This window comes from Anarhichas minor, unplaced genomic scaffold, assembly GCF_050575085.1.
Source record: "Anarhichas minor isolate MPS153535 unplaced genomic scaffold, ASM5057508v1 ptg000012l, whole genome shotgun sequence".
In the NCBI taxonomy this organism is placed as follows: Eukaryota; Metazoa; Chordata; class Actinopteri; order Perciformes; family Anarhichadidae; genus Anarhichas; species Anarhichas minor.
Genome location: NW_027466458.1, coordinates 5,185,985 through 5,307,310, shown reverse-complemented (window position 1 = coordinate 5,307,310; position 121,326 = coordinate 5,185,985). Strand labels below are relative to the sequence as shown.

Sequence of the window (121,326 nt, the reverse complement as noted above, 5' to 3'; positions counted from 1 at the left end):
TATTTCTATTGTGGCCCTCTGCAAAACAATATTGCTGTCAAGTCGAATCATCATCATATATTCGTGTTGCATAGTTCTCACAAATTGCACACCTTTTACCCTTAGACCCTCGTTCAGGATGAGGAAAAACCATAGAATTAGAATGACAGTACAACAGACATTTCCATTCAAATCCACAAAGCAGGATGGTGAGAGTGGCGGCCGTTTGTCTGTGTAACGTTAGCATTGCAACGGGCTAACATGCCGTCGCAGATTCACTGAGGTGAGGCTTTGACCGTTGGCTCGGTACCACGCCAGGACTCGCAGATGTTAATAATTAAGAATGTGATTATTAAGGCTACATGATGAGCGTCAACAAGAGACGGACAAAATAAAAGTGTGGACGGTAGGCCTTAAACTTCTCAAATGTGTGAGTGTGACACACTTTACTGACAACAATCATTGTTTCCTTTTGAACTATTCAAATAACCACAACAAACAGCTCAGAGTCCGCTCTACTGTCATTGTGTTTCTACAAAATATCTATTCGTCTTTCTAAGAAAAAAACATCAAAAGGAGTATCAACAATGGTCATGCAACCCTGTTTATTTTTTTAAGTCTTTCTGTGTTCAGGTATCAGTAAGTTTGTAGTTGGCCTGTTTCTGTGGTTTGTTTGTTCATTCTTGTTCTTACTTTCATCTAACAAACAGCAGACTCACTGTTCTCTGGTCAGCAGCTGTATCTGAGCTCTTAATCTTAATTTGAGTGACAATCCCGTTTAAGGCAGCACATTATAAGAATGTAATCATGTACATTATCAACATACAGTACTTGTGGAAACAACTCAACATGTCATTTCATTTTACAAGCACAATAGCTGTCACGTCAGCGTGTAAATATGAATAATTCAGACGTTTAAACCTTTCAGAGGAACTTGAAGCGTGACTAGAAGCCGGCAAATCACAGAAAAGAAATGCATCATAGGTAATTATCAGTATCACGGAAAATTGGAAGGGATGGACCAGTGGGCATGAATCCAAGTGGTGTAGATTTAAAATGTGGGTGTTATCATGACATAGATCCCATTTCTTTCATTGGAGGCGGATGGGTGAAAATGTCAGTGGAAATGAAATAATGAGATAACAGAGAGGGTGGATAAGGACGAAGAAAGACAGAAAAAGGCAGAGAGACTAGCAGATAAACTCCAGGGTTGATTCGATATTGTGAAAAGAAACAGCTAATTGAGGCGAGAGACAAAGGTGCACGAGCAGCAGGTGTGTGTTGTGTCTCTGAGAAAGAGTGGGCGAAAGAAACAGAGAAATTGAGAGAGAGTGAAGTGGCACACAAGCCACTTTGGCGGGAACACAAAGTCCATCTCATCTATATGCTAAAGCCTTTCACTCTATTTGCATGGCAAGATGTTGTGACCTCTCCAAGCTCTGGCCTGCTAATTGCTGCATGTGTTGCACCCTACCCAAACTGCATTCTGACTGTCATCTTTCCATGTACACAGTCGCCTTTTTGTCAAAGCTGATGTGATTCTGCCACTGCCCATCAATGAGGATAATCCTATTTCCCTGAGACAAAAGGCTCATCTTTCATATCATTGCCAGTGGTAAATTAGTCTGAGGCGCAGGCATGGAAAATGGACATGATGGCCCATATTTATGGGTGAATTGGGTTATGGGGCTGGCAAACACAAATGGAAGAAAACCACCGGTATTCTCTCTGGAACGTTCCCAGCAAATCATCATGTGTACATTAAACAGTGGCACGCCTGGGAGTATATTGGTTTGGAAACCCAGGGACATTGTGCACAATTGAAAGCCATTACAAAAACAGCTGCATATCGCAGTGTGTCATAACAGAGCGCCAGCAAATCTGTGCTTTCTCACATTGACCGCCCACCTTCATTCATTTCCTTCAAAGCAAAATCATGTTTTGTAAAAATTAAAACACAAAAACTCTTTTCCTCGCAGAGAGCACTTCAATTGAGTTCAACGCTCCCCTGGAAGTGTGCATTTGTAAATATTGAGCCAAGCATAATTGCTCAAGAGAAATGTGGTGGGAGACAAATATTCTTTTGTTGGATGAAGGGAAAAGTGGCGTCTACAGCTGGACTTTGCCACCATGTCGGCATTGTTCCTTCAAATGAAGTGATAACACAGGCTTGTTGCAGCACATTAGACTGCATTGTGCTGTGTAAATAAAAGGCTTTTACTTGTGAAATAGAACATGAGGTATTGTTCCAAAAAAACAGATATTCACTCTATGAAGCGCTTTGTTCAAAAGAAGACGGCTGTCTGTTACACAACAGTCTTCTCGGCTCACACAGAGCCGTTTACACAGCCACATCTGAGAAATCTGGCTCTTTGCTCAAACAAAACAATTTTAAACTTTGCCAATGACTTCATAGCATCCCTTTCCCAACAAAGGTCAGCCCGAAAATGTCTCTCTGCGGGGAGCCACATAGTTTGTTCTCAGTGTCACAGGGCACCATAAATCAATACAACAAGGTGTCATGGTGAGCGCAGTATTTGTTCTTCCCTCCGTGCATGTGTGTGACTTCTATGTGACTTCACATTTAGATCTTAAGAAAATGAAAAGATTCTGCTTTGCAGACCTGCCCTGAAGGCTCCACACTGCATTTCCCCTTTCACCTTCTCCTCCATTGGCCCCTTCCCATGTGGATATCATTTAGGGAATGTCTAAAATACCCGACACATAGGCGCACAGATTTCATGTCAAACTTCAGCTTTAATTTATCCAATCCTTTGATGCTCTAATTTATCCAGCCTTTCAGCAGGGGAGTTGGAGGTGAGCTAAATAAGATGTGAAAAATGTGAAAAACGAGACTGAAAGAGCCGGCTATGCATGGGCAACAGAGAGGTAGACCGCAGCGGGGAGAGGCCCTGGCTGTGAATACTGATGGGATAATCATTTGTGTTTCGATGGTGTATGAAAGAGCTAGCCAGCGTTGTGGAGCGGACGGAAAAAAAGACAGCTTCGGGGAAGACGACATCTGGCCTAGTCTCTTACTCTGTCCGCGTCACGTTTTCCTGGTCCTTGTTTGTTTCTGGGGGAATTACTCAAGCCGTTGGGGAGTTATCTGATGGAAATACAGACATCAAACTCCCATAACACGCAGGAGGAACAGAAACGCATCAAAGGAGGGCTCTCAACACTTGGGCATTAGTCAAGAATTATGTGATACGATGCTCAGAATGCATGCCCCCGTACCACAGATGCATGAGAAAGCAGTTCACAACCCTTGTTCCCGTTTCATAAAATATGTCACAATCTCGCCGGGCTCTTGAAAAATCAATCAAGCCCAGCGAGTTGATGTTTACATTCTGGCTATCAGTCACCGTTATTCATCATTAACGTCCTGACAGCTAGACAAATCTATTTCTTACGACTTAACGCCTTGATAAAACTGGCGCTGAGCACATTTCTATCAATATCTCCGCTGTCAAAATGGATTTGACTGAGCAGGTGGCAAGTCGCTGTGTAAAAGTCCTCAACACTTAGTGCCCTGCTGAGATTTGATAGAGGCTGGCTCCTTCAGGCTGTGTGTGTGTGTGTGTGCGTGTTTGTATATACAAATGTGTGTGTGTGTGTGTGTGTGTGTGTTTGCCTCCCGCCCTCTCCACATGGAGTCTGTCCAGGGATCCACAGTAGTCAGTTCTCACAGGATTTCAACCGTCCGGGGGGAATTAAACGATAAACAGTGAAGCTTTTTCTGGAACTGCCCACCCCCACCCCCACTCCTCGTCCTCTTCCTCTGCTCTGCTCTCCTCCTCCCATCCTCCCCTTTCCTCTCCCTGTCCTCTTCCCTTTCGTCCTCATATCTGTAACTCTCTTCTCTTCTGTAATTCTCACATCTCCTTTCCGCTTCAGGTTACAGCTGACACCCACCCTCCGGTTCCCCAAGCTCTTAGGAGAAGTGACGGGCTTTGAGGCCAATTTTACTTAGTGGCCTTCAGTGTAATTAAAATTGAATTAGTGTTTTTCAGCCAGTGAACAAGGCTGGACTGAGGACTGGTGCTTTTGCTCGAAGGGGCCCATCATGCGGAAGATCGCCGGAAGATCTGAATATTTTAATCTGAATTATAAACTCGGACGTTAAACTTTTTCTGTTTCATGTGCTGTTACGTTCCCCGTATGATCAACTTTATAGGAGTGAATGGGGCGCTGCCTCCAAGGCTGTATCCAGTTCTCTTCATACATGTGGTTCCCCCTCAGATAAACACTGTCAGCACTGTTGACATATTTCGCATTGTTAGCTATGAGCAATGTTGAGGGCTGTTGAGAGCCAATATAAATGGTCCCAATCTCGTATTAAACACCTTAAATCTTGTTTCCTCTATACTTCTCATCTCCCCGTTTCCTTTCCTTATATTTTCAAATTTTTCCTTTTCTTTCTACTCTATTCTCCTTTTCTGTCCTATCCTGTTTCTTTTCCTCACCTTTTCTCGTTTTCCTTTGCTCTTCTTTACTAGCTATTTTCTCATTTTCTCTCATTTCCCCCTTCCATTTCCATCCTCTCTTTTATTTCCTCCAACTTTCCTTTCCTTCCCTATCATTACATATTATCTTCACCCTCCCTCCTCCTCATGCATCTGGTGACCTCTCTTCCCCAGCGACCGTTGGGCTAAGTGGGAACTTGTTGCAGAAATATGAAAACAACAAGCCACACACAAGTCAGAGGGACGTGACTGCTGCCTGGAGATAAGAGAAAAACTGTCTGCAACTTTTGGAGTCCTTTAACGCCACACAAACCCTGTAAGCAGGCACGTAATAGCTGCTACGTTGTGGTGGAAAGGAATTATTACCAGACGGGGATTCAATTGCAGGGACCTTGTGCGTAATTTCATACTCCCATTACACCGTTATTTGGCAGGGGGATGATGAACTTATCATTCTGATGTGACGTGGGAGAGACGCAATACAAACAGGCACATTCACAAAGAGTACTTAATATTGCAAGGCTTAACCGAGCTAGATATTCTGTGGTAGAAAAATAACTGCAGCTATGTGGACCTAGGCATTAGAGGGTTAAAAATGACAGTGCAAGAGAGGGGGGGAGAAGCTGGAAAATAATCTTTTTCATGTTGTTTGGAGTAGACGTGACTAGAAAAACTCTATTAGTTGTAAACAAAAAGCAAATAATCGTGAATGGACAAAGCAGCTCTCAGTAGTCTGGCGGTATCTTCTCTCGACGAGGCCGGCGGCGATATTTGATTGGAGAGAGATTACATTGTTTACTCAGAGAAAACTCTGTCCATCATAAAACAAAGGTAATTGACTGAGTGAGTGAAGCAGCTGAGCCCCATCACTGGCAGTGACAGTAAGCTTGTGTGTGTGTGTGTGTGTACACGGGATTGACAATGTTTGCATTGATGAACAGGAGTGTTTTCCTCAGTGTCTGACTGAGTGTGTCTATGTGTGTGCGCATGCTTGTTTGTTTCAAAACTGTGTGCATGTGTGGTTTTCATCGGCCCACTCTTCTCTTTTGTCTTTAAGGTTTATTTCTGCACCTAAATCTCTGGAATTATCTGCTTCAACAGATTTTTTTGTATTGTTTTGTTGCACTCATCATTTGTGTTTTTTGCTGTCTGTATTATCTTTGCTGGAATAGGCTTTATTAAACTGTTTTTTGATTTTGCATAATTATATTAGTGCTGTTATACTTCCTTGACTCTGGTTAGTTTGTTAGAAAAATCACTGAAGTAGTGAACTGAATAATCATGCAATATACGCTGCACGCTGCACTTCCATTTCAAGTATAGCGATAAGCAGAAGAAGGATTTGACAATTCTAATAACTAAAAGGATGTTGAACAAGAACGCAGTGGACTCAACTTAATTGATGAGTGCAGGAGGAGACGGCGTCAGCAGATTCCATTTGAAAGCATTTATTCTCTCTTCTTTTCAGTCAGAGGTGCCGTTGAGTGGTTTAATTTCCACACTTGGAAGAAGGTATGCATACAATTTAAATTCTATCACATTCTCGTAAATAAAGAAATCACTAAAAAAACTCAGAATCACATCAGTAGGCTACATCAATAGATCCTTATACTTTAACAGACCATAATGTCAGAATTAACTAGAGGGATTAGAGGTACAACTCTACAATTGGAATAAACTACTCACTCATTGCACTCAGAGATGAAAGGACAAAGGAGATCTCCTCAATCGTCAGCTGCCCAATTAGCACACCTGTGCCGGCTTCTAGAGAGCGCGCACCTGTGCTACCCAAGCACTCATGTGATCTCCACTTTAAACAATTCAATTTCCACCCTGTTGTCTGAAAGAAAACTGAGAAGATTTGCTACATTTCTTTGCTGCTTTCAGCAGAATATTTGCTTTAAATCAAGTAATTAAGATCTACTTGGAGGGGCTTGTACTTGTACTGTATATTACAATTTAGAGGGGATCACACACAGATTTGTTTTTGGTCACTTGGTCACAGAAACATCTTGTTAACATAACTTTCGCATAACATCACCTTTAAAGTTGATACGTGAAACGCGTTAGCAAACAGTTGCTCATTATCATTCATTTGTTTCTGTCCACCTGATGAATGTAAGTCTTATAGTCACTCTCTTTTAGCTCTGTTTTTGGTCTTTACCAACTCCTGAAATATTTGTCTCTATAGTCGCTAAATGCTCCACTATGTCCACCAGCTAGTCTCTATCTGTTTCTGCCATTGGGCAGGTAGAGGACGGTGGGTTTATCATCGCTTTTTCACAGCTAGCTGCTCTGGTTGAAAATGATGTTATGAGAGTGAAGTTGTGGGCCAGAGAACCAATAAACAATGAGCAAACATATGCTTTGTAGAGATGAATGGTGTAGTGAAATTACCTAAATGATCAGAATTCTTCTTTCACCCTTCTTGATATTGTGTTCAGATAATGGAAGCTTCTTAGCAAAAACTTCTTATTTGCATCTTGTTTGTTATCAAAGAGTAGAAAATGTTGGTGCTGAATAGTAATAGCCCCTGAGCCTTATCTCACTGTTAAAGGGTTAAAGGTGTGTATGTGTCCTCTAGAAGGACACACAGAAGCCTTTTGTTAATCAGACACCCAGAGGGACAACATTGTTTCTCTCTGTCTTTTGAAACTAAAAGGAAATGCTATTGTTTGGGTTCGAATAAGCGTTAGGGTTGGGGGACCATCATCGCCAATGTTACAGTAATAATCATGTTGTTAGGAATAGGGAACAGTTGTGTTCATGCTTAAAAAAAAAACAAGGTTGACTGTCGGTTAGAAATGGGAAACAAAGTCTGAGTGAATTGTTGATCCAGCCATCCACCATGAACTCCATGACTTTAAAAACAGCACCCTCTACTTCAAATGTGTCTGTAACATGGTGCGTTGGTTTACCTCCCCTAAATACTGAGAAGATTTAGTATTTATTTGTATTAATGGTAGTGGTCTGTTGGTTATGATTACAGGGTCTAAACAGCCGCAAACACACGGTTGTTTAGCGTGACCCAAACCCCAAGGTCTGTTCCGTATTTAGACATTAGCGTTAAACACTGTCTGGTCTGTGCTGTGAATCCACATTACATTAGCGCCCCCCCCCCTGCTCTCTTCTGTTTTTCTCACAAAGATGAGTAGATATCTCATTTGCAGAAATAATTTCATCATATGAGGCTTTGGCCTTTGCAATATCCGAATGCCACTTGCATGCATTGTGTTTCAGTCATCCCTCCCAAAGGGAGATTTTTTTCTGGTTAGTGCTTGCTCCAATAGCATTAGTGCACAGAGGTGATACTAATAATAAGTTAAAAATCAACATCCACATGAATCACACCCAGGCTTTACTCCTACATGGAAAAGTTGCAGAGTTGGATAGAGAACCTATCCTCCTGAAGCTTTATACAGATTGTTGTCTTTTTAATGGGATGAGATGCTTCGACAATGAAACGGAGAGCAGCAAAGGAAGGTGGTATGACTTTTCCCACGTTATAATTCTGGAGCAATAACAAGGCGTTCTTTACTCTGGATTGCCTGAACACAGGTCTTTGTTCATCCGTAAAACTTTCTGAATATCATGAACACATTTGTAAAGAGGTGTGCACGAGGTTGAATATGCTTCATACAGGATTTCTTTAGAATAAAATCAAATCTTTTCTTTTGTACATATTCTCTATAGCTCAGAGCAGACAGCTAAACAATACTCTTGTAGTCAGTGTTTGTTGTCGAAGCCTTTTTCCTGCGGTGACTCTGCTACACATTTTCAGACAGCGTTGGTTTTTTTTCGAACAATTAAATGAGGCCTGGAAGAGGAGATTAACACAATCAATTACCATGCTGATTGTGTAGGTATTGCATCGTAGCCGTTTTCAGTCTTTGTTTTAGCAGGCACATTGGTGAAGAACACCTGTTTTTGCAGAGCAGCAGCCCCCAGGGGAGCCAATAGTCTGGGAGCAGCCCAGCATAGCCAGTCTCTCACACGGTTGTGGGCAGCTGCAGATACTGGGAGCATCAGTAATTCACTTCTTCCACATCCCTCAGTGTGTAATCTGAACGGTAGATACTTCATAAAACTACATTTATCATCGTTAGAAATACAGGTTGGTGGCAAAATCATGATGATCATATAGATGGGATCACACTAAGATAATCCTAGTGAACTAATATTGTTTAGAGGCGTTTCAGGGATCTAAAGTGTCAACAGAAAAGGTCAGGGTTAAGGCGGCAAACCTGTTTAAGGTCACCAGTTTGATTTCTCGAATTGGCAGGAAGCCTCTGGTCATAAAACTAGTGGAAGAAGTTGCATAAACACCTAAGTTCCTCTGAAATTGAGATGTTATCACCTCAGAGCTCTTTAGACACACATATCGTGTTGTGGAAACAGCCACAATCATGGCTGGTTCACAACTAGCTTTTTTTAAACACCAAACATCAAATGACGACAATGGAAATGATCTGAGAAGAGTGTTTGTGCGCTGATGGTGATAGGTTTGGTTTGGACAGTCCACACTTGCTTTTTATGGCTTGTTGGGGTTCGATCGTTAGACTTTGGTCAAAAGTGCCTTATTTACATAAAGGAGCAACCGAACAGACGGAGGTTGATAAATAAAGCATCGAGGCACTGGGCTGCTTTTACCATTTGGACACCAGTAGAAAAGCTGCAATAGGCCTACGTGTATAAAGATATTCTCACTTTGTCTGATTTTATTTTTATTACTTATATCAGAGTGGAAAGTAAAAATAGTTAATCTCTAAAGTTGTGAGGTAGAGCGATCGCTGTGGTTCAAATTGAGGAATGGTTACAATGGCAATGTATGGAAACCAAAGGGCAAGAAAAAGTATTTTTCCCACAATGTGAAAAATGTCTGCTAAAGATAAATAACCCACAAAAGTTCAAGAGGTCAATAAAAAAAAAAAAATCCCCTAAAAACCACGTCTCGCAATGATTGCACCATTGCTATGAGAACCTTTTGGCTTTTTACTTTATTTTCTGGTCACTACTGTGTTAACAAACTGTTCATGACCTCAGGGCCTGTGACATACAACTGGCAAACACAATCTTTTCCATCATTTTTATTACTGCTGTGTATCACAGTGTAGCTGACAGATTCTCGTGTCAGCAGCAGCATGTCGATACTCCGGCCTTTGTGTGGGAGACACTAAATGTCACAGCAAAGTTTCAGCCGTACATCAATAACAGCTGTTTTACCTGGCTGAGAGAAAATAGCTACGAGAGATGAAAGGTTTTCCCCCGATAGACAGCGACAGCCCGTCACCACCTTGAGAACGAGTAGAGTTAATGCTCCTCAACGTTGTCTGTGCTGTGTCTCACAGCTGAGAGTAAAGTCTTCTCAAAGCCACCAAGGAGAAGAGAGCTAAACCTAATAAAGCCTGAGCAGTGATGACTGCCATTTGTCAGCTGCAGAGTATTTCATTACCACAGGATGCTTTATCTGCCCACGGCATCACTCATATACATTAGAAGCAAACTTGCCAGCGGGAACATAATCAGAGGAATGGAGATGAATATTCAAAGGACGGGAGAGGGAAAGCCTTATATTGACACATCAAGTCTCTTCTGGAAACGACTGTTGCTATAAAAATGAATCGATAATGCTTCGCAGGGTTTTATTGTTTGAATAATGGCCTCCGATAGTGCTATATGATTTGGAACAAACGAAAGTGCACATCAGATTGGAGTTGTATGAAATCTGGGCTTTCATTAAATAAAAAAGTTGAATACAAGCTTCTCTAATCAGAGTTAAAAAGTTCCCGTTTTGGCCTCTGACTTTAATCATCCATCAACGGTTTTGTGACGAGCGATTTCCTGTTTAGCGTTACAAGGTTTTATTCACTCTCTTGTCTTCATTTTCAATGCTTGCTGGGATATGCTGCCGCCTCAGGTTTCACCTGATGAGTCGTGTTGTGATCTCCTCGCCTCCTCTCCTATTGCTGGCAGACTGAGTCCTGGGAATTTCTGGGAGGCGGCCTCTTCCTTTGCCCATTGATTTTCTGCAGCAGCTTGTGGGCTAATTGCCCTTATCAAAATCATGACCTGTTTAATGATGGCCACCTTTAATCGCCAGCAGCTACTGACATTTAGTACAATTAATTAATGCAAAGACAACAGAGGGTTGGTACCTGCTCCGCTTGGCTGAGATGGCAGCTGTTGTTATGTAACACGGCCAGGCGAGGCCTCAGAAAGGAGGAGAGATGGCAGTTAATATCTCTAATATCGTCTGTAACTCAGCGGATAGTTTTTTTGAGGTAAATCAACAATGGCCCTTATTTCAACTACATTCTAGAAATGGTAAAATGCACTCATAGCCGATTCCGAGTTATTTCCAGAGGCATAATGAAATTCCATTTACGTGAGCGAGCCGAGGCCGAGTGGCTGGGAGACACACCATGTCAAAGTTCACAACATTTACACAGTGAAATATGGGAATCAGTGTCAGTGTTTATGCTGCGTGAGTGGAAAACCGTATGTGCTACTACAGCAGCAGCAGAGTGGAGGTTCAGCCAGAGCGCGCGGGCTTCCAGCTGCAACCAGACTAGTTGCTCTAACAATCACCTGCAGAGAGAGCACAGACAAATGAGTCGCACAGCAGACTTAAAACCACAGGGGTCATCGTAATCCAAACAGGATGCTCAGACTGTATAACATTTACTAAATCTGCCAGCAACAGTTGACATTTCAGCTGACAAAATTGATGGATGCAAACTGGAAATGAAAGGGATCTGCTGCTGTTTACTTCTGTGTGAACCACTAATAAAAAAAAAAACCTTGACAGCCCCAGTGGCTTACTAAGGGTAAATTCCCACATCGGCAACATGACAAGTGACTGATGACAAAGAGTGTTTTGATCAATTCATTTGAAAATATTCCTCTGGCAAAACTGTGCGAGGGAGAAAAACAGTTGGAAGAGCGGAGGAAGAAAAACTCATTTTTTGATCAACGTTAGAGCGATACCTATTTGTTACGTGAGAGAACAGATATGGTGCACTAGGGAAATTAATATGACTGTATCTTACCATTACCACCAGCTCTGACACTGATGCATTGCTCAAATATGCTCAGAAAATTAGGAGAAAACTTTGACATTATCAAAACAGCAGCTGAAAACCCTGCAAAACCCATATTTTAATTGTACACTGTTGCAAATGTTGAACAGGTGTAATTAGTGATTAATGCTTCGCTGCTTTTGTGTTTGTTTCACCGTGTTCTGGCTGTGTTTGCTCCTGCTGCTCTCCATCTGTCATAAACAAACATGTTTCCCCTCAGGTGTAAGTGGCCGTTCAGGTTATTTGTATTTGTGATAGCTATCTTCTATTGCTCCTTTTATTCGGTTCTGCTGGGATTCGTGCTGCTGATCTCTTTTGGTTTTTGCCAGTTGCTAGCGTCATTGCTTCATCTGCTGCTCATTATGCGCGCTTTTTGCACCGCTGTCCCCTTTCTCCCTCTGCTGAGTGTTATATTGGTCCTTTATTTGAATCCCAACATGCTGTCTGACTGTGAAGAGGCTCTTTACCTCCCCAGGCCATGTTTATCAAGTAACAGTTTTCTTTTTAATCATCTTGCCTGTACGCTCGAATGTTTCCAAATGTCTGACAATGAAAACAAATCCTGAATTCACATCTGCCACTCTTCTCTAGACAGGTGTTATAACCCACACAAACATGCTGTCAGAGCTTCTATTCTGCAGTGCCAAGCTACATATTCAACACCGATGCTGTTTTAGTTTGATTGCCAACTGAAAGATGTAATCATATGCCATGCTGCACCTTGTATTTGTCTGAGCTGTTGTTGTCTTGCACCGCTAACCAAGGCAGAAGCAGCCCGCCCCACACCTATTCCACAAGGGAGGGAGACAATCCTGGATTGAATGTTCCTGTAAAACTCATAAAATCACAGGTTGCCAAATGATTTCTTGTCATGGCTGAAAAGAAGGCGAGACAAGTGCACAGTGCATTTTAGAAAAAAGAAAAAACAATCTCTGTGGTGCACAAAAGGAGATATATATATATATATATATCTGTATAGTTGCAGGGCACAATTCTTCAAAGTCAGAAAAAAAACAAACTACAAAACGGCATACTGTGTTGAGGTGGTGAAAGAGTTGAACTGTTATAAACCCCAGGACAGCGTATAAACAAAAGACAAGAATTAAACTGCAATACCCTGCCAGCAGCGTCTAGAGGCTAAAATGTCGAGATCATTACAAGTCATGACTTCAAAGAACTCAATCAATAGTTTAGTATTAACAATGCAAAAGACGTCTAGTGACAAACACACTTCTCATAAAAAGTTTGGGCCTACACACATAGCTTTCATCAAGACTTAAACAGGGGCTAAATTAGGACCAAATCAGACTGACCAAACACACTAAATAACCACCACGACTAGCTGACACGATTTAGCCCTAAAACATTGCTGGCCAGTGAATTATCACCCGGCAGATATGTAATTATCACCCGACTCTGCAGTTCCCTCTACTCTAATCTTTAAACTGATTGCTTTTACTTTACTGTTTATGCCGCTCTCATCGGTGTTGCTTCAGCAGCTGTTTTCAGTGAAAAAGATCTGATAAACTCACAACACTGCACCACCTGCTCACCATCAAATCACAGACACAGTTAGTAATATGTTGTATAATATACAGATATTTCCTTCAGGAGTTGGTAGAATCAGAGTGGACGTTGGACTCCCTGTACATTAATCAGTTGGCTAGAAATACAAGGACAACTTAATGCTAATGTTGCTTTGTGTCTGCTGCATGTGTAAGTAAACAACTCTTTTCTAACACGGTTGCCATAAAAACTGTGCGATGGGATTATAATGTCAATGTTATGTTCACAGCTTGTCGTCCCCAAGTGCCAAACAATATCAGTTAATGTAGCTTTAATATTTTAGCCTGAGGTGTACGACTGAGCAAAGCTCCTGCTGTGTTTGATGGCAGAAATCTGCTCATTCGGTGCACTAAGTGGTGCAAGACGAAACGTCAAGTCACCAAGAGCATTAATAAATCTATTTATAAGAGATAGCTTGTCATGTCATCAGGGGAAAGATTGACTTGACAATAACGCTAAAATAAGGAATCCTCACCTGCAGACCATGAACACACACAACCAGCATTGCCATCTTATGCCCACGACACTAGCTCCACAAAAACAGACAAGAAGGTGAGACAACAGGGGACAGATTTCAAAAAGATGTTATTTTTTGGTGAATTTAACATCGACACAATTATTTGTTACAGCACAGTACATGATAACAACAATGACATCAAAAGCCTCGCAACCTACAGTATAAGTAACTGATACAAAGTCATCCAAGGCTATCCATCTTAACTGTTCGTCTGATGTTTTGCTGCAGCGTCTTCGATGTTCTTGTAACCCACTTACCTGACTCAAGTGCTCTTAAAACCTGATGGGAAAAACAAAACATTTTCCAAAAGAGGAGAGTTTATGCACTGGGCTACAAAAACATGTATTGAAAAGACGGACTTGAACTGGAAAATGAAAGTCATATCAGTCAAACAGCAATGAGAAAATAAGATAATGGGAAAAACATTTTTTTAAAATTATAATACATGGAGTGTATTTATGAAAGATTATTAACTTTGTGATTCTGTTTAGGCCAGCAGAGAAGGCCTTGAGATCTAAATCCCATCCAGCATCTCCTTATAAAGAATTAAAAAAGGTAAATGACCGTGCTGATTAAAAATGACTCCACAGAAACTGAACAAAATATCGTTTGTCAATGGAGGCAGAGAGCGAAAAGGAAGGACACAAGTCTCTGCTGGCAGAACAATAATGAATTCAGGTCAAGGAAAAAGTCTGATTATATTTTTGAAGGAGGAGAAATAAAAAAAAAGAAAGAACTTGACAAACTTCCCGCAAAAACAGAAGAAGCCTTACAGCTTATGTATCAGGCTGGTAGAGAACCCCTCTGTGACCAGCAAGCGAGCCACATGTCTGCAGAGAAAAGCTTTTTTTCCCCAAAACGCCTTGAATCGATCTTGGAGGGGCAGAGAAGTGGAGTGGTTACGTTGCAAGGCTGCTGAATCGTGGTGTTTACATATCACATGAAAATCAATACAGCGTTTGTGTCCAGAAATCCAGAGCACGGACCAATCAGTGTCCTGTGAGGTGTTTATTAAGTGTGTGGGAGACGACACAGAGCGGTGACTGTTCGTTTTTCACAACAATGGCGGCTCCTGAACAAGGTCGTGTAGATGCTGCAATAGCATCAGTTGTATCAGAACTGGAGAGTTAATTGAAAGAAGAGCAAAGAACGACACTGAAGGCTTTTATCGACGAAAAAGATGTTTTCGCTCTTCGCCCGACTGGCTTTGGTAAGTATTTTTTGAATGTGCCTGGTAGCGGGTCAGGTTAGTGGAGTGGAGGGATCACAGAGACAGTGGAAGCAGGTTGGGTGAGGGGGAAAAAACAGGTTCATCGTGGTGTTATAAACCTAGAGAGAAAGTGAGCATGAATTGCCCTCACGTAAAGCCAGGTGCTGTGGTCGCACTCCGTCGCCTCTGCAGAACACCAAATGGGCCGGTCACTGCATAATGAGCTTGTTGTGGTCAGAAACAACAAGCGTGTCCCAGTGAGAGACCAGAGAGGCTCTGAAACAATACAGTGTTATTGTGTGGGCTGCAGGTATAGGCTACAAAGAACGTGTCTGGGCTAACTATTGTGCAGTTAAGAATCTTTAGGTGTTTGAAAGTCACACACTGTAAGGAAGAGAACGTTTGAGGAAGCAGGAGTTTCTAGGATTGCTGTCAATTATTTCTTATGGCAGGGTTTACATTTCTGAAGCCAAGTAAGAAGGTACATCACGTGGGCAGTTTTGAAAGAACAATATGTTTTACATTAAAGGAATCCAGCTGCAGTGCAAGGTAAGTACAACTACTCAGATGTATTAAAACTATTAACGTTAAGGGGACATACTGAAAAACAGAGGATGAGACAATTCTGTAGCTTAAGAGGAATTTGTTGCTCTGCTACCACATTATCTACCAAATATAGATGTGTCAGAAATAAGAGTAAACATAATGACGGATTAACAATCCGCAGTTCTGTATCGGTATTTTAATACAAAATTGAATGAGGAATCCCAGGAAGAAAGTGATATTATCCTGGGAATCACAGGAAACCCTTCAACTCTAATGGCCATACACTGGTGTACATTGCATAGCATCATTGTTTGTTTGCAGAATTGTACAGCATCAGTAGCCATACAGGTGTTACACAACATGTATTTTTCAATGAATTCCTATTAAAGATATGTACCATGAACCTCTTCACACATTGCTTTATGCTGCCATGAGACACAGAAAGCTATCAGAATAAATATGGAGAATAACATCTCACAGTTTCCAGAAGAGAGCTGTGTGTGTACGCTAGCTGTGTATTCATTGAGAAGGCGTTGAGTAATTCGGTGTTTTGTTTGCGATGATGTGCCACTCACCAACTGAAGCACGTCAAAGTGGAAGATTTCTCATCTTCTCTCTACCCTCCTGAGGATGAGAGGTGGGCTGCTTGGCTTTCTGCCAGGAAACCTGTTCAGAAATCATACAACATGGATTTAAACATATAAATATATTATACTATATCGATGAATGTGCGTTTAGATGTAAAGCCTTATGTAGAGTTGGAGGATTCATTTGAAAGAAATGTTGTTTACTCACTCCTCTCCACATATTTAAATAGTGATAATGATGCATCATTTTTTAATACTCCTTTCATGCTGCAATTCATCAATCCCCATCCATTATTCTGGATAGCATAACAATAAGATGTGAATATTTTATATATATATATTGCCTTGTTGACAATGTGTTGGGTGTTTTTGTTTCCCTCTGTCATTTCCTCACTTATCGGTGCTGCTGGTTACACTTCAAAGCTCTTTCTTTTCAGCTCAGGAATCTTTTATTCACCGAGGTCAACCTGAGAGAGAATGCTGACTGAATTACAACGTGTAAAACAACTGGTAAAGCATTGAAAACATTCGTTCTCACATCCACTGGATTAACCCTGCATTAGGAGTCCATGCTCTCACTAACGCTGAGCAGTAATGTTTTTGTGAGGTTGTACTGTGGGACACGATGTGACTCCTGCATCGCTATCAATTGTCAGCAGCTGACTCTTTGGCTCCCTGGTCAATATTCAAATTTAGGACTTTCAAATTTCACTTGATTTAGGAATATTTTAATGTTTTCAATGAATCTCAAAAGACTATTTGCAAATCAGAACAAAAACAACTAAAATTCCCTCTTTCTGATAACAAATGGTGTATGTGAACATACGTAACAACGCAGGATGAACATGGGGACTGATGATGATGGCGGATGAATTATGATCTGATTTGTCTCTACATCTCTTTGTCATCGGCATAGACTTAGCATTACATTACATTACATTACAGTCATTTAGCAGACGCTTTTATCCAAAGCGACTTACAATAAGTGTATTCAACATCGGTTTTCGAGAGAACAACTAGTCACCAGAAGTAATAAGTGCATGTCCCTACCTCAAACAAGCATCTAAGAGCATAAACCAGAGCCAACGTACAGTGCAGAAACAAAGGAATGCAATAAGTGCCACAAGCTAATATAAAAACAATAAGTGCAATAAGCTAGTATGAATACAGTAGATGCTAGGTAAGTGCTAAGCAGAAGGGTAGGCCTTCTTGAAGAGGTGAGTTTTCAGCCTGCGCCGAAAGATGGGCAGCGACTCTGCCGTCCTGACGTCAGTGGGGAGTTCATTCCACCACTGTGGGGCCAGGACAGAAAACAGCCGGGACCGGGTCGATCGGCCGCAGGGACCTCTGAGCGACGGGGCAACCAGTCGCCCCGAGGTAGCAGAGCGAAGTGGTCGGGCCGGGGTGTAGGGCTTGACCATGGCCTGGAGATAGGATTGTAACATCTTTTCTAAACCCAGCTAAATGATATGATGATCATCATGCATATTGCATATGTATTCTTATGTGATATGAAAGCTGCATGAATCAATATTTGACATGTAATGCCAAAGGGGTCACTTGTAGCGATAAATCCACAGAGATTTCCCACCCGAACGCAGTTCTGCTCAACTACCTGTTCAGCACCAAATGGCAGACAGACACAGTTAGCGACTAGCTGGTGAACATAGTGGAGTATTTAGCAGCTTAATAAGAGATATTTCCCTCAGGAGTTGGTAGGGACTAAAACTGAGCTAAAAGAGAATGAATATGGTTGGACACAAACAGAACGAGGACATTGCTCTGTATCAACTGGACGTGTAAATTGGCAACTGTTTGCAAACATATTTGCCACATTAGTTGATATTACTGTATGTCAATGTTGTGTGCAGTGCTGACAGTGTTTACCTGGGGGGGAAACCGGAGGGTGGGTGCTACACTTCCGTGACGAAGCTGTGGGTCGGGAGGGCGGTGACCGCCACACAGTGCAGAACGGCAGTGAGAAACGTCCTAGCCAGTGGGACACAACCAACAGAAAGACAACCATCGCAAATAGTTGCTTGCTGCTATATCAATGTCAACAGAAGGGGCTGTTTGTTTTGTTCCTCTTACATCTTTATGAAGAAACAACTGGTGATGTCACTGGGATGTCAGAAAGTTTGCAGTCAAATATTCACCTGTTGCCTGAACTGCTATCATGTTGTAAGCAACTTTTGGTGTCAACTGCATCTATGTGGAGATCTGCAAAAAGACAAGACTGAACAAATGTTGTGAGCTACTATTTATTTGGCCACACCAATTAAAATTTAAAAAATGAAAAACAGAACGAAAAAATAAAGAAGCCTTCAAAATCAAAATGACTTAAGAGCTTGTCCTCAACTGCTGTGATGAATGCAAGGTTTTCTACAAGCATCTCTTTACAAGCAAGATCTTTTGAAAGGCGCTAAACAAGTTCTTGTCACATCTCCAACTTTAATTGGCCTTTGATCGTTGATGTCAAGAGCTTGATGGTAAGTCTGAAAATAGAGGCAACAGAAATGAAGGGACTTCATCACATGCCTGTCACAAATAATAACAATTCTTTTTTTTTTGGATGCTTTAGAAACAGGAGTTCTTAAAAATCTTCATTTGAGTAAATATATTGCAGCCAAATCTATATGTTAACAGGATATTCAACCTTCGCTTATTTATAATGCATTTAGTACTTGATTGTCTCTTTGCAGGGCTTGTCCAAAAGCAATAAATTAGTCCACAAATATGAGTTCACAGATAATTGCAATCCCTCCTCTGCATTGTGGGGGTTGGTTAATAAATGGCTTTTTGCCGGTTACACCTACAGTCTATATGGGTTACACTCTTTTTGATTCTTCACAGTTCATTTTGTTTGTTCAACCCTAGAGCCACGCCGTTAAAAAGCATTCATCCACTTTTGCTAATTTTTTATCACTTTCTGACACAACTTAGCCAGACTTGACCCCCTTTGCTGCTCTTAGCTGTCATTCACATATAGTAGTAGTGTATGTCTGAATGTGCTGATATCCTCTTCAGGCTTAATGTTCTTGCTCACATGTGCTCCAACATCTAATCATCGTGCAAGATCAAAATGGCAGCTCAGGAAACCTCTATATAGGGAGGACGTGACTGATGTGCATTCACAGTTAGTCCTTTAAAGAGGTGAAGGGTTAAGTGGCTATAAATACGGCTTATTAGTGGGATTTCATGACTCTCATACTTACACGTACCAGATCCAATGATGCATATGTGAGTTCATGCCAAACTCAACTCTAACATTGTTAACCTTTGACAGCCGAGACTAAGCTCTGCTGTAAGAGGAAAACTCACAGCCCTGAGCTGATTCATCTCGTACATATACTGAAACTCTGCCAGGCACTGCAGACAAAGCCATTCCACAAATTGTCCTCTATCGGCTGTGCTGCTTTCTATTTAAATGCAGCTCATGTGAGAGAGCAGTCCCTCTCCCTCTCTCTCTGCCTCTTTCACAGAAGGAAAATTGAATTATCAGGAATGAAGAATGGCGTTAACACTCCGATGAATCAGAGTTAGTCTGTACGCACAAAGAGGTAACGGGAGACTTTTACTGCACGACTTGGACCCCTCGCTACAGTTATGGGAGTTGGTTTCCATGACAATTATGCACTTTTGAGGGATAAATAAGAATGAGCTAGAGTATGTACTTTTATACAGGAAAAAATCCCCCAAAAAACCCCATTAACTGGGAGAAAAAAAAAGTAGGAAACCTTAGGGAGAGCAACATGACTTCAAATGATTGCTAATGTTGCTCAGTGTCTGCTGGATGTGCTGAACCCAAGACCCCCCCCAAAAAATAACTGATACAAAACAATTTAACTTTACCCCGTCCACGACATTTTCTTCAACAACAAGAGAAACTTGTTTCTTGGTAGTGATTCTAAGCAGTGGTGCACTTTGCCACTAGCCATTGCTGGGTAACGAAATCTCTTGGGAGAGAAAAGTCTGCTTGAGGACTGATAAAAATGAGATACAGAGAAAATGTGTTACCGTTTTTCAGGAAAACGATCTACCAGGATGAGGACGTGGAGAGCAAGACAGTGAAAAAGAATTGAAGAGAGAAAGAGTGTGAAGGAAGAGAAAGAAACAAAGAGAGAGAGAGAGAGAAGCAGAGAGGAAAGCCTCTTTACTGTGCCATCAGGTGTCATTTCTGTTTCTGCTACTCTGACTTAAGTGTCAAAAGATTGAGAGGACAGCAGGCCAGATGAATAGCTTGAACCTGTGTGTGTGTGTGTGTGTGTGTGTGTGTGTGTGTGTGTGTGTGTGTGTGTGTGTGTGAGAGAGTGGATGATAGGAGAAGAAAGCAGAATGTGGGGAAGAGAGAGAGGTATTTTGGCAGAGTGGACTGCTTGTAAGTGGGTACAAAAACACACGGAGAGACTGCGGGAAGAAAAATGGAAGCAAAGCCTGCGGGATAATAGTCACCACATTAGGCGGCCATCATCCACCTCAGCTGCCCACACAAGTCTCTACACGGGAGCCGTCATTAAACCCTCCCTACAGGTGTCTGGGTGAGTGATTTTAACCAGAGTAAACAGAACAAGATTAATGGTGCGAAATAGCACACAAGGGCCACAGAGCTGTTGGCGTAACTGTGACCGTGTCAATGAAAAGGTTATTAATGTTTGGGAAGGAGCAGACAATGTCTCTGTTGCTCTGCTGCTCAGTGTTTTCCTGTTGTAATGTGCTCTGGTTAAAAATGTGTTTGTTTGTGTAACCATGTGATTTATTAGGAGTACAGCCAAGAGGCTGAAGGAACATTGTAAATGCAGGTGAATGATTTACAAAACATTACATCCAGACATGTCACTTAAACCCGTATTACTACGTGACCTTTGTCTCATTATATAAAAGGAGGAGACCCAAAAAAGGAAGAAAAAGAAATTGTCGTTATAGTAAAATTAATCAGAACACTTTCTCATTGTTCCAATCCACAATCCTCCAGACTTGACAGCAGTGGTCCAGCTCAGGCAGATGTGTCCAAATCAATAGCAAATTTAGGATGTCGGTGCCCAGCTCATTACATGGGCCAGTGTTATTTACTAGCTTCGGGCTGCCTTCCTCCCTCCCTCCTTCTCTCCATCTCTTCCTCCTCCTGTTCCAGGATAGTATTTCATACAAGTACTCCACCACAAAGTACAACCTGTTCTTACTCAGTGAGAATCTGGAGCCAACTAGCCAGCACTCCCGAATTAGACATGTTATTGTCAAGATGTCCTAATCGCACGGCCAATTCTTTCCCGACCTGTTACGAGAGCAAATCCGCACCGCGCTACTCACAAAAATATGGGTTAATCAACCACCCGAACCCAACCTGGAAACCTCCAACATTATGCTCCATAGAAGCACAATTGTCAAGACTGAGACAAGGACGGAGGGCAGCGGCTCTCGCTGTGTGTGTCTATTTGAGCGAGAGAGAGATTGGCAGAGAGAGGAGACGAGAGGGTGGAAGGCAGACTATTGCACGCAATGTTTCTGTAAGTTATTAACAACGTCCTCGGAAAGCTGCTGTCACTTTTTTTCTGTTAAGCTTACCCGAACGTTGTGGGTCGACTCACACATCACTGTCTCTCAAGTCTTTTTTGCATGGGTATTGAAAATGCAGTTGCATCACACTTGTGTTCATTGTGCATTCCTGATCACCTCCAGAGGCGGTTTGGCCAATCAGATCGCAATCCATCCTGGGTTTTGAGTGCATTTACACCTGTACTTTCATGTGATCACGAACTATTCGACTGCAATCAGATCATACAAAACACATTTTATTGGAAGGTGTAACAGGGTTACAATATATCAGTGTTCCCGGAACAATAAGACGAGGAATGTGAAATATCTGTATTGTTTTATTCTTCGTATCACCCGGTAGTGTAGTCGAGATGGGAATAAAATAAATTGGGTTTTAGAAAAAGACACATGGCCGTGAAATCAGCAGTGGCACAAGCAAATGTGATCCAGGATAGCAGAGCAACCAAAATACCATTTTAAATTCAGTCAGCACGCAATAAAGTTAGACCTCAGACAGCAGCAGTAGAGACTTCTAACCTCTAAAGTTATATTATGAGAATATCTACCTGTTTTGTTGTTGAGCATACCGAGACAAATTCCTCATCAACTGTGGTTGATATTTTCGGTAACTCTAAATTAAGCAGTGGTGGAATGTAACAAAGTGCATTTACTCAAGTACTGCTTTAAGAAGTTTTGAGTTACTTGTAATGGATTTTATAAGTTTGAATTGCTACTCTCACTAAAATGATAAAATACAAAGCAATTCTGTTTTCACTCAGCTAAATGTCAGGAACCATGAAAGAAAGATTATCACCCCATGATTAAAATTAAAATGATTTATATTCACTTTAAAAAAAAACAAGTAATCGAATGATGCGAAATGATTATGTATTATGAAACATCAATATTTTGCGAGTAACAGACTTGTGGCTTTATCATTATCTATGACAGAGATATAATCAAGAATAAAATGAATCTTTCATGGTCAACAAACCAGAGAAAACAAAAGCGTTTGTTTTGGCTCAGCAGCGCTGTGTACTGAACATCCTAATGTTGTCTGAGGAGGAGGCTGTGATCCGGCCTCCTCTGTGTTTACCTACAGCTGTTTAACCAGGAAACGCCGGCGGCGTAGCGAAGGGGGGGGGGGGGGCTGGATTATTCTGCCTCTGCCAAATGAGGCAGAACGGGGCTAATTCTATTTGAGCTTGACTACTTGAGTCAACCTTGCGGCCCAATTAGCTCGGTGAAATGAGAGACGGGTAAAGGAGAGACAAGGTGATGGTGGCAGGAAACACCAATGGCAGAAAGACATATCTATATCATATCATCTTATATATCATATTTAGAATTGATTTGACATTTGCATATTCTGTGCATCATTATGAAGTGAGGAAATCTAAAAACTGAAAACATTATGTATAACATGATGCTACAAAATGAAGCTCGAGCAGAAGTTAAGCCAGGAAGATATTTTCATGCTTGGGCCTGAAGTTTACTTCTCATTCATCCTGCCATTCACTACTCACACACACATGCTCACTCATAATTCACTTGCCTTCATTGTTTGTGGCTGTCAATCATGATATAAATTGTTCTTTTCTATCCAGTGGCACAGTGACACACCTACGCCGTCAGCCTATCACCTTGACTTGACTCTTTTTAAATACGATTGTCTCTCTGCCTTAGGTACGGTCATGCAGCTGTTACACCAGTTTTAAACACAGTTGCAGCTGCAGTACCTGACGGTGATGACGCCGCTACGGCACAAAGATAAAGAGTCTACACCGATCACTGTGCCTCTCTCAAACAAGTTTTTAATTGGCTTTCATGCAGTAGTTTAAAAAACTGCAATAGGCTTACCACATCACGAGGAAAGCTTTGACAAAAAATAAAAATAATGAATTAATTAAAGTGATCTAAGGAAAGTTACAAGTCATTAAGCTGATATTTGCATACTGGAATAACAACTGAGATGAAAACTGCTGCCTGGAAGAAAATCAAGCCATATGATTACACTCTACTCTTGAAAAATGGTCAGATAATGTTAAGTGTGCAATTTGATAAAGAGGCAAAACCAAAGCAATGGTTAAAAAGAAAAGGTGGGAACTTTTGCAGAGAGCGAGTAGAGAAATTATGAAACCAGAGCGTAATGAGAGGGAGCATTTGCATTACAATGCAGTCTGACGCAGAGAAAATAAAACGTTTTTTACAGACATTGTTTTGAAGAGGGACAATCTAATCTCAACAAGGTTTGTTACATGAGGCATTATTCTCATTATTAACAAAAGGCTCAATGTAATTGTAGATAGAAACACAATTAGCAATCAGAAAAGTTCTGAGGGTCAAAGCCACAGGGGCCACATAACGGATCAAGACATGTGACAAACATATTGTGTCACACGAATATTGTTGTATGATGTAGATGTGCCATTTTGATGTTCACTGTGCATCAGATCCATCTCCCAGTTTGATACAAGGAAACCTATGAGTATCAGGCAGAAATTGTATTTACTGCTATTCTCCCACAACACTGGCAGCCTCCGTTGTTCGACCTCAGCATTTATGATGTTTGGGAATTGAGCAGGGCGAGGAAAATAGTTTTTTCTGTAAAAGTAAGTGGTTTACCACATGAATGATAATCAAGTTGCCGTCGGTTGCTTGGTTACCGTCATTTGAAATCAAAGGCTGTGGAAGGACAGGAGAGGAGAGAGATGTTTGATCCTCTGGGGGTTTGTCTGTTCCAGTGCCGAGTTCAGTGCTTTAGATAATGACAGTGACGCTTAGACTGCAATTTATTTATTTATTTACGCCCAACAAATAACCTCTTACCCCCTGTAAGGTATTTATCTGGCTGATTGTTGTGCGTTTAAAAAAACCCCGCTCCCATTTCCAGGAAGGAATAGCTGAGAGCAACACACACACACACACACACACACAGATGACAGATTTTGCGCTCTTTCGAAAAATTAAACACGCCCAAGCGAAGTTTCAACCAGGCGAGAGGTTCAAATAGATTTCATTCAGCTTCATGTGGCAGCCTGAAGGCTCGCAGAGCTCCCAGTGAACGTCATCATTTAACTATTCAGTGATATTTACATTTCTCACTCTTCAAAGAACCACAAACATTGTTTTTTTCTGGATAACTGCAGGCACAGTTCAATAACACCGCTGTTCAGAACATAAAAATGGCACAGCATTAAAAAACAGGGAGCTGCTTTGATGCCTCAGGTTCAGTTTGTGAGATGCATTAGTTTGAAGGCTTATTGGACGCACAAACTCCTCAAAACGCCTTATAATGCTATGAGGAAATATTTGACGACTAAATCGTGTTTTTCTTCGCCTCGACGATCGCAAGGTAAACAGTAGAAGGAGTATGAGTAAGGAAAATTCGCTAGCCGCTAGGCATGCAGTGTAAAATGTCAGAGGCTTTCAGTGGCCTGTCTCAAAGCTGCGATGTGAAATCCTTATTTGTGTAGATTAAAGCACAGTTGTTATGAAGACCAGAGGCATTCATGTTTTGTTTTTGTAATGTTTATGAGGTGGGTCACACAGACACTATTGCTAAAAATACCGCTTCATATGATGTAGACTGTTGTAGCCTGATTGACACCGTCACACCTTTTAGGTCAGCAGATCAGTTCTGATCAGCAAGCAACCACAGTGAGCTGTTAGATGAAGACATGCAGGCCACGGGCTGTTTGGTTATGGGACTCACAGGGATATTACTCTGATGCTGCTCACGGTAAGTGTGACATGTTCCCTTTAAGAGAAGTAGTGCAACCATGGTAACGCAGCGTTGATTTGGGGGTTAAAGGTGATGTGTCTTGGAGGTTATGTTTGGATTAAACGGCGACACTGGTGTGCAGCCAAAAAAGAGATGCTTGCTGACTTTGTTCATCCCGGCGCTCCCACACACACACATACATATATTTACTATTTAACTTTCAATTGTTAGAAGTAAAAACTGCTACATAGACGCTAAATAAAATGTAGCCATTCTTGGAGACTTGGAGACTTGATTCCGCAGTCATTAGTTCTAAATCTTGAACCATTTGTCTTCCTGAAAGACATTCTGAGTTATCAGCGACAGTTAATACTTCACCACAACTACCGATCTTCTCCCGAAATATCTGTGATCATTCAACACGGGCAGAAGAGGCAGAACATTCAAACAAAGATATCACCCCGTACCGGGATGAAGAAGTGTTTTCCTTCTCAAGTAAGCAGTTGATAACGAAGGCGAGACAAGGAAAAGTCAACGAAGTTATCAACCTGAGACATCGGCTTAATCAGAAGGTGGAAGAAATAAAGTCCCTCAGCACTCAGTGTGGTAATTGGATGGGAGAAAGACAACACTGTGAACCTGGAAGTGTTGAGCAGTATCTGAACTCTGCCTTTAGAAAGCCTGACAAACATCTGCGTGAGACAGGAACTTGCCATGAAAGAGGCCAAGAGGTCCAAGCTTCAAGAGATTGAAGAGGACTACCAGGAGGAGATAAAAGAACTGGAGGATGTGATCATGCAAAAGGACAGACAGATCACCAAATTGACATAGCACAACCAACAGATTGTGGACAGGCTGAAACAAAGACACAAGACCGAGGAGGAGTGGGTGAAGAAATCTCTGGAAGACAAGTGTGCTGAGAAGCAGAGCTAGAAGCGCAAGAGGAGACAAGAGGCCGACTCCCCGGAAGACGAGTGGACATGTCTTGACCCTCGACCCGCCCAGGAACTTCTCTCGGAAAAAGAAGAGGAGCAGGAGAGGTCGGGGAGGAGGAAGGGTGTGACGGTTCCCTACCACGTTCCTGGTTGTGTGTGTGTGTGTGTCCCTTTAATGACAGGATTGCAAACTGGAGACACCTGGGCCAGTGCTCCAGGATAAAGCCCCGCCTTCCTGGCAACATGGCCCTCTCCCCTATCACCCCGTGGAGGAGCGAGGACGGCTGGTCCCAAACACCATTTGTCATTGGACGACTTTGTTATGTCGAATAAAACTCTTCTCTTTTGGGAAACTGTCTGCGTCTCCCTGAATAGGTCATGGCGGTCAGAGCCAGGTCGTGACAGTTGGGGGCTCGTCCGGGATGTGGACCGTGTTGTGGTCGTCGGTAGGGAGCTTGGTTTGTTTGAGTATTGCTACTACCCTTTCGTAATTGTTGGTAAGTACGTCATAGTGGACGTCACTAAATTGTAGTCGGGGTTTCCCTGGATTCCCTATAGCGCTGTTTGACGTGCGTAATTCCCTTTGCGGGAAACAGGCACTTTTGTTTGGGAGAGGCAGTAGTTTGTATCCATTTCGGGCATAGAGATTCGGATTTGAGATTGGGAGTTGTTCTCTCCTCTCAGTGTACAATTGCAAATCAAGGTAAGGGACGTGTTGTCTGGCTGGTGCACTTAACGTAACTCTGATGAAAACGTGGTTCCCCTGTCAGGTTCAGAGGCGTTACCCCTTTGGGTTTCGTCTTGTTTGTTGTTTTAGAAGAAAAGGAAGACAGAGGTGGAGGATAACGAGGTTGCTGGCCAACCTCGGTGCGGCATGGCCAAGTCATGCCGCACCGGGGCATCCATCACCTCACTATTCCTATTACTAACACCCCCCCACCCCAGCCGACATGTGGCTTGCTGGATACAGTGAATGCTGCAGCCAAAAATATATTATTAAAACAATGGTTAATACTCAATACAATTCAAAAAAACAACATAGCAAAAATAATATGTCAGTGTTTTGGAATATATTTTATATCATGTAACTATATTGCATGAAATAACTGGAGCAGCCATGATTATCATGCAGTACTGTTTTTTAGATATTCAGGTTTTTTACAAATCATTTCAAAAGACTGAGTCGGGACCCACAGTAGGGTCCTCTGAGATTTTATTAAAATACATAAACATAATTTCTTCCATACTCTTTCAGTTGACATTTATATCTGCTGTACACCTTTGAGCCACATGGGAGCCTGAATGTTCGCATTGTTCTGATAATTGTAGCCTATTATAACAGTGAATATATCTTAAAAGGCTATACTGAGTGCATTAATTCATATCATATTGACCATTTCCAAAAAGAATGCACATAAGACAGTTAAAAAAAAGACAGTAGATGTCAGATTTTTTTAAAGCACTTTCAAAATAAAAAAGGGAGTTCAGAATAATCTGACTGCTTGATGAAAAAGTAGCCATGTGCAGTAGTATAGAAAATTGAAGATGCCATATATTGAGAATCGATGAAAGGCGAATCATAATTGAATCAAATCGTGAGGCCGGTGAAAAGTCACACCATCGAAATGTTTGCTGAGAAGGTGCTGTTTCTGTGCTTTGTCTTGTTTTCTCAACATGATGAAAATAATATATCAGCTTCAAGAGTTTTTCACTTTTCCCCATGACCAACCTTGAAGGAAAGAGGCTGCTGCTGTTGTCATCACCATCATCAGCACCAACATCACTTGTGCTGAACTTTCGCAGCACTTCTGGAAGCAGAATCACCTGAGAGAGAAAGAAACAAACAGATGGTACATTTGACAATTTTGCAATTTACTTATTTTTTTTATGGCCTTTCATTTTTTTTCTGCCCCACTTGAATAAATGCATTTCATTTATTTTCGTTGTGGAAATGAATTAGGAAATGTGTGCCACATTGCACCTCTTTGAGCCAGAATCATCCATTATTACCAGTCAGTGACACAGATCAATTAGGCATTGTAAGGAATCTTTTGTGGCATACCCTGTAACCAAATTTAGCATTGTCCTTTATTCATTTAATCATTCATTTTATTAATTTAATAAAGTTTTAGGTCACTCTCGGGGACCCTTGACTAGTGGAGGCCTGAAACAAACATTTGCATAATTAGAAAGATGACCAGTTGAAAAGGAAGAAAATCAAGGTTCAACCTCAGCTGACACATGACTTGTAGACAGCCAAAAAAAACACAGTATTGCAGTTGAGTTGCTTAATAATAATAATTTGCAACACTAATTTGGTTGTTTTTTTTACTTCAGTGTGTCCATCGTCCATTACACTGATAAAATGCTGCAAAAAAGCAGTTTGGACGTCTGTCACTTTGACTGTATTTACGTCTTTGGCAGGTGGCTGTATGGTAAACAAATCGACTTTGAAACTTCTTTGGCAGTGAGGAAATATGATTCGCTGCTGAGCTTGTATTAGTCACTGTGAGTGATTGGTGAATAGTTATTGCCATGATCTGCGGTTATATCTCCCTACAGTGAAAGCTCTGGATCTTTTTTTCTGTTATAGTCTTTTCTACAAAACAAAGCAAAACATGAATTAGGATGTGCCATCTGTGATCCTGTGCGTTGATCCAGAAGAATAATGTCCCACCAAGCACAGACCAGGTCCTCGCACATTGTGGCTGAGAGTCGATCAGGTACACTAATAACCTTGGCAGGCAAACAGTCTGTTAGGTAATGTTTTTCTACCTCCATACCTTTTCGTCAGTGATGAGATGAAATGTTCAGATGAATGTCAGTATCCATTACTGTGTCTGATTGGTGAAATAGATGCAATGAAAATGAGTATCGAGGCAGCAGTTAATGTTCAGAGTTTTCACTTGAGGAATTCAGCTCGTGCAGCTTGCAGTGAGTGTCGTCTGTTTAGAGCATAGCAGCAAACAGTACCTTCTTGTATCTGCTTATATATTAGCCGTGTACATCTTTCTTGACACTCTTTCTTCCTCAGCCACTTCTCTCTACATTTGAGGGTGAAAGAAATGCGACAAACGATACTGACAAAAGAAGCAATCAGGGCACAGTGGCCACGAACAATCGCCGTGGGCGTTTTGACACCAGTATTGATGGCTACACGGCCTTGAGAAGTAAAGTAAGTAAGTGAGCATGTCCCATAAAAAAATGAATATGATCAGAAACTAGGCTTTGCCACGCATCGCTTTTAATTGTTCACCGCTGTCACTGGGGCAAACAAAACTAAAGATAGCTTGTTTTGGACAAGCTAACATTTTGTAGCTCAGTTAAACAGCAACATCTCAGGTAACAGAAACTGAAAACCGTTTGCATCACAAAAATGTGACATCAAGTGCAAGTGTCAAAAACTTCTATTAAGTTGTACACGAATCGCCGAGGTGCCATATTTTTCAATTCAAAACTGCGTATTTTGCCAAAAGGACACAAGTTTTCACATATACGTTAAGAGGCTCGCTGAAATTGACATTTCTCTTCCTTATGTGATCTCCCAATGTAAGGCCACTCTTTCACCATCATATCACATGGAACACCTTGACAGCTAACAATACATAAGACCTTGACGGCTCCGAGAGGAAAAGACTATCCGTTTCTTCCTCATGTCTGTAAACAAACACATCGCTGACCACATCCTTTCTGCTTTCCCGGAGAAGGAACTCTGCACCATCTGCTGCTGGATTGTGAGTGCAGGTGGGTGATTTCCCTGTAAATGCTAGTCAGTTGGCTGCAGACCTTTAGCGCACTGCCAGGTCTCAGTGTAGAGGATTTGGCTGAGTTTTAACCTGCATATGTATGCTACTCCGCTGCGAGACTGGACACCATCTGCTGAGTGTCGACTTGCCGTCTGTGTGCTGTGTGTGAGTGTGTGTGTGTGTGCAGTGATGAGACTGTCGATGTGATTATTAGTGGAGTTAGGATTTGCATTGGCTGAACGATGGTGTTTGAATTCCCTATGGACGTGTGTATGGCATTTACTTACTATAAATGAGAGGATCTGCTTCCAAAAATTCTGTGAATAAACTTTGCTACACTTTGCAGATGAATGTATATGATATGATTTTCTTTCTATATTAAAGATGCAAAATACAGGCTTGGGAGCATTTCTATTGTCTCTCTAGGGCTCACGACATGTCGACGGATAACAACACACACAGAGGGAGAGCGACTTGATTCTCTGCTCAAGTAGATATTACTCCAATTTATCTTTACGTAGCAAAAAGTTGTTTGCTGCTATTTTAATGCTCTGGATATCGAATTAGCACCAAAACTACTAAGGTTGAGCCGGATACTCAGATGAAATGAGTATCCGCTGTGGATAATGTACTTTTAACGAGCATGAGTATCATACGATTAAAATGTGTCAATATCCGTACTCGCTTGTGCCATACACAGAGTTCACTGCAGCTCTGCTGTCGGCTGCGCCACACACACACACACACACACGCACCCACACACACACACACACACACACACCCCATCGTCACAGGCAGCCACTCTGACCCCCTTTACATCTTGCATTAAAATGTGTCTCTTATCCAGATATATGATTTAACCTGAATACATTAACAACTGGTATGTGTGCCCCCAGTGTCCACATTGAGGTCAGATTGAGATCTGATCCCTCCAGCCTCCGGAGGCTGCATTAGGCATATAGAGGCCTGCAGTCAGGCACTGCTAAGAGAAGGGTGTGTAATGCGCAGACACATCAGCCTCAAAACGCTGCAGTTTAGGGGGAGAGGACCCGCAAACGTGACTTTAAGTTACATCTATACGGGCACACACAGAGGGATGAGGAGAGGAGACGCTAAGTGCGACAGAGCGGTGGCAGGGATTTTCTCTGGTCACAGCGGCTCCCTTATTGGAGAACGTGCTGCAGGTCTACCAGACGCGGTGCAGTCGCAAGTTACAGCTCACGACTTTCACGGCTTCTACCGGTTACAATATCTAGAGTGCTTTCTTCAAAAATACAGTCGCAAGGCTGAATACATATTTCCATATTGGATAGCCAACATAGGGTTTGTCTGTCAGCATAAATCACCCAGCTTCACACCGCAAGTTAATTAAAAAACCAACAACAATCTAATTACTTGTTCCAGTGATGTCATACCTCCAGGTATAGTAGAAGTCTAATAATGTTGTAATAATGTACAACAAACACAGCGATGGCTACTTCAACCCAATGAAGGACAACAAAAGGCTTGAGGTCGCTAAGCAGCTGGGATACGATGAAGATGGCAATGAAGCCGATATGCAGCTACTAACTTTATATGTTGGTCACGCAACGGGACTAGCCACAACAGCTAGCGTTAGCATTGAATTCGGAGTCTGATTGGTTTATGGATTGTGTAGTTAACAGCCCCTTAGACATTCTTTGTGTGGACAGGTTTTTGTTGCGTAGAGTGGACACAGGCACTATGACAAAGATGGAACACAGCAAAGCAGATAATTCACACCGGACCCGGTAGGCATGGTTGTCATTAGCTGGACATGGCTTTTAATTAGCTCTACATGGATCACCTACAATATTACTGATACTGAATATAAACAGAACACTCTGAGAGGGCCCATTCTGCATGTTGACTTTCACTTTTGCTTCAAATACATTTTTTTGAGAATACTGTTTTTTAATGCAAGACTTTTACATGGCTGTTTTACTCCTTTTAGCCTACTTAAGTAAAGGATCTGAGTACTATTTCCACCCCTACCATACTATTATTGTATGTTTCTGAATGTATTGCATTTTTTACGATACTAGGTTATACTGTAGAAACACTGATCACTGAGTCAGTCTGTCTCTTTCCGTCTCACCATCTGCACTTTTTGTCCAGATAACAACTCAAATTCATATGGATGACATGAACCTTGTAATTAACGCGATAGCTTTCCACCAGGAGATTAAAGCGATGAATCATGCATGAATCACGGAAACTAATGCACACATTAAATGAACAAGCTCATTGTGCATCTGGCAAACCCTTAAACAAGACATGAGTAGACCATAGGACCATTATTAGAACAAGGAGGAGGAAGGCAGTAAACACAGGTCATCAGCAAACCAGCTGAGGCTCTGGTTCAACCCTTACCTCCTTCTACAAATGCGCATAATGGCCATATATGAACAATACGTCACATCGGTGGAGAACATCTGAGCAAAGCCGGTTGAAAGCAGAAGCACAGCAGGTAATGGAGGCCACCCATTCTTAACCTTGGCTCCCCATTACACATCCACTCAGCGGGCTTTTTCAGCGGCTGCATGTACGGGCACAAACATGTACGCATGAAAACAGAACTTAAAACGGATATGTGAGGACTAACGAGTGGATAATGGCTGGTTGCTGATGGGCTGGGTCCATTATTTCTTCCATCATCTGATGTTGGGTGTTTGTATAACTGTCTCGGATAATGGCGGGTGTTTTCTATTTTGGACCTCTACTGTGGGTCGAGGTACAGTCTGGCCAGCTGAGATGAAACCTCGCTTTGTTTATCATCTCGCATTCCTATAAACAGAATTTCTGTTGGGTCTGAATTTTCTTTTTTTTTGAGATTCGGGTGATTGGTTCATGTTTTAGCTGAAGGAGATATCGTCACACTTAGATCTATGCAGTGTACGCAGTGTCATGGATCATATTGTGTGACTATCTCACAATGATAGCTTGTATTTTTTGATACTTCCAGCACCTTCGTTAGGATTTAGCCGGGTGGAGCTGTGGTCATCCTGCATTGAGTTATGTTTTAGCCCATGTCCTACAAATGACAGATATTTCACATTACAGTACTACTATCAGATTAAATAAGCATGTCATAGTGTTAGTTTTCCACTTATTTCTGTGTATGTGAATGAATTTGTAGTAATTAGAAACTTTTGAGAGTAAATCACAGTGAACATGATTTATCAAGAATTGTTTTGTACACTTTTTTTACATTATCATTTTGTTCTCTATAAATAACATATTTTTGGGGAAAGGTGCCATCGTTTGTTTTGTCTGAGCAACAGTTCAAACGCTGAAAACGTTTCATTTATCATTGTACGTGACAAGGAAAAGCAGCAAATCCTCACATTCGAGAAATGTTTATTCTGATTGGTGCACAGAAGTCTTGGTCTTTTCAAACCAGTGAGAAGAGAGAAGAACACACATACAGAAATCTCTAATGTGATATAAACTTTAGCAGAAAATATCTTCATGTAGGACCACATCATTCATAGTATGGATTGAAGAAATACAATATCGGGGCCTATTAATAATTGATAATGTCAAGCTTTAGATTAAAAGGACGAAAGTGTAAATTACCGACAGCTTATGTTTATCATTTAAAATGTGTATTAGACCGAAGTGTGCTTTTTCTTTTTTTTTTTTTTTTTTTTTAAATCACACAGTAAAAAAACTAAACTAAACTAAACTACAGCTTTGGAGCATGGTCAGTGGAAATTGTTTGTATAAGTCTATGATTCTTGCCTTTCATTTTTGCTTTGATAGGCATCGAGACAGCGAATATAAATATTTATATCATCTGCAGTAGACTAAATTCAGTCAGTCAGAATAGGTAAAGATATAGATATAGAATAGATATTTCCGTACATGAAAAAGTTTTAGATTGCCGCTCTCTCACTCGCTCACTTCACTTGGATCCACAGACCTGACGCTCACATTTCTCATGACACTTTAACATCCTTCCCAGTCCTGGTCAGAACAGCTGCAGTGACCATTTTACATTATTAAAATGTCAAAAGATATAATTAATAAGATATTTCTAAAGCTGACCTGAATGCTTCGAATCTTAAACCGTTGACATGTTTATTGACATCCAAATCAGTATTCGAATTGATCAGGTTTCATTTTATATAGGCTATGCATTATCCCAAAAATAGCCCAGTAGTAGTAATCTCACATTATTTGTATTAAATAAAATCCTGTGTGGTACTCCTGGATACAGCTATTATGAGCATCTTTCTTATCCTTGGTCGTATCAAAACAGAATTCTCCCACATGAACAAACAAGAACAATCATGCTTCAATACACTCTCGCTCTTCGTGCTAATATAAACAGAAACTTAGTGCAGCAGGCACACCAATGCAAACAGGAGTCCTACTGAAGGTTGTAATCCGTTATGCAGCATTGACATCATGAGTGATGGGCCCTGGATGACGGATGTTGAGCCGGACCTCTCGCCACTGTGCGATACGATACCGCTGTCCGCTGACTGAGTAAAGCAGCATAAATCAACAGAAACTCTGCAGCGTGTGAACCAGCGGCCACACGGGTTAATGGTGAGCTAGAGAGCAAAGCGTCTAGGACAACAACGCCTGCACAGTGTGTGCATTTGTTTAACAGGACAGTCAACAGTGAGTGCCCCATTAAACACTGAGGGGAGCCTCTCCTGTCTTTGTTATTGTGTGCAGAGAATCTTTAGTGAGTGAAACAGGAGAAACAATTCAAGAGAAGTGGATAATGTGCTTTTTTTCTCCTCTATTTTCTCCTCAAGTAACCTGCACTTTACAAATTGCAGTCCTCATTACCATTTGAAACATTATCACCTGCTTCCCTGATGGCTCAACCTGCCTAAAACGTTGCTGTTAACCTTTCTAATGGCTAATCAAGAGTGGGTTTAGTTCATATGACTTTGGGTATATTTTTGCGGGTGAGTGACCTTTAAAAAAAAAAAACGGACTCTGCAATAAGCGCTTGACACTTTAAATACCAGTGTGGACTTTTAAAAATTCCTAATGTTTAGGTCGTCTGCGATGAAAGGCTCTGGAGCGTTATATTACATGTGGCGCTACGTATTATTGTCAGCAGTGTAGTGGGTTTTCCATTTCTGCGGCACAAAGAATAGTGCTATGATGTTGGATGTTACAGACTGTCGGATATGCAAATACTGATCGAAATTTCAACTCTCAGCTTACTAGTTCATACTGGGTGACAGACCTCAAAACAGCATGGAATTAGTTTAAAACCCCCTGTTAACATGTTTTGCCTATAGCTGAACTTAATCTTTTGATTTGGGAAAAGCTGTTTTTAATCCTGTTGAACTTTTTGCTAAAAGTCACCCTCTGTGAAAAGGTAATGGGCTCAGATGGAGAGAACCCATGTGGCGAGATTTTCTTGGATAATTGTGGAAAAGGGAACAATATGTTTTCTCTAGGGGACTGTCTGGACATTTTCTACCCTGTCAGCCAGTAACATTAATTCATCGTGACAGACATGAAAAAAGACTTAATGGCATGGTTTCCTCTATTTGTGCCCTCCAATCTTCACACATGCTTTCACACCTCATTTCCACATCCAGTCACCATCGCCGTATACAAGCAATACATCATGTACCCGTTTCACCGGCTCCTGATGTAAGTGTTCTTCTGACGCAAATTGAATAACAACGTCCTTCTTTTTTTTACCTTTTGTTTTTTACAGATTGCAACGACTGCGTCTGTCATGTTTGTGTTTGGGCCTGGGATTCTGCATAATACATAAAAATATGCATGACCATATGCTGAGTTTAAACAATTGTGTATCACTGAACAAGCCACTAAGTGAAGTCATAAAGTCTGTTATTATTGCTCATTAGCTTTTTGTCTCAGCTTGAATAACAATGTCAATTTCACAACATTTATGGGGACAGTTTCTCTCAGTACTGTAATAGATTAAAAAATGTCATTCACAGAAAAATGGCCTTCCCTCCTCATCCCTCCATCCTGCTTTTCTCACAATATTGCGAATAATCAAACAATTTTGCTGTGATTTAATTGCAATCAGTGCTAGGCTATGCTAATATTGTAGCTGCCCCATCAACACTCAAAATATCATCATATATACATTAATACGGCAGCAACGTTAATGTTTGTACTGTAGACAGTCTATGATTTTACACACATACATTTATACACACGGTTTCGTCCAGTCTTCACACACATATGAGGCAGCATTGAGCTCACGGTGCAGTTATCTAAATGCTGATAGGCTTTCGCAACACAGCATGACTATTATGAGTATCATACGATTAAAATGTGACAATATCCGTACTCGCTTCTGCCTTAAGCAGAGTTCACTGCAGCTCTGCTGTCGGCTGCGCCACACACACACGTGTGAGGGGAGGAGATCGAGGGGGAGATCGAGGCGCATGGAGAGGAGGGCCCGCCTCTCCCATCAGAGTAAAGAGGATAATTGGTGGCTGACCCTCTGATGTACATCATCCTCTACTGAATAGCGGGGTGTAACTAACACTGTTCCAGAGCACCAGGAGCTGCTGCATCACGTGCACATTCAAGCTTCAACATACTCTGCCGGTGACACTCCAAACACACACCCACACACACACATTCTCATACACACACATTAAAACCTGTAACCTTGCATACAGAGTCTTATTTGTGTGAGTGGTACCCACTCAGTGGAGTCATCACTCACTAATGTGTGTAATTAGGGCTCTTTGATCAGGCTGGATGAGCACTCAATAAGTACACCGGGTAGGGATAAAAGAGGTGTTTGAGGCATTTGTGTGTGTGTGTGTGTGTGTGTGTGTGTGTGTGTGTGATGAGTGAATGAGTGGGTCCATGCATGCATTTACTGATGTTTTTATTTTCCTAATACATGCTGCTCAGAGCAGAAAGTTAACGGGTCAGAACAAGGAAAATATAAAGTTCCTCGATGTTAATAAACAGTGACTGATTCATGTGGCAGGGTTTAATAATATCAAGGAATTACCCAAAAACATGAAAATCTCACACCATGCCCAATGAATACTGTGAGTTTGGGGATGAAATATGTCGCGCTGCAATCAGCTGCTTTAAATGAAAATTTGCGATGAGATATGTTTAAAATCTAAAAAAACAAGTGAAAACAGTCATCGCAATCCAACTTGTGTTTCTGTGTCTTTCTATTTGCATAACCGGTCAAATAAGGACATGATATTACATCAGGGATTTTTGTCGTATGTACACTTTGGGTGTTGGCATTAAACAGCAAGAAGTTCACTGTACACCAAGCATTCGGCACCAATGTTCCACAATCCTCCATCACGCAAAGCAGCCAAACGATGACAGATTTGCGTCACGGGCATTAGTCAAATGGAAAAACTTGTTATTATTCCACTCACATGAACCCAAACCTAAACTTAATCACCTCGGCTGACTCCTCACAGCGTGGCCCACTCTAATGGAAGAAAATAGTTGCTGCACAAAAATTCTCCAGACGACAGCATGCACTAATTTGCATTTAGGCAGATCTGATGAAGCATCAGTTGTGGATGAGAAATCCAGTAAATCGCTGAAACTGCTTTGATTTACAATCATACTGTACCAAGTGCAGTGGAAGTCAACACATTCACTCTCTAAGATTTATAGCAAAAAAGATGCTACATCTGATACGTACTGAATCTCAACACTCGTTTACTCTTGCACAAGTGTCAACAGTCCCTAATGTGCATAAAAAATAAAGACTAATTTGTACAAAGAGGTCATATTACACTGATTTCTATGTTTTGCATAGGTACACTATTTTATAACAATGTTTATCAAGCTAACCGCATGGCAAAGACTTTTTCTCTGGCACCATCATCAGGTCAAATTTGTCCTGATATTACCAAATATTTGCAAAAATTATCCCTCAGCAATATTTTTTGATTAGCTAGCATGCTAGCACGGTAAACTAAGATGGTAGCAAAGGAAAACACATGTTCATTTTTGAGCATATTAGCATGCTGACATTAGCATTTAGCTCAAAGCAACACTGTGCCAAAGTACAGCTTCACAGAGCTGCTAGCATGGCTGTAGACTCTTAGTCTTGTTCACTTTTTTATTTTTACTTCTAGTACATATATGCAGCGGCCCTTAAAGATTATGTTCTGTTGAATGTGGTATGCATTTGATAGGGACATAATACGTTATCATAACATTGCACATTGAACATACGAAATATTTTACTGGCATACTAAATAGTAGCCTATGTGTACTGGAACACACAGGCAGTTACAGAAGATGTAAGCTTATTAGGGAAATTGTTGGACAGTCAGTCCAACTGACTAAACTCAGGTTTTATAAGGGGGTTCAACTCTTCCTCTCTGTGGCTGTCAACTCCTCCATGCAAAAGAAAGCTTAGTACGGATTAACTTCTGTACAATAAAAACACATGTTCAACATGCCATGTTACCTTCGTTAATAAGCTCTTTGCAGTTTCAGTTGTTGAATGAGCTTTATTTTAAGCCTGTTCATGTGACACTTTTGAGGCAACAAGGTTTTGAAATTGCCTTGATTTTCCACTGACTTTGTCATTGACTGGCAGTCAGGCATAACATTAACAAATCTGCATACAGCGTCACCCACTTTAGCATTTAGGCTCAGTTAAATCTGGTAAATTGGAAGGTAGAACTGACAAACAATAGAATTTCCTTATCACAACAGGGACTTAACGTTCAGTCCGGTCTTCTTGTGCTTGTGCCGACACGACAAAGGCCCAGCAGGCTTAGATATTTATTAGACCGATAATTGAACAGACTAGCAAGGCTATTATTGCTGCTAATGGTTCCAGAGCCGTGTCACATCTCTTAAATCACACAGGAGTTGACAGTTGGGTTAGGTAGCCACCTCCGAACACCTTTACGTTCATTATTAGAAGATGACTCAGAAATGCCTAAAATGGAAAGTGTGAAGAATTTCTAATGGTGAAAAATGATGCTCTTATCAGTGATGCTCAGTGGGTTAGTCAGGCTACTGAAAGGACACAGCGGAGGGATTCAGCCACTTAAGAAGTTTTCAAATAGATTCAAAGGTGGAACAAAAAAGGAGAACTTTTAAATGGACGTCTATTTTCATTTAGTGGTAGCAGATAACTCTTAACTGTAGGCAAAAGTTGAATCACTTTACCTTGAGTACAAGTCTGATGTTGCCTTCTGGGTAACACTTTACTTCAACTGCCCCAATTTAATTATATTTACTAAATTGTTAATGACCAACTGTAATGTCGCTGTAAACAGACATAAAGACAATTGTTTAATGTATTTGTTTAGTACATTAATACAATTTACTTTGTCTTGTGAAGCATCCTGCCTGGCGGGAGGTGTTGTAGTTGTTGAAAGTAAAATGAATAAACTACAAAATTAGCTCGTCTCAGTTAACGACTACACTATAGTGTGTCTAACCATTCTTTGTTTGTAGCCTTCTTAATGGGTTGACTACAGTAAACATAGAAATGAAGTAACAAATTAGGCAAATGCACCAAAGCAGGGACAGCTGAGATAAGAGCACCGCTGTCTCCATCTGCTGTAGGACAGTAAGTAGTGCAGTTTTCTACAGGTGAATTTAAACAGACACTCTAATAGTATCTACTTCCAACAGGAGAAAGAACATGACAAAATAAGAGGTCCAGTCTTTAAAAACATCTATGTGACACTGTGAGACAATGTGTACTCAGGCTATGGTACGCAGAGTGCTAGTATGATTTCATTTTCAGGTCACAGAGATGGAATACAAAGTGGGGATCTGAATACATAAGTTGTCTAATTTTCAGTCTCATAGTCCAGATTCATACTTTAACCAGGATTAGGTTTAAATAATTAGGACAATGCAAATAGGAAGTCATTCACGGGACAGACAATCCTCTAATTTTCTGAAGCCTGCATGTGGAAGGTTAAAATAACCGTGGACATAATTTTTGTCGTAAAAAAGGTCCAAAATTGAAGATATGGCCACAATATTTGTTTAAAATATGATCAACAGCTCTGCTTTGTAAAAGTTGGTGTGACATATTAACATTGATAAGATTAGGCAATGCATCACATGCTTGCTTTTATGTTCAAGCACCAAGCTCATCAGATATTATGGAGATATCATATCCGAGTGCCTTGTTAGATGTCGTGCCTTGTAATTATGACTCTAAAATTTGACATCGCCATTATTACTTTTGATCAAAAGCTATATGATATTCCATATAATACATTGTTTTTACAAAAATACAGTATAATAAAGGCAATACTGACTGTTTGCATGTGTATACTAAATGGGATTGACTGTATACATGTATGCACCAACTTAATTCCTAAACTTTGATTCATTTCTTTAGCTTTTTCAAGGTCTGTGTTATCCACGCTGGGGAATTCAGTGCCTCGTTATCACATTCGGCTGCAATTCAAACCATCCAGATAACGAGTCAGCTTCAGTGTTTTGAATGCAGGTGTAAATAATCCCACGATTTAAAGAATCCACCCGCTTTTTTTCTCAGACCTCAAAGCTGCATTTACATTAGATAACAGCGATTGCTACAAAGCATGCCTCCTCACTTTTGTGTTACTTCATCCGATTATAAAATACACCTTTTAGCATTGTCTTGTTTTATTTGTTAGCAAGTCTTGTATCATGTCTTTTTATAACCAACTGCAAAATAGCTTAAATTGTAGAACTAATAAAGCATTCCGTTGGTTAAGAGAGGATTGTTGAACAGTATTCATAAAGAGATAGACCTGAAGTATGTGTTACATGAAAGTATTTCTTCCAATCCAGAGCCTCTGTCCCTTCTGGTGACGAGCGGCCCCCATTTGGGGGCTCTCGGGCTCAGAACCCCTCAAAATCAAATGCGGAAAATAGCATGATTATTAGCCAGTAGCATGTACGTGGCTACTTTTTTTTTCGATGAAAGAGCAACGTATGGGCAACAACATCATATAAGTCACTTCTGACACACTCCCAACACAGCTATAGGGTACTCACATAAGCAGAAAAATATCGTGGCATAAAAGCACCAAATCCTGGCCCGAAATCGGCGTTATGAGTACAGTAAATCAATGTTTGTACCCTCATGCTAACGGCTACCAAGTCATGCAATGCATTTATTAGCATTAGCACACGTGGCGGAACACGTAACTAACTTCTGTTTTACGATCCGTAGAAACACTAAACTGTTGTGAGTGATCAAACGTACCTTCGTGCTGCCCTCCGCCGAAAAAAATCGTAGGTATGCGCCCAAGTTTTATGAAAATATGGATAATAACGTCGCCGAATTTCCGTTCCAAAGCTGTAGTCATTGCTGCCAACTGCATACTGTTGACTTCCGACTTGTTTCCAGAATAAGAGCGGTCAAGCAGGCTTGGGCGAGTGGTCAGACTGCCTGCAACCGGAAATTTCCGCCGGGGTACACGCGTCACTTCTGGCAACTTTATTGTATGAAAACTTTTGCCGATCGCCACCAAACTCGACACAGGTCTTCCTAAGACTATGACGCGTCTAAGGAGGGGTTGTTTTTTGAAATCGACCGAGGATAGGCTGCCATGTAGCCACATACACACACATGAAATGAGAAAATCCTACAGATGACAGCCAAAACTGGCTCTGATGATGTTATGAATATGAATATGATTCCTATTATCTGTATTTGGATGTATTGAATCATATGAGTGATAAAGAAAGTGAAATATATAGTTATATAGTGTATAAAAGTACAATGTAAGAGCTGCAACAGCTGGTTCGAAAATGATGACCTCGCCTGACCGCTTTGTACTAAAACCTCTTATTATTCACTTTATTCCACTTTATTCGACTTTAACCTTTTTTTAATAACTACTGATCAGTTATGCTATGACTTGGGAAAGTTTTAGGGAGCTAGCTGCATTATTTCAATAACCTTTTATCAATGAAAGTGCATTGTTTTCCAGGCGAAGCTGAATATTTTCAATTTCAGCTGTGTAATGTCTTATTTAACTATATTAACCAGTAACATATACAAAATATTTACACAATTCAACACATCTCACAAGTGTTACCAGTATTCTAGCATCAAAATTATTAAAATAGACCTTGTAGTTAGAGCTGGAGACTCACTTGCGTATGGGTATGCAATTTCCGCGCAGAGGGCTAAAAATAGGGCTAGGGGGCTGTAGTCACCAGAAGGTTAACATATGTCTGCAGATTAGCCCTGATCATGTGAAAGTTGTTAAGATGTAGTAAAATAAAAATTGAGTCAGTCAGGTGCACCATCCTTATCTAGAAGTTCAGAAAGTCACTCGGATACAATTACCCTCCACCTCAGTTAGGAATTATGATACAAGTGATAATGGAAATGATATCAAATACACAATTAAATAACAATGGGTCTACAAACAATACATTCATAAGAATCTTTATTGAGATTTACAGGATTTCCCAAAATCCAGATGTCTACGGTTTGTTTGATTCTGTCATGTTCACTTTAACATAAAATGTAGACTAAATTAAAGCTCTAGTTGTAGTTGATGTCTGGTGATTGTGGAGGCATAGCCATGCAGTTTTTCCAGATAAACCTCGACACGATACTAGGTGTCCTGTTGGAAATCAATACACCTATTTCTCTATACAAATTTAAGCCCATACAGATGAAATGTGTATGGAAAATAGAGTGATATCTGTCACATACGACAGATGACATATCATCACATTTGAATCATCATTTAAATGTGAATTGTAAAGTTCAAATTACAATTTTTGGTGTTTTTTAAAAAAAACATACTTTTCTGCAGATGTGCTTTTGTCTCACCATACGTTATCGTATGTCTGGTCTTCAGGTGATTTTCAATCTGTAGGATTGTGCTTTACATGAAAATTACAAAAAGATCTCCACTGTGTGCTGCTGCCTGTAAAAAGAGTTTTTGGCACCGATCTTGATTTACAGTAATGATGGAGAGATTTGCATCAGAGCACAGTTAAAACTCCACATCAGGTAAAAGGAAAAGGGTATGTGAGATAGATGAACCTGCATCACATGAACGTTCAGAGGTTAGGTCTTTTCCAATGGAAATAACTGCCAACGCAGATAATGATCATAAAATCTGTGTGCTCAGTCAGGTGCTTTGTCTTTATCCGATGACTAACAGCATGTTATCAACAACACATACATAATCTATTGTATGTCTCACATTAGAGGCACTGAACAGGTTTAATTTTTTATTGATCCGGTGATGGAAACTTTTTTTTAAATTAGTGGAGCGGCTCTGTGGTTGTTGGTCCACTACTTTGTTCAAGACTCAAATATCTCTACAACCATTGGACGGTTTGCCATGAAATGTTGTACAGACCTTCATGGTGGTCAAAGGGTGAATCTGACTGACTTTGGTGCACCCCCTAACATTTACCCTAGCGCCCCCATGAGGTTGACATTTGAAGTTTTCATTAACTGTAATCAGCAAATATTAATTGAGGTGGTTTGCCATGAAATTGGAAGCAGACATTTCCCTACAAATATTTTAATTACAGAGAATCCCCCGTCTTGACATTTCGTTTGTCCAATATTTCAGTTTGCTTTGTTAATGACCAAATACAAGCAAAACGTAATGACATTCCCCTCAGCCGTACTTTGTGTTCAGTGCTAATTAGCAAACGTTAAACAAATATGGTTAAAACGGTGTCACGGCACAGGAACTACTAAAATAACTCGTTTTGGATCAACAGACGCTTAATGCTTTGCTTGTCGGCACAATAAACGGTGCAGGCCTTACCGGGAAACCAGGTTGGCACAGCTGATGTTGGCTTTCTGCCGTTGCGTAACTCGCAGCGAGGCTCCAGTCCTCTCGTGATAACCACTGTGCGATGAGCTCCGTTGGTTTCCGTTTGTTTAATTGAAGGAATAAAAGCATACAGACACTACACTGAAACACTCCGTGGATGAGAGTTACCAGTCACTGTTTTAAGAATTGTGTGCAGGTCTCAAGCTGCGTCAGCTTTGAGAAATAACCTGAACATTAAATAACAAATAAGAAAAACAAAAATGCCACAAGACTTACTGCATATTCTTTTTATTTTTCAATATGCCTATTAAATTATCATCTGTTTTTATCCTTGGAATTCCCTTGACATCTCGAGGTTGTCTGAGCAAGGAATACTTCAAATATTTCAGTGCAAAACAGCTAAAGCCAAGTTAATTAAAATAAAAACACCCCCCCTCCCACACCCCAAAATTAAAAAAATCATTCGTAAAAAGCCAGTAGTTAACATATATAAATAAAACTGAATGAATTTTAAGAGAATAAACCCTTTCCGTTTAGGTTCCCTTGTTTTGCAGCAAAGCATCAACTTACAAATTTCCACCTCATATACATATATGAATATCAACATTGTGTATATTATCATGTACTCTTGTTACAATCTACGGGAGGTCCATGTTAATCAAGTGTTAATAGTTACATGAGGTGAATTTCTGCACATTTGAAGTGAAGGAGTCCTCAGGGTTTCTGCGTATTATCCAACAATAATTTGATGGCTACACGTAGGTTTTCATCACTGCTCAGTCTCAGATACACCGTCATACACACCTTGTTGTCCACGATACGCAGGAACCTTGAGTACCGCATGTGTGACCTCGTGCAAGCAGAGGCGAGCACACGCTCTTCTGCTAAAATAGTGTCAGTCAAATGAGGGCTCTCTTCTCCACAGTCGCCGTATACCGTGAGTGGATCAAACACGGATTGAAAAGGCATCGTCTTCACCTGGCATCATCTCAAACACGCAGACACATCCACTCAAACAGATCATCTCATTCATCCCGAATTTTCATTACAAATGTTCTCCATCCTCCGTTTAGTTTAGTCTACCCACAATGCATTAAGCTCCCTGTACTCTATTCTGTGTGGATTTTAAATAAATTAAATTAAACTTAACTCACTGGTCCATCTCTTTTCATCCATCCACACACCTTTATGTCCTTCCTCTATTATTCTTTCAACTGATTTGAATTGATCCTCGTCCTGCTCCGTTCATTCCACATGAAGTCTACTTTGATGTCGACATGAACGTATACTACACCCTCAGCTTCCCCTCCTTGACATCCAATGCTAAATGTACCCAACTCTTTCTAACTACAGCTCTATTGTATGCATATCTTGCTTTTCTTTTCCGTGTCCTTATATTACTTCAACAAATCACAGCAAACAGTCATCCGAACACACAGCAAAATATACAAACTCATCTGAACAAGCGACCACAAGAAATGAAAGGACCTTGTAATACGTTAAATCGTCAATAATGGAGTGCAATGAAGATGTACGTGAAGACTCAGACACAGACGGGGTCTTTATGGCCATTTGAAACTGAGGAACGGGATTGAATTGGAAGTTTTAAGTGTCCGTGTTTTGTTGTGTTGGTTACTGTGGGAGTCCCTGGTTTTGGCAGGTTTGGGAGTTGGCAGGCAGGGATTCTGGTTATGGGTTTGGTGGTGGGGAAGACTTTTTCAAGGCCGTACATATTCATTTTTGATGGTGGGGTCAAAATGTGAAGAGCAAGGAGGAAGCCACTCGATGTAGCGAAGGTTCAATAAGTTAATGCATGAACGATTTCCTGCAGAAAAACAAAAAACGGTATCTCAGAGTTTCAGAAGTCGCAGGAGCTGAGCGTGTGGTGTCCAAGTCTCTAGCCTTGGTGGTTTATGGACCCGTAATTTGGCCCTCGGTCTTGTTTTGACTCCCTCTAGTCCTCCATGGCCCTCTGTCAGCAGTCAGAGACTTCGGAGGTGTTGGAGTCACTGGCGAGTTTCCTGCGTTGTCTCACTGATTTCTCCTCATCCTGCAGAGAGAGGAGGGTTGTTTTTGACCCGTTTAGTACGGCGGAAATCTGAAGGTTCCTCTTGTGTCACCCCTCAAGTGCCAAAATGTCATCTCTGCACTTATAGATGAATAAAACCTTTTGATTATCATAGCTGCTTTTCCTCTAGTACAACCATTGGGAGCAGTTTTAGATCTGTAGCCCTGCTACTGGTCATAAACACCTGCACATTTCTCTCCTTTTCAATTCCTCTTTTATTCTACATGGACATGATAATGTTTCGACAACAAATGAGGTGTCCATGTAGAATAAAAGAGGAATTGTGGATGAGATACCAGTGTGCATGAATTTTGGAAAAGTTGGGCTACACCAATCGGACGTCTTCTCTCCCAATTCCGATACCTCAACTCAGGATATATGCCAATACCAATGTCTTACAGACCCGATACCAGCGCTGTCTTTTCCCCAAATAACCCTCCCTGGATGAACTCATTGAAACAAGAGGCCAGAAATGGCTGTGGCAATAACAACGACTGCTTAGCCAGCCGTGACTGAATGAATGGCCGATATTTGTCTTGGCAAATACAAAGACATTTGCTAACGGCAGTTGCCGATATTCATCTATTGTGTCGCAACAGGCTAAATGTCGTGTTGGTCATTTGAGGTCAGTAGCTAGCATTCCCAGCGGCTGATTCGGAGAAGTCAAGACACCAGCGTGACATAAGAGGGCGATGGGCTCCGTGGGCTCGTGTGCTTTGTGTTGATGTTTGTTTTCAGAGAGCGGTTGTTCAGCTTTGCGTCTTACATCTTGAATGAGAAGAAAAACAGGCTGCAACAAGGCAGAGATACTTATCTCTTTGTAATTGAACTGCTAACCTTGTGATTAAAGGACATCCAACTCTTATCTCCTGAGCCACAGCCAACCGTGAATAAAGGTTATGTCAAAGGTTGCTTCATAAATTTGGATGATTGGATCTGCGTGCATTCTAAGTGTCACGAAATGCTGACAGTTCAGTTTGTCTTCTTTTATAATGGTTTCTTTTTTCCTCTGGCACAAAAGGGGGATAACCAACAACAAACTAAATTTAAAAAACAACAACAAAGAAACATTGGCATTAGCTATTGGCCAAATTCTTATTTTAAACATCTGGATCGGTGCATCCCTAAAATGTTACAATGGCATTGAAGAATAAATGTATTTAATATGGATCGGTCACGTCATGTTTTCGTGCGTGCTTACAGTCTGAAAGACTCCATTCTGGCCCCACTCTCCAGGCGAGTGGTCCTCAAGGTCCTCTTCCTCTTCTTCCTCCCCCTCCTCCTCTCTCACCGTGTCCATCCCGTCTTCCTCATACTCCGTCAGACAGTCCGACTCCTCCGCTGAATGGAAAGATTTAGAGGCCATATTACGGAGAGAATTTATTGTGCGACTGAGCCACCTGGTTTAGACAGCAGCCATAAAATATCAGGGACATCTCCCACTGTATTTCATTAAAACAGAGCAGGTGAAAGCTATGATCCCTTAAATCAGACAGGATCCCGAGGGGGAAACTGTGCATCTGTAGGAGGAGACTGATCTAACAAGGACTTTTAATATACTTTAGCCGCTATAAAAGGAATTGTTTCTAGATAAGAATAATGAATTGGCAAGTGATCGTTTACCTTCTGCAGCTACGTAGCTTTGGACGGGCTCTATCCTGGATACAATCTCTGCAAGGTCAGTGAAGTCCGCTCCCGGACACGTGCAGGACTACGAGACCAGAAACCATTATATATACGGACATAAAATGTTGACGGTGAACATGTATTTAGCTATACATCAACCATATTACATATCGTGTGTGGTGCGACTGCTGTTCTTACGTCAGTTCTCTTGCTGTCGTTGTAGTCGGCCGAGCGGTGGTCCTTCAGCATGTTCTCGATGATGTCGCCTCGGGCCCAGCCAGTAAACAGCAGCTTGCCGTGCTGGTAGCCCACGTCCTGAAGTAGTTTAAACAGAAATACAAGGTACTTTTAATAAAGCAAGGACAGGTTATCCCCAAATAAATAAAAAACAACAATATTCATGAAGTAACTCACGTAGATCTCGTCAAACTTGCCGAAGTCCATGGTCTTGAAGCGGTCGATGGGCGGTCTGATGTACTCGCAGTAGGCGCTCTTCTTCACCACCTCCAACTGCCGCACGCAAGACACGTAGGCCAACCGAGACTGGATCTCTGCCATGTCTGGCACCTGCAGCAGAGGATGGTGGAAGAACCAGAATTCACCACAAACACCAACACTTCTTAATCTTAATGTACTGCTCTGTATTTAAGCTGCTGAGTCGGCCACGGTTAGCAGTACTCTACCTTTACTTTCTCGGCCCAGGGATTGATCCGTTTCCACAGCAGCCACCAGCCCGACAGGCTGTCGCCATAATTACAGAGGTCGGTCTCGTCTTGGCTGCCCACGTCGATGGCGATGACTGTTCTGGCCCCCATGTTCCTCGCGATGTCCGCTGTTTGACGTGTAGCGCGCGCGCACACACACCGGCATTCACACACAGACGCACGAACGCGGCACGACAAAATCCAGCAGCAGAGATGGTGAGACAGCGGACAATAACTTTAAACCTTCATTTTTAGGAGCCACAATGTTCAGACAGATTAACGCCACAAAAATGTCAGTTTTTTTTTTAAGTTGTCAGATACACTCTTACGGGATTTATGGCCAATTAGTGACAGAAAACAGAGCAAACTTTACTGGCCAACCAGCACAGAGCCAGAAACTTTCTCGTTGACTTGCTAGTGTCAAAAAGAAGCCTCAGGGCAGTGAGCACTGTTGTGGTGTTGAGACTTTTTTTAAAAGACAGGAAAGCAGAAAACATCTCACAAAGCCCAACACACTGATCCAGAGTGCCAAGAAAGAAGGCAGAGAAACAATCAGTGAGAAAATAAGCACGTTGATTTTATAAGGCACCCTTTAGTCGGATCAATCGTTGGGCCCAGAAAGCACCACACGTCACAAACCTCGAGATTGAGCATCGCTCGAGACATAAGACATTATTCTCACACCAGGTAGGGAAATGCAACGGCTCAGTCCAGAGCTTTGTGACAAGTGGCTGTGTTTCATCAGCATAGAGTACATACTTTATCATTACCACAGAGACGGACTCGGGGGGGGGGGGGGGGGGTTTCATCTGCGTACCATATTGAAAGCTACAAACCTCATTATGTCTCATTTCTGTTAACATTACAGGAGAGCGTACATCTGGTCTGATGCATTGTTGAAATGCTTTCACGTAATGAGGATGTATTTAATGATCCGCAGACAAAAAACAGCCCCCCCCCCAGACTTCACTCATTGTTCTTCAGCAAATTCTAAAACTCAGCTTCAGTATAATGAATGTAGAGCTGGGCGGAATGTTGAAAATCATCATCATATTAACAGGGATATTTTCCCATCTCAATAATTTTACAATATGACAAATGTATACATACATTTGTCACAATATGTATCAAATGCATGTATAATCCCTAAGAAAACAATCAAACTGAAGTTCAAAGCAGAACAGTTGTGCTTTACATGAGGCTGAGCTCCTCATAAGTGTAAAACTAAAACTTCACTTTTTTTATTTGTTTTAAACTACAGTTTGATTGGAGTCATTCTTTTGGACAACAGAATGATAACATGATATGATCATATCACCACCGTATGATTCTGCTGAAAGTCAATAAACGATAATATTGAATTATTGCCCAGCTCGACAGAAAAGTGCCCATTTCGACATGAAGGGAACCAGACTTTCACCTCAAAGCAGACTGGTGTCTTGTGCCAAAATCACTTCATAGTTTTAAGTGGTAGTCCCGCTTTCCATTTTGAATCTTACAATTTTCTGACACCAGGCTGTTTGACAGATTAACACCACATTCCCCTATTCAATGAGGTATTCATTTAAGTGTAACCTTATCATTGAATACACTTGAATCCTCTTTCGATAGAACTCTAAACATTTTCCCCATCTAGTAATACTGATAATGCTCACTCAGTTTTTATTGTTATATTTTTCAAATGTGGTTGATTCAGATTGATTGATTTTTTCTTAATTGATGGTTGGAACCGGCTCAATATACAGACAGGGAAAACTCAGCACACTCCTAAAGTACCACTGGACCACGTCTATATACTTACCAGACCTATTAACAACTTGATTATAACCCCTCATAATAATCATCCCCGTCCCTCACTCCACCAAACCCTCCTCTGGGGGACAGGAGTTTGGTGGACCTTGAGGACTGTGTGTTGGGGGGGGGGGGGGGGGGGTACCACCTCTACTTGCCTGGCAGGTTGTTGATGTAGCCACCGTCCATTAGCAAGTTTCCATCTTTGGGGTCGCAGAGAGGCGGCAGGTACCCAGAGAGGGTCATGCTCGCCCGTACATAGCGCCACAGAGAGCCTGACACACCAGGGAGGGAAGGAAGGAGGAGGAAGGGGGGGAGGGGGATAACATCTCAATAATGTTTGCTATACATTTCAGGTTAGTTCGGACACAGAACGCAATCCCAACATCAGAGGGAGGTCGGACAAAGAAAGGTAGCCGATCCCTGCAAAGGCTAGGACTGTGGTTCTGCCCACCTTTAGACTCTGCTGTACACCACTGCAAACCTCGTTACCTTGCACAGAGACCCTGAGTGACTTGTGCGTAAGGTAAAAAAGTAAATGGCAACCAATCACAGAGCACCAAGGCTGTTTGGATCATCAAACACTGTCACAACAACAGCGTTTCTCAGCAACACCTCCTTTCCAAAGCAAAAATCCACTGATTCTGTATATTTAAGTTGAAACCAATCATGATAACCTGAGGAGAGTAAGCGGCAGATGTTGTGACAATGTCTGGAGATCCCTCACCGTGAACATGGCAGGGAAGCACCCAGCCTGCCCAGTCCTGCAGTCCAGCTCAGTGCCAGCAGGGGGCCGGAGCAGGACGGGTGCTGCATGGGTTGGAAGGATAAGGAGCACCACAGAGAAAAGCGAGGGGTGGGGGGGGACATCTGTACATGGAGAATGTGTGAATGCTGAGGAAGAATCATTTTATTGAAATAGGAGTTTTGGGAACATATTATCACCTACAGCTTTTCATTTCTTTGCTCTTGATTTATTGTAAGTTACGGGCTTTATCCCATTTGTAGCTACGATGTGCAAAAGCAGGATCCAGAACACATATTCCCGTATAATACAAACAATATGTAGAAAAACTAAAAAAGTAATACATGCCATGAATATATAAATATATATTCATGAGAAATATATTCATTGCCTTACAGTGTTTTACACTGGCATGCACACAGAAGCAAGCAAAGCCAGGGGAGAGGACAGGTGTAGGAGAGACTGAACATGTTCCTGTAGATAGAGGTGATTGAAATGAAACTCCTCATGAGGAAGAAGCTGAAGTTCAGTCCAAAAGGACAGACGCATGTGGGCCCACCGGAAACACACAATGATCCACAACAACAGACAGATGCGATGTTGATATGGTGCAGCCATTCACCGTCTCCAGTAAGTGTCAACTTAACCACCACGAGCTTTCCTTTCATCACAACAAGCACTACTGTATGCTCTCTCTCTCTATACCCGATCTCACACCGAGAATCCAGCTGCACCCAAATCACTTAAGTTTGATTTACATTGGCCAAGATGAGCTACCTGCAAGTTAGCAACTGTATTTTTGTAAAAAAAATACATCAAAATAAGCAAGTACAGTGGTTCTTACAAGCCACATCCAGAACTTTATAGTTAAAAAAAAGAGACGGTAAAAGTTTACCAAATAAAACACAGTGGTCCAGAAGAAGCCAGTCTGTCATGCATCTCTCCATGACCCATAGATGTCAAGACATGCATGGGCAAAACCTCACATCTACTAAGAAAAGTAAAAGTGAGCGGTTATATTCACAGGTGGCGCCAAGCTAACTTTAGAAAAGTCTGCTGTGTGTGAGAATCAAAAAGCCAATTTGAATTTATGATATGTACCAGTGAAGGACGAGGCACTGGGTAGTAGTGGAAATAGTGGATTTAGTCTTTCCTTCCAAACCATGGGCTCCCAATGTCCACCTGGTCAGGGTGGGGTTAGTTACGAGAGAGAACTTGGGAGGGAGAGGACAAGAAAGAGGAGGAGGGGTAGCCGAGTGGTTGATTGTCGACTTAGGGATGGGGGATGGGGGATGGGGGGGGGGGGGGGGGGGGAGGTTTTGGTGAGCGGTTGTTTAAAATCTGACCTGGGACATTGTTAACATAGCAACCATCCACAAGCAAGTGGCCATCCTTGGGGTCACACAGGGGAGGTAAATAGGGGGTGTAGGAGGCGCTGGCTCTAACATATCGCCAGACGCAACCTGTCGGGAAATGAAGATGGAGAAGGAGGAACACATCAAATATGGGCCGGACTCATCGTCACAGATGGAAAAAGAGAGCAAGGAAGACAGAGAGGAGAGAGAGAGAGAGAGAGAGGAAGAAATGGAGAGAAAGAAATGCCCGCAACATAGAGGAGAGCAAGAAGCTGCCAGCAGCAAGACAGAGAGGAAGGGGAATACAATGTCAACAAAATTATTCACTCATGCCTAAGGCAGTAAATTCTAGCACGAGGCCAATTCAAAATAAAAGCATACTCTACAGCCAATTATATAAAACTATTCAAAGGCTGATTAAGGAAGTACGATAGACTTTTGTTCAGAATGACGACAAGATACCAAAATATCAACACAACAACATTTACTACAAACAGCACAATGTAGGCTAAGTATGTTGAATCTGTGATATAAATGACAACAAATATGTTGGATGAATGACACCAGATGTATGTAAATGAACTGAAAACGGTGGTGCGAGGTTTGTTTGATGTGTTCATTAATCATATTAAATAAAGTAGTACTAGCGTTGTTAGATGACTGGTCGGACAAGCAAGGTGGGAGGAAGGCAGGCAGAGAGAGAGGGGAAGATAGAAAAAGACCACTAGAGAGGCAGAAGGACGGAGGAGGAAAAAGACAGAGAAAGAGCGAGAGAGAGAGTCCTTCATTTCAAGAAGTGCTTTTTGGCGTTAAACTAAATTTGCGTAAATGTAGACTGAAGAGGAAACTGCAAGTGAAGCTGGACAATGTTTGAGAGGAAAGATCTCAGTCTTGTTGTTTTTTTCCCTCATTGGATAAAAGTAATGCAAACTCATGACACCGTGTTCCTTACACCCATCAAAACGACTGGAGCCAACGCGGCATATTTTGAATAGCACCACGCTGGCGTTGTTTGACGAAAGCACACCAGACAAACTACAGAAAGCACAGAATGGTGAGTGAGAGAAGCAACGTGGGATGTCGTTAAGGAGCAATGAGGGGGAAGCAGGGCGGAGTGTTCTGGATCCTACATGTTGACACGGACATGGGACGGGAAGTCAGCGACTACACAAGTTATTTTGTCTATGGCGTATCCTACAGATGAGCAGCGCCTGTGATGTCTCTCTATATGCAGAAAGACCTGACGGAGGTGGTGTATACACACATGGGGCATAATCTGAGAGTTTTAGACACAAATGTGATGGACAAAAAAAAACTATGTCTACAGCTTTATCAATTTAGTGTATGAAAAGGAAGAAGTTAAGAAGGGACGTTTAATAGAAACAAAAAAAGAAAGATATTAAAACAAGTCAGAAAGATGGTAAAAGATTAGAAAAAAAAAAGAAAGAACCAAAGGAAGGAAATAAAGAAATGAAAAGGGAAGAAACTAGTGCATTAAAAGAGGCAGATGCCATTAACGATGAGACGGAGGCTTCGCTCCAGTAGTTAATTCATACATATGCCAGGAAGCAAACCCCTCAAATCCAGTAATCAGCCTCAATTAGAACAATTCAAAACACTGCCTTCACAATGGAACTAGCGATGGCTTTATTTGGTGCACAATGCGATCATTTTGGTTTTGCATTTGATTATGCTGCATGGCATTAAATATTTGCACACTGGATTTGCAGGGTTGGTCAGAATAGATCTACTTTAGCTTAATGTTAGTGATGGTGCATTTCTTACGCAAGTCAAACAGAACACGTGCCTCATTATTTCAGTAAATACAGACACACAGAAACATCTACATAATACCTTCTTTTGTACGCATCTAGTGAAATCCCTGTCCTTGGTCGTGGCATACTCCAAATGAGTTTGTAACCGGCATGTTTATGGAGGCAAAATAGTGGAGTTTCGACTAAAATGAAGCAATGCATCTGGCTTTGGTGGCTGCAATTTATGGAGGCTGGCCACTAACTTATTTGGGTTATTTCACCAACCCCAAACATACTCTTGGTTGCAATTCTTCCACAACATGATGTAAATGGCTGAAGGTATTTTCTAAATGTTCTCCGAGTATTGTGTTTTCGGATAAAAGTCATTACATTCCATGTTTTAACATGTTTTGTTGTGAGGAACTTAAAACGGTCTACTTCCAGTGAGACTTGCGAGGTCCTCCAGCAGGTGTGGACACTATTACTCAAACACACAGAGTCGTATAACTGCTTTGAAGTTTGCTGAAAGTTGCATATTCAACAGCAGAGAACACACCATCTTTAATTTAGTTTGGAGTATAGCCACCTTAAACCCTACATCTAAGAGCATGCGGGTCTGTCACTCTAGATGATGCATAGGTCAGTTACATTGTGTATTTCCCTAAGTTGTGCCAACTAATACAATACTTATAGTTGTATAAAAGATTTTTAAAAATGCCTAAAGTACCTAAAGTCACTTCCAATATATTCACTTAGGTAATAGATTTATTAACTGTGCCATTTTACTTCTGACTGACTGCTGCGAGCATTAATCCTTGTTGAAACATTAAATTATGACAATTAAACACATTAGTTCTCAGAGTAGTATTATTGATTAAGCTGTGTTAAATGTTGACTTAAGCATTTACGCATGCTCTTCATTCTATATGTCTTTTTTATCTGTGTTTGCATTTATGTGAGCTCATCTAAAGCTTTCAAAAAACAACATTAAGCCAATCACAGTAGTGATTTGATAAAGAGGGGTGGCGGCCCATGCAGTCAGCTCAGCTGTCACTTACCATCCTGGTGAACACGCATGGCTGAGGCCGTGATGTCAGTAGTGACGTTGAAGTACGGCAGCCACAGGTCCTGTTGGGCACAGAGAGTATCATAAACCGGATTACTACTCTCCCAGTGAGTGACTTAAAAAACAAGACCCCTGTCATGTTCCGGCAGACTTTACTGCAGCGGTACAGAAATCCTCCTTTAAATGTTTTGTACCGCAGTCCCTCACCTCGGCTTGCTTGTCCTGGAACACTTTATGGATGCTGGTGTTGAAGGCAGAACCAGAGAACATGGAGGTGATGGGATAGGTCAGGTCCAGGACTGTTTTGAACACTGAGTTCATTGCCTGTTCCACAACAAAATACAGAGAAATCAGACAAAAGTCTATTGTTAATCACTTGTTCTTGTTTGAAACCAAAAGGTTTTCCCTTCTCGTCAGTTACTTGGCATTCCACTTCAAACAGATGGAAAGACATTGAATTGAAGTATAATTGAACTGCTGGGTAAATTAAACCTTTTTTAATTCGAAGAGATAAAATGTCAATAATGCATCTAGATGTGTGCTGTACCTTGGACCACTCCCTGGCTCTCTGTTTGGTTCTGACGGCACTCCTCTCCTCAGCGTACAGCGCTCCAATGAATGAGCCGATTGAGGTCCCACCTACTATGTCAATAGGAATCCCTGCTTCCTCCATAGCTTTAATCACACCTACATGAGAGCAGCCTCTGCATGAGGGAAAACAAAAGTCAGGTACATTAAATGACTTCATGTGATCTAAACTGCACATTGAACTGAGCGGTAAGTGGTAAACAAATGACCGAGATGTCCCTTTGGTATAAAAGAGTACATTTTCATCATCCGACTGTTGTGTGATAAGACAAGTGTATTACATAATATTGATGTCAAGTGGGGTAGATAGCGTTGTTAACATGACAACACCAAGACTTGTGAGACACAAACTGCTCTCCACATGTCTGTACAGATAGCTGTGGCTCAGCCCCGCTCACCTGGCTCCTCCTCCTCCCAGCACCACGGCGATGCTGTTTCCAGTCAGGACCCGGGCCAGCCGAGAGAAATCACTGTGCCTGTCTGCCGTTTTCTCAAACACCTTCTCATATACCTCCCTCTGCACAAACAAAGAAAATACGGATGAAAATACAGTAAAAGCAGAAAACTTTCTATGAACATTTTTCATTTTAAAGTGCCACACTTTTAAAAGGAGTGGCTAATCAATTTCCTTCACCACTGGGTCTACCTTTTAGCTAGCACAGCATACCAATATACAGAATATAAGTAGTAGAATTTCATGAAAAACAGCCATCACAGTGAAGTATGCTTCGTACTAGTTTACTCGGGCTGCGTCTGGAGAAGACCCTGCGAGGACACTTGAGGTGCAGATGACCGGAGCACCAGCTTCGCATGTTGAGCCACTCAACCGTCCTGGAGGGGCCCGGCCCATCCTCTTTGTGCAGAAGGACCAGCTGCTTCAGCGCCCGGACTGCTGTGTTCTCCAGCATCTGCTCCACCTGGAGGGGAAGAGAAGAAGATGGTAGCAAGAGTTAGAAAAGAGACAAAGGGAATAAGTATACTTTGTACTTTGAAAGGTTTGTTACCAGAATTTTTATCCCCCTTTTACTTTTGCTTTCTTAGACACACACATACCTCTCCCAGGGCAGGTTCCTGGTCACCAAGGCAGACAATGAGGATGCAGTCAGCCTGGCGGATGCAGCGCTGAGTCCACGGGGTCATGCTGTTGTCAGTCTGGTACAGGACAATCCGATTGATGTCCTCCTGCTGGGCCAGCCAGCCAGAGAGACGGTACTCGTGGACACTGATGGATACGGGAGAAACGCAGGGATGAGGTTATGGAACAGGGTTTTAATTCACCAAAAAACAGAAAAGAGACTGGAAGATATATTGAGTGGAAATGATAGTGATTAATACAGACACACTTAAAATGGAGAAAAAAAAGAATGTGAGAAAGAATTAAGAACAGCTGGAAAGCTTTCGTGATGATGCCTAATGAGACTTAGAACTGAGTTGTTGTTCGACTTACTTGTCCAAAGCAGAGGCGCCCAATCGCTCTTTGATGATTTCACTGGTCAATAGCAGAGTGGGGCCTGCAAGTTACAGAGACAGGCAGACAACTGAGGCATCGCTGTATGACATGTATCAAATGTATAAAAGCATTAACCATAAGCATGTAATACTTCCATGTGTATTCCAATCTGTACTAGTAAGCAATGTATATTTCTAGTATCACAAGGAACGGAACAGAAATCTAGCAATCCCAGATAAAAAAAAAAAAAAGAAAAGGGCTGTTGACCTACCAATAGCACTGAGGGCATGGCTGAGCTCCAGGTTGAATGCGTTGATCGGCACCTCATCACACACAGGCAGGACAGCCACAGTGGAGAGGTTGCTGGCAGGGTTGGTGACATCAGCACTGGCTGTCATACTGGGCAGACCCAGGGCTGAACCTGGAAGACAGGACCACAGTGTTTAAATGGTAGTATACTGTACCACTGGATCAGGCTGGACTCAAAGACGGAGGGAGGGAGCACGTCTTTGAGAACATAATATTCTCCCCTTCGTCACCTGAGAAGGGCCCTCGACCCTGCTGCAGGTTCCCCAGAATCTTCTGGCCCAACAGGTGGATCAACCTCGTCACCACCTAAACAGACATCAAGCATCAGTACCGTTTCAGCCGCACACACAACCCACAACCGGATCAAGAGGAAGACACTGACCTGGGGATATCGTCTTTTGATGTTGTTGAGCGTTCCCTCGGGCAGTTTGACCAGCTCTGTGTCCCTCACAGCGTGGACGGTGGTGGCTCTAGGCTGTCTGGTCAAGGCCTCCACCTAAAGTACGAGGCAAGGTTACACTAATATTATTAGTGTTATACTATTTACAGAATTAGATTCCAGTGATGGCTGGGTAGGATTGTTTCCGACATGTTATGATCCAAACATTCCTAAAACTTAAGAGCATTGTTAAGTCCAAGAGTCAAAATGTTTTGTTAAACATGTTTATATCTAACAAAATGAAATATGACGACAGTAAAGTAAATCTAGTATATAAAATACATCTCATTAAAATTGTCCTGATGTGGTTAAATCTACACATACTGCATTACAAGCAATTCAAAACAAAAACACTCGCAATAGCAGCTCATCAAGGCACCAAAATAATAATAGCGCCCCTCGTTTGTTTTTGTTTCCAGCTTCATATTTCATTTTGATAGCGGAGGTTTCTTTTACATGCAGGCAGACGGAGAGGAAAAGACTTGTTCTCACCACTCCAATGAGGTCTCCTCTGCCGTATTCCCCAACTAGTTCTTTCTTGCCATTTGCCTTGCGGATGACTGAGCGTAGACGTCCATTCAGAACAATGTATGTGCAGTCTGACTGGTCGTCCTGTCTGTGGATGGGATATTACAGTGATGAATAAACAGTACATGAATACACTGACAAAATAAATGATGCTAAAACAATGAATTGACCAAGTACAGTTTGCACAAGGGAGCTAAATATTTGTTTCACCTGTAGAGGGCTCTGCCAGCCTCCACGGCCATCCAGTCAATAGCGAAGTCCATCTGCCTGACGAAAGGGGACATGCGGATGGCCACCGTGTGAGCCGCACTCAGCACCACACTGGGCTGCTCCCTCATGATCCTGCAGGGGGCAGCATACGGCACAGGCATGAGCAAGTCTTCATATTGCAAAATTTGAATGGTTACAGCAATTTTGGAAGATTATGGAAAATAATTATGGACATGTTCCAAGTAGGCCTCAGTGCCCCTGTGGACTGTAAATAAAAAAAGTTTCATAAATATTTTTCATTCTTGTTTGCTCCACATTCAAGGCGATGAACTCACTCGTAGAAATCCGACTTTGAGATCTTGAGGTAAGTACAGTCGCGGATGGCCTTGACGGTGAAGATGAGGGGCTCTCCAGTGAGCACAGCGAGCTGGCCCACCATCTCCCCCGGGTGGGTCACAAACAAGCAGACAGCTTCCTGCTTGTCAATCATCCGCTGGTAGACATGCAGACAACCAGACAGGACAAAGTGCAGACTCACGTCCTAAAAGAGTGAAATGAGAAAGAGAGAGAACAGTAAGAGGAGAGGACAAACACGACTTTGCTGTATTATCTGACGTTCATTTTTTTGTTGCTATTATTAAGTTTATATATTTACTTAAAATACTTGCTGCTACTACTACTACTACCCTCAACTTCACTGCTTTGGTAGTAGCTGCACTCTGCCTTTGTACGGCAGTGTGCAGCTAAGGGTAAACAGATCTTTGACAAAAAACGGGTCCAGTATGTTTTGTGTTTTCAGTACCTGGTCTCCCTGTCTGGCTAAGACAGCTCCTGCTTTTGCGTGGTGCAGAGTCACTTTCCCAGTTAACAAGGACGGGTCCTGGATTTAAGAAGAAAGACAAAAAAATAAATCCAGTGAAGCAGTAACAAAAGTCAACAATGTGGATGAAATGTCTTCATTCTACTTCGTGGATGAAAATCAAGCCCCAGACGGCGATGCAACATTCAGTTCAGTTATAATGCTTGATCTAGTTACATCAACATGATGTTTTGAAATATTAGGTGTAGCAACTTCAACTCAAGAGGCACACAGAGGGTTCACCACAGATTACACAAAACGTGTGTTTGCAACTCATGCTGAAAACTGGCACAGAGAAGTTGAGCATTTAACTGTGTTACAGTTACCGGTATCTAGTTCAGCTGAACTCTGGTTTGTCATCGTGTTATTTGTGTTTTTTTAAGCGTACTTAACGTGCATATTCTTTTCTCATATACAACCAAACACACAGCTCATGTCTCCACACGGTGGCTTCACACTGCAGCCCGCCCTCCACTCATCCATAGACCAGGCCCAGTTCCTCTAGAGTGGGCCTGCTGACTGACCCTCTTTCCACATCATAATCTGTCAGCAGATGCTCCTGGGTGATTTGAGACAATGTGCTCACTCATGTAAAAAAAGGAATAGTGCAATGAGCCTAGTATTATTTCTTAATCCCTGAGAATTTGGTCCTAGAGTATACTGTATATGATGATTGTGAGAGCATTGCACTGACTGCATCTTTAGATCCACCTTTACTTGCAGTAGTTTGACGGCTTCAGCTGAAAAATGTTCAAAAAAGTAATGTGATGTTATGGAAACAAACCTCAATCTTCATGAGTTTAAGGATCTCTTTCTGCGCTTCCTCAAACAAAGCAGCATTGGCTCGACTGGCTACAGGTGTAAAAATGTTGTCCACTCCCGGCTCTTCCTCTGGGTACAGATAGATCCCTGAGGGGACCTCATCTACTGTCACCTTCCTCTCCCGCTGGTCCTGGGACACAGACTGGAATCATACAAGTACAAGAATATGTTTGATGAGTCTCAATCTAAACGGTTTCAACATAGAAAATCTGCCACTAAAAACAACAACGAGTTATCTATGAAATATCGTAGTGAGGTGATTAACTAAGACTATGTCGGATAATATCCTGTTTTTGACTGACTGATTTATTCATGTTTACATGTTCAAAACTTATATAATGTTATGGAACAATACAATTATTCTAATACCACACAGCAGAGAGCATTTCTTGTAAAAAAACAACAACAACATGCTTATCTTTAAAAAAAGAAAACATTTTAAAAGACTCATTTCCGGACATTAAAAAATGTACCGGACTACTTTGTTGTTATTCATGCTCTGTAGCAGACTTTTAGTCTTTGTTCAGAAAGACCACTGGAGCTTCTGGTGCGATTACCCAATTTTATGTCAGGAGATCAATTGAGTCAACCTTATCTCATTTGTGTCTCAAGAGTCTGCCGTGTACTGACCCGAGTAAACGCAGGAGGGGTGTTGCCGTCCTCGGCAGAGACAGATATCCGCCCTCTTTCGTATGCCATGTCAAAGTCCGATCTCAGACTTTTCTGCATTCCTGCACAGACAAAAATAGATATCCAGTCTTTAATCAACATTCTACTTTTCTTACACACAGGTTTCCATTTACTACACTCTGAGGAGGAGCATAAAACGATTGTAAATTAAAAACATCTGTCTTGGAGCGCCTTGGTAGCTAAGTAGTTGCAACACATGCCGTATAGCCAAAACGTCCCAGGTTTGATTTCGGCCTTGGGGATCTCATACCCTTCTCTCTCCCCTCCCCCCTCAAAACAAATGAAATATCAATCTCTAGCCACATTAGCCAATTTTAGCACAATGGACCTTTCAACCTTTATTGTCATAGAGGCATTAGTGAGACAAAGTGGGCGATGAGATTGCAGTTTGCCTTCAGTATGATTCATCTGCTGGCTATCATGTTTCAACATCATGCCAACAATGTCTCTGTGTTCACGAGCCCCTCGCTGCAGATGGTTAAGATAAACCTACCTATTCAGCCAGACATTTTTAGACTTTGTTTTATTTTTTTACACATTATTGTTTTCACTTATTTTATTGTTATATCTATTTTGAAAAAAATATTATATTTTTTATTTATCACTTCAAAAAAAACAAAAACAAATTGTATTCAAGTTGTATAATTTAATTCTATAGAATTTATCTAGTTTATATTTCACCCTGTTTTACTATTTACTATTATTATAGCTTTAAATGATCTTTTATTACATTGTTATAATTGTATTGTCTTGCGTGCATTGGTCTCAAATTGTAAAATTGCTTCTGTCTTTTCTGTTGTTTTCAAGGTCCAGACTTTTTTTGTCTTATTTTGAGCTTGTCAGTCATCTGTGAACTCTAACCTGTATAAGAGAGGCTATACAAATAAAGTTTGATTGATCGATTGAAGATCACTTTCTAACTGTGTTTCATTTAAAAGGAGAAAGGAGAACACGTCTTTTCAAGCAGCTACAGCGAGGTTACACAGTGTTTATAAAAAAGAAGCCAACTACAGGGGTTCATAGCTTGAATAAAATGCTTAAGAACTGGTTTGAACATGTCCACAGACAAGGTGTATTGTAGATAAGTATGACATCAGAAGAGCCAGGAGTGGGCTGATTTAAGGACACTTGTGCTGAACCCTTTCATGGTGCGGTGGTCGTCTAACTCAACCAACCCTTATTATATACAGTTAAAACATATCGTGTTTATTGGTTAAACTAAAGGAAAATATGAAAACATCTCTCTGAACAGGAGAGACGTCCCTCACCAGCAATGTCCACAGGCATTGAGATGGTCCTGCTAAGAGTTGGCACTGTTGCGCCATCCTTCCCTTGGTCCCCTCCTGTACATACAGGAAACCACAAATGAAGCTTTTAGTAAGAAACCAAACACAGAAGTAACACTAGAGGAAAATGAAGAGTCAAGATATATTTATATCGGGTTTTTTTCTCCCCACCTGCAGCTTCACCCTTAATGGCAGCTTCCCGCTGCTCCTCGGTTACGGTCAGGCTGCCAAAGCGCTTACCATGCCGGATGGGACTGGTGCGAGTTGGGTGAGGAGACGGAGGTGGCAGACGCGAGGGTTGCATTTCCTATAGGACAAGCGGGAATAACATGATATGATGCATGTGTGTGTGATGGGGGAGAATGGAAACAGACACAACATTAGCGACTCAAATCATAATAGAAACAGCATGCGTACCGAGCTAATGATGCAGAATTCCTGATAAATGCCAAACCACATCGCCATCAGATGTTTGCATGGCTGTCTGGTGTACTGTATGTGGTGTGTGTGTGTGTGTGTGTGTGTGTCAAACTCACATGGCTAAAGAGCTCATTGGTGAGCCCCAGATAGTTGTGCAGGGCTAGGACCGTTACTCTTTGGAGACGAACCATGATAATCTGAACAGAGGAGACAGGAAGTGAGTCGTTTCCCATACATGCAAACTGACCACCAAAACCACTCCAGTTTTATGAGTGCATACATTTCTGAGCAACAGTAGAGGGAAACGGAAGAGGAGGGCGGGAGAGAAACACAAAAGAGAATAAAGAGAATTAGACACACAACTCACCTGTACTACCCGCACCAGGCTCTCAGGGTACTTCTCAAATATAGCGAGGAAGGCCTCTACAGGTAAACGGAGAACATTGGAAACCTCTGCAGCCCGCGCCGACACAGTTCTGTAAGGCTTCTGGTGGCCCTGGACACAAATATCCCAACGAATACTTCAGAAAATGTTTTCACATGCAAAGGAGCTCTGATGTGAGAGGTTGCTTCTTCTTGTCGGTTCTTGTAGTCATGTGACCTTTAGTCCATTTAAAAAACTAAAATCTTAATGTTATCATTTTAACTTATGCTTTATTTCAGATGGACATTGATTTTCACTGAATTACAACTACAGATCAATGTATGAGTCACATGTGTGCCAGTGGAGAAGGTTGGATGAGTCAGCTGGTTAATGTGAATGATGCAAGGAGGGAGGAAGTGGGTGGTGTCCAACACACTGATGGCCAGGACTGCAGGTCATTCAGGAAATGTGTGAATAATGTGTACGCGTGTTATGAAGAAGCCCGTGTGTGAACAGCTGTGACATACTGTGATGACATCCAGGATGCTGAGGAGGCTGTGGACACTGTCTCCGGGGTAAACCTCCTTCACCACACTGTCTTTGCCATCCTGGAAGACAGGAAGAAGACATTCCATGTGTATTAAGTTTTTGCACATCAGAAAATGTAATCCCCCCCCCCAAACACAGAAACAACTATGACATGCAGGAAATCCACATGTAATCATGCGCGCACACACACACACACACACACACACACACACACACACACACACACACACACACACACACACACACACACACACACACACACACACACACACACACACACACACACACACACACACACACACACACACACACACTTGCGTACCGCTCCAGTAAGGCACAATTCGAGTTTTCCATCCTGAACCACGTAGATGCTGCTGTCAGGCTGGCCCGGCCTGAAGACGTACTCCCCTTGTTGGAACTTTTCAAACACCATGTGTTTACACAGCTCCAGGAAGAGGGGCTTCTCAAAGTGACCCAACACACTGCAGTGAAGGACAACACAGAGGTTAGGTTTGTACAAACACACACAAACAAACAGGTGTGTACAGGTGTGATCACTAATCTGTAAAGTTTGGATATTTAAAATCCGTGTTAAGTTGCATGGAATGCTATTAACTGAGCTTTATGAGCACAGTTTGCTCGGTAACCGCTGCACAACAGAGCCAAACATGTCAAAAGGCATCCAGCTCATGTCTCATCGGAGTCGCTTATCAATCATGTAAATCAACTTTAGAAGACTGCGGTACACAACAACACAGATATGACAAAACCTACCGGACATTTTTGAGCATGTAGAGCACCTCAGAGGGCAGGTGGGAGTTGGCCACATCAAACTCGGTGAGGTCAGCCTCCAGCACTGAGGGAGGGGGCTCCTTGGCCTGCAGGATGGGCACCTCCTTCTTAAAGCGCAGGATCCTTCACAGCAGAAAGGCAGTGGGAATAGACGGGTAAGTGTGCGAACCACTAACGAGAGAACTGGCCATGACAGTAGTAGTAGAAGCTGTATTGTTGGTGAGAGTGAGCTTTCTGATGTACTTTTTGGCAATGTTAAGCATCTTCTGCTTCTTCTTGAGGCGCTGCCGAGAGGAAGTGGATGTACCCACCAGGGAGGAGGTAGACTGCGAGACCTGTTGAAAAACATATTGGTTTAAAAAAGGTATTCCTGTGATAGTAGTAGACTAAAAGACTAGCTGGCCGTTGAAGCCAGTTATCACTTTCTGCCACAGACTCACTTTGCGCATGATCTTTCGCCCGTAGAACATGACTTTGTCCCTCTTGCGAAAGCGGTATTTGGGTGCCTCCTGAGCTTCTATGTCTAAAATATAAGAAATGACAAATTACCATAGAAATACATACAAGTTCGTATTGGTTTTTTCATCATTGCTTGCCCTCAGTGCTGGGGCGACATACGGTTCTCAGCAATTACTGACTTCGAAGCTGGATCCGCCGCAAGATGAAGAAGATGAGGATGGCAATGAGGACTATGGCGATGCCCGCACCAATCACCATCCCCACCATCTGAGGAGAAGAGAAGAAAAGAGGAGAAGGGTTGATGCGTGTACACGGTTAAAGTCTGCAGAATGAAAAAATGGAAATCGCAATGTAAACGAAAATTATATTTACGCGTACGTTATTTCTGTTTTAAAGTGTTAAAAAGTATCACTTCGTTATTTCATTTGCATGCTCCTCAAACACTATTGAGCTACATTTTATTCTCTGGCTCTCTCTTTCCATGGTGAAACATGACTGGCATGGCACTGGTACAATTTCCCGCACTCACCATGCTCGTCTGTAGTTCCTCCTCCACAAGTGTCTTGATGTTATCAAAACCCTCCTAATGTAAGAGGAAAAAAGAAAGAAATTACTAATCCAAACTTCCACAGGCAGAGTGCTAGTTGCTTAGTAGCATACCCAACGGCTGCAACCACCTGCAGCATATTGAGCCCGACACACAGTGTGGGCCTGAAGGTTTCACTTCCATTGAAGTGTAATGGAATGTGTGAATAAGGGATTTGCCCTGGAGGCAGGAATGTCTGACTGAATATGAGTGCACGGGAAATGAAAGGAGGAGAATATGAACATCTTATCTGACCTTTTTTTAATGCGTGCACCTTTCCAAGTGTTAAAAACAATAAGCACCACTCACAGCTTCCTCCCTCTGCTCCCTATGTACTGACGGAGGATTCCCGATGTGAAGCTGTTGGGTTCACAGGCTACAAAACTGGCACGCTGGAAAGGGCAAACCGAGGCTGGATGGCAAAATGCAGCCCAGGTGGGTGGCGTTTTTCCATGAAGGTATCTAAACAAACCTGTAACTGCAGGGAGCACGCAGGTCCTGCGGACAATGTAAGGCTGACGACATGGCTGACAACATGACATAATGACAACTGATGGAGCTGGACTTTGGGCGAGGCAGAGGGGCGCGATAAGCAACTAAGCATGAAAGAAACCAAGAAGATAAGAGAAGATTTCTAATCATGTGCATTGCCTATCGAAAACAAGCGGCTAAGCAGAGGAAGAATAATGGTAGTAAGCGGAGTAGTTTTTCCTTTTGGCTTGATCTGACTTTTATTTTTTAAGTTCAACACCGAACTAAGCGCTTCTTCACACAACAAAACAAGACTGTCCGTGCAAGGAGTGGAGATCCTGTGGCCAAGATAAGCTTGTTTGTTTTACGGTGTGCATGTGTGTGTGTGTGTGTGCGTGGCTACCTTGCAATCAGATACAGCATTGCAAGAGCAACAGTGACATGTTTTTTGTACTCTGGCTGTTTTCAGCAAATGAGACTACATGTCTGCTGTCAGTGCTTATTGATTAGTGTGTGAGGAGCTAATGGTTCTTTGGCAGTAAAAGGCCTAAGCTATATTATAGATGGGTGAGTGCATAGGCCGGATGTGCACATAGAAATATGCCTGAGTAGGCGCATCAGAGTTTGGAAATAAAAGTGTGTAAAGTGAACACGTGGGAGCAAATTTACAGCAAATAAAGCCAGTGAGCAAACCGACCTCATTGGTGACGTCTCTCTGGACCTCTTGTTCCGAGGTACTCTGTCCCATTGTAACCCTGTTTCTTCATAGGGATGGTTCATCAACGGCCACTGGAAACAAAGACAGACAAGCATACTAAACAGGCAGGTTTCACGGGGGACATTTTGACATATCACAGTAGGGAAAAGCACACGAGAATGGTTGATTGTCTGCTGCCAAAACGGTCGAGCAAAAAGGAGAAAACATGCCTACGTTCACACTTGCACAAACACGTAGAGAAATCCAATTATTTTTCCTGACTTTTCAGCTGCATCCGTGGACAGATGCCGCCGTACTTGTACGAACTCGGCACCCACAAACATCCATTCACTCCTCAGGACTCAGCAGAGTTTCTTTAAGGCTGCTGCTCAACGTCTGGCTATTTAAGGCCTTTCTCATTTACTGCGAACTACAAAAATGACCTCAGCAGCACAGTTTGTTCACTTAAAACAAACTTAATCTCTCCTTAATCTCTCCTTAAAATCAGTTCAACTGAGTACTAGAATCAGAGAGGGATCAAATAATTGCATCCTACTGGGACAGGCTTTGCCTCTGTCACACACACACACACAGCAGGGTATCTAGATAAAACTATCCAGATGGTAACCCCTTCCCCTCTTTTATCCATCCATCCACTTCCTCAGAGGATGATCTTCTTACTGTCCCAATTAATTGGTACCACGTCTATTGCTGATTCAGTGACAACATTTAAGGCAGCATAACAAAAAATGCAAAGTTCGTGGCCATAGTTCTTCTCTATAATTTCTTCTTCTTTTAATTTTTTTCAGCATGTCAATTGGAATACTTTTATGTGTGAGTGATTGCAGTCGTGATGGAGAGGTTTTCACTTTTATACAGCTTAATGGCTTTGCGAGAAAATGTTGTTTTTGAAATAAGCTGAGATGCCTGTACCTTTAAGAAACAAGCTACTGTTGTGTTAATGAAATGCAGTTTTTTCTGCTTTTGTTTTACACACTGCACATACAATTATTACTGTGTTTCCTCCAACCGCTCAGCTAAACAATGCCCCGACATAGGAACAGATACTTTTACATACTGTAACATTTTACCGACCCAGCTTGCACCTTATTACAGTCATATAACCGAGCACACTTGCGGGGAGTAGCCCAGTAACACCAAAATGCTCGGATCACTGAGCTACTGCAATAATTGAAGCAATAATTGAAGCAATACTGATGCAATGGTTCCCAAAGTTCATCCAGGTCGGCTACATACCAGTTCCCTGCCCACATCTGCCAGAACGGACTGATTCAGCTGACACAGGCCTGTGTGCTATAGCTGGGACAACAAGCTTCATTCACCATCTGTGGACAAATAAGCAGCTACGCTAGCTTAGCTCGCCGGGGTCCAACGATGTCTGTACTCTGAAAGTGAGGCTGGAGGGAAAACAAGATGGCTAAAAACACACTCCATGTTTGCTGAGGGCATACAAAGTAGGCTACAAGAACTAGCATGGAGAACCCTATAAACAGGCAAGTGTCTCATGGCTAATGGCCAGAACTTCAAGACCATTAGAGAAAAACATTAACATATCCATAGAATAGACTACAAACAGGCCTCTTGTTTTGTGTACCAAGTATTTATCTGAAGGAGGTTTGAATGCATGTTAATATTAGTCGATCAAGATTTAAAAAAACAATTGTGATACGAGGTTCTAGTTGAATACTGCTAAAACAAAACTAAGTGAAGTAAAATGTTTGTTGCTTTATTGTTTCTTCGTCATTTTTTTTTTAATACTATTTCTGCTTGAAGAAAAGACTGAAACTTTTAATCAATTCTGTCAATCGAGTAAGCGATTAATTGACTAAATGCTTCGGGTCTAATCTGACATTTGTTTTTAATAACAATGACCATGTCTTGTGCTTATATTAACTGCTAAAAGTGGAAGAACACATCTGCCAATGATAGCATCAATGTCCCAACTATTAACCAACCTACATATGGAGTAACATCACAGACTGACATCAGCTGCATCTTTCATCTGATGCGTTTCCTGCTTAAATCTACAACATGAGTGGCTGGAAGAGGGTGGCTGAACTGCTGCTTAGATGAAATTCAATCAGTGGAAGCTTGAGGATCCAGTGTCTAAAGGCCATAAACTCTCACATGTAAAGGACGCGTATATTATAATGACATTGTGCGACTCAATCCTCCAATATTTATATTTTAATATATGCAATAAGAGGGTTTTTATTTTAAACAGAAAGTGTGAATGGAAATTTAAATATAATGATCTCATAATACTCAATACACAAATTAATAATAAATGTATGGAAATGTGTGTATGACACCTTCACCTGACCCACTAAATGTCGCTCATCTTTCAGAGCGGGGAAATCACCACCAACCAAATGTCAGCAGATTTTGGCTGCAGTTGGACTTTTCATTTATTGTTCTTCGTCAGGTAAACTCTGCAAATAGTTTTCCATTCTGAAAATTGCCAGTTCAAAATTAATACAGCTTAGCTTGTGGATTTTTGGACGTCACTGCCGTCACCAAAGTGCCGTGAAACATTTCTTACTCTTGTCTCTTGTGCAGCAGCCTCAACAAAACTTGTGTCACTCCGGATAAGAACGCTCCAACTACCAAAACTTGTTGCTACACATTGCACTTTGCACTTTGCTTCAGATCCCGTTTCTTTGACTCTACGCGCCATCGTGTGTGGTAATAACTCTGTAAAGAGCGCACCGGCCTGCTGTCCTCAGATGAGACAGTAGCCAACTTCTAGCCTCCTAGCAGTGCCTCCCAAGCCTATTCCCATTGTTCTCTATAAACAATGAAGCTACTGTTGACTCCACCGTCCAGGGGCAGACCTGGGCCGACTAATAACACATCCTCGTCTGTTTTCACCGAACACAATACACCCTCTCTAGGCCATGAGACTCACAATAACTGGCCTGTAGGGTGCTGTGTTTGAACACGCATTTAGAAGATGTATGGCTGGAAAATGTCAGACACATGGTAAAAGAAAAAAAACTTGCTCCAACTCTTCCCTGATGATTTCACAGTGGGAGAAGACAAACCTCATAAAACCATGTCTTTGGTTGAATGTGCTGCTGTCAACACTTACACCAGCTGCTTTACACACATGCTGGTATCACCTTTGACCCTGGAAGTCAAGCCAAGCTGATTATTTCACTTCACACTTTAACTCTATAGAGACATGTCTTGAAGTTGTAAGTAAACAAACATCAGCTCAAATACAAGCGGCTGCAAAGTACTGACCAAGGTGAACTCAGAGGTTGACATCAGCTCATATTTCCCTCCAGCCAAAATAGTTTTGCATAATTTGCGCCCACAGAGGTGTTGCTTTACTGACCTGTCGTAAATTGTTCAATGGAGTTGTAAACATGTCGAGAAGGCGGGTAACCACTTCACAAAATACCAAAAAGTAGAGTGTCCTTTCAATAAACCTCGAGCTCGTACGAAATGTAGCTGATGCACACAAGTAGTGATTGTTTTGACGCAGTGCTGCACCGTTAGCTAAGCTAGCTAACAGGCACGTCAAGTCTTTATGAGACTGTGACTGAACGACGTCAGACATAGTAATGCATTATTGTTTGTATTCACACGAGAGTAAATGAGTGATTACCACTAACGTTAGGTGAAAACGTCATCCGACCATAACGTAATCCCTGAGGCTAACGTCACTGGATAACGTTAGCTAGCATCCGATGCTACAAATGGCAGTAAACTGTGGTCATGTGGAATTAAAACAACTCAAACACGTCATTTATGTTGAAACTAAAATTTATTTTGCTGCATTGTTGTTGTTGCCTTTTTGACCTCAGACGTAGCTCCACCGTGTTTGACACACTTGGACGGATGGCCCGTCTTTCCACCGTTACTCGTTACTGACCAACGCTGAATGAGAAGTCTCAGTAAATCACCGAACCGTGAGCTGAAACCTATCAAAGTGAAACCGTGTCATTGAATAATAGATAAGATATTAAAGAAGACATTCACCTGAGCTGATGTTCTCCCGTCAATCGTCTCTGACTGTCAAATAACATACGACGGAAATCGTCTATGACGAAGCCCCTCCTATTATATTTACACCAGCATTTTTGGCCAATCAGCAGCTGAGACGCTGAAAAATAGACCAATCAAAATGCAGAACTGGAATGAATGGCTCTATCCCACCTACATATATGTAAATAAATAGTGGGCGTCCAATGATGGTTGAGGGACACAACCAGTCGATCCATGATTGGATAGTTTCAGGATGATTGACATGACATCAACCTGCAACGGCAGATTCAATTTCGAGGGTTTCAACCGGACTTCGACATGGGGTGCATCCCAAATCTCTTATTTGTCATTTCCTCGCTACTCGATCCTCGCTTGAACCGGAAGTTGTTCTGCACCACCATATTGACGGCCGTCCCAAAGCTCTTATTTAGCTTGGAGAAGCTAAATAATCGAGTCATGAGCGAGGACCCACGAGAACAGCCTTCCAGGAAGTGTTTTAACGGCCGGCACGCCCCCTCATTGTTCATCTGTTATGTGATTGGACGCTGCAGCCGATCGGACTGATAAAATATTTTTCAACATGTAAACAGTGAAGACGGATCACAGATTAAACTCAAGCTTTATATTTGATTAGTTTGCTGATCTGGTTTAAATATATGTTCATTGTAAGTCTGAACAACAAAAGGACCACAAATAACTAACTTATTAGAAATATTTGTGTTTTCATGATCTGATATTTCCCTCAATAACTTTTACTATGGATACAATTAAAGTCAGAGAGCTTTTTACATAATTTATCATCATTTCATTCAGTCACGTGAGGCTGATCATTCCTGAGTGTCGGGTTTGATGAGTTTTATAATTTAAGTTTAACCTGAAACATGGAGCCTAATAAATTAATGTCGGTATTCAAGAGAAACCATAATCATATTCTGGGTGAATTAATGACGCAACAGTCACAATTTCAAAATGTACAGACGCAAATAAGTCATAAATAAGTCAAAAGCATTCTGTCGGTAGAAATCGATCCTGCACTTCTAAACGGAACAGTTTGTTAAAGACGTAACAGACTACAGAGAGAAAACACCTCTACAGTGATGATTACCGTGTGTCTTTATTAGTTATTAGTATTATTAGTTACTATTATTAAGTACAGTGATCATGTGTACAGACACAAACTTATCAAAAGTCTCTCCAGCTGTTAAAGCCGACTGACAGCTGTGATCAGCGGCCGCCGTCATCAGCAACAGACGTCGCTTCACGTGACGCAACTGAGGAAAGGACGTCTCATGTATCTTAAAAACATATTTCCTCGTTCCTCTCTTGGTTTCCTCCATGCATCCCTGGTGGGAGGGACTAAGACGCAAGGAAAGGACCCAAGTGAGTGAAACGGGGATGCAATTAAGAGACTTGGGATGTACCCCATGGACCTAATTCAGTATTAGCATATTGGCTTACATTTATAAGTATACAATGTAAGCTACTATGCATGTTTAGCTTTATTATTGATTACAATGAATAGACTGATATCATCACATCTATTAGTTACCAGACTTGTGCTGTACTGCACCTCAACACTGCTGCTAATTGAATCAGGAAACGTCTCACACGTCAATGAGATTGTTTAATGCCCACAGAAGCAGATTCGCCCTTGTGCCAGATATCTTTTATCATACAGTGGTTACAGATATCAAGTGTGGAATAGATTAACAACATTATAGTGAATGTCAAAATGTATAGCTTTTTCAACCGAGATGTTGAACTTTCAGAGTAAAACTATTGCAACACCGCCCCCTCGTGGGCTCTACCTACAATACCACATGCAAACCAAAATGTGTATCAAATAATAAGCCCATCACAAGATTTCTCTATACAATACATAAACTTTATTGTGAGGTGAGTTTCAGGTAAAAGGATTACAGGTCCGCGATGGGCTTGTGGGGCCAGTAGGGGTATTTGACCTTGTCCAGCTTGGTCTCTGGGAAGGTGTCGTTGAGATCCTCGATGGTCATCTGGTCGAAGGGGATCATGTTCTTGAATTTATTCAGCTGAGACAAAAACGTAAAAAGAACAGGTTATAAATACAGTTTTCCCAAAGACATCCATGAGGTGTTCTACTACCACAGATAGTCTCACCTCTTGCTCATACTGAGCGATGCGGGCCATAGATCCTTCAATGTAGACTGATGCACCTTTATTCTGGGAGAGAAAAGTGAAACTATTACATCTGACAATACAAAACAACAACATCATAACAAATCTCTGTCACTATTTTCTAATTATTATTCCAAAAATTCCAGTTCTGTCTCTCTTTGCTGTAATAAAAAATGTCTGTTTCAGTGTTGAATGAATTTCATGATTGATGAACTATTGTCGATGTATTTGCGGATATTAAATTATCTTAGTAGTTACAAATATATACATAGAATTGCAAATTTTGGTTTGACTGCATTGTTTTCTAATTAAAAGTCAACACAGTTTACAACAATACAGTAAAGCTGAAACTCAGGCAACACACAGATTTGTTTGGCGTCATCACTTACAGATTCAGCCTCCTGTGCACTGATGGCGCTCGTCTGTGTGTCAGAAGGCTCAGGGATCAGCAGGGCTTTGAACTGTGTGCAGAAGGAACATTTATCATTTACCACAAACCAACAAATGCTGAACAAACTATGTAAAGAATTTCTGACTCAACTGCGCCACCACCAGCTCAACTGATTATTTTTGCAGACGAAGTAAAAGGAGATTTAAACAGTAGTTTGAATGTTATTATTATTGGCTAAGTGGAGAGCAGGGCCGTCCTTCAATCAAAGAGTCGGTGGTTCGATCCCCAGCTCCTCTAGGCGCATTTGGATTCAGATTCTACATAAAACTCTGATGTATTTATGCTCCTTTGAATTCTCCATTAATTTGGATCCTGATATACATTATCTGGAAAATGTCGAATCACAGCTGGACGCAAACATAAAAATATACCAACTACAACTAAAGTGAAAGTTGCCATGTGGTGTCAGAACAGATTGGAGCTTTTCCCACACTTCCAGGAAACACTGAATAACGCTCATGACTCGTTGAATAAACCAGCCAAGTAAAGCTCACCTTCTTCTCAAACTCATCAACCATCCCGGCTTTGGCCACTGTGCTCCTGTAGACGCTCCAGTCGATGGCTGCAGGAGCCTCTGGCAGCGAGGTCAGTCTGGTGTAAAACGGAGAAGACGGAGTTTAACAGACGACTATGAAGCTTAAGTGAGCAAACTAAAAAAAGGACGTCAAAGAATAAAATCGGTACAAAAAGTCAAAAGAATGAGCAAATGTGTTAGTTGTGTTCTTTCACAATTAATGAACTTCCGCAATATAAGACCAAGTTGACTTTAGCCGACTTTCAGCATGACTTCTAAAGTCTGTTGTTGTGAAACTAACTTTGCAGCGATGGCATCACTGCGAGTCTTCAGGGCGTTGAACATGCTCCTCTGGTTGGGTGGGACGCGCTCAGCAAACGCCAGCCAGTCGATGGATTTCAGGGCTACACGACGGCCTGCCATCCTGCTTGTCTGAAAGGTAAGACGGAAATCTTGTTTAGTCCAGTCAACAAAAACATCAAAACAATCCAGGCTACATGTGGCTGGAAAACAAGTGTGTACATACAATATTTTCTGATTATATATACACACTCAGTTGCCAGGTAAACCTAGCTCATACTAATAGTATGACAGCCCTGCAATAAATCCTGCCAGAGTTAATGTTAATGTTCAGTTTGTGTTGGAGCCATTTGACAGTTTGGCGAAGAAAAAAAACTTAAATCAAAGTCCATTTTTGGATGCTGTAGTTTAGTTTGTTTTCCACAATTTAAACAAAACAAACAAAACAGATTAAAACAAATAGTGCAGGAAGAGGCAAAAAGCCAACTGGGTTTATTTGAAGCCTCCACCTATATAATAAAATGTTACAATATTACAGAGAACATAAAATGAATATGCATAAGATATGACTACGTAAAATATTGCTGACAAGATGCTAATGAATTGGATTTTGTTGTAATATTTTACCCCGTTTTTATCAGAGAGGGTAGCATAATGGAAAAACTCGCTATTTTATCAAATGTGCTATATCATATTTAAAAAAAGCACAAAACGACCATAAAGTTGAATCAACACCACCCCCCAAATTAGTTTCAACAAAAGCTAAACAGTTTAAATGTAAAGTTATTTGGCTACATTAGTTTAAACTGGGTGTAAAATGTCACCTTGATTACTAAGTGGAGCCTAGACTGACAGAAACATGTTCACTTCCCATTCAATGTGCACTGCGATGCCATGTCGTAATGCAGTTGCACATTTGTGCGTCAACTGTACTTTTAATGATTGACTTCAGGATGAAACACCTTTTAGTTTGTGTTAAACAAGCAGACAAGTGGCGTTAACGTTAGAACTGAGACATTATTGTTTTCAGGTTAAAGCAGGCCTGAGCAGCTAACCTTAACAATAAAGACTGCAGGACAGCTGGTCCTAAATAGTTATGCATATATTTAATAACTAACAGAGAAGATGAGATGGTAGAAACACATTTTTGACAAGAAACAATCAATGACACCGGGCCCTTGACATTTTGTTCAATTCAAGACCGCTGCAAGGCAAGCTAACGGTAGCTAACTCCGTTAGCTTGCTAGCCAAGGTCAGTGAAGTCTCTCAGTAACGCCAGTTTTCTCACAAAAACACAGCGCGAACGTTACGTTTACTGCTGAATATCATGCACAACAATACACGGATGAGCTGCACAAATAGCTATTTAAACAGATTTTCATTAGATGTTCTGTCATTCAGCAACCCGCTCAGCTAACGTACTCACCTCGCTGTACAAAGAGTAGTCTACTCTGTGACCGGTTGAGCGGAAGTGCGTTTTCTTCTTCAGCACCGGCAGCAGCAGCAGCGAGCGCGCTACCGCCCTCTGCCGGACGGACAGAGTACAGACCGCGAGTAATACTGCCATGTTCGTCGAAAGCTCCAACTAAATTATTAAATGTACATCTTCACGTAAGTGCTTTAATGGGGACACATCATTAAATTATTCCCCACAATAAACTGTAAGTCGTATTCCTGTGATTGTATTTAGCCTTTAAAGGGGGTACACGATATTTTTGTTGGAGAAGTGTGACAAGAATGACAGACCAACAACATGAATGTTGAACTTTTGTTTTATAATATAACCTGAGTTAAACATTGTTTCATAAACGCATGAGAACTAACGGTTAACCCACTGGCACGCTATGTGACAGGGTATTTAGTTACATTAAGTGAACCAGACAGCAGGCTAATTAATAACGTTTAACATCAGCTGCACCGTTTAAAAAAAATACTGCTTTTGAACATCCCCATCTATATAGAAACCAGAAAATAAATGAAAAGAAAGTATAAATAAATATATTTGTAATTCCCCTTCAATTGTATCGAGCTGATGATGTTTTTATTTTTTGCTTAATTTTAAAAATATATCTGAAATGATTAGGGGCCATGGTAACAATATAGCTTATATGCAGGTGAATGTTGAAAATCGGCCCCTTGAGGTGCGCAGCCTACCATTTTCCCGTTTTAAAGCTGTCTTATTGGAAAATATTTACTACTGAACAAGATGTGTTTAGTCTGCATGTGCCGCAACGCAAATATATTTTTTAGGAAATTAATGAAATGACTAGGTCTATTAGGTTAGAATGTGATTTCGTTTACAAACGATTCATTGAAAAGTGCCAAAGAAGACATACAGTTGTGTTAAGATATTACAAATCCTTTTTACATTAACAGAACAGGGGCTTAACTGATGTCGTTGTAGGCTCATTTTTAAATCTCCCTGACAATTTCTTTGGGTGTTTAATATAGGTTATGGTCAATAGTAATATGCAATTTTGAATACAATGTATGCAAATGTATGATATTGGGGGAAAAAAACATTATTATTGGCCCATTTTCAAATTAGATCAAATTAAGAATTATGTGGGATGACAATTTATTTATTTTTGGCAACAGTGATGGAGGTTTGGCATGATTGCTTTCATTAGAAATTACATTAATAAATAACAATTATCTCATCTAAGTCTGTGCTACCTTTGATTAAGTCATATTTCTTGGAGTAGTGAATATAAACTCCTCCATAAATTCATCTGACTCTAATATAAGTATTAAATAATATAAATAAATAAAACAGTAAAAAGTTGTACAACGAGTCAGCCACTTTGAGGTTTTGTATAATGTTTATTTACTAAAATCAGTTTTTACAAGTAACTGAACATTTGGATAGAGTGATGTATGTACACAGTACAGATACAAAGATATTCAATAAATACCACATTTCCTGCTGCTCTTCAAACGAGGCTGCAGGGCTTTATGAACACTACACATTGTATTTACATTTACAGCAACATTCCTCAAAGAAAATCTATCATCACTCCCATAAAGGCCACGATGTGAGAGTAAAAAAAATATCTAATACACGTGTTTTTCTAAAATATAATTTTTGCTCCATACAAAAATGTAGAAATCGCGATGCTGTAAAAGGAAATACAAACATTCAAACAGCAACTCTGGCAAACTGCAGTTTTACCAGAAACAGTCGATGCTGAATGAGGAGAAATACTTCAAGTGATACACCGGTCTTAAGGCACTGACATCATTTAAGTACTTTTCTGTTGCTTTCGAACCTGCGCTTCAGTAGATCATCGCCTTCATGTCTGGACACACTTTGAATGTCCACGTTCACAAACTGCGGAGCACGGTGGAAGCACTGGAGTGAGATATGTAAGGCATGTTGGTTAAAAACCTGACATTTGTTTTTGGAGTATCGCCTCAGCAATTTAGGCCTGTGGATGCACCACCCACAGAACTGTCTTAAAATGAGGAGAGCAGGTGAACTCGCTCAGTCCGATTACGCACACAATTACATATCAAAATGTGTCCCGAAATTAATTCAGAAAAATTCTCTAAACTCCGAATATAAAACTGTGTCCGAGTTGAAGAAAGCGCATCATCCTCGTTTATAAGTGTTTTGCGACCATGAAAGAATACATTATTTTTCTCTTAAAATCAGCCACATACACACGCAGCACTACTAAGACAAATAGTACATCCCATAAGTGACAGGTCCGCCGAACAGTCCTGGTACCGGCAGACTGTGCCTCGGGAAGGCGTTTGACGGGCCCCATGTTGGAGAGCCCATGTGCGCTCCGAGGGGGAGCGGCAGCGCGAAGGCGGGCAGCATGGGCTTGGAGGCCAGTTTATACTTTTCCAGCTCGGCCTCCTGCAGTCTCTTGGCTTTGGCCCTCCTGTTCTGAAACCAAATTTTGACCTGAGTCTCCGTCAGGTTGAGCGAGTTGGAGAACTCGGCTCTCTCGGCGATGGAGAGGTACTGCTTCTGGCGAAACTTGCGCTCCAGCGCCAGCAGCTGGGAGGTAGTGAAGGGCGTGCGAGGTTTCCTGTTGTTTTTGTGTTTCCTTAAAGTACACTGATTTGGACTTGAGCTCCCTGAGAACAATCAACAAAGGGAAGAATACATTTACTCTTAATTGTCAGGTGTACATGTCAATATTAAATGCAAACACATGCCGCGGGCAAAAATATGTCAATAGACAAGTTTTATTATTTTTTGATGAAAAATGTAGACTCTATGTCAATATGGGTCAAAAACTGATCACATCCACTCGTGCAAACTTTAATCTTAAAGTTGAATCCCGCTAACACCCTTTAATATTTGCTTGCATATATATCATCTGTAAATAAATACAAAATATATTAAGAAGTATATAAGAATATAAGAAAAAAACAATCTGACAAAGGACCAAGAATGTGCTTCACATGCTCAGCGGTACGAGACATTACCATAATATATCTGCAGTTTGTAAGACACAACAAAAGGTAGAATGCAAGAAGGAAATGCATGCAGTCTGTATAGCAGCAGGGGCAATATCAATATGACTGTGACACAACGAGAGAATTATAATAACTATTTTTACTTTGCAGCCCTGACTATCGGCAGTAGAAGATTACTAATTTAAAAAATAAATGTATACTTGAGTTTGCAAAACTCTCAGAACAGCAGAAGGACGGACTTACGTGGCGGAGTAGAAAGGGAGGACGTCTGGTACCAAGTGCTCTGCTCTTTCTCACTGAACTGCGGGCTGTCCTCGCTGGAACTGCTGGAAACACCCTGCGAGCTCTCCGCGGAAACCTTGCTCTCCGCGTAAAGAGTCCTTGGAGAGAACTGCACGCCTTGCCCGGACGCGGGTTTCGGCAGGGCCACATCTAAATCTGTGGGGGAATAGGAAGTCCGACAGGTGGTCTTCTTAGAAATCAACGACTCGACGCTAAACGCGAGGCTGCTCCGCTGGGGTTTGTATCCTTTCTCAGTGGTCATGTCTTTAGGCTGCAGATCCTCGCCCTCCGTATCCGTCTCCTCACTCTGATGAAGCTGTTTGGCGTCCTGGGACGGCGACCCCTGCACAGGATTCATCGTGACACGAGGGGATGGGGCCATGCACCTCCGTGTGGCCCGTTAGGAGGAATGGAGTCGCCGAGGTGTACAGTATCCAATATGCGTCTCTGCGCTGTCAGCGGTGCCCAGTAGCCTTTACGCGCTGCACGGGGTCGTCTATAAAAGGACAAGGGCTGTCCCCCCTCCACGCTCCCACCAATCAGATCGTCGCTTTGGCCTCGTGACGTCTGCAAGTGCGGGTCTGATTGGCCCGCTGGCCCTCGAAGGGGAGATCAAGAGGCCTTTGAAAGGAAGGAGAAGTTAATCATACAGACCCCATGCGGCGCGGGGCTATTGATGGCCCTCACAAAGTAGCTTAGACCAATTTTAGCGCAATTAACCAGTGGGGAGGATCTCTCTTGACCATTTACATCCATTAGCCGGGCTCTCCATCGGTACTGTTCGTTGAATTATTCTCCCACTGTAAAGCTGAGCAGGAACTAAAGAGTCACATGTCAATATCAAAGCGATACTTTTATCAAAGGAGAAGGGAAAAAAACAAACAGTAAAATGTATTCAGTCAACTGCTTTTAAAATAGAATAAGCACGCAGAATTAGATTTTTTAGATAAGTATTCTAATCAAGTGACTGGAAAAAAAATTAAAAGTAAAACAATTCAGCTGAGAATCAAATAAGAAAAGGTGCGCAACCGGGATGGAAATTGATTAGGAATGACTGTTGGTCACACAGCATTACAGCAATTTAAGGCCTGTCATGAGCTCCTCTCGCTTCACAATGGCCTCAGTTGAGAAGCAACAGGCGTTTTCTTTCTCCAGGTCATACTATTTAATAAGCCAGACAAGTTGTGTTTTGCGAGGCGCCAGGCTCGGCAGGATCAAAAAGGAAGATACCTCGGGGAGAAAAAAAGGCAACGGTTAACTCCACTTAACCAATTGTCCTCCAAATATTTCATAGTCCGCTGCATGGAGCTGGGAGGAAGCAGCCGCTGACAGTTAACTGTTTCACGTCTAGTCTCAAACTGACGAGGGTGGGATTTAATTCATTTCGACATGTTTTAGTAAAATGATGACGACTGCAGCAGCAATGCAAAACCTTCATCGTCATCGAGTTCATCACGACACCATCACGGACTTTGCATCAGGTGACAAGTCCGTTTTGTTAATTAAAATAAATTAATTGGAAATTATTGGAAAGAATTGTGGGAACATTGTTTTTCCAGAAGTATTGTGCTCATCAGTGTTTGCAAAATACTTCACGTTCATTAAGTTACCATTCCGATCCGTTGTTGCTGAAGTATCAATACCACAGTGTAAAATAAGTCTACAAATAAATGTCCTGCATTTAAAATTTCGCTTGAGTCGAAAGTGCCAAAGTTAATCAGTAAAATGTACTTAAAGTATTAAAAGTACTGATTATGTACTCATATTCATGAGTTCGTTAGATCATGTTCACAGTTTTAAAATGTTTCCAGTACTTTTACTGTATCGCTGGTTGAAGTGGAATTTATTCTGTCTACTTTATATATTGGACAATTAAAGCATGAATCAATCCTATTTTAGAGGCTGATCACATGTTTTGTAAATAAAGTCTTAACACATAAAGTAACAAGTAAGGTGCATGTGGACTAAAAGGTATAATATCTGCTTGTGTAGATGAATAAAGTTGTTGTATTTAGTTCTTCTTCATCCCATAATAATTATGTCCCTTCAAGAGGCTCATTGTTGGGGAAATGTAATCTCTCCTAAACATCCTTTAAATTCTTCCCTTGCAGCATGTCCAAGCAGATATCACATTCAGTGTATCAGCAGCACACTGTGCCCTCCTGGACATCATCAGCACTACCCAACACAAGAGAGCTCCACACTCAACCCTATCAAATATATACGATCAGGAAGTGATTAAGTGAGGAGATGGATTGATCCGTGGCAGTTGTTAATCCGAGACCTTCACTTGTTCCCCCGTTATTCACTTCACCAAATTACTTCATTAGTCCTCTTCGTGCTTAGTTGGATGAAACAATGAATACTTAACCTATTAGAAACCACAAGCAGTTGCTTGTGTCCTGCAGGCCCATCAAGCAGCATATGACTCTCATGCAACTGGAATTAGTGAAATTAGCTGCTCTTTTTCAACAAACGACAAAAAAAAGAAGACACAATTCTTTATTGAGATCACTACTGGTCGGCCTTGTGCGAGCCCTCAGGTGCAAAGAACAGTTTACCCCTCATCAAGTGAGAGGGGCAGCTTTGGTTGGTGATTCAACTTGAGTAAATCCTGATGTTTGAGTGTGCTCCTTCTATCTGACAAAGCCGGCCCTCTGTCTCCTGACACACCGGGGCCTCTCGTCACCCAGCTGGTTTGGGTTTAAATCCCAGCGACCGCGTACCCTTCCCTCTGTCTCGTCTCCGTAGTGTTGTGGAAGAAGGGGATGAGAGTCGGCCCGCGGAGCACGCAGACTCACACAGAGATTCATCCGATACAGGTACATCCAGAGATCTACACAAGAAGTACAGTTACCTCTCCTCCTCTGGTGTTTGGTGCAGTGTATTTAGCTCCGGCCCCCCTTCTCGCCTACCCCAAAAGACATTTATGTAACAGCATGCAGGCAAGGCAACTGTGCCAAAAGGTGTTAGTGAGTTTGAAAGCAGATCTGTCCTTCAAGGTCGGCGCATGCTCGATGGGAAACCCTTTTCCCCTTAGCTGGCACCTGAAACAAGAACTTCGTCTCGCGTACGTGCACGGGCCATTTTCAATACTCGATTCTTCGGTGAAACCACTCAGCCAGTTGGTAAAGAAACCACGTGAGAAAACAACATCTCCTATCGTGCGTTTGTTTTCTTTCAGAAGGTGTCCCAGTCAAGGCCGTACTCTTCAGGTGCACCAGCGGATGAACTCAGACTTCGTGGGAGTCCAGGTGAGCTGGTGTCTGTCCTCCATCAACAATGTGTGAATTCCCCGCCGTAGTGAGGCCCTCTGACAAACAAACCGATCATTTAGAGTGAGCGAGCTGTGGAACCCAATCCCTGTGAGATGTGTCGACGGTTGCACAAAGACCTGTAGCTACAGGCCTCAACGAGATGGACGCTTTGCTGACGTGGCGGCGCAGACTAGACGGGGACAAGCAAGTGTGCCGCTCTCGGCATCGTCCCGACACGCCACTCTCACGCTGCCGTCACTTTTCTGTAGGAAAGGAACATTTCTGTGGTGGAGTTTAGTCTTCATTTCTACATGGAAGCAAGAGGTAACTATCTTTCCGTGCATTGTTTTAATTTCCTGCCTCTGTCAACACCTCGACTCGTGTGCCTTCCTCGCATAAGGTGGGCAGCACGGCACTCTGCATTTACCGGCAGTTTAAATAGCAGTTCTTGGGGCTGCTCAACGCTGTGGAAAAATATCTTGACCTTTCATTTGGCTTAACAAGTTGGTCCAATCCACATCAGATCCGCTTCAATCCTGCACTTAAACGCTGGTTTGACGTTTTCTGCCAAAGCCACTTCCTCTTGTGGCATCAGAGCACCCTGTGTTTGAACACAGCGTAATGAGGGAAATAGTCTTGCCGGGCTGAAGCGAAGGAAGCAAGCTGCCTTCATCACAACTTAATTTTGTGGACTGTAAAAAAGCAATCAGGGGATGGAGTGTCCTGTGGTGTTATAGCTGCTGTTTTTAACTCAAACCTAAACACAACAGGGTTTATTTCTTTTGACTGTGGTCGTTGCATTTGCATTTGGAGCTCAAGCTGAAATGAATGTTTGCTCATATACTGATGGCTACATTAAAAAAACTTGGACGCTGTTTCCCACTCTTCCAAAACAGATGTTTTTGTTGAGAGGGTTCCTCCTGAACTCTGCTGCCAGTAGAGATTGTTGAGGAGAAAAACCACGAGAGGCGACAATGCAATCGGCAATTTTGTCTGGCTTGCCGTCGGCCATAGAAATCCGCATTCTTGAGGAAAGTCTAGGGACAATGCGAGTGGGCGAGTTAGGTTGAGGACTGGGGACGAGGAACTTTGTGTGGCTACTCCGTGGTCTCATTCACAAACCGAAGAATTTCGCCACAATCTCATACGCTCTTAGCAGCCAAAGCTGTAAAGCAGGAGATTTGAGGCAGAGAACCGAAACAAGGCAGCAGCATCAATTTTCTCTTTTACTACATGGCTTCAAATCCCAGCGAGGCCAAAGCCAGCAACTATTGTTTAAATTACAGCAATTTGGTATATATATATAATAAGAAATATTTTCTTTTGCACCTCACGAAACTGTATTAGCTGTTATTTGAACGGCGTGAGGAGAAAATAGGACATTTGATGCAACCAATTTTGTTCTTTTTGTGTAATTTCCTTATTAAGTTCAATAGCTGAGACGATTGTTCTTTGTAGTTGAACGCAGGTAAATTCACAGTTCTTGGCAGATAGATTGCATTGAGAAGTTTGCAGATGTGTCACTTTATTGCTCTGGCAATGAAAAGAAAACAATAATCATCACACCAATAATGACAGAAAAAAGTTTTATCATTGAAAATTTTCTTAATTGTGGTGATAGAATGTTTCCAATTACCAGGCCTTTTATATCAGTGCTTCATAAGATTTAATCGTGAAAAAATCACTAAATAATTTGGTTATATTGAAATCTTAACCAGCACTGCAGTTTCTGATATATTTTTTGGGGGTTAAATAGATGTTTCTCCACATTTGTTGCTTTTGACTCTGAGAACACATGTAGGTCAATTTAAATTTGCTCAGACCATAACTTCCTTTAATTTAGTTTTAAATGACAAACAAAAGTTTGCAACTTGTTTCAGCCCTTACTTCATAATCTAACTCTCCATAAAGATATTTTACAAGTCGACAAAAGCTTTTGAGTCAAAGTGGTTGAATGCAGTGTAGATCCAAATTGTCAATGCCTGTCTGATAGTAATAATGTTATTGCAGTCACCAAAGGTCAGAACAAATGTGTGTGTTTGAATATCCTGAGATTACAATTTCAAAGTCCTCCCCATGAGAAGTCGAACAATGGAGAGGGTGGGAAGTTTAAAAAGCGGGGTCTCTTTCAAATAAACAAGCATGGGTTGATCCTGAATAGGGCTGCTACCGAGCAGCCGGATTGGTTCTCAGAAGATCGAGAGGAGCGACTGCAGGCTCTCCTCCTCCTCCTCCTCCTCCTCGGCTCCCAAACCAACAGATGTAGTAAACACAAACAACCTGATAGAGCTTCACAACTATAATTTAGCACTTTGCTCCATTTCTTTATCCCACCTTTTATCTGCTCTGTGCTCCCCCTTTCCTCTCCCGCTGAACAGAGCGTGGACGGGAAAGTAGATGGGGGGTAAGAGCTCCCCTTTTTTGTGCTATTGCTTAATGAGCCTGAAAATACAATTGCACTGTTCCGGTTGTGAAGGTAGCCTGCAGGCTATAGTGTAAATTAGCAGCGCGAGGAAGCCCAGAGGGCTGAGTCTTGCTGAGCGGCCAGAATAGAGGGATGTGGTGAGAGGGGGAAATCCTGTTAGGGCAGTGCATGTGGAAGAATCACGGTGCGTTTCAGACCCGACTGGAGACGACCGGGCCACTTGTTGCAGCGATGAACCCCCAGGTCCATGGCGATCTCGCCTGCTGTAAGTGTGAGATTCATGGAGGCTCCACCACAGCCATGTGTAACGGCATCCATTATGGGAGATGTCAGTTGTTTGTCACATTTCAAACCCATAATTCCAGTTAGTTCCACACAATGGCTCTTTTGAGCCGCTGCTACAATCATCATTCAATTCAATTTTCTATTCTTCTGTAGATTCCACGGCGAGAGTCGAGAGCCCAGAGTCTCCCACACTGCATATGTCCTCTCATGAGCTCGGCGTGCTCTTTTGACCGCTCCGCTAGGCATCTGCTGCCCATTGCCTGCCCATATCTGCATTCTAATGCACATATCCTGCTGGGATGTTAACTTTAGGCCTTCAGTAATTGATGGCTTCCACACTTCAGCCGCGTCCCCCCTTTTTTCCCCTCTCCCTGCCGATTGTTGGTATATCTCTGTGGTTTGGGGGTCTTTCAGTCAACCATTGTTCTTTTATGGAGGAATTATAATAGACTAAAGGAGAGGGAGAAAAGAGAAAGAGAGAAGGGGGGGGGGGGGGGGGGGGTTAGGGGGGGAGGAGGGGAGGGGACAAAAAGAGAGTCGCTGCTGATATTTAGTGAACTCCGAAGGGGGAGTTTTCATTCTCATTCTGCAAGTTTGGCACATGCCTTCTGTTACTAAGTGGCAGTGCATTGAAAGAGTGCCTTCCATTTCCCATTCTGCGGCTCTGCTAGGTGCCTAGACTTACAACCCTGGCAGCTGTTGGGCCTTCTATCGGCTATAGACTCCTCTCCACAGGTGAGCTCCCCTACCAAACTCCCAGTCTCCACTTCACTCAATAGGGCCTTTCTCAAGTCTTTTATCAGTGGGGAGAGGCTGACTTTATGTGTGCCACTCACAGGAGCAAAAATTCATGGTTCTCAAGATGGCAATTCATGTTGTGTCACACATGCAGCTTAAATCAGCACGGGGATGATTTATATCCGGTTTCAGCATCATCTTCTCAAGCTCAATGGGATGCAGGACGCACACATACCTTTTTGAAGTTTGTGTACACATTTTCCATCATCCACAAACAAACGTGCACCAGCATCATAAAACAAACAGTGTGTGAGATTGCACCTATTCCGGGGCGTGTCTCAAGTAATCAACTATAAACAAAGTGGTAAAAATATAATCCCGCAGCACATTTGAAGATGAATACAATTTCTTTCATTCATTATTTCTCTCAAATTTGCTGTGATATAATGTTGCATACAGTGTGTGTTGATGTGATATCATCGCCAAAGTGGCCAGTGTTTGGGTCTGTGTTTCAATACGGCCACAATGACTTTAAAAGCTATCGGCTGGATTGGTAGACCGCTCTAAATGATGTTGTTGTTTTGGTTTGGCCAGGTTTCAGCACCTTTTTTCTTCTGAATCCAGTGGCAGAATATTCTGTTGTTTATTTTCTCCTTCTCTCTCTTTTTTTTTTTCCTCTCTGTGATGCGAGCTGTTACATATTACTCCTGAGGTGTGGTGCCTCTTCCCTCAAAGGCCTCCACTGTTTCCCCCAAACTGCTGCCAAGCTGGGCTATCTTTTCATTTGGTTACTTAAGTGTAATTGCTCCCCTTTGAAGCCTCAGAGAGGCAAATCATTTGCTTTGGCCCCGGGGCAGTAATGGTCACCGAGCCAGCGACCCCCTCCCGGTCCGAGAGCGTCGGAGAGACCGCGAGAGGCCAGCTCCCATACGGAGAAGAAATAATACGGCCAGGGCCGCTCAATTTCACCTCCCTTTTCATCCCATTCTTTGAAAACTTTTTATTAACAACAGCTTTCTCTCTCATACCAGGGCGCCAGGAGAGGGGAGGAGAGGAGGCCGAGAGGTGGGGAGGGAGGGAGGGAGGGAGGGAGGGGGTAGGTGGTGGCATGAGAGGATATCGGCAGTGGGGGAGGAGGGTGAAGGGGGTGGCTGTCCCCCTGTAGATGTCTGCCCGGATTCTCACACACTCGCATGCACACGCATACACACACAGATCCGCGCACATACACACATCATCAATAGTGACAGGTCAAGGAGGCATTGAGAAAACAGCCTCCCCCTTCCCTCTCCCCCACGGTTCACACTGCTAAACAGGGACTCATGTTTCATATGCCACAGGCCTCAGCACACACACACACACACACACACACACACACACACACACACACACACACACACACACACACACACACACACACACACACACACACACACACACACACACACACACACACACACACACACACACACACACACACACACACACACACACACACACACACACACACACACGGATTCCTGCTCCATGGCAGCTTGTCAGTGTGTTTGCTATTACAAATAGTAACTCTGCATTTATATGGGAATAATGCTCATAACACACGTGCATCTCTATACCTGCTTGTTGAACATCTGAGAATGTATTTGTCTTCATGCCAGAATGCCCTCTCTCAACCTATGACAGGCCGCGGAAATATACAGCAACATAGCCCACAAAGACCCCATTTAATGCCGAAAATTACTCCACCACTTAGTGTAATTGTCACAATTCTGAGCACATTGACATTGTAATCTCATAATAAGGTAATGGGGGCTGAAACTGTGTACAGGAGGGCGATTAGGAGGGTGTAGCTCAGAAAAAAGGGGTTAAAATGTCAGGGGATAACATTTTCTTTTCTGTACAGACAGAGAGATTGCGTATTGTACGTTTGTGTTTTTGGTCGGTTGCATTGATGAAACCAGGCAAACTTAAAACTGAAACCTTTTCGTTTTCTTCCTTATCGCTATGATATGCCTTTTAGGACAAAGGTAACACATTGCACAACGAGCAACTCCTTTACGGCATGAATCACCAGGCTTCGGATACAATACTGTATTCAGATGCCGTACATAGCGTCAGAGAGAGATGGTGAAACCCACTTTAAGAAGGAAAAAAACCGATTACTTCTAAATACCATGAGTTATCTTCAAGACACCGTGGAGCCAAATCAATGTGGACAGGCGTCCATAAAAAGCCAACCTGGTTATGAATGCTGCGTTTTACTTGTATCATTTTGACTTTGAGGTTTTTTAAGAGAGAAGCATTCCCTGCAGTCAGGCCAGATGGTAACAATTCTTAGACATATTACGAGCTGCTCCCTGCCAAATAGCATACCTTTGGGCTATGTTTTCAGTGGGCTATAAAAGCCAATAATGTAATTTTGATCCGTTTTATCAGATATCTCCCAGCCTCGGCTACATTAATATAAGACAAAGTTTAAAACAGCACAAGAATTCTCTCTGTTTTTCTTTTCACTCTATAAGTGCACAATTTTCAATATCTGACCCGCTGCGTGGCTTTGCTTGTTTGACTTCGGCGTTGGAGAGGTGGCGTGAGCCAAAACGTCGAGGTTAGCCTCCATGTTGTCAGGCATAGGGCCCTGGGTATAAAAATACACTTTACTGTAGGTGCGCGGTTGTCCACAAAATGATTTGTGCAGGCCAGTGCAGAGAGAAGAGGGGATCCGTCGTGGAAACACTTAAAAAGCCCGACCTTGACATCCCTTAATGTAACGATGACACAGTAGCAAACTATCCCAGCGCTGCACCACACTCCCCAGCCGTCTGCCATCAGCTCCATGACTCACCGCTGACCTTGCAATCACTTTCCAGCACTCCTCCAGATCCATTTAGGGAAATCTTATGGGACGGTCACACATTTCAGCATTGCATATGAGATGGTGTAACTTTAAACACACCTGAAACACAGGGTGAGCTTGCACAAACACACACAGAGCAACAGAGCCGAGTGATTATGTCCCATCTGCGGGTATTGCTCCCCCGTAACGGCTACAAAATGTAATGGCATCGGAGAGCAACCGCAACAAGGTGGGACGATCGAAGACATTAGCTCAGGTTTTCCATTGTGAAGCCTGTTGTTTTCTCCTCGTCCGATCACATGCACAACTGGAGGCCTGCTGTGTGGAATTACTCGCGCTAATGGCGCTACACACTTTTGTTGCAGGAAATCGGACAGCCGCGCTGTAACTGCTAAAGCGGTGATTAAAAAACCCAAATTGCATCATGATGTTGGGCAATTTAGAAGATAGGGGGAGAGGGAAAGGGCTCCAAATGAAGCGAATGGGAGTTTTGACCCGTTCTGGGATGTGTAAACTTGTCTCGTGGAGCTTTGGCCTCGTCTATCGGATTTCTACGGAAAAATAAGACTTTTAAATAACTTTTCCAAATCTGGAGCGGCTAGTTAAGTCTAATTAAAGATTGCAATATAAACTCTGTAATTTGCTCGTCTGTGGGGTCATTAAGTGTCCCCCTGGCTTGGTTTAATTGGATACAAACTGCAGTTAATGAGACAAATAGTTAGCTAGTTATGCCTGGCTGACTGCTGGCTGTGGACGCTGTGAAGACTTAGCAAGTCAATTTGAGATTTCTTTGTACTCTGTAGGGGAGAATCACTGGCTGGATGATGTGTATTAAGTGTGTTTTAGATTAGTTTGTTTAGCGAAGATTAAAAGGTGGAATACCTAAGTCATGAGGAAGAAAGGATGATTTGCTTGATAAAACAAATGAGAAAAGAGCCAATATTGCAGTGCCACTGAACACAGGGGAAAACAGTTTGTGATCAAATAGCTGCACGCAGCAGCGTTTAATCATATCTGACCTTTTTAAAAAACGTGGTCTTAATTTAACATCAGAGGGAGAAAAGTACAGCGTACGTTATTCTGAGGTTTTATCTCCTTAAAGTCATATCCCCTCCTTGCTTGTGGTGCTTGTTAAAAGCCATTGTCGATAACAAACACAACTTTCCCGTGATAAACCGAGTGCGACAGGGCAGCCTTATTGAGCAGTCTGCACAAAACTGTCTTTGTCTCTCATCTCCAGCGGCCAGTCACAAAGCCGAGCTTCCCCGACGACTGAAGTCTAAGTTAACTAAACATTTTTTTTCTCTTTATCCCCTTTTCTCTCTGTGAATTTGTGGTTGTGTGCAATCCTTTAACGAGCTCCATCTTTGACCTGGGTTGTATGTTTCCACAGATGTCATGTCTTGTAAGTCAAGGAAAGACTTTAATGTCTACATGATTTAACATTAAAGGGAGGGATTCCAAAAACGGGGCTCGGTGCCAGAGAAGTAATAATATCCCCGTAAATGAGAAATTGTGAATGCTAAATACATCCTACGGATCCTGGGAATAGACTGGCAGCAATGCTGTGAAAACTGAGAATAGGTCAGCCTTCTCTTTCTCGTTTTCTTTCTTTACAATTACTCTAAAAGGCAAACTTTTACATGTGCATCCAAACACAGAAGATGATGTAATTGCCAAACAGGGGATTTGACTTCGTCTTCCTAAAATTAAAACCATTATATGCTGCTTTTTTTGTTTACATTGCACACAATCAAGATTTATCTTTTTCCTCCAGCAGCTCAGCATTTTTTTTTTTTACTCTAAATTTGTTCTGCGTGTTTCCTGTTAAAACACATGACTTATGTCTTCATTCCTAACTTCAGATCATAAGGATGAAAAGAAAGAGAAGAGAAGGGGGGAAAAACAGAGAAGGACTTTGGCTTGTGACTGTAAGTGACATGCTTGCCACGGCATTGTTTGAGGTTTTTGCAGACCTGTAATCAAATTTGGGAAGGTTTGGAAACCTATCGTCATGGTGCGCTCTCCAGAATGATGTCCAGTAAAAAAAGAAAACAAACACCATGCTGCGCTGAGCTGACTTTTTCAAAAAGAAATATGCCCCACGAAAGGCAATTTCCATGCACCATGAAAAATGTTCCCATTACAAATACAGTTGTTATGTGCTTAAATCTGTTTGTTTTGTCATATTGCTCCAGGGTTGTTTCTTTTTCAGGAAACCCTGCTTAAATTAAGTGTGATAGAACACATGTGTCCCTTATCAGGGGCCAACATCTTCCATTATTGGCCTTTTTGAAACGACACCGGCTCCACGGGATAATTGGGCTTTAAAGGGGGATTCTCCCGGGGTGCCGCTTCTTGTGCCTGTTGGTGTGGATCAGCTGACGCCCGCCGTGTGTCTATAGACTTGTCATAAGTGATCATAAGTGGTTGTGCATGTAGTCGTAGCCGCGAGTGTGATAGCGATCCCGGGAACCAACTCTGTATTATTTGAGGCCCCTGGCACACAGACAGACGCACTGCTCTAAAGTGTGTGACTGAATCTGATCAAATGATGTGGTTCACCTTTGAAGTTTGACACTTTCTGCAAAATGGATGATTGTGATGTTTGTACTTTGAACAAACAGGCAACAACATAATAAAAAGTGTGTCTTTAGGCGTAAGATTTCATCAGGATGATGATGATGATCGCCAGAGCTCAGTGGTCATTTTTGTACTTATCACACACACGCACGCACACACACACGTCAGCTCGTGACTTCGCTGACGTCCCACAATGGACCAGTGTTTACGGTTACGCTCCGTTTGCGTCACGTCACAAAAACAACAATTTGCAGCGAACAGGAGACTTCATAATAACAACCTGTGACAGCGACCCGTGTTTTTTTGCTCAGAAGCAAAAGGAAAAAGATGAAAGTTCATCCTCCTCGTTGCAGAGGGCAGCTTTTCTCTCGGAGGCCATTGTGACGAAGACAGGGCCGAGCAGAATGGAAAATTGATTCCCCGCAATCATCTACTGTCTTCTTTTGTCTACACTGCACCACTTTGGCCTACACTCTAATCATCCCTGAGCACTGACTGCTCCTTTGAACAGATGAACTCGTTTTACCCTTTTTGATTTTGTTTACTTCCTCATATGATGTATTTATCTTTCTGCGTACACTTTCCAGCGACTTAAAAGCAGAGAATAATGAGCTCAATCACTGCGTTGCACCGAATAACCCTGCAGACTTTTTTTTCAAAGTAATTTCGGTTAACTATGGAGATCTCCTAAAGCTCTCTCTTAATACCAATGGACTTAGAAAAAGATTTTACACTGGCGAGAGTGAGGAGCTGCCGGAGGCTCAGAATAACTGCATGAGCCGTCAACAGGAAGAGTGTGCTTCGTGACTACAGGCCAAGAGCTTTAATTGGCTGTCTGCAGGAATTTCTCCTGTGGCAAACTAATTGACCCACAACTCCCTGGTGCTTTATCAACACGGGGAAATGCCACTGGGCTGATAACCAGCCAGCCTTGTAAACCAATCTATAACCAATGGCCAATTTGAAACACGTGTTATTGCCTATTTTACGACTGGTCCCCTCTTCTACTTGACTGAGAAGTTTTGACTTTCTCAGGTTGAGACAGCAACTTCTCCTGATTGACGGTTTGTCAAATGAGGAAACAGTGGTCACTGTACGGGTGGTTTGTTTTGTTTTTTCAGTGTATTTTAACCGACATGAGTGTGGGAGAAAGATACCTGGAAAAAGAATAAACTGTTTTATCTCAAAGTTAAAGGGTTGGTACAGCCGAATTATACCTCTAATATACATATCTAGCTGTGCAGATAATACACTCATAATTGGAGTGGAATTGTTCTTGTGGTGCTCACAGCTTTGAAATGTACTCTTAAAAGAACAGCAACATCTGTTTCCAGTGTCCCTGTTGCTTAATAACAATAAGCCATTATATTTGCTTTCAACAAATACCATTTTTTGTCCGTAGAAAACAGTTCCAGTTGTAACTTGTATTACAATGAAGTCTGTGTAAATTAGATGAGTTAGAAACTTGTAATTTGGGCTGAACCAACCTTTGAAATTTAAAGAGCATTTTGATTGCCTCTCAACTGCTCTCAACATGGTGATGACTGGGCCGGCGGCTCGCAGCTAATGGTGCTAACAGCGCTAACAGTGCAAACTACGGCGAAAGTGCTGACGGAGCTAACAGTTTTTACCCTATGGCCTATGTTTTTTGGGACTGTTCAGCTGTGGATTAATACACATTTGGGGCTTTAGTGAATTTTTCCAACAGCAGGACGGCATATGTGGACCCAAAATAAACTACAAGTTACCATCATAACAAGGGAAGATGTCATTGACCTGTTTTTCATAGTTTTGGACAACAACACAGCACAGAGGAGCAAGATATATCAGGCTTTGTCTACAGGTGCCACTGGTAAGTAAGTTCAGCTCATGCGCTATTAACTAATATGTACTAGCATTGCAAAACTAACACATTAAGTTAACAAAAACAGTAAATCGGGTACACCTGGCCCACTGATACATGTAGCCTTTGCGTCAGTAGCGACAACACGTGCTGTTAACATGACGTGATGAAAAGCCCCAACTGAAAGGTCCGGTGCTCACGCACAGACCTGGTATTCACTTTCCCAATTGACTACAAAAATGATGCCATAAAATCTCTGAGTGACTGTGACAGGTCCTGATCAAAACCAGCTGCCAATTAACTTAATGACTGAATCTATCACATTCAATTAGAGCGTGGCTGTGAGCTGTCAATCCAGCCCTCGGCCCGCTCGTTAAACAAAAACACAGACGCAGAATGATCACTTTAGGAGGCACGTCTCTGTCTCTGTGATCCTTATCTGACGGGCCCTGCGTCCTATTTGAAGCAGGCGGCCCTGACAGGTCCCACGGATAAACTGCCGTATGAAAGGGGTCACCCCAACCTCTGGAATCCATCGTCAGCTTTCTGTCTCTCGCAACTGACAAATGGTTTCAAACAGCGTTCAGGAAGCTTTACAGAGGTATTCCCTGATGTGCGTCTGCAGGGAGAACAAGAGAAAAGTGGAAAGAAACAGAGAGAAAGTGGAAAAAAAGCAATAGAAGAAAGAGATCTAAGTGAGATAAATGAACCAAAACAAAACAAAGAATGAGCACCACTTTCCCTCAATTGCCTCCTTACTTTGGCAAAGGGCCTACTGTAATCCCCCAGAGGAGCGGCTATCTGGCAGGAGTTTGCTCCATGGTCAGTGTCTTTAACCCCAGATGATAACACTTAGCCCGGCCATAAAGTATAGGCCCCTTTAACTGATCCATTAGCGTCCGATCCCTTAGAGTGGACCCGCTGGTGTCTCCTGAAACTTACCAGGAAGCCTTGAAGGAAAACAGCATGGCAGACATGCACTGAGATCAAAGACACCCCCCCCCACACACACACACACACCAACTCCTCCTCTTCTCTGTCTCTCTATCTCTTTCTCTCCCTCTGTCTATATCTTAGACGACGCCTATACACTTTGATTTTGTTTTTGCCCACCATCCACACTAAAAAAAGAGCAATGTTATTTTCTAAATGTGTGTTTATTAGAGAGTCTACAGAGAGAGAGACAGAGATGGGGAATGACATACAACAAAGGTGTCTGAGTGGACTCTAATCGAGGACATTGTGGTTCATGGTCAGCACCTTAAATCCTCAGGAAACTATAGACGACCCCAAAAGTGGATCAGTATTAATATTGACAAACAATATAGTCTGGTCGATACAGGCGTCAGATCAGAAAACGCTCAGGTGTTTCATATTGGATGGCAATGATAAACAACAGGATTGCCCCCCCAAGAAAAACAACAGTTTCCCAAAAACATTTAACATTCTTGTGCCATTAAAGCCTTCAAGCTGATCAGACCAGAAAACTCTTGTCCTGAAACGGTATTACAAACATTTGGATTAGGTTAAAGGACTCTTTGTAAAGAAACAACAAGTTACTGCTCGTAATCTCCTTCTCCCTCTCTTTTACTCTGTTTCTCCTTGAACTTCCTCCACAGCAGCATTTCCTCCCTTGCTCTTATCATCATCCTATTAACCCCCTCTTCTCTCTCTCTATCATCAAAACCTCTTCCTCTCCCTCCCCCTGCTCTCTGTCTCTCTCCTCCCCGTCTTTACTACCAACATCCCCCTGTCTTCCTCCCCTGGTGTTTTCAATTCAGCGCCACTATGAACCAGCGCAGATTGTAACGCTATCAATTAGTCAGCGACTCCAGCACATTTATTCAATGGGGCCGGCAGTGAGCTTTGGTGATTTACAGGTTGCGATGGAGATGTGAGGGAGGGATGTGCAGACGTGGGCTGATATGGGTTTTTGAGGTCTGTGGGAATGCAGCCTATATACCGTGTACCTTGAGGATTTGGTCCTGCGGTTTATGGTCCCTGTAGTAATGCGGTGAAAACCACCACAAGATGAAAAGGTTTTGCAGCGGAAGAGAAGAAATGCTAAGGAAAGAGAAAATGTGAGAGATTTTCTGGAAAGCAAAATGCCTCTTTTCGCAGGTATTGGATTTCAAACACAGCTTTTTTTGTGATATGCTATGGAGATGCTTTAAGATGAAAAAAACAAAAACAAAAGAAAACAGAAGGTATAAATACTGTATTTGTATCTTGGATTTCGCTTTCAAAGTAAAATTGCAACTTAAATCCCCATGACGCTGTTAAAAAAAGCTAAGAATTATAAACTCTGAGCAGATTTATGTCGATGATGCGATGCCACATATGATGGTTTTGATGCTGTTTGGCTAGATCAGAGTTAACTTTTACTCGGTGTCCTCCTTTGTACGCCAACTATTTATCGTCATCCAAAGAAAACCTTTTTGCTGTTGTTTCTAATTGTTTGACATGGTTACTCTTTCCTGATATTTCCTTTCTTTGTGCTCATGTCTGACGACAGCATGACACTTTTATGTGTTCACACATCAGCATGCATTAATACGTACACACACACAGGATTCCTTCACATCCGCAGGTGTCACTTGTTCCCTTCTAACAGACGGTAATTGTTCCGACAACAACGAGTGAGCTTCTACACGTGTCGCTGTCTTGCCTGGAGATAGGAGGTCTGGTAAAAAGATGGAGTGTATTTCATGTTAGTCTAACAGCACAGGGAGCACGTGACATCCTGTCATTTGATGTAACACATCAGTGCCTCCTCTGTCCTTCATACAGGCCCCTACAAAGACCTCAGTTTGGTTCGTCCCACAGGGGGAGAGACAGAGACAAAGAGAGACAGAGTGTTCATTTTGGGATTTAGTCTTATTGTCTTTAGAGGAAAGTGCTTATTAGTCTTATTCACATTTTAGTCATTTTTATTTGATGAAAAGTCATTAATTTTAGTCAACTTCAAGTTTACATTACCTTAAGTTTAAAATGGTTTTCACTCTCAATTTTGTCTTTTTGTCATTAGAAAAAGACACTATGACCCAGTTCAATATTATATACTACTACAGTTATGTACTCATATTTACAGTCCCCTGCAATGGGAGTTTTGGGGAGACACAGCTACTCTCAAATGCTATGGACAACATAATAGAAACACCGCAAACTAAATCCTCCAAAATGATTATGATGACCTAAAACTGTTTCAACCTAAACTCACCATTGTAACATTCACAAAGGTTAGATTAACTGGATTGTTGGACCACATTAATCCTGTGTACCTAATAAACTGACCGCTGAGGGTATTTTTCAAGAAGCGAGTAGCTCCTTATTGAGCATTATGTCAACACCACACAAAAAGTGGCATTTTGAAGTATACTCCCAGTTTATTGCAACTTGAGTCTTATTTAATTTCCTTTCACTAATAATAAAATTGCACTCAAAGAGTTCACTGCTGAGATTTATGGAAGTGGTGACGCTAAAAGTTTTAAAGAAAGTACTACTTAAAAGAGAAAACAATGGAAAACTGGATTTTTGTTTTTCCAAATAAAGCAATGTCACAGTGAAGTGGTGTGTAACTGATGGCCAAAGCTTTGTAAATAAGACCATTAATTGTGATAAGCTGGAATTATCCTGAAAATACAATGACCTTTTTCATTTTTCCTGAGTGACTGCTATACTCAAAACAGTATCAGTTTGTGGTATGTAGTGTGTGTGTGTGTGTGTGTGTGAGTGAAACAGAGCTGGGGAGCAGTCTGTTATGGGAGAACCAGAGAAGGGTTTGTTGGATGTCGGTACACACAGCCAATGGCCTGTCGCCTGTCACCGAGCCCCCGTCGTGTCTCTCAGTGTCTTCCTCTTAATTACCCATCATTCCTCTCGCGGCAAGGCCCCTCACAAATTACAGCGCATTGTCCACCGCCGATCGGCCTGTCATCACGCGGCTCCATGTTTCAGAGCACGGCTCATTGTGGACGGAGGGCAGAGCTGGGGGGCCGAGGAGGGACTCTCTCTCACACACACACACAAGTGTATCAATGTGTATCCGCATGCACACACACCGATTAATTTGAATAGACATGCATGCAACAAAACCATTAGTGCGTCTCCACACACACACACACACACTCACACACACACACAAGCACACACAGGCCAGGCCCATTAGCTCTGGTGCCAGCTGACTCTGTGACCCAGACGGTTTTCTGCCATGTCAGCAGGGCCAAATGACAGTGCTATGGTAGTAATACCCCCACACACTCACACACTCACACAAATACACAATAGTGCCGAGCAGAGTGTCGCTTTGGAGAATTAGACTTCTTCTCTGTCAATCCTGAATGACTGCGTCGCCCCCGGAGATGGGCAGAGAAAAAGTGCCCCCCCCCCCGTTTGTACCGTCGACCAGGTTGCGACAGCAGCGGAAAAAGGTTCAGTGTTCACATCAGGACACCTCTTAACAGGATAAAATGTTCATACAATACATACAGGTTTATTTTTCATCAATAAACTGTCATTTCTGTCACAATTGTTCCCTCCTCTTGCTCACCTTGATGGCTTGAGGAGGTCTTTCGCAGGGACTTCGTCCTTCAACATTAATCTCCCTCATTCAGACTCGTTGCAGTTCTGTTTATCTCGCAGGAGGAACTCTAGCTGCTCTGAGCCTCCGTCTGCCAAGTTGTTGCATCAGCTGAACGTTAAAAGCCTATTGAAAAACAAACACATTGTAAACTTTAATTGTAAGCATTTGCCCTGGGTATGAGGACTCACAATTTTACTGGTTCTTATTACCTAAAAATGCAGGCAAAACACTAATTAATAATCACTAGCATATGCTGGGTGAAGTGTGGAAATCTTTTACTGTGGCATTAGGTGCAAATGAGATTAAAAGTGCAGTAATAGCCTTCGATTCAACATGTTTACTTTAAATAGCACCTCTGACAACGTGTTTTTCCTGAAATGGGCAAAAATGTTGATAACAATTTGAGTTTTATTCTTAAATCACATTTAGATTTCATAGATCACATTTGTATCTGAGAAGGACACTATCTTTGGTCGACCCTTGAGCTTTATGTCTTCATACTGCATTTGCTCTGGAGATTTTGTCCTACAGTGTTGCTAAGATGACAAAAAAAAGTGGCATGTGTATGAAGAATTTAGCACCCTGCAGCTCCCAAACAAATACCTCTTAATTATAAGCAATTGGCCCTCCTTCCCCACCGACCGCTGACTGGGACACATGAAAGCGTTGGTAATTGTAAGAGTTGCTGCATTTATGTGTGTGGAAGGGGGCTCAATGTGACGCGTCTGTAAAAAATAAAAATGGAAGGCTCTCATTGAATACAATGACTTCCTTCCTCTCTCTTGCTGTATCGCCCAAAAAAATAAAAAATCTCCATTTGGCACTGATTAGGGAAGACGCAAATTTGAAGGAGGGGGCTTCGAGACCACAGGGGTTACACACACATGTATCTGAAGCCACGACACTTCGGGCCCCCTCTAATTTAGATGTCTAAGAATTTGCTGTATGTGCTGCCTCATGCCAGTAAGTCTCAGGCTCACTGTAAATAAATGGCACAGGGCAGTGTGCAGTCGCCCCCATTTGTAAGTCATTCAAATATTTTCTCTGTGACATATTAATTAGAGTGTTGTGTTCATGTCTTCTCGCCTGTGCATGAAGAGTGCGGAGGTTCTGCATGCTTCCTTGCAAATGTGTGAGCTTGTGTGTGTGTGGTTTCATTCAATGCTACATGATGTGCTGAACAGGGACAAGATAGCTGTACACACGTTCTAACCATCTATAACCTATCGTATTAACACTTAGAGACACAGTTTTAAGATGACTCACACTGGAAGTTTAACTGTACTTTCGATGGCAAACAGGGCAGTAGCACATGAACGTGATGCATTCCCAACATCCTCAGACAATGCTATCCAGAAACAAAAAAGGAGGTTTGATTAATTCATTTACTGTTTACTTATTTTTGACCACTTGGAGGCAGTGGAATTAGCTCTAAATCTGATGAATGTAAGTCCTATATTCACACTCCTTTTAGCTTTGTTTTGTTCTCCACCTTATCCTGAAGGAAATACTGTATGTGTCTCAGCTGCTAAAATGCTACGCTATTTTCACCAGCTAGTCGCTAACTTTGTCCATCTTCTGCTTGGTGAGGGTTTTTCTGTTCTGTCTACTATAACATGTTTGGTATCGCGGGAAATTAGAAAATCCTAGCTTTGTAAAGCACCTTAAAGAATCATGATTTGAAACATACATGTTAACGAAGGCGACAAAGCAGTCAAACTTCACATTTTATTGCCACATTGGCATAAATCTATGTTCTTGCAAAACGATCTCACCAAAGCATATGTTATTTTTGCTAAAAACGGCAGGTTTTAGTTAATTACGGATCTGCTATAAAGCTTGGGCTGAACATGGGGCCATAGTAGTCAAGTTTGAGTGACTTTCACTCGCGGAAGCTCTGGCTTCTTGGCCATCTGGTGGCTGTATCGAAGAACATACACCAACAAGCCTAATTTCATTCTCTTTCTGTGAGACAAATTTGTGGATATCTCATATAACAGTGATTTTCAAACTTTTTTCAGCCAAGTACCACCTGACAAGCGCAAAACACAAGACTGAACAAAACGTGAATGTAATGCTGTTTGTTGCAAAGGTTGACAGTTTACCGGAGTTAACAATTGCATTGGCATTGGAATATTGAATTTGAAATGTGGTTTATCGAACTTTAATTTACATTATACACAAAAAACGTGTGTATAATGTGTTCTAGTATTGAGGCCACTCAGGAGAAATATGCTGCAAAAGAATATGGGAGATTAATTAAACACCGCACACTAATTAGAAGAGCAAAGGTAAATCTATTTCAGCTTAAATCTAATTAAAATTGAATTAGTAAAACTCAGAATCTCTTTCCGTCACTAATACAAACATAGCATTGGTTTCCCTCTAGTGTATCTTCTCGCTCTTCATGAGCATTATCTTGGCATCTCTTGGCCTGCTGGGAGAATTTATGGCTCTAATAACTTTCATTCGAGGCCCTTGTAGCATCAGTAAAATGTTTACTACAAGAGCGCAAAGAGGACCTTTGGTGAAGCCATGCGTTCGTTACAGAGCCTTTGACTCAATTCAGGGTGTATAAATACATCCATTTCATTATGGAGGCGAGTCAAATATTTGTTTCAGCGGTTTTCCCCCCATATAATGTAAATTGCTGCAAGCTGTTGCTCTTGGAAAATGTTTTCTCATAATGCTTTTCTGCCTTCACATAAATCACAGCTAAATGTTGCATTCAAATGACTACAGACAGGCAATTTATTCTTGGCTTCCCTCATCCTTCTCAGGAAAGGCTTGTAGCAAGAGGGTCGCTTTGGTTTTTAATAGCGACTGTCATTATCTGTTGACAGTTGTTCATCATAATTGTCAAATTCATTGTGTTTTCCTGAACATATTTCTTTGTTTTCTCTGCAGTTATGACAGCTGTCATAAAGTAAGGGCTGACAAGAATTAGGTCACTGTGAGGCAATGACCACATGTTTTTTCTTTTTTATCGTGAAGTTAAGTGCGAATTGTTATATTAACCATCCTAGTGTGTTACTAAGAACGTTGCTCAAGATATACTCTCAGAAATATCATCAACCTATTTACGAGAGTTTCTTGACTTGGCTTCCATGCTACACCGTGTAACCAAACCCGCAGACCTGGAATACCACCTCAAATTGATACTGACATTTTTATTCCCTTAATAAAAAAAGAATAACTTTAATAATATACCATGTGCAAGAAGATCCGGTGGTGAAATTATAGTTCCCTAATAACAGAAAACCGAAGTTGTGCAGTGAGAGGGATTGCGGCTGCTGAGCCGCTCCGTGTCAGTTTTAAATGAATCTCAGTGGGGTTTGCCGACAGTTGGCTCCGTGTTCGAGTGAGTCACCCCCCACTGAGGGATTTTGGTGAATATGTCAGCAGTGGCAATCAGTGTTAATCCTGAAAAAGTCTGTGTCTTTGCTGCCTGTTAACTGAGGTCTTACATAATAACGTCACTGTAGAGCAGGCGTGCAGCTGATGGTGTTTGAAGAATGCCTCTGACACGTTATTATGAATCTCTTCTTGGCAAGACCTGCCCTGTGCAGCATTCAAGCTGCTGCGATTGGCCAGGTGTCCATGCTTTCCAAGGCACTGGTAGCCTGATTTGTTCAGGTCATATGCCCTGACCGATGGGCTGTTCTGACCCCAACTACTTGAGGTCTATGCCTAACCTTAACCAATTGTCTCCGCTTAATACGCAGGGCGGGTCTTGCCGAGAAGCTTAGTGGGATTCATAATGGAGCCAAAACCCTAGTCCTGCCCTACTGTGATAAGGCTAGTGCTACTGTGCTGGGATTGCCGTTTTATCTGGAGATAGCAATGTACTTTCCTACCTGCGACAAGACAGGAATCAGAATCCGGGAGGTCAAACAGGATTCGGTAAACAGGATCAGGATCGAGCTTAGATAACTAACAAACACTTTAGCTTTAGCAACTGACCACTAAAGGTGGACCGGTATAAATACTACTGAGGCTATCAGTGAAAGGGGAAGCAGCTGTGAGGCATGGGGGAGGAGCAGATCAGGTGGGATGGGTGACCTGAGGACAGGTGAGTGTGGCTGGGTGTGAGATGACAACTAGGAAGGATAATGAGTGAATAATCCTGAGAGATCAGGGAGGTGTTGTAACGGAAACAATACTTTTTCTCCCCTTGACGTCTCCTGATTTATTTTGTTTTACTGCAATGTAGAGATGCTGCTGAGCAGTTATAACATTATCGGTGACTTACAAAAATGTCAGAGAAAATTTAATGGACATTTGGTTTTGGAGCACGTCGTCGTGGTTCTCTGGCTGTGACGCCCAGATGCAGGACGGGGTCCCTGGAAAATGTCAAAGATTAGAAACTGGTTGGGGGTTGTGAGCTGTTGTCAGGAGTCCCAGAACTTTCTATCCACACCCCTGTTTACTGGTCTGGACTTGGCAGACTTTTTCAGATGGTCACGAAGAAAAAGCAAGGGCAATTGGATTTGATTAACTTGGAAGATTATGATAATGAGTCCTAATTCAGTTTTTCTCCCGCATGGTTGGCTAACACTGACAGTTTGTGAGGTCCATTTAGAGTAGACAAATAGCTCAATGGCTCAATGCTTGAATTAATATTGGGGGGGGGGGGACACACAAATGTATTACTGCTATTGCAGTTCTGGAAATGGAAACTGAAATCACGCCCTTATTCACTCACTTGCTTTTCCCGTAACAATAAACAGTCAATCGATTACTCTATGGGCAGTAAATTGAGATTTCAGACTTATGAAACATAATTTTGCACCAGCACTGACAGGCTGCAATTTTTACATTCAGTCAAAGAATTGCAGTATGCGACTTTAGGGACATTACAAGTGGTGTAGCTGTGAATACTGCTTTTTCATTCCATTGTGGCTTTAATTTAGGGATGTTTATGGTGCATATATTTCACACAATTTGGACACTCAAATGGCAGAAAGTAAATAAAGAGCATTACATAGCAAACAGGAAGTGAATTCAAACACAGCTTCTACTTTACGGAAGAGAGAGAGAAAGAAAAAAGAAAACGAGGAGAATAAACACTCAGTGTTCTGTTTACGGTGAAGTAATTCGTAATCCAATATGATCTTTGTGTTCCTTTAGTTAAATGATGGAATCCCAAATATGCTTTGGGTGCCTACAATGACACTAACAGAGAGAGAGAGACGAAGACGCTAAGAGGGAGAGAAAGACAGGTTGGTGAGGACGTTCTGAAATGAAGAAAGAGACAGCCACATAGAGATACCCCAAATAGAGAGATAGACGTGCTCCATCACTCCAATGTTGATGTTTTAACACAGATTATACATCACACATAGCAAAACGTATCAATACGGATCACAAGCAAAGCTCTTAAATATATACAGTATATAAAACCAGACATCACCTTGGGAACAGGAAACTTACTATGATGTATTTGTCATGATCTGAAATGTTCTAAACCGAAATTATCTACACATTAATCACCAATGAAAACAATTATTGGTTCCAGCTCTCATGAGTTATATCCACAATAATACAGTTACAAAAAACAGGTGTGTCTTCAGTGGTTGATTTAAAGAGACAGTTCAGTTGTTTAGTATGGCACTTCCACTAATTCGAGGGACTCACAAGAGACATGTTTTTAAAATTTTGGTCGAAATCAAAGCTCTCTTTCAAACCCCACACTTTGGGAGTGTGGGGAGTGCCACACTTGGGATTTCTGATTTTAAAAAAAGATTTAAAGACCAAAGTCTTAAGACCAAACTGAGACTCGCTTGACAACATAATCAATTACTTTTTTATTCCGATTTTGAAGAGCTTGCTTCAGAAAAGAGAAGAGACAAGATTTCACAGGCTCCTCGTGATGAGTAAACTGTAAAATCAGTGCTCCTTTTAAGTGAAATTTGGAAAACACGTAACCTTTCCAACAAGTTCAGCACATGAACAGTTCAAAGTTGTAGAAATAAGATGTCCCTCTGTTTTTCTTAAGTGCTCCTCTATGAACGGGGGGTAATTACCAGTTATTTTAATGAACAGTAGGCTCACAGACAGTATCTTCATCTTCATAAAACTTTACTGATACCACAGCGCTGGTATTACATGACACAGAAACCAGACCTCTTGTCTGGATACATTTAGGAACCATGTTGATTGATAAACAAATGTACTGTATGGTAAACCCACTTTGGTTTAAGTAACAGTGTTTTATACTCAGAGATTTAAACTGCTTCTCTGCTGCGTCATGCTCTGCATTTTTCCCTGAAGATTTTCTGATAACTCATCTCGTGCTACATCTTAGCTGACCGAGTCATGGATTCAACAGATAACCATTAATCACACCGTGACCTTCCTCTCAACCAAGCCCATCTAAAGCTCATTCATCCCTATTTGCCATGCGGCTCTGCGGGTCGATAATTGGCAAAGCAAAACACAGATTAAACCCAATTTGGAGGGTTTCAACTTGAAGCTTAGCAGAGACAGCCGGGCTCAGGCTGAACCGGAGTTCACTGCGCTCTGGTCCTCTCTGCCTGTCTGAGGCTGCACCGGGAGGGGACCGCAAACCTAAATCAAACCAGTCTGTTCTCTGTTTGTGTGTGTGTGCATGTGTAGAGAGAGAGAGAGCGCGAAAGGGGGAAAGAAAACAGTGTGTGTGTGTGTGTGTGTGTGTGTGTGTGTGTGTGTGTGTGTGTGTGTGTGTAGAGCATGCAACAGTTCACTTCTCCCTGCGTTACCATCCCTAATAGAAACCAACTTCCAGCGTTCAAACTCCATTTGTCTCATCCATTTGTCTCAATCTATTAGCTTAAAGTTTAATTGCAGGATGTCGTAAAATGATTTGGTCTATGAGTAATGACAATATTTCGGCTCCGTAATGGCCAGAACAAAGCAAACCAAAGCTAAGCTAAGCAAAGCCGTTTGTTTTTCTTCCTCACGGCATGTCTGGGCTGCAGATTTGGGCCTTTACCTCGCCGTGTCGGTCGGATAATTGTTTACTGGCGAGGTTTTTGTAGCATGAGGGCAGCATCACGGCAGGATAACAAACTAATGACTAATTTCATGGCCATTGAGTCATTTTAAAAAGACCATCACGAGGATCAACTTTAAAGAGCAACTGTGACTAATCCGACAGCAGGTACTCAAGGTATAGTCAACAGGGTATAATTCCCTTGTAAAGTGAAACAAGACGGGTATTAAGATGTATCCACATCAGCTTTTTACTGACTTTAATGGCCTCTTAGAAAACATAATCCACTTAAATTCTGCTCATCAAACTGTGGTTGAAAATAAGCAGAGAAAGACCACATTCCTCTCGGCAACCGTGGGAGATGACCTCTAGGTGGCAGTGTACCTCATGAAACCTCCACCACTGTAACAACAACATCACTCCAATTACAAAACCTCCTCAATTGTCCTCCCTTTTATTTGTTCCGCAGGGAAACGAAACTGGATGACAGTGCGTCCGAACACACGATAAGTTATGATCAGCTGCCCCGGCTCTCGCTCCTGCCCTTTAAACAGCAGCTTGATAGGATCTGTGAGGCGCGCTGGGCATGTATAGTGTTACTCTCATCAAAGGGGACTGAATGGGGGTGAATGGAGGATGATGTGTGTACTGCCTCTGCTTAGTGGAGGCATTTCCAGCTGGCGCCAGGGCAGAGGAAACCCACTGAGACACACAACAACACACACAGACACAGGGGTCAGCCTGGATTCACCCTCCTCCTCCTCCTCCTCCTCCTCCTCCTCCTCCACCACCTCCAGGCCTCTTGGCCTCCCCCGCCTCCTCTTCTTCTACCCAAACCCTCACCCCCCGCCTTCTCTTCCCAGGCCTGGCCGCCTCTCATCTGCTCTTTCTCTCTTGTTCATCTTTTCTTCTGCTTTTCCTTCCATCTCTCTGCTGTCTCCTTTTCTCTTCTTTGCTTTCTCTCTTCCTATTTATCAAACTTAATTACATTTTAGTACACTTAAAAATGCACTAAAGAGCCAACTTGGGGTTTTTGATTTTTTTTTGTGTGAGAGTGTAAAGAATAAGATTTTTTGATATACTTAATCAAAAGTAAGTGTATGGAGTAACATTTAAGAGCAACTCTTAAGTGATCACATGATTTACCACATGCAGGGCACACGTCATTTTGAACCCCACTGCATTTCATGGCAACATGCGCCCTGTATAGCCGGTTGAGGCAGAGACTATTAATTGAAATTAGGCATTCACTTTGTGTGTTTAGGGATAGCCCATTGGTCAGGGCATAGGACCTGAGCAAATTGGGTTACAGGTACCTTTGTGAGCATGGACGCCTGGCCAATTCTAGCAATTGAATGCTATGGAGCACGAGTTTTGCCAAGATAAGCAGTGGGATTCTTAATAAGGTGTAAGGCACGGACTGACATGCGCGAATGCAGACGAATGAGGCAATACTTGTTCTGAATGCGGGCAGTGCGAAGTGGGGTCAACCACACACACACTGCTTTTGGTTAAGGCTTCGACTTTGCCGGTCAAAGTTCACTGAAGTTAAACTCCACTCGATGCAGAAATACACATTTTGCAAACCAAATGAATATATTATTATTCTTTATAAAGAAAAGAAGAAAAGGACTGTGTATCCTGTCAAATGTTCAAATCGAATGCAAATGATAAAACGACCACAATTTATATATTGCTTCAGCTCACATATAGTTTATTTTATTATTATGTACAGTCACTCCAACATGTCTGACAACATGTCCTCTCACCTCAGTGTAAATACTGCATCCATCTATGATGTATCTTGACAAACTTAAAACTTTTGGTATTACAATAAAATAAAGTAATTTCACAAACAACCGGCTACAGGTTCATAATTAACATACGGACAAGAGAGTGGCAAGATGCTTGTTATCTAACTCTCCGCTGGAAGGCGAATAAGCATATTTTCCAAAAGAAGGTAGTGAGTAAAAGTGAAGGATTTTTACTTTCACTTTAGTCCCAAATTGTAATAATTTGATAAATATGACCCTTTCTCTCTATCCCACCTTCCTGTTTGCTTTCATCTCCTTCTTCTGCTCTCGACCTATACCCATCTTTTTATTGTATATTCCATTGTGTTGAAAGAATGACACACTTTAAGAGGAAGCTGCATCATAACGCCTCTTACATCAGCTTCAATACACAGAAAGGCAGGAAGTCAGTATTTAAATCACCACGAAGCTTTGTTCTTCCTCTCCAACATTTGAGTGACATCGGGGCTCAGAGGACTTTGATTCTAGTGGGATGTTATTAGCGGCTAAATGACTCTTGGCTCGACCCTCCCTCGCAGTCTTCTGGGGGGAAGGGGGGACTCCGAACGGTCAGGACAAATTAAAAAGCCAACCTGCTATTTTACTGTTCAGATCTGTTGATGCTATAAAGCAGGAAAATGGGCCTCTGCGGCCTTTACGTGACTACTCGTCTGATTTTACGTGATTTTCCCCCGGCCCTGAATCTAAGCCTATTTTTTGGCACAACATGGTATGCTTTGACCAAGCATGGGATCTGTAAATGCCCTAATAAATATTTTTTAACACTTTATTCAGTTCCATGCCCTGGGCCAACAGCGTCTAAAGTATGTCACCCAGTAACAGTGGGGAGAAAAAAAGAGCCTACAGGCTAAGCAGGGCGTAATGTAGATTTAATTAACAAGCTAAGCATGGGCTCACACTCACTCTCTCTCTCTCTCACACACACACACACACACACACACACACACACACACACACACACACACACACACACACACACACACACACACGTGCAACACAAAGGCACTTGCACAAAAACTTTAGAAGACACACACATGATTTGATTTTCACACATGCACACACACATACAAAATTCAAGCCACACATCCCTGGGTTTGAGCGATGGTGTGAAAATATGTGAGTGTAAATGAGATGCAGACAGGCTCACAGCAGTGAACCCAGCAGAGAGAGAGAGAGAGAGAGAGAGAGAGAGAGAGAGAGAGAGAGAGAGAGAGAGAGAGAGAGAGAGAGAGAGAGAGAGAGAGAGAGAGAGAGAGAGAGAGAGAGAGAGAGAGAGAGAGAGAGAGAGAGAGAGAGAGAGGATGTGGCTTGGCTTTGAATTGCTAAACCAAAGTATGGAGAGGAAGGAATCATATTTTGAATTCTATGCATACTGATCATCTTTGAGCAACAGAGTGTACATTTTTATTCTGCTGGTTATTTAGGAGCAAATGTTGTTAAAAAAAGAGTTGGAATGTTACACAGAGGTGAGACCTGCATTAATAATTTCATCGAAATTAAGTAAGCAAGGTTTATATTTAATAAAAATGTGCTTTACTGCAAGTCTCAAAAGTAAAATGTATCCCAGAACCACTCCTGTTATCGTCATGCAGGTAACAGTCAACAAAACGGTGCACAAACGTTAGTAGAGAGCGACTGACGGACAAATCATGAACTGACTAATGAATTTCAATTTGAATTACCAGAAACAATGCAGAAGCCACTTGTTAGTTTTTTACGATGATGGTTTATTTTACTTGAGGCGGCACAAAAAGTGTAAATGATGGAAAGATATTCATGAAGTAATAAAGGGTTACTTCTCAGTATGACATGTTACAATTAACAGGTACTTGTACTTAAGTATTTCTAATTTAGCTACTTTATATTTCACCGCTACATTTTGGAGGGGAAGATTGCGCATTTTACTCCACTACATTTATTTGACAACTATTGGTTACTAGTTAATTCACTCAGTACAGTAAACTCATCATCATAAAATATAATGTCTAATACTGCAAGATAGTTCAAATGATCTGTAGTTTGTGTGGTCCGGCTGCAACATTAAAATACTAGTTAAAAGGAAAAGCTTTAATGATAATAATCCAATAATAATAATAATATAATATGAACTCAGGTCAATTACCTGTAATGGACTACTTACAAAGTGTAGCATTGGTTATACTTTAAAAAGTACAGCATTAAGTTACTTCTGAAACTAGAAAGTGGCATAAAATAGAATAACTCAATTAAAGTAGCTCAAAACTGCACTGGAGGTCATACTTAAGTAATTGTACTTTGATATTTTTGACCATCTAAAGTAATTTTACATATTGTGATTATACATACAAGCATACAGTGTGTCCTTAACGTCCTTCCACCACTGACTCCGCTCTAGATAAAAAGCTCAGTTAGTTGCTGTTGGCTGAAAACACATAATGAATGTTTTCTGTTAAATACAACCGCTAATATTTCATCAGTCTTATTAATTAAGGTTCATTAGAGGCAATACATGTAAATCAACAGGGCCGGTTGTGAATGAGAGAACTCAACACTTCAGTCATTTATTCCTGTTCAGTCAGTGACATCGGAGCAGATGGGTCTGATGTAAATGTTTGGCACTTAAACTCCAAAGGACAAGCTGTGCTGCGATCTCACATACTCACATGAAGAGTTTGGATCCAAAATAATAAAGTCACCATTTAAAAAAAGTGACAAAGGGGAAAAGGTAAAATAAGTGATGGCAGGTAATTAAGAATTGTGAGTTATTTCTGATGACGGATGAAGAAAAACAATATTTGCGTCACATCATTTTTCCCCTTTTAAAAGTGGATTGGAAAAGAACTCTTCATCCTTAAAGCAAGATTTACAAACACAACTTTACCGTTGAAAAGACACCAAATAATACACAGGTACATTTTGTTAATGCAATAAATAGAAACATGTGAAGACAATAGAAGCTTTTAGGTAGTACATCATGAGCACTGATTACATCTACTGCATGATTAGAGCAGCTACTTCATACATTCATATATGAGTCAACCCTGCGGTTGAACTGTACATGTTCATTTACAGCAACGTACATCAAAAACAAAATCTAGTAACAAAACTAATAATTTGCAAGTTTTTAAAATCATCTTCCACACATAATTAAATACAGCATTATTGAAATTTAGATATGTTTTTGTAGTAATACATTAAAAGCTCTCCAGTTTTATTCATAATTACAGTACGCTGCTCACATCACCATGTAACATAATGAAGAGATGTATAGTGGCTTCAGAACATTTTCAGGTCCATTTACATGTTGCAAACTTTATTGCGTTATAGATTTAAGTTAAAATAGTGAAAATTGGCAATTTTTTGGCAATTAATTCTACATACAATAACCCATAATGACAAAGAGGTTGTTGTTTTTTAGTAGATTTGTAATAGTCTGATGCTTTCCAAAGCCACTGTGCGAGTCTCTTTAAAACACTCTTTAACTAAGAGAACTGCAATTTACCGTCTCCAGATAATCACATGAGAAATCTAATTTTTCGACAAAAAATTGAAATGGTCAATTATAGTTCCTTGTCTTAATGTTTAAAGTGTGCGCACATTTGCTGACGATTTCATACATTCCCCTCTGAAACTAAATGAATAGACAGCGAGATAACGAGGCGGAGTGATGAGGAGAAACTCGCAGTGATCTCATTAAAAACTTGTTATCTTCACTTCTCAGTCTGAGCTCTCGCTTTGCTTCTCTTCTCACACCTCCAACTCTCGCAGACAAGTACACAAATCACACACACACACACACACACACACACACACACACACACACACACACACACACAAACTGCAAACATGCATGCAATACATATGCGCTCATGTGCATGTGAGCATTTACAGTGTACATACACACACTGAATGCAGATGGTGGCGATTACTCACGCCCCAGTAACACTGTAAAAGTCAGGCACATTCTCCAACACTTTAATAACATTCCTGCCTCTAACCACAACATCTCACCACACACACACACACACACACACACACACACACACACACACACACACACACACACACACACACACACAAAGTTGGGTATTAGACTGTAATATAAAAATTAACGGAATATAAGTGGATTGAAGTTGAGTAAACATGAGGTTTACGGAGCTGATTTTAATTTTCAGTAGTTAAACAGACACCTTTATGGTTTCGGAGCAGCAGTATAAACGAGTGATTCGACGGACCGTACGAGGGGAAAGGAAAATTAATTCCTGAACAAATACAATCAAAAATGTATCTACTCTGCCTCCCCATCATCATCATCACTTCCTCCCTTTCACACACCTGCATTTGTGTCAGACCCGTCACTCCTCTCCCTCAAGCGCTCTTTTCATCTGCTCGCTGCCTCGTTTGGCCACCTCGGCTTCCTTCAGAGCACTGATGACTGGTAACCATGTCGATGGCAGCTCGGGCCCAGTCCTCTTGACCTGGTTGAGGTGGCTGAGGGCGGCGTACAGCCCGGAGTTGGCCCCGCCGCGGACGCCCGCCTCCTGCTGCTGCTGCTGCTCTGTGTAGTACATCTCCAGAGCAGCCGGGGTGCAATGCTTCTGCTGTTACAGCAGAAAGATAAACACGTCTTGAACAACATGAGTCCATGACAGCAGGTCAACAGTATGTTTGTTCCTGAAGTTCATCACTTATTGGTTATTTTCATTACAGTAATAATGATTAACACACTAGTCTAGGACATCTTTTATAAGTACATGAAGACGTTTCAGGAGACTGAAAGCGTGCATTCATTTTTTGAGTCCTTGTTGAAGAAAATGGAAATCATCAATATGTTAATGATGAATAAGTGGGAACATTTTACAAAAGGGAACACAACAGTTTTGAGTAGTTACCAGGGAATAAATGAGGAACTAACTGGTAGTAAACAATTAGTTAACGGACAGTTTTGAGGAGCTCCTAATCAAATTATAGAGAGTGGCTAATGATTAATTAGCCACTCTGTATTATTTGGGAAACAAATGTTAATGAACTAATATGTAAGCTTGTGTTAACCACAGACCTTATTTCAGGCAAAAAAAACATCCATTGACTCTGAGACAAAGGAACCAGAAGTACAACATTGCTAACTCATTTCCAGCTTTTAGGACTCATATCTGCAGCACTCTATTAGTTTCTATTTTTGTGTCTCCTCAAGTAAAGTGGTGCACCGTACTGAGTTGTTCGCACGGAATCATTACCTTGTTCCTTGTAAAGTGTTACCGAATAAGTTCTCAGAGATTGTTTATTCATAGAGGTCTCTGTCTAACATCATGTTAGACTGTATTCAGGTCAAAGTAACTGGAAATGATCCCATGTTGTACGATACAGATTGTCACAGGTTATGTTTGTCTTTGCGTCCTTTGGGGGAAAGTTCCTAAAATTACATCTCAGCTGAAGAAGCTCTACAGAGGTGAAACTAAATCCAAGTTCTTTCAGATGGTGCTAGCGGTGTTGACAATCCCAATGTAGTTAAAGTTTACAGTAATAATACACCATCGTTGCAAGGTCAATTTAGGACGAGCCTTCACTAAAGGAAAAAACACGATGTGCAACATCTTTAAACTCAAATTAACTTGTTTTTGAGGAGGGTGAGTGTGTTCGAGACAATGTGGGTGAATTAAATCAAACAAACTGGGCGTCCATCCTGTTAATGTTATGGAAAGAGCCCACTGAGTTGTGTTGACCTCACAAGCGTTTCTCTTCCGAGGATCCACTACCTGACCTTCCCTCTCAGTGAGGAGTCGAACCTCTGAAAAGCGCAGCAGTGATTTCCCCTCCCTCCATCCTCACTCCTCTTTTTATGTCTCCAACAACGCATTAGCAGGAAAAAAATGCTGAAAGCAACTGTAACTGGCAAAAACTTCAAAAGCCTTGCCGGAAGGTCCCCCCCTCCCCCCTTCCCTTCCCTTCCTTGCTTTCCCCCTCACTGTTAAGCCTTTAATCACAGTTTAGTCACGCTCAGCCCTAATTAAAGACCCCTCCGATTCACAGGCGGGCGTCCCAATCTCTGCCTGACTAGAAAGCGGACTCTGTAGCTCCCTCCTTCTCTCTCTCTCTCATTTCTTATGTGAGACAGGCTCTTTAACTAACATGCGTGGCAGTGGTGGCTCGCTACACGATGCCTCCAAGGTGTCGTTGGGAGATAATGAGTTTGAGTTTCCAGCTCCAGTTTTCAGAGAATCCTCCCGAAGTAACTGATGTGAGGGTGTGCCGAGAAACAAAGCACCAGCTGCGTAGTAGACTGTGTAAGTGCCCTTTGAGTGGGTGACGCACAGACTACTGCGGCCTGGATAATGAAATAAGAAGTCTGTGATATCGAAGGACGAGACTATTACATGAGTTGGTTCTGCTGTTCTCTGCTGTACTGCAGGAAGATTTTCTTTCTCTTCCTAAATCCACGTTCATACATCTGTGTGTGGTCTGCAGACACACAGTTTATGCACATTCAATTTTCTGAAAGGATAGTGAAAATGAAAAATGCCATCTGCTAAGCAGCGGTTTAATGACTGCGTATGTGAGCTCATCTATGTGTGTGTGTGTGTGTGTGTGTGTTCATGCTGCCTACCTTAAGGATGAAACCCTCTGGGCAGGTAAGCTGGTCGTACCACATGGCTTTGTACATGAGCAGGAGGAGCAAGCTGGTCAGGAAGGCCAACGTGATGAGGATCAGGCCTGTGATCTGAGCAACACACACACATGAACACACACACACACACACACACACACACATGAACACACACACATGTACACCACTTCAGCAACAAGTGCCTTCAATACTTAAAAAGAATAAGGCTGGCAATTTATTTTTGTTTTTGCCAACAAATTCTGTGAAAAGACCAAAACCAACAATCCCTTAGTCGTCTCTTGATACTTGCTGGCTTTCCAACTCTGTCCGTGGCACACAGTGTTTATCAATGGGATTGATTACTACTGAAGACAGGTAAAAAGTAGTAACAAATATCCAATTACATTTTTTAAAAATGGCTCAATATTTTTGTAAAATGGTTGGGCATCGTAGCAAACGCTACTCAAACAGACAAATGAAGAGCATTTGTTGGGGACTATTTTAAGTAGCAGATTAATACACATTGGGAGATCAGGTGAGCATTAATGGAAGCGCGGCACTGCATGTGGGATTGACTGAAAATAAACTACAGTGTGTGTGATCATGGTAATATGGCAAACATCAGCCAGTGCAATTGTTTGGCTTATTTTATTGTCTAGCTAAAATTTCACTGATACAGAATATGCGCTGTAAATTATTTCTCCTGTGTTCTGCTTTGAGAAAAAAATCTGAATCCTAAAGGGAGACATTTTTATTGATGGCTCCTAATGGCGCCCACAGTTTGGTACATCAGGCTTTGGATACACAGTTAATACTTGTAAGTGGGATCCATCCATTGTTGGTTTTGGTCTTTTGATTTGGAACAATACTTCAGGTTGTTGTTGTACCTTGGCTTTGTCTGAAACATCACTGTAGAAGTTGATATTCAGCTTCTTGATATTGGGCAGGTACAGCTTGTTCTTCTTCTGCTGCAGCTGATATTGTGTCGACGTCTTCACAATGACCTGGAGCAGAAACAATGCACTGTTATTGGGACTCTTGTGGAGAAAAACTGAGACCTGCTAATTATCTGTGATTTGTTTTACATTATGGTTGATGGATGATTTTGTCCCCAGTGTTCAGCACAGGTTGTGACCCATTGAAAATACAATTTCCCATAATACACGAGCATCATTTGCAAAGGCGGACAGTTTTAATCAATGCCTTAAAAACACATTTGGGAGCTACAAAGGTGTTTTTTTATGTTAATGTTTCAGCAACATCTAATCAGCCTGTAGAACATCCTGTGCTACAACAAAAATATGATTGTGAGAGCTTTCCTCTTGCATTATGCATTCAAAAGGTGCCCGCATTGCGTGGGCTGAGGCCAAGGTTTTAACCTGGGACGGGAGGTAAGGGAAGGTGAATACAGCAGTCTCACTGTTGGGGCTTTTGCTTGGAAGATAAGTATGCCCACGTGAATTTTAATGGTGTTTGTCCAGACGTGTTCTGCAGCGACTCGTAATCTGTTAGCTATTTCCGTAATGCACTAAAGCGTGGTTTGTTGTGGTCTGCGAGGAACTAAGAATCACCGTATTTTAGAGAAAAACAAACATAAGTAGGGAGGCACATCAGCAGACTCACAAACACTGACCTAATAGGCCGCACTTACCTTGTCTGCGAACGGCTGCTGGAGCTGGTTGACCTCCAGGGGTGTGATGAGGGGGATGTTGTCAAAGCCGTCATCCGCAGACGGCTGCTTCTCCAGTTTGTCAGACAGATTGCTGCCTAGCTTCACCATGGCTGCTTAGGTGCCCGAAAATGCCTGGACTGATCTGGAGAGCGGGACAGACAGCTCAGGTCAGACTGACTCAAACTGTGTGCCTTGTAACCAAATATGACAGCGCTGCTTGCAGCTCAAATCGAGGACAGTGCCAGGGCACGAAAAAAGATGGAGAAGATGGTAGTGTGATGAGGAAAAACAGGACCATAGGCTGTATATAAGAAGGACAAGAGTAATACAAACCACAGAAGAAGTAGAAGAGAATAAAAAAAGTATGTCTGATACCGCAAGAAATAAGACTGACATGCAAGGTCGGCCTGTTGGTTCATCTATGTATTAACGTGACATCTCGTACAAAGATTCATGTCAACCTCAGGATGAATAGCATAACTTTGGTGATCATCAAGTCAATATTTTCATTTGTTCAATATTTATATTGTCTGCAAACCTCATGGCATTCCCCATCAGCCTCAGTTGTACTTTGAGTTTTGTGTTAATTAGCAAATACTAGCATAGGCTACTAACACACTAAGCTAACATGGTGAACATGGTAAACATTACACCTGCTAAACACCAGCATGTTTGCATTGTCGTTGTAAGTATGTTGGCATGCTGATGTTAGCATTTGCTGTTGACTCTTTGACTTGTGAGCTGGTTAAATCAAACACTATCAATACATAATGGTAAAAAGGTAACAATTCTGTGTTACGGTAGCTTGTGCAGGATTATTTTCTGTCCGACAGCAGTGACTTCCTGGAGTCTTTGCTGGTTGCAATTGCTGAGAGCCAATGCAAAACAAACTTGTGGTTAAGTTTTGTATCAGAGGTGCTGGTAGGTGGATTTCGTTACATTTGGACAGAGCAAAGCTAGCGTGTTCCCCAGTTTCCAGTCTTTACGCTAAAATAAACGGCTTGCAGTAGCTGCATATAAGAGAAGGATATGAATCTTCTCGCAAGATAGCAAGTATTTCCCAAAATGTCTGAGTATTCCCTCAATAAATGATTTATTAATAAGTAAGTGGAATTATATTTATATATCATAAAGTGGTGGCATATTTAAGTGACTTCAGACTTGCATCCTCATAGGGATGCTTTCCTCTTGTTTGTGCAATACAACAATCTAAAGTAAACATGTTTCATAACCACTGGGCATACATAATATTGTATATATCAGCCCCATCTCTTCCTCCAAACTCTTATCCTTAATGTTTAGAATCGACGTGTAACTCCAACACGTCACCAACACGGCGCCGGACGCCTCTCTGCTCTGATAATGATTCTATTTTCTCGCCTCGATCAAATGATCATCTAAATGTGGAGGAAAGAGATGAGGATCCACTTATCTCATTCACACAGTGCAACACAACACCTTCCCTCAGCCAAGGACCCCACAGGCCCCAATGACGCCAGTGACTCACAATGATGATACACTCACCAGGAGGCAAAGAGCTACAGTGTTTATGCTGCAGGAGACATCCCTGATGCACAGGGAAAGTGTTTCTGATAAAGGAGATACAGATTGTTAACGAAGGCTGCTGGACACATCCATGATCTGCTAAAGAAGGAAGTATACTGTATATTGTTATGAAGTGGAAACCTTGAACCAAATTAAATTCTAGACATTATAGATAATACTGGTGCAAAGATGATCACCTCTAAATTGGCAAAAAGACAAGTATCTTGATAAAGAATCTGTTCTTCTTTTTTAAATTGTCTTTAAACTTCAAGCAGTTAAGAGCAGTATTTGTCATTGGAGGAAAAAAATAGATCTTAAGTGAGTATAATACTCAAGACCTACATAGACTACTTGTTGTCCTTCGTGAGTGGGTGGCTAAAGTGGTCATCTGTGCTGCCGACCAATTTTTTCCTCCCAACAGTTGGAGGGAAGTGTGGATACGATGAATCATCCTGAATCTGTGATTAACAAATGAGCCGGGTGTTGCTGTCAAACACTCAGTGTTCCCACACTCTGACAGGAAATGAGTCCAGCAAAAGAAAACCGCAAATGACATCCTTTAAATGCACATTTTACCTACAATTAAAAAAAACGATGGCATGATTATAGTTCAATTCATTGCCCACAATCTGGCATACCAATTTAACAGGACAGGGAGGACACAGCTTTCTGAAGGTGAAGACATGCTGTGTTATGAATAGGTAAGAGTGGGCTGTTCATGCCTGTGCCTCTCAAGCTCTTCAGGGTTCACTGGTCATGCATATCTGAACTGCATTGGAGACTGCTGAGACAAGATATACAGGCTGTCACCAGGAATCAGAGAGCAGGGATGCAACAGCAGCACATGACATAGAGAGAAGCCTGATTAAACTAATTTTCTGTCGAATTTGGCTGCAGATCAGAACATGTTATTCCATCCGGTGAAGCCTGTTTTTGCGTACTTTTATTATCTTAAATGTCACACTATACATGAGCTGCGGACTTAACTAATGTATCCATAAGCCCTGAGGACAATCAATAGGCGTATTTAATTGTAGCCGTTTATGTAACGTGGCGGTAGCGCAAATTACAACGCAATCCAGCGAGACAGCCCCATACAACACCCGATTAAAAGATGCGATGCTTGTCCATTTATTCACTAAAGCAGATGAAAAACCATGAATCACTGGCACTAAATCACTTCATCGCGTCACGAGACGAAACACTCTCCTATGGGTAGAATTGCGCAGCGGTACAGTCTCTCTCTACCCGCAAACACGTGTGTCTAATGCACAAAATACCGGCTGCGCACTCAGAAACATAACAGTAGAAAAGAGAATATAAACTCACTGTGGTTTCTCCGTGCTCGCTGGTCGTCTGTGGACGGGATCGGACCTCACTGATGCTGCTGACGGGGACTCGGTGTGAACGCCGGTTGCCGTGGTGATGTGTGATTCACGGTAGCACTGCGCATGTAATTCAGCCCTGGAGCGGCTCGGTCCTCCGGAGGAAACTGGCTGCTCGGTGTGAATGCGCATCCCCACCGCGGCTCGCGGGGGTTGTGGCTGATCAGGAAATTGCGTTTTGTCTGTGGGAAATAATCATATCTCGGTTTATCTTGAGTGTTTGTCGTCAATGCGGCAAGACAGGGCCTTGAGGTCTTGTTTGTCTCTGAGTGAATTAAAAGCCACATATAGCCTGTTATTTAATCCCTGCACAGAATTGGAGTGCGCTTTATATTTATAATTCGACGTGTGCACATGGTAACATGACATCAATAAAATAGGAGACAATGAAGCAATTGTTGAACGTACAAAACCAGATAAAATAGCCAGTATACCCAAAATAAAAATACAGTGGCAATGCAACAGCAGTTCCCTAAATGTCCTCTTAATTTACCTCTACGTTAGATAAGACCATTTTAGGACAGCGTGTGTTCATGTGTCTGCTGACCTCATGGTGGAAAGTAACGTCAGCTACATTTACAGAGGCGCTGGACTTAAGTTCAGTTTTGAGGTACTTGTACTCGACTTGAGTATTTCTAATTACTTTTACTTCTAAAATACACTCCGTTTGAGAGCGAAATGTTGTGCTTTTTAATACTCTACATTCATTGAATAGCTTTAGTTGCTGGGGACATGTAAGACCCCCTATTTTAGCATTTCTAATTAGCATTATGAACATGTAATACATGGTCTATAACACACTATAAAAATGAAGCGGATATAGGGATATTTTATCAGTGTGTTTATTAACACACACATACAAAACAATTTGTCACCAATTGAACTTTTCCTATGAAGACATATTTAATATTATAACAACAGTGTTTACTGTCTTTCATTATCTGTTTATACAACAGAATCCACACCAGCCTAACATTCATATGCTTACAACTACAATATAGTGTTGTATAAACCAAATATTGCATGCTCATATACTACTTATGAATGCTAACTAGGGGGACTTGAAGTAAAGTGTTGCTACTTTACAAATTCAGATTTTACATACAAAAGTGATTAACTTGTAAAAAAAAAAAAGACATTTTAACTTTCCAACAGTGTAAATAAAATAGTTTTATGTAAACTAACATTAATATTCTGCTTACATATTCATGCGTCAGTAAAAATATTCCAATAATATGATATAACTCTCTCCATTCTGAATAATAAGCACTTTTACTGTTGATTCTTTTGGAACATTTTGCTATTGAAACCTCTGTACTTTCTAGCATTATGAATTTACTTTCACTTGTAATAGTGTTTGAGGTATTGCTTCTTTAACTTAAGTGACAGATTAAATAGTTCTTCTAATTTAGGATAAAGTTCTCCAGCTACAGAACATGAGTTTGTACATCAAAGGCCAGCAGACAAGGCACAGCTCAGTTGCCTTTGACCTACCAACAGATATCCCGTGGCCCAGGTGACCTGAGGAATCTTCAAAGACATATTCAAGCATTTGTGTATTTCTGGGTTATTGACTCTTGAAACAAAGGTTTCTTGCTGTGAGGAAGAGTTAGGAGGAGCATCTCAAGGGGAGGTTTTTGTTCTGTGGTGATGCGGTTGCCCTCTCTCAAGTGAAGGTGAGAAGGAAGTGATGCATATGCAGAGGTGTGTTTCAAAGAAAAGAGTATTTTTGAGTATATATTCATACGTGTGTATGTGAGTGTGAGACAAGCCTATGCTGAGAGAGAGAGAGAGAGAGAGAGAGAGAGAGAGAGAGAGAGGAGAGTGATGTGTGTGGAGAATGAGTGGGAAGAAGGAGCCAGGCTCGTCTGCAGATTTAGATCAACCTTTTCATGGAAAGAGGACCCATGCTGTTTTCCTCTTTGGCCGTGGCTGACTGTATGAATTCATTATGCCTTTAGGGGAGCACTCGTCCAAAAATCAGCACTGAAACCCCCGCGCCCCCCTGCCAACCCATCAATTGGGCCTACATTTATTATTTTGACCTTTCCTTTGCGGGGGAGTGACATCAAAGTGGATCCTCGGCTAGTTCCTCTGTAAGGAGACGGAGGTGTCATCCTCACAGTGTGAGAGGCAGACTGCCGGCCTGCGCTGGTTTTGTTGTCAGTGAAGAAGAGAGACGGAGTCTGGGTCAACATAATTAAAATGAGAATCAATTTGGTTGCGGTGCGTGGAAGGAAAACTGGGTGAAACCAGGCGTGTTAATGTTTGGGCTTGTTTGTTTGTGAACCTTTGAAACATTCAGATGATTTGATGATTTCGCAAATTCAAATCTGGTATTTGAAATAAATATTACTCTTACAACCTGACATAATCATGATCAATCAATCAAACCTATTATATGTGTTTGTATCCGTTTGATTTATATCAAAATATTCCTTATAACAATAATAATACTAGCATTTGTCACATTTGTTCCATATAAAGCATTAAAAACAAATTCACCTACAATCATTGATGTTGAGTCAGACAATGTCATTAACGGTAATTTAAAGACAGTTTAGTAACTTAGAGGTCTAAAAGCTTTCCTAGGACGTCCTATAAGAGAAAAGGCTGTCCTCCTATACCCAAGAGCACCAAAACTATTTTGCAGTAAATTGGTTCAAATTGGCAAAGTACGTTTTGACATTTGAAGTTCAAAATATCAAATGAAAAGAACAATTTAAACTGGTGAAATCATTTAAATGGATTCCTTTAATCAGATGTTATACCATCACCAACATAAACAGGCAGTTCTTTCTAAAAGTTTGAAGCTTTCGTGTTGTTTTATTTGAGGCAGAGCGGTGATGATCTGGTTAAAGGAAGAAGAAGAAGAACAGACGGTGTTAGTGTTCACCATAAACAATGTAAGCACAGTGCTTCCTTGTGTCTCCAGTGTTTTCTTACAGCCATTAGCTTTCGTTGATATAAAGTGTATGAAGACCACAATATTTAATTTAATCCAAAAAAAAAGACAACAATTTTTTTAACTTAAACTACCAAATTAGATTTGAACTCTAAATAACACAAATACACATTTTGTAAAGTTTTAGTTCAGTTTGATGATGTTCAAATACGGTATTTTGTTTCAATGTTTGGGGGGGAAGTTTTGTTTTTCCTACTTACTTTATTTAACTGCACGTAAAAAAAGAAAAAGAAACTTTGAGGCTGTAAAGAATATATATGTATATATAGTTCTAGAGCACATCTAAAGACCATTATACAGTAAATGAAGAAACCAAAGGTCTCCAACCATGGTATAGGGAAACACAAGACTGTGGCTCAAAGAGACCTGCAGCAGGACTGGCTCTGCTGCTCGGCTTTCCTCTGCCATCCGACCTTTAACCATCTCTTCTCTGGCTCAACGGAGCACCAACTATCTTCCCTTCTCAACAGAAAACTCATGTATTAAACAACATCGCCCTCCTCCCACTGCATAATGTAGCATGCACTCTAAATATATCTGAAGTTTAATTCTGTTTCTTTCTCACTCCTTGTTCAGACAGTACGGTCACACCACTATTAAAAGAAAACCAAGGTGTCTATTGCCGTCATTATTTTCGGCACGTCTCTTATTTTGTAGCACTCAAAACTCAAAATACCAGCAAGAACATCAGTGAAACACCTGAAGACGCGTGGTCATACAAATAGTACAACACATGTGTAAAGTGTGAAGTGGCTTCTATAGTCTATTACGACAGAGTTCCTGAACCCTCATTACAATATGATTTATTACCGTCTTTTATTTTCATATCAAAAACAAAACAAAAAGAGTAATTATGCTTTATCAAAGAATCCTAATTGGTTTGCATTCATTTCATTTTTATGACATTAACATTTTCACACTTTGAAATGAGAATATATTTCCACTTAATAAAACGAATAGTTCCGATTGATTTGCTCTTTCTGTCTGCTGTATATTTTGTAATTCAGCTCATCATGTGAGCAGCAGTCACTGACTTTATTCTATTAATTGTAACCTGGACAGTCAGATATAGAAATGTACTGTACCGAGTACATTGTTTCGGTTAGTCTCGGTGACATAAAACTTGGATAGGGAGGTTAAAATCAAAATGTTAAATAAAGGATCCACACATAAGACTGATATGTTAAGTATGAGATGACTGTAAATCTTCACATATTGTGTTCATACAACAGAAATGCTGTTTCGTACTTTGTCAATGCTACTGCAGTTTGTTTTTAATCTTTACCAACAGGGCCATCTAGTGTCTGACTAGCCACATAACCACTGCAGTAGAGGCTGAGCCCAACAACAGAGATTGAGTCTCCTGACTTGTAAGAACTGTCGGTG

At 41.7% G+C, this 121,326-nt stretch overlaps 4 protein-coding genes across 11 annotated transcripts; all 4 read right to left on the bottom strand.

Annotated features, from left to right (window-relative positions):
- Positions 1-43,928: 43,928 nt before the first annotated feature.
- pnpla6 (patatin-like phospholipase domain containing 6) lies at positions 43,929-70,367 on the bottom strand. Of its 8 annotated transcripts, XM_076090373.1 has the most exons (38): positions 70,293-70,360; positions 67,542-67,630; positions 66,285-66,376; positions 65,060-65,113; positions 64,710-64,797; positions 64,512-64,594; positions 64,315-64,406; positions 64,054-64,194; positions 63,602-63,761; positions 63,258-63,338; positions 62,734-62,862; positions 62,483-62,563; positions 62,118-62,253; positions 61,929-62,003; positions 60,601-60,701; positions 59,933-60,112; positions 59,092-59,169; positions 58,625-58,830; positions 58,290-58,421; positions 58,044-58,167; positions 57,495-57,608; positions 57,343-57,418; positions 57,075-57,224; positions 56,801-56,864; positions 56,407-56,575; positions 56,088-56,270; positions 55,752-55,870; positions 55,313-55,469; positions 54,973-55,089; positions 54,758-54,827; positions 51,937-52,053; positions 50,004-50,120; positions 48,034-48,182; positions 47,765-47,917; positions 47,549-47,665; positions 47,348-47,435; positions 46,926-47,065; positions 43,929-45,706 (listed from the first exon to the last, which is right to left on the bottom strand). In XM_076090373.1, the coding sequence occupies exons 3-38, from the start codon at positions 66,333-66,335 to the stop codon at positions 45,632-45,634; spliced, it is 4,167 nt and encodes a 1,388-aa protein (XP_075946488.1). In that variant the 5' UTR covers positions 66,336-66,376; positions 67,542-67,630; positions 70,293-70,360; the 3' UTR covers positions 43,929-45,631. The 8 variants fall into 8 exon arrangements, 6 of the variants coding, with proteins under 6 accessions (XP_075946488.1, XP_075946492.1, XP_075946491.1 ...); XM_076090377.1 differs by lacking the exon at positions 50,004-50,120; XM_076090376.1 differs by lacking the exon at positions 51,937-52,053.
- A 1,794-nt stretch (positions 70,368-72,161) lies between these two features.
- Positions 72,162-75,182, bottom strand: atp5pd (ATP synthase peripheral stalk subunit d). Its single transcript, XM_076090372.1, has 6 exons — positions 75,144-75,182; positions 73,719-73,849; positions 73,398-73,494; positions 72,842-72,913; positions 72,435-72,497; positions 72,162-72,346 (listed from the first exon to the last, which is right to left on the bottom strand). Exons 2-6 carry the CDS (start codon positions 73,838-73,840, stop codon positions 72,215-72,217), a joined length of 486 nt encoding a protein of 161 aa, XP_075946487.1. The 5' UTR covers positions 73,841-73,849; positions 75,144-75,182; the 3' UTR covers positions 72,162-72,214.
- A 2,211-nt stretch (positions 75,183-77,393) lies between these two features.
- Positions 77,394-78,815, bottom strand: LOC142948636 (homeobox protein MSH-C-like). The gene is made up of 2 exons (XM_076090768.1): positions 78,395-78,815; positions 77,394-77,806 (listed from the first exon to the last, which is right to left on the bottom strand). The coding sequence occupies exons 1-2, from the start codon at positions 78,813-78,815 to the stop codon at positions 77,394-77,396; spliced, it is 834 nt and encodes a 277-aa protein (XP_075946883.1).
- Positions 78,816-110,124: 31,309 nt separating this feature from the next.
- On the bottom strand, positions 110,125-114,153 carry caly (calcyon neuron-specific vesicular protein). The gene is made up of 4 exons (XM_076090819.1): positions 114,025-114,153; positions 113,261-113,377; positions 112,374-112,487; positions 110,125-110,370 (listed from the first exon to the last, which is right to left on the bottom strand). Exons 1-4 carry the CDS (start codon positions 114,151-114,153, stop codon positions 110,125-110,127), a joined length of 606 nt encoding a protein of 201 aa, XP_075946934.1.
- Between the last annotated feature and the right edge of the window lie 7,173 nt (positions 114,154-121,326).

Bases quoted from the DNA above. Each gene is read 5' to 3' on its own strand.
- caly (XM_076090819.1), bottom strand. From the start codon at position 114,153: ATGGTGAAGCTAGGCAGCAATCTGTCTGACAAACTGGAGAAGCAGCCG. The intron at 112,488-113,260 runs GTACAACAACAA...TGTGTTGCTCAG, and splicing joins ATGTTTCAGACAAAGCCAAG to ATCACAGGCCTGATCCTCAT. The intron at 110,371-112,373 runs GTAGGCAGCATG...CTGCTGTAACAG, and splicing joins CAGAGGGTTTCATCCTTAAG to CAGAAGCATTGCACCCCGGC.
- pnpla6 (XM_076090373.1), bottom strand. From the start codon at position 66,335: ATGGGACAGAGTACCTCGGAACAAGAGGTCCAGAGAGACGTCACCAAT. The intron at 57,609-58,043 runs GTGAGAACAAGT...CTCGTACTTTAG, and splicing joins GAGGAGACCTCATTGGAGTG to GTGGAGGCCTTGACCAGACA. The intron at 50,121-51,936 runs GTCAGATTTTAA...CTGGTGTGTCAG, and splicing joins CTATGTTAACAATGTCCCAG to GCTCTCTGTGGCGCTATGTA.
- LOC142948636 (XM_076090768.1), bottom strand. From the start codon at position 78,815: ATGGCCCCATCCCCTCGTGTCACGATGAATCCTGTGCAGGGGTCGCCG. The intron at 77,807-78,394 runs GTAAGTCCGTCC...GATTGTTCTCAG, and splicing joins CTCCCTTTCTACTCCGCCAC to GGAGCTCAAGTCCAAATCAG.
- atp5pd (XM_076090372.1), bottom strand. From the start codon at position 73,840: ATGGCAGGCCGTCGTGTAGCCCTGAAATCCATCGACTGGCTGGCGTTT. The intron at 73,495-73,718 runs GTTAGTTTCACA...GTTTTACACCAG, and splicing joins AGTGATGCCATCGCTGCAAA to ACTGACCTCGCTGCCAGAGG. The intron at 72,498-72,841 runs GTAAGTGATGAC...TTTCTCTCCCAG, and splicing joins GTGCACAGGAGGCTGAATCT to AATAAAGGTGCATCAGTCTA.